We start from the raw sequence: 144179 nt of genomic DNA, 5'->3' as shown, positions 1-144179 counted from the left end.
CCTTACCCAGGAAGTGCAAGGGGTCAGGGAATTTCGTTGCCTAGCCAAGGAAAGGGGTGACAGACGGCACCTGGAAAATCAGGTCACTCCCACCCTAATACTGCACTTTTCCGACGGTCTTAGCAAACGGCACACCAGGAGATTGTAACCCACGCCTGGCTCAGAGGGTCCTACGCCCACGGAGCCTTGCTCATTGCTAGCACAGCAGTCTGAGATCAAACTGCAAGGCCACAGCGAGGCTGGTAGAGGGGCGCCCGCCATTCCTGAGGCTCGAGTAGGTAAATAAAGCGGCCGGGAAACTTGAACTGCCTGGAGCCCATGATAGCTCAAGGAGGCCTGCCTGCCTGTGTAGACTCCACCTCTGGGGGCAGGGCATAGCCAAACAAAGGGCAGTAGAAACCTCTGCAGAGTTAAACCTCCCTGTCTGACAGCTTTGAGAGAGTAGTTGTTCTCCCAGCATGCAGCTTGAGATCTGAGAATGGACAGACTGCCTCCTCAAGTGGGTCCCTGACTCCCAAGTAGCCTCACTGGGAGGCACCCTCCAGCAGGGGCAGACTGACACCTCACACGGCCGGGTACTCCTCTGAGACAAAACTTCCAGAGGAACGATCAGGCAGCAACATTTGCTGTTCACCAATATCCGCTGTTCTGCAGCCTCCCCTGCTGATACCCAGGCAAACAGGGTCTGGAGTGGACATCCAGCAAAGTCCAACATACCTGCAGGTGAGGGTCCCGACTGTTAGAAGGAAAACTAACAAATAGAAAGGACATCCACACTAAAACCCCATCTGTACGTCACCATCATCAAAGACCAAAGGTAGATAAAACCACAAAGATGGGGAAGAAACAGAGTAGAAAAACGGAAAATTATAAAAATCAGAGCGCCTCTCCTCCTCCAAAGGAACAGAGCTCCTCACCAGCAATGGAACAAAGCTGGACAGAGAATGACTTTGACGAGTTGAGAGAAGGCTTCAGATGATCAAACTACTCTGAGCTAAAGGAGGAAGTTCTAACTAATGGCAAAGAAGTTAAAAATCTTGAAAAAAGATTGGACACATAATTGTCAGATTCACCAAAGTCTAAATGAAGGAAAAAATGTTAAGGGCAGCCAGAGAGAAAGGTGGGGTTACCCACAAAGGGAAGCCCATCAGACTAACAGTGGATCTCTCGGCAGAAATTCTATAAGCCAGAAGATACTGGGGGCCAATATTCAACATTCTTTTTTTTTGTTTTTTTTTTTTTGTTTTTTTTTTGAGACGGAGTCTCGCTCTGTCGCCCAGGCTGGAGTGCAGTGGCGCGATCTCGGCTCACTGCAAGCTCCGCCTCCCGGGTTCACGCCATTCTCCTGCCTCAGCCTCCCGAGTAGCTGGGACTACAGGCGCCCGCTACCACGCCCGGCTAATTTTTTGTATTTTTAGTAGAGACGGGGTTTCACCTTGTTAGCCAGGATGGTCTCGATCTCCTGACCTCGTGATCCACCCGCCTCGGCCTCCCAAAGTGCTGGGATTACAGGCGTGAGCCACCGCGCCCGGCCAACATTCTTAATAAAAAGAATTTTCCACCCAGAATTTCATATCCAGCCAAACTAAGCTTCATAAGTGAAGGAGAAAGAAAATCCTTTACAGACAAGCAAATGCTGAGAGATTTTGTCACCACCAACCCTGCCATAAAAGAGCTCCTGAAGGAAGCACTAAACATGGAAAGGAACAACTGGTACCAGCCACTGCAAAAACATGCCAAATTGTAAAGACCATCGAGGCTAGGAAGAAACTGCATCCACTAACGAGCAAAATAACCAGCTAACATCATAATGACAGGATCAAATTCACACATAACAATATTAACCTTAAATGTAAATGGGCTAAATGCTCCAATTAAAAGACAGAGACTGGCAAATTCGATAAAGAGTCAAGACCCATCAGTGTGCTGTATTCAGGAAACACATTTCACGTGCAGAGGCACACATAAGCTCAAAATAAAGGGATGGAGGAAGATCTACCAAGCAAATGGAAAACAAATAAAGGCATGGGTTGCAATCCTAGTCTCTGATAAAACAGAGTTTAAACCAACAAAGATCAAAAGAGACAAAGAAGGCCATTACATAATGGTAAAGGGATCAATTCAACAAGAAGAGCTAACTATCCAAAATATATATGCACCCAATATAGGAGCACCCAGATTCATACAGCAAGTCCCTAGAGACCTACAAAGAGACTTAGATTCTCACACAATAATAATGGGAGACTTTAACACCCCAGTGTCAACATTAGACAGATCAACGAGGCAGAAAGTTAACAAGGATATCCAGGAATTGAACTCGGCTCTGCACCAAGCAGACCTAAGAGACATCTACAGAACTCTCCACCCCAAATCAACAGTATATACATTCTTTTCAGCAGCACACCACACCTATTCCAAAATTGACCACATAGTTGGAAGCAAAGCACTCCTCAGCAAATGTAAAAGAACAGAAATTATAACAAACTGTCTCTCAGACCACAGTGCAATCAAACTAGAACTCAGGATTAAGAAACTCCCTCAGAACCGCTCAACTACATGGAAACTGAACAACCTGCTCCTGAATGACTACTGGGTATGTAACGAAATGAAGGCAGAAATAAAGCAAGACCAAACACATTCAAAAGCTAGCAGACGGCAAGAAATAACTAAGATCAGAGCAGAATTGAAGGAGATAGAGACACAAAAAACCCTTCAAAAAATCAATGAATCTAGGAGCTGCTTTTTGAAAAAAAAAACAAAATTGATAGACCGCTAGCAAGACAAATAAGAAAAGAGAGAAGAATCAAATAGACGTACTAAAAAATGATAAAGGGGATATCACCACCAATCCCACAGAAATACAAACTGCCATCAGAGAATACTATAAACACCTCTATGCAAATAAACTAGAAAATCTAGAAGAAATGGATAAATTCCTGGACACACACACCCTCCGAAGACTAAACCAGGAAGAAGTTGAATCTCTGAATAACAGGCTCTGAAATTCAGGCAATAATTAATAGCTTACCAATCAAAAAAAGTCCAGGACCAGATGGATTCACAGCCGAATTCTACCAGAGGTACAAGGAGGAGCTGGTTCCATTCCTTCTGAAACTATTCCAATCAATAGAAAAAGAGGGACTCCTCCCTAACTCATTTTATGAGGCCACATCATCCTGATACCAAAGCCGGGGAGAGACACAACAAAAAAAGATAATTTTAAATAAATATCCCTGATGAACATTGATGAAAAAATCCTCAATAAAATACTGGCAAACCGAATCCAGCATCACATCAAAAAGCTTATTCACCATGATCAAGTGGGCTTCATCCCTGGGATGCAAGGCTGGTTCAACATACGCAAATCAATAACCATAATGCATTATATAAAAGAACCAATGACAAAAACCCCATGATTATCTCAACAGATGCAGAAAAGGCCTTTGACAAAATTCAACAATCCTTCATGCTAAAAACTCTCAATAAATTAGGTATTGATGGGACGTATCTCAAAATAATAAGAGGTATCTATGACAAACCCACAGCCAATATCATACTGAGTGGGCAAAAACTGGAAGCATTCCCTTTGAAAACTGGCCCATGACAGTGATGCCCTCTCTCACCACTCCTATTCAACATAGTGTTGGAAGTTCTTGCCAGGACAATCAGGCAGGAGAAGGAAATAAAGGGTATTCAATTAGGAAAAGAGGAAGTCAAATTGTCCCTGTTTGCAGATGACATGATTGTATATCTAGAAAACCCCATTGTCTCTGCCCAAAATCTCCTTAAGCTGGTAAGCAACTTCAGCAAAGTCTCAGGATACAAAATCAATGCGTAAAAATCACAAGCATTGTTATACACCAATAACAGACCAATAGAGAGCCAAATCATGAGTGAACTCCCATTCACAATTGCTTCAAAGAGAATAAAATACCTAGGAATCCAACTTACAAGGGATGTAAAGGACCTCTTCAAGGAGAACTACAAACCACTGCTGAATGAAATAAAAGAGGACAGAAACAAATGGAAGGACATTCCATGCTCATGGATTGGAAGAATCAATATCGTGAAAATGGCCATATTGCCCAAGGTAATTTATAGATTCAATGCCATCTCCATCAAGCTACCAATGACTTTCTTCACAGAATTGGAAAAAACTACTTTAAAGTTCATATGGAACCAAAAAAGAGCCTGCATTGCCAAGTCAATCTTAAGCCAAAAGAACAAAGCTGGAGGCATCACGCTTTCTGACTTCAAGGTATGCTACAAGGCTACAGTAACCAAAACAGCATGGTACTGGTACCAAAACAGAGATATAGACCAATGGAACAGAACAGAGCCCTCAGACGTAATGCCACATATGTACAACTATGTGATCTTTGACAAACCTGACAAAAACACGTGATGGGGAAAGGATTCCCTATTTAATAAATGGTGCTGGGAAAACTGGGTAGCCATATGTAGAAAGCTGAAACTGGATCCCTTCCTTATACCTTATACAAAAATTAATTCAAGATGGATTGAAGACTTACATGTTAGACCTAAAACCATAAAAACCCTAGAAGAAAACCTAGGCAATACCATTCAGGACATAGGCATGGGCAAGGACTTCATGTCTAAAACACCAAAAGCAATGGCAATAAAAGCCAAAATTGACAAATGAGATCTAATTAAACTAAAGAGCTTCTGTCCAGCAAAAAGAACTACCGTCAGAGTGAACAGGCGACCTACAGAATGGGAGAAAATTTTTGCAATCTACTCATCTGACAAAGGGCTAATATCCAGAATCTACAATGAACTCAAACAAATTTACAAGAAAAAAACAAACAACCCCATCAATAAGTGGGTGAAGGAGATGAACAGACACTTCTCAAAAGAAGACATTTATGCAGCCAAAAGACACATGAAAAAATGCTCATCATCATTGGCCATCAGAGAAATGCAAATCAAAACCTCAATGAGATGGTATCAGTGAGATACCATCTCACACCAGTTAGAATGGTGATCATTAAAAAGTCAGGAAACAACAGGTGCTGGAGAGGATGTGGAGAAATAGGAACACTTTTACACTGTTGGTGGGACTGTAAACTAGTTCAACTATTGTGGAAGTCAGTGTGGCGATTCCTCAGGGATCTAGGACTAGAAATACCATTTGACCCAGCCATCCCATTACTGGGTATATACCCAAAGGACTTTAAATCATGCTGCTATAAGGCACATGCACATGTATGTTTATTGCGGCACAATTCACAATAGCAAAGACTTGGAACTAACCCAAATGTCCAACAATGATAGACTGGATTAAGAAAATATGGCACATATACACCATGGAATACTATGCAGCCATAAAAAGGATGAGTTCATGTCCTTTGTGGGGACATGGATGAAGCTGGAAACCATTATTCTCAGCAAACTATTTTAAGGACAAAAAACCAAACACTGCATGTTCTCACTCATAGGTGGGAATTGAACAATGAGAACACATGGACACAGGAAGGGGAACATCACACACTGGGGCCTGTTGTAGGGTGGGGGGAGTGGGGAGGAATAGCATTAGGAGATATACCTAATGTAAATGGTGAGTTAATGGGTGCAGCACACTAACATGGCACATGTATACATATGTAACAAAGCTGCACGTTGTGCACATGTACCCTAAAACTTAAAGTATAACAACAAAAAAATTATTCATTATGACTATGTAGGATTTATCTCCAGCTTATTCGGCTATGCAAAAAATTTTTGAGTAATACCCCACCAACACAGGCAATGAAAGACAAAATGGAGAAATGAGAGCTCACCAAGTTAAAAAGCTTCTTTCACAGCAAAGGAAACAATCAACAAAGTGAAGATACACCTCACAGAATGGGAGAAAATATTTGCAAACTACCCATCTGATAAGGGATTAATAACCAGAATATATGAAGAATGGAAACAACTGTATAGGAAAAAATCTAATAATCTGATTAAACCATGGGCAAAAGATTTGAATAGATATTTCTCAAAAGGAGACATACAAGTGACAAACAGGCATCTGAAATGGTGCTCAATGTCATTGTTCATCATAGAAATGCAAATAAAAATTACAATGGGATATCATCTAACCCCAGTTAAAAATGGCATATATTCAAAAGAGGCTATAACAAATGCTGATGAGGATGTGGAGAAAGGGAACCCTCATACACTGTTTGTTGGAATCTACAATTAGCACAAACACTATGGAAAACAGTTTTGAGGTTCCTCATAAAACTAAATATGGACCTATCAGGTGACCCAGGGATCCCGCTGCTGGTATATACCCAAGAGAAAGAAAATCAGTATACCAAAGAGATATCTGTACTCCTGTGTTTGTTGCGGCACTGTTTATAACTGCTAACATTTGGAAGCAACCTAAGTGTTGCTTAGGTTGCCTAAGTGTCAATCAACAGATGACTGGATAAAGAAAATGTGGTGCATATACACAATGGTATACTATCCTGCCATAAAAAATAATGAGATTTTTTTCATTTGCAACATTATGAATGGAACTGGAGGTCATCATGTTAAGTGAAATAAGCCAGGCATGGAAAGACAGTTCTCACGTGTTCTCACTTACTTGTGGGATCTAAAAGTCAAAACAATTGAGCTAATGGAGATAGAGAATAGAATGTTAATTACCAGAGGCTGGGAAGGGTAGTGGGAATCTCAGGGATGTATGGTTAATTAATGGGTACAGAAAAAGTTAGAAAGAATGAATAAGGCCTAGTATTTGATAGCACCACAGAGGAACTAAAGTCAATAATAATTTAAGTGTACTTTGAAAAATTACTAAAATAGTATATAATTGAATTGTTTGTAACACAAAGGGTTAATGCTTGAGGTGATGGATACCCCATTTTCCATTATGTGATTATTATGCATTGCATTGCTGTACCAAAATATCTTATGTACCCCAATATATACACGTAGTATGTATTAGCAAAAATTAAAAGAAAAAATTTTATAAGAATATATTTACACCAAGACACACTGTCATAAAACTCTTGAAACACAACGTGAGAATCTTGAAAGTAGCACAAGAAGCAACTTTTCATATGCAAAGGATAAGTTGTTTAGTGGTACATAAATACAATTAGATAGAAGGGATGAGTTCTAGTATTCAATAGTACAGCAGGGAAATTACATTTAACAATAATTTGTCATATATTTCAGAATAGCTGGATAAGAAGAAGTGTAATATTCCCAACAGAAGGAAAAGATAAATGTTTGAGGTGATGGGTATCCTATTTACTCTGATTTTATTATTACACATTGTATACATGTATCAAAATATCACATGTACCCACAAAATACATGCAACTATGATATATCAATATAAAATGCAAAAGACAGGGAAAAAGCTGATTTCTTATTAGAATTGTGGAGGCCAAAAGAGAGTGGGATGACATATTTAAAGTGCTGGAAGAAAAAAAATCAAGAATTGTGTATCTGCAAAACTGTCCTTCTAAAATAAAGGAGAAATTAAATTGTTTTTGATAAACAAAGACGGAGGGAGTTTGTCACTAGTAGGCCTCCCTTAAGGGGTATGCTAAAGGAATTCATTCAGGTTGAAATGAAAGGAACTCAAGGCCATAAAAAGGAATAAAAAATAATGGTAATGGTAGTTGCATAGGTAAACGTAACAGCCGGTCGTCTTAGATTTTAGGTTTATAACTCCTCCTTTTTTTCCTAGATGATTTGAAATATGAGTGCATGATGGGCACACAATGTATAACAATATAATTTGTGATAATACCAAATGGGAGAGAGGTATTAAAGAGGATTTTTAAGATGCTATTGAAACTATGTTGATATTAATTCGAGTATTTTAAAGTGAAGAAGTTAGTTGTAATTCCCAGAGTAACCACTAAAACAACCCCTTAAAGATATATAGAGAGGAAATGAATAGAGAATCAAGAGAAACGAAGAGAGATAAAGAGTGTATTGAAACTATTAATCAAACGAAAGAGGGTAATTGTTTAGGAATTGAGCAGCAAAATAGTTATAACACATATAAAAATCAAAAAGTAAAATGGCAAAAGTAAGTCCTCTTTTTAAATCAGTAAGTATTTTCAATGTGAATGTATTAAAGTCTCCAATCAAAAGGCAGAGATTGGCACAATGGATTATAAATATGATTTAACTATATGCTGGCTATAATAGACACTTTAGATCCAAAGACAAAAATAAATTCAAAGTAAAAGAATGGGAAAAGGCATTCTATGCAAATACTAAAAAGGACACCTGGGGTGGCTGGACTAGTACTAGATGGAATAATAGGATTTTATATAGAAAGTGGTATAAGTGACAAGGAAGGATATTATATATTTTATTTTGTTTTTCTTTTTTTATTTCTGTTTTAACTGAGACATAATTGTACATATTTATGAGGTACAGTGTAATGTTTCAATACATGTATATGTGGTGTGCTAATCAAATCAGAGTATTTAGCACTTCCATCATCTCATACATTTATCATATCTTTGTGGAGGGAATATTCAAAATAGTTTCTTCTAGCTATTTTGAAATATACAATACAATGTTGTTAATCATAGTCACCCTACTGTGCAATAGAACACCCAAACGTATTTCTCCTATCTAAGTGTAACTTTGTAACCCTTGATTTATCCCTACCTATTTTGCTCTCCACTCCCCCATCTCCAGCCTCTGGTAACCACTACTGTACTCTCTAGTTCTATGAGTTCAACTTTATTTAGATTCCACATATGAGTGAGATCATGCAGTATTTGTCTTTCTGTTCTGGGCGTATTTCACTTAACATAATAACCTCTAGGTTCATTCATGTTGCTGCAAATGGCAGGATTGTATTATTTTAAAATACTATTAAATAATAGTATTGCATTGTGTATGTATACCACATTTTATTTATGCATTCATCCTTTGATGGACGCTTAGCTTGATTTCATCTTGGCTATTATGAATAGTGCAGCAATAAACATAGGAGTGCAGATATCTCTTCAACATACTGATTTCTTTTTCTTTGGATATATATTCAATAGTGAGACTGCTAGATCATATGGTAGTTCTATTTTTAATGTTTTTGAGAAATCTCCATAGTATTTTCCATAATGTCTATACTAATTTACATTCCCATCAACAGTATGTAAGTGTTCCCTTCCTTTACATCCATGCCAGTGTTTGTTATGTATTCTTTTCTTTGTATTAGCCATTCTAATTGTGATGAGGTAACATCTCATTGTAGTTTACACTTGCATTTACCTGATGATTAGTGATATTGAGCATTTTTCATTTTATTGTTGGACATTTGTATGTCTTCTTTGGAGAAATATTTATTCAGGTCTTTTTGACCATTTTTAATTAGTTTCTTTTTTACTATTGAGTTGTTCATGTTCCTTGTATATGCTAGATATTAACCCCTTTTCAGATGCACAGTTTGCAAATATTTTTCCCGTTCTGTAGATTTTGTCTTCACTTTATTGTTTCCTTTGCTGTGCAGAATTTTGTGAGTTTGTTGTAATCCAATTTGTCTGTTTTTACTTTTGTCGCCTGTACTTTGAGTTCTTATTTTAAAAAATCCTTGTCCATATTATTGTCATGAAGTGCTTCCCTTATGCTTTCTTCTATTAGTTTTATTGATTTAAGGCTTACATTTAAGTCTTCAAACCATTTGGAGTTGATTTTTGTTTATGGTGAGAAATGCAGGTCTAGCTTTGTTCTTCTGCATATAGCTATCCAGTTTTCCCAGTACCATTTATTGAAGACATATCGAAGACATAGTCCATTCCCCAAACTGTGTTCTTGCCATTTTTGTCAAAAATTGTTTTGTGGGTAAGTGTGTGGATTTATTTCTGGGATCTCTATTTTGTTCCATTATTCTATATGTCTGTTTTAATTTCAGTACCATGATATTTTCGTTACTATAGATTTGTAGTACATTTTTAAGTCAGTGTATTAGTCCATTTTTCACACTGCTATATATCTTCTATGATCACAGTAGAAATGAAATGGCAGGAAGAAAACTGGAAAATTCACAAACGTGGAAATTGAACAACACACTCAAACAACAAATGAGTCAAATAAGAAATTACAAGTTAAATTATATGGTACTTTGAGATTAATGCAAATTAAAACACAATATACTAAAACTTATAGAATATTTCAAAAGCAATCGTCAGATGGAAACTTATAGCTTTAAATGACTATATTCAAAAAGAAAAGGTTGGGTGCTGTGGCTCACGCCTGTAATCCCAGCACTTTGGGAGGCTGAGGCGGGTGGATCACGAGGTTAGGAGCTCAAGATCAGCCTGGCCAACATAGTGAAACCCCGTCTCTACTAAAAATATAAAAATTTGCCAGGCATGGTGGCGAGCGCCTGTAGTCCCAGCTACTTGGGAGGCCAAGGCAGGAGAATTGCTTGAATCTGGGATTTGGAGATTGCGGTGAGCGGAGATCATGCCACTGCATTCCAGGCTGGGCAATACAGCAAGACTCTGTCTCAAAAAAAAAAGAAAAAAGAAGAAGAAACATTCCACATTGAGAATATATCTGTGCTCCCTGAGGAACTGCAAAGAACACCAAGCTAAACCAAAAGATAGAAAAAGGAAGGAAGGAAGAAAGATTAGAATGGAGATATGTAAAATTTAAAATACTGAATCAGTGCAGTTGAAAGTTGAGTCTTTGAATATATTAACAAAATTGAGAAATCTTTAGGTAGACTGATCAAGAAGAAAAGAGAGAAGACTCAAATTGATAAATTCAGAAATTAAAGTGGGAGCATTACTGCAGAACTCATAGAGAGAAGATTATAAGAGAATACTATGAACATTCATATGCAAATGAATGAAATTAGTTAGATAAAATGGACAAATTCCCAGAAATTCAAAAACGACCTCAACTTCCTTAAGAAGAAATAGAAAATCTTAACAGACCTATAAATCTTTTTATAAAGATTGAATATGTATGAAGTCCATAAAAAGACTGAAGACATATGAAATCCAACTACCCTGAGACCACCATGCTAGAAGGACTGCATGTAGGCACCCTGATTGACAGTTCTAGCTGAACACAGACTTTAAAGCATCCCTGCCAAGGTGACAGATATGTGAGTGAAGTCTTCTTAGACCCTCCAGACCAGCCTATTTGCCAACTGAATCCCACCAGATGACTTCAGTTGACACCACATGGAGTAGAAGAATCACCTAGCTGAGTCCTGCTTGAATTTGTGACCCTCAAAATTTTGAGATGTATTTTTTTAAAGGGTACTGTTTTAAGCTAATGAATTTTAGTGGTAATTTCTTATGCAGCAATAGATAACCAAAACAGTGGAGTTTGAAATAGTATGTTTCAGACTTCTAAAGGTGAAACTATTTATTATTTTTACTTTTGATTGAAAAAACAACAAATTATATATCTTTATGGTGTACAATGTGATGTTTTTACATAGGTATACATTGTGGAATGATTAAATAAAGCTAATTAACATATCAATCGCCTCACATACTTATCAGTTTGGTAATGAGAACATTTAAAATCTACTCTCTTAGCAATTTTCAATTACATTACACTTTATTATTAATTATAGGAATGAACTTTTCAGTAAACTTTTTATTCAAAATTCAATATTAAAAAAATCCACCTTCCAAGATCAGACGAGATCAGGCGCGTTCAGGATGGTATGGCCGTAGACATTTTATATATAATATATATGCATATATTTTATGCTGTTCAAAAATAAGTGCTGTGCTTATTTTCATCTTTATGTATTTCCAGGAATTATTTTCTGAATACACTAGTTGATGCACTAAATTTATTATAGGTACTTATAAATTATCATAATATCACTTGATCTTTGACACTTGCTTTGATCAAATCTTGCTTTAAGATATCTCATATTTGAGAATGGGAAGCCTTCTTTGGACAGGTAAGTAAAGGAAAATTGTAAGTTTTTTTTCTTTTTTTTAAAGATAGAATGTCTGATTTTAAGCTACTTTAACACTGCAGTTGATTCCAGTATCAATATAATTTCTTTTTCATTACTTTGTATTAGGGGTCTGGTATATTCTTAGAATAGTTTGAAAAGCAATGGAGTAGACTACGTAAGTGTTCTTTCTACTGAGCAATACCTGGTACAAATGGATTATATAGGACCATTTACCTCTGTGGAATGCAGTGTGTAATGAGTAAATCTACTAAATTTATTCCTGTCTTCCCATAACTCAAAGGATGTGAGCTTAAAACAAGAAAAAAAAAGCTGCATCTGAAACTAAATTCACTGAGGCTGAACATTTACCTACAAGATATATATAGCTAAACACATGAAGCTGTCTGAAAATGAGAGGAGGGTGGCTCACAAGGTTGGCTTCTTCCTCATGCCATTAACAAAAATAAGTTCCAGATGGATTTAAAATTTAGATGTGAAAAATGACACCATGTGATTACTGTAGGAAAAATAGAAAAATCAGTTTGAATATTGGGAGGGTATGAGAGATTTCCTTGGTTTGGCCCTAAAGTCCTACTCCATTAAAAAAAAAAATGGATCAATTTGATCACATAGAAATAATAAAATTGGCACATCAACAGTAAAAACATGATTAAAAAGCGTATAACAAAGATGCCACAATGTTAGGATCATATTCTTATGCAAATATACTTTTACAAATTAATAGAACAGACATAAATATAAATTTTAAAATGGGCAAAGGGCTCAAGTTGGTAATTTCCAAAAGGAGAAGTTCATATAAATGTCGGTAAACAAGAGAAAAATGCTGCTTAACTTCACAAAAATTAGAGAAGTACAAATTAAAATGACAATAAGGTGGTACATTTTTTTCTAGCTACCATACTGTCAAAGATTCAAAAGATTGCTAATGCCCAAGAATGGATGAAGATGTGAGGTAACAGGCAATTTCCTACAGTGTGGAGGTAGTCTAAATTGACTAACTTTCCTAGAAGGCAAGCTTGTATTAAAATATACTCACCATTTTTTTGTCCCAAGAATTCACTTAGTGAAAGGAGATAATCACATTAGTATCCAAAGGGTGTTTTGTTTCAGTGTTGTTTATAAGAGCAAAACTGTCATGAACCCAAATATCCATCCATACAATGGAAAAAGAGGTGTTTATTTTAAAGGACAGGCTATATTTATAGGCATTGACATAGAAATAATACCACAAGCTAGTAAGTGATTTTTAAAAGGCTACAGAATAGTATGTATGGGGTAATAACATTTTAGCTTACATGTATATCAAAGTTTTCCAGACTAACACAAGGTAAATAGCAGAACGGTTTCTCTTAGGGGTGTATAGGACTTTGTTTTATTTTTTGTTTCATTTTTGTGTTGTGTAATTTTTTTTACAGTGAACTGTATTACTTTGAACCGTGAAAAGACACCGAAGGCTTGCATTTTAAATAAAATTGAAAATTAAGGATAAACTGTTTTCTGTGAAGTACCAGAAATTTACCCAGTCATTTGAGGATCCCTCGGCTCAAGGCTTTATAAAGGACATTTATATCTTTGTTCAGATCAGATTAGGGTGGTGTACACACACCTCGACTGTGGCTTCTTTTTTAGCAGTGAGGGAAGTAATTCAATTCTTCCTTCCCCACTGCCTCCCGACTTTTCCATTTCTTTGTCTGTACCTTGTTAGACGGTAACATTATGGCAAGAACAGATACGTGAGACATTCTTCTCAAGGACTTCTGAACAATACCTTGTTTTGTGCATATAGGGGACCAAAATAAATATATAACCCACGTCAACTTCAATAAAGGCAGCTGGAATGATAGCGAATATTACCTGAAGTATTGGCGGGCAGAGCTCTCAAAGGTAAGCTTCTGCTGCAGGGAAGACTTGTTAATAGCTGCCATTAGAGAAAGGAGGTCACCAAAGGTTGGCCTTGCTGAGTTTCTCTCTATCTCTTCCCTTCTCTGCTCAATAGATAATCCCAATACAGCCTTTTTTTGTGGAGGGGTAGGGTCTATGCAGTGGTTCTCAATCAGGGATGAATATCAGATATGTGGGAAGATTTTTGAAACTAGTGGTTCCTGCCGAGGTACCTTTAAGAGATCAGGCTGTGTCACAGGAATATATTTCATTTTTAAACACTCCTTAGATGATTCTCGTGGTCAGTGAGTGTTGGCAAACCATAGCTCATTGCATAAGTCTGCAAAGGTTTGAAGACCTGGAGGCTCTGTAGGTCTCTAGATGTGTCTTTCAGAATTCATTGTCTTTATACATCGTCTTTTAAAATTATTTTGTTGGTTTTCTCTCCAATAAGCAGTGAGCTCTCTCTTCTCTGAGTGCTTAAAATAATTCTTGTGAGCACTGCCTTACTCAAATGGTACTTCTTGTATGAAGTGTTCCCGGATTCTGCATTATGTCACTAATTCATGTATTTAACAAATACTTATTTCACAGCTACCACATTTCAGGCTGTATTATAGGACTCAGTGCTATTGTCTGTTCCTGATTATGCGTTGTATCCATCCTTGTAGGTAAATGTGTTCATCACAAACCATTATAATAAGGAATTTACATGTCTGTCTGCCCATTCCACTATTGTGGAGATCAGAGATTGTCTCTTATTCATATTTGTATTTTCAGTGCTTGAAAGCTTCCCTGGCATTTAATTAGTATTCAATGAATATTGCCTATGTCATTATTCATTTCTTATAATTATTACGGATACATAGTGGGTGTACATACTTATGGGGTACATGATATATTTTGATACAGGCATAAAATGCATAATAATCACATCTGGTAAATGGGGTATTCATCAACTCAAGTATTTATCCTTTCTTTGTGTTACAAACGATCCAGGTTTTTTAAGTTATTTTAAAATGGACAATAAATCATTATTGACTGTACTCACCCTGCTGTGCTATCAAATACTAGATTTCAGTCTATTTAACTATATTTTGGTACCCATTAACCATCCCCCTTGCACCACTCTTCTCAGCCTCTGGTAACAATCATTCTATTCTCTGTCTTAACGAGTTCAATTGTTTTAATTTTTAACTCCCATAAATGTGTCAGAACAGGTGAAATTTGCCTTTCTGTGCCTGGTTTATCTCACCTAACATAGTGACCTCCAGTTCCATTCATGTTGTTGCAAATCACAGGATCTCATTCTTTTTTATGGCTCAGTAGTACCCCATTGTGTATATGTACCAAATTTTCCTTATCCATTTATCTGTTGATGGATACTCAGGTTGCTTCCAAATCTTGGCCATTGTGAACAGTGCTGCAGTAAAACATGGGCATCAAGATATCTCTTCAATATACTGATTTCCTTTCTTTTGGAAGGAATATACCTAGCAGTGGGATTGTTGGATCATATGGTAGCTCTATTTTTAGTTTTTTGAGGAACCTCCAAACTATTCTCCATAGTGGCCATACTAATTTACGTTCCCACCAATAGTGTATGAAGGTTTCCTTTTCTCCATATCCTCACCAGAATAGCCAAAGCTATTCTGGTTCTTTTATGGTTCCATATAAATTTTAGGATTGCTTTTTCTATTTCTGGGAAGAATGTCATTGTTATTTTAATAGGGATTGCATAGAATCTGTAGATTGTCTTAGGTAGTATAAACGTTTTAACAATACTGATTCTTCCAATCCATGAACTTGGAATATCTTTCCATTTTTTGGTGTTCTCTTCCATTTATTTGATCAGTCTTATATACTCTTCATTGTAGACGTCTTTCATTTGTCTGCTTAAGTAAATTTTTAGATATTATATTTTATTTATAGCTATTTTAAATGGGATTACTTTTTAATTTCTGTTTCAGATTGTTTGCTATTGGAATATAGAAACGCTACTGATTTTTTCATGTTGATTTTGTATCCTGCAACTTTACTGAATTTGATTTTCAGTTCTGGTAGTTTTTAGTGGAATCTTTAGGTTTTTCCAAGTATATCATATCATTTTCAAACAAGGATAATTTGACTTCTTCCTTTCTTGTTTGAATGCCCTTTATTTATTTATCTTGTATGATTGCTCTAGCTAGGACTTCCAGTACTATGTTGAATAAGAGTAGTGAAAGTGGACATCCTCATCATGTTCTAGATCTAAGGAAAGGCTTTCAGTATTTCCCCATTCAGTATGACACTAGCTGTGAGTCTGTCATATATGGTTTTTATTGTGTTGGGGAATATTCCTTGTAAATCTAGTATTTTTGAAGGTTTTTATCATGAAAGGATGTTGAATTTCATCAAATGTTTTTTCAGCATCATTTGAAATGATCATATGGTTTTTGTCTTTTAATCTGTTTATATGATGTGTCTCACTGATTTGTTGTATGTTGAACCATCCTTGCATCCCTGAGATAAATCTCACTTGGTCATGATGAATGATTTTTTTTAATGTGTTGTTGAATTCGATTTGCTAGTATTTTGTTGAGGATTCTTGTATCAATGTTCATCAGGGATATTGGCCTGTAGTTTTCTTCTTTGGATGTGTCTTTGTCTGGTTTTGGTATCAGGGTCATATTGGCCTCGTAGGATGAGTTTGGAAGTATTCCCCAGTCCTCTATGTTTCAGAATAGTTTGAATAGGATTGGTATTAGTTCCTATTTAAATAATCAGCAAAATTCTGCAGTGAAGCCATTGGGTTCTTGTCTTTTTTTTGCTGGGAGACTTTTTATTATGGCTTCTATACTTGGTCTTAGCCAAAAGGCTGAGAAGCGATACTTTCAATTATGGCTTCTATCTCATTACTTGTTATTCATCTGTTCAGGTTTTGGATTTTTTCATGGTTCAATCTTGATAGGTTGTATGTGTTTAGGAATTTATCCATTACTGCTAGCTTTCCCAATTTATTGGCATATAGTTGCTCAAAGTAGCCACTAATGATCCTTTGAATTTCTGTGATATCAATTTTAATGTTTCCTTTTTCATCTCTGATTTTATTTAGAAATTCTGTCTTTTTTTCTTAGTTCATCTTGCTAAAGGTTTGTCAAATTGTTTTAACATTTTAAAAAACCAACTTCTAAAAAAATGTTTTGTTTTGTTTTTTTTTAGTTTTTATTTCCATAGGTTTTTGGGGAACAAGGGGTATTTGGTTACATGAGTAAGTTTTAGTGGTGATTTATGAGATTTTGGTTCACCCATCTCCTGAGTAGTATATACTTAACCCAATTTGTGGTGTTTTATCCCTGTCCGCCTTCCTACCCTTTCCACCCAAGTCCCCGAAGTCCACTGTAGCATTCTTATGCCTTGGCATCCTCATAGCTTAGCCCTACTTATGAGCGAGAACATACAATATTTGGTTTTCCATTCCTGAGTTACTTCACTTATAATAATAGTCTCCAATCCCATCCTGGTTGCTGTGAATGCCATTAATTCATTCCTTTTTAAGGGTGAGTAGTATTCCATCATATATATTATACCACAGTTTCTTTATCCACTCATTGATTGATGGGCATTTGGGTTGGTTCCACATTTTTGCAATTGCGAATTGTCCTGCTATAAACATGCATGTGCAAATATCTTTTTCATGTAATGACTTCTTTTCCTTTGGGTAGATACCCAGTAATGGGATTGCTGGATCAAATGGTAGTTCTACTTTTTTTTCCTTAAGGAATCTCCACACTGAAAAAAACAACTTTTTGTTTCATTGATTTTTTTTTATCATTTTTTCATTTTAATTTTATTTCAGCTCGGATCTTTATTATTTATTTTCTTCTACTAATGTTGAGTTTGGTTTGCTCTTCCTTTTCTAGTTCTTTAAGATGCATGGTTAGCTTGTTCATGGTGAGTTTTTCCTCTTTTTGATGTAGTCACTTATAGCTATAAACTTCCCTATTAGTACTGCTTTTTCTGTATCCCATAGGTTTTGGTATGTTGTGATTCCATTATCATTTGTTTCCAAAATTTTTTTCAATTTTCTCTTTAATTTCTTCATTGACCCACTGGTCATTCAGGAGTTTATTGTTTAATTTCCACGCTTTGGTATAGTTTCTAAAATTACTCTTGTTAGTGATTTCTACTTTTATTCCATTGTGGCAGAGAAGATAGTTGATATGATCTCAGTTTTTAAAAATGATTTAAGACTTGTTTTTTGGCCTAACCTGTGGTCTATTTTTGAGAATAATCCATGTGCTGAGGAGAAGAATGTACATTCTGCAGCCATTGGATAAAATGTTCTGTAAATATCTATTTGGTCCATTTGGTCTACAGTTAAGTTTAAGTACGATGTTTCTTTCTAGATTTTCTGTCTGGATGATCTGTGTAATGCTGAAAGTGGGGTGTGGAAATCTGTGGCTATTATTGTATTGGGGTCTATCTCTTTCTTGAGCTCTAATAAGATTTGCTTTATGTGTCTGGGTTCTCCAGTATTGGATGCTTATATATTTGCAATTTTTACATCATCTTGCTGAATTGACCCCTTTATCATTATATAATGACATTTTTTATCTCTTTTTATAGTTTTTGTCTTGAAATCTATTTTTTTGCTCTTTTTTTTGGTTTTCATTTGCATGGAAAGTCTTTTCTCAACTCTTTATTTTCAGTTGATGTGTTTCTTTATAAGTTAAGTGTGCTTCTGATCGGCAACCAGTCACTGGGTCTTGTGTTTTTTTTTTTGTTTTTTTTTTTTAACCCATTCAACCACTGTATGTCTTTTGATTGGATAGTTAATTCAGTGAATTTATTGTTAAGTAAGGACTTACTCCTGCCATTTTGCTATTTGCCTTCTGGTTATTGTTTGGTTTTCTCTTCCTTCTTTTCTTCTTTCCTATCTTCCTTTTAGTGAAGGTGATTTTCTCTGGCGGTGTGTTTTAAAGTCTTGCTTTTTTTGTGTGTGTATCGGTTGCATTTTTTTTTGATTTGAGGTTATCATGAAACTTGCAAATAATATGTTATAACCCATTATTTTAAAGTGATGACAACTTAACACTGATTGCATTAAAAAATAATCTAACAAACAAACAAGCAAAAACAATGTTAAAAACTCTATACTTTAACTTCATCTCTCTGCTTTTAAATTTTTTTGCTTCTATTTATATCTCATTGTGCTATGTCTTGAAAAGTTCTTGTATTATTTTTGATCGGTTCATCTTTTATTCTTTCTACTTAAGTTATAAGTAGTTTACACACCACAATTACAGTGTTATACTATCCTGTGTTTTCTGGGTACTTGAAATTACCAGTGAATTTTGCACCTTCAGCTGATTTCTTATTGCTCATTATTGTCCTTTTCTTTGAGATTGAAGAACTTTCTTTAGCACTTCTTGTAGGATAGGTCTGTTGTTGATGCCATCCCTCAGCTTTTGTTTGGGAAAGTCTTTATTTCTCCTTCATGTTTGAAGGATATTTTTGCTGGATATACTATTCTAGGGTAAAAAAATTTTTCCCTCAGTACTTTGTCTGCTGTCAGACGCATTGGAGCTCCATTGTATGTTATTTGTTTCTTTTCTTTTGCTTCTGTTTGGATTCTTTCTTTATTCTTGACCTTTGGTAATTTGATTATTAAATACCTTCATGCAGTCCTCTTTGGGTTAAATCTGCTTTGTGTTCTATAACCTTCTTATATTTGAATACTGATATTTTTCTGTAGGTTTCAGAATTTCTCTGTTATTATCCCTTTGAATAAACCTTCTGTCCCTATCTCTCTCTGCACCTCTTGTTTAAGGCCAATAACTCTTAGATTTTCCCTTTCAAGACTATTTTCTTGATCTGGTAGGTATGTTTCATTCCTTTTTATTCTTTTTTCTTTTTTGCATCTGATTATGTATTTTCAAATAGCCTGTCTTCAAGCTCACTAATTCTTTCTTGTGCTTGATTAATTCTGCTGGTGAAAGACTCTGATGCATTCTTCAGTATGTCAAATGCACATTCAGATTGCATTTAAGTAGATTTTCTGCTTAATTCTTTTTTAATATTATTTCAATGCGTTTAAAAATTTATCTGATATGATTCTCAATTCCTTCTTTGTGTTTGTTAACTTGTATTTAATTGAGCTTCCTCAAAACAGCTATTTGAATACGCTGTCTGAAGAGTCACATGTTTCTGTCTTTCCAGAATTGGTCCCTGGTACTTTATTTAGTTCATTTGGCAAAGTCATGCTTTCCTGGATGGTTTTGATGCTTGTAGAAGTTCATTGGTATCTGGGTATTGAAGAATTACATTATTTATTGTAGTGCTTGTTGTTTGGGCTCGTTTGTATCCATCCTTCTTGGCTTTCCAGGTATTTGAAAGGACTTTGTTGTTTGTATCAGGCCATTCTTGCATTGCTCTAAAGAAATACCTGAGACTGGATAATTTGTAAATAAAAGAAGTTTAATTGGCTTATTGTTCTTTAGGCTTTACAAGAATCTTCTTGGCTTCTGGTGAAGCCCCAAGGAGGTCACAATCATGGTGGAAGGTGAAGGAGGAATAGATACATCACATGGCCAAATCAAGAGCAAGTGAGAGAGAGTTGGGGGGAGGTGCTACACACCTTTTGTTTTTTGAGACGGAGTCTTGCTCTGTTGCCCAGGCTGGAGTGCAGTGGCGTGATCTTGGCTCACTGCAAGCTCTGCCTCCTGGGTTCATGCCATTCTCCTGCCTCAGCCTCCCCAGTAGCTGGGATTACAGGCATGTGCCACCACGCGTGGCTAATTTTTTTTTTTTTTTTGTATTTTTAGTAGAGACAGGGTTTCACCGTGTTAGCCAGGATGGTCTCAATCTTCTGACCTCGTGATCCGCCTGCCTTGGCTTCTCAAAGTGCTGGGATTACAGGCATGAGCCACCGCACTTGGCCACTACACACTTTTAAATGATCAGATCTCATGTGAACTCGGATCGAGAGCTTACTTATCACCAAGGAGATGGCCCAAGCCATTCATGAGGGTGTCAGGCCTCTGAGCCCAAGCTAAGCCATCATATCCCCTGTGACCTGCAAGTAGACATCCAAATGGCCTGAAGCAACTGAAGCTCCAGAAAAGAAGTGAAAATAGCCTTAACTGATGACAATCCACCATTGTGATTTGTTTCTGCCCCACCCTAACTGATCAATGTACTTTGTAATCTCTCCCACCCTTAAGAAGGTTCTTTGTAATTCTCCCCACCCTTGAGAATGTACTTTGTGAGATCCACCCCCTGCCCCCAAAACTTTGCTCCTAACTCCACCGCCTATCCCAAAACCTATAAGAACTAATGATAATCCACCACCCTTTGCTGACTCCTTTTTTGGACTCAGCCTGCCTGCACCCAGGTGAAATAAACAGCTTTGTTGCTCACATAAAGCCTGTTTGGTCTCTTCACACAGACACGTGAGACAGAGGGATCTGGCCCCATGACCCAAACACCTCCCACCAAGCCCCCACCTTCAACATTGGAGATTACATTTCAACATGAGATTTGGGCAGAGAGAAACATCCAAACTATATCATTCTGCCCCTGCCCCTGCCAAATCTCATATCCTCACATTGCAAAATACAATCACGCCTTCCCAATAGTCCCCCAAAGTCTTAAGTCATTCCAGCATGAACTCAAAAGTCCCAAGTCCAAAGTCTCATCTGAGATAAGGCAAGCCCCTTTCACCTGTAAAATCAAAAGAAGTTATTTATTTCCAAGATACAATGAGGGGGCATAGGCATTGGGTAAACATTCCCATTCCAAAAGGGAGAAAGAGGCCAAAAGAAAGGGGCTACAGGCTCTATGAAAGTTTGAAACCCAACAGGGTAGTCATTAACTCTTAAAGCTCCAAAATAATCTTCTTTGACTCCATGTCCAACATCCAGGGCACACTGGTGCAAGGAGTAGGTTCCCAAGGCCTTGGACAGCTCCACTCCTGTGGCTTTGCTAGATACAGCCCCCATGGCTGCTCTCACACATTGAGTGACTGTGGCTTTTCCCAGTGCAGGGTGCAAGCTCCCAGTGGATCTACCATTCTGGGATCTGAAGGATGGTGGCCCCCTTCTTACAGCACCACTAGGCAATGCCCCAGTAGGGACTCTGTATGGGGGCTCCAATCTCATATTTCTCCTTGGCATTTCCCTAGTAGAGGTTCTCTGAAGAGGCTCTGCGCTTGTAGCAGTCCTCTGTCTGGGCACCCAGGCTTTTCCATTTATCCTCTGAAATCTAGGTGGAGGGTGCCAAGTGTTCTTCATTCTTGCATTCTGCATGCCTACAGGCTAAACACCATGTGGAAATCAGCAAGGCTTATGGCTTACATTCTCCAAAGTGGCAGCCTGAGCTGTACCTGGTCCCCTTTGAGCCAAGGCTGGAGTTAGAATGGCGGGATGCAAGTAGCAGACTCCCAAGGCTGAACAAAGGTAGCAGGGCCTTGGGCCTGCCCCAAGAAGCCATTCTTCCTTTCCAGGCCCCTGGGGCTGTGGGGGGGGAGGTTGCCACAAAGTCTTGGAAATGCCTTCCTGGCCTTTTCCCCATTGTTTTAGATAAGAGTACTTAACTCCTTTTTAGCTATGCAAAATTTTCTAGCAAGTGGTTGCTCTGAAGCCTGCTTGAATTTCTCTCCCCAGAAAGCTTCTTCTTTGTTTGCCACACAGCTAGGCACCCAAATTTTCAAACTTTTATTCTCTGCTTCCCTTTTAAATATAAATTCCAATTTTAAGTCCTTTCTTTGTCTGAGCGTAGGCTATTAGGAGCAGCCACCCTACTTTATGAACACTGTTGCTTGGAAATTTCTTCTGCCACATACCCTAGGTCACCACTCTCAAGCTCAAACATCCACATATCCCAAGGGCATGAACAGAATGCACACAAATTCTTTTCTAAGGCATAAGGTGTGACTTGTTCCAGTTCCCAATTAGTTCTTCTATCTGACACCTTGTTTGCCTGGATTTCACAGTCCATATCACTATCAGCATTTTGGTCAGAACCATTTAACCCAGCTTTAGGAAGTTGCAAACTTTCCCTCATCTTCCTGTCTTTTTCTGAGCCCTCCAAAGTTTCCAGCCTCTGCCTATTACCCAGTTCCAAAGTTGCTTCCACATTTTAGGTATCTTTATAGCAATGGCCAACTGCTTGGTAGCAATTCCTTGTATTAGTCATTGCATTGCTATAAAGAAATACCTGAGTCTGAGTAATGTACAAACAGGTTCATTTTTATTTATTTATTTATTTAGAGACAGGTTCTTATTATGTTGCCCAGGCTGGTCTCGAATTCCTGGGCTCAAGTGATCCTCCCACCTTGGCCTTCCAAAGTGCTGGGATTAAAGGCATGAGCCACTATGCCTGGCCAGCAAAAAGGTTTAATTGGCTCATGGTTCAGCAGGCTTTACAGGAAACATGGTGCTGGCATCTGCTCAGCTTCTTGTGAAGACTTAGGGAGCTTTCAATCATGGTAGAAGGTGAAGGAGGAATAGGTACATCAAATGGTTAAAGCAGGAGCAAGGGAGAGAGAGTTGGGGGGAGGTGCCACACACTTTTTAACAATCAGATCTCATGTGAAGTCAGAGTGAGAGCTCACTTATCACCAAGGAGATGGCCCAAGCCATTCATGAGGGATCTGGCCCCATGATCCAAACACCTCCCATCAAGCCTCAACTCCAACACTGGGGATTACATTTCAACATGAGATTTAGGCAGGGAGAAATATCCAAACTATATCAGTGTTGTAATCTAAGTTTTTGGTCTCTACACCTGTATCTGCATTAGGGGGCACCCCAAGCCCAGTAATGCTATGGCTTGTATAGACTTGGAGAGGTACTGCCTTGATCGGCTTGGATAAGATCTAGAAGAAATCTCTGGATTACCAGGCAGAGTTATTCCTAAACAGTCTCTTTCTCTGTGCTGAGCTGCCTGGAGTTGGGACAGTGGTGATAGACGCACTCCTGTGGTCACCACCACTGGGACTGTACTGAGGCCATATCTGAAGCTAGCTCGGTACTGGATCTTGTCTAAGATCTACTGTAACCACTGCCTGGCTACTGCCTATGTTTCCTCAACATCCTAAGGTTCTACAGTCAGCAAGTGGCAAAGCCAGCCAGGCTCGTGTCCTTCCATTCAGTGTTGCAAGTTCTCCCTAGCCCCAGACAGGCCCACAGATGCCATCTGGGAGCCAGGGCCTGGAATCAGAAACCTCAGGAATCTATCTATGGCTCTGTTCTTCTGTATCTGAGCTGGCACTTAAGCCACAAGACAAAGTCCTTCTCACTCTTCTCTCCTCTTTGCACAAGTAGAATCATCTCTTCCTATGGTTACCACTGCCCCAGGGCCACTGCAAGTACTGTGTAGCTACTGCTAATGTTTACTCAAGGCCCAAGTGCTTTTTAGTCAGCTTTTGGTGAATGCTGTCAGGCCTGGGACTCTCCCTTCAGGACAGTGGGTTCCCCTCTGGCCCAGGGCAAATGCAGAAATGTTGTCTAAGAGTCAAGGCCTGGAATCAGGGACCCCCAGAGTCCACTTGGTACTCTACCCCACGGCAACTGAGCTGGTACCCAACCTGCAAAGCAAAGGCCCCTTTACTTTTCCCTTTCATTTTCTCAAGCAGAAGAAGTTTCTTTGCTTAGCCACCACAGCTATGAAAGTGCTGGGTTATCCCTGAAGCCAGCATGTCTGAGTCTTATCCCAGGCCCATGGTGAATACTACAATGGCTCTTTAGTCAGCAGGCGATTAATCCTGCCAGGACTGCGTCCCTTCCTTCAAGGCAGTGGTTTTCCTTCTGGCCATGGGTGTGTGTAGAAATATCATCCCGGAGCTAGGGCTTAGAATGGGTGTATTGGAACTCTTCCCAATATCTTATCTTACTGTGGCTGAGCTGGTGTCCAAGGTTCAAGACAAAGTCCTCTTTATTCTTCCTTCTCCTCTCTTTGAGAAGGAGAAGGAAAGAGTTTTTCCCAGAGCTGTGAGCTGTGCTGCCTGGGGTTGAGGGAAGGGTGACACAAGCACTCCCTTGGCTGCCCTGGCTGATGTCTCAAGTCCACTGGCTGCAAGCCCAGCACTGCAGCAGGACTTGGCCAAGACTTGCAGTCCTTTGTGGCTTGGATTGCTTCTCAACTTTATTTAGTACCCCAGAGCATTTTAGTTGGAGCACTGAACTGCTGCTTGCCAGAACTCAGGTTTTGACCACTGGGATGGATATTTCTCCTCTGGCTAGGCCTCGCATAAATGCTCCCTCTGTGGATGCTGGCTGAATTCTGCCCTGCGTTGCTTTCCATGGTGACAGAGCAGCCCTGAGTTTCAATGCAAAGTCCCACAGTCATGTGCTCTCCCTCCTGCAAGTGCACAGATTCTCTCTTAATACCACAATGCCACTGCTAGGGGATGGGGGAGTGGTGGCATCGAGTGGTGGCAATTCAAGACTGCCTTTCCTACCCTCTTCAGTGCCTGTTTCTGTTTTATGAAATTAAAGCCAGGTACCTTGATTGCTTACCTGATTTTTGGTTCTTATGAAGGTGCTTTTTTTCTTACAAAGGTGTGGATAGTTGTTCTATTTGGTGTTCCTGTAGGGAGGATGATCATTGAAGGCTTCTGTTCAACCATCTTGCTCCTCCTTGAGTCCCAAATCTTATTAGTCTTGAGGTGTGGGTAGATGGTGTATTCTAGGACTAACAGGTCAGTGATGACCATTTAGCATGGCTAGTGTATAGCAGGCATGGAAGGAGGTGGTGTAAGTTGAGGTTGAATAGGCAGGCCAGACAGACTATAAAGTTTTGATTTTATAGGCAATGGTACATCACTCAAAGGTTTTTGCACAGAAGAGGTGTGATGGGCATGTAACTGGGAGGGAGCTAGGAGAAGACCCAGGAGTGAGTCAGCCATGGTGGGTCAATTCGAGTTTATTGCAGTAATATGGATGAGGCATCATACAGACCTAAACAAAGGCTAGGGTGGAGGGATAAGAAAGAGAGTGTATCACAATTCATGAGGCATTTCCAGTGGTTCACTGGAGCTAGCTTGTACTAGCTTGTGAGAGCTGATTCTTTACTTGTCTTCCAAATTTCATGATCAGTGTTTTCATATTAGTAGCTTAAAATTGTCTATTGTGTGAACATTTACGCTATGGAAATTGGCAAACATTGCAAATAAAGACTTTAGTTCCTTTTTCTGGAAAGCCATTTTACTAGCATACCACTATATTTAACCTCTGTTTATAGGTCATTCCACTTCGAAAGCCTTACCTTATTGCTAAACCTGGATAACGTTCATCTTTTGTGTGCCCTCATAGCATTCTACTCCTTCCACATTGTAATACTCAACACTCTATATTTTGTTTTATAAAAAATACTTTAAATTTTTATTTTAGATTCAAGGGGTACATGTGCAGGTTTGTTACATGGGTATGTTGTCTGATGTTGAGGTTTGGCACAGCAGCCTATTGCTGCCACCACTGGTGCCTGAAGACTGGCCTACCTGGCATCCTACTACCCAGCAAAACTTCACTATAGCCTCCACTAATAAGAGCACACTAAGCCCCTGAGGAAACATAATACCTGATAGGTAGTTTTTCAACCCTTATCCCCTCCCTCCCTCCCCCAGTCTGGAATTTTCAGTGCTTATGATTCCCATCTTTGTGTCCATGTGTACCCAATGCTTAGCTCCCACTCACTTATAATGAGAACATGCAGTATTTGGTTTTCTTTTCCTACATTAATTTACTTTGAGTAATGGCCTCCAGTTGCATCCATGTTGCTGCAAAAGACGTGATTTTATTCTTTTTTTATGGTTGTATAGTATATCATGTTGTGTATGTACCACATTTTCTTTATCCAGTTCACCATTGATGGGCACCTGGGTTGCTTCCATGTCTTTGCTATTGTGAATACTATTGTAATAAACATATGAGTGCAGGTGTCTTTTTGGTAGAATGATTTATTTTTCTCTGGGTATATACCAAGTAGTAGGACTGCTGTGTCAAATGGTAATTCCTTTTTTTTGTTGTTGTTGTTCTTTAAGAAATCTCCAAACTACTTTCCACAGGGGCTGAACTAATTTGCATTCCCACCAACAGTGTATAAGTGCTCCCTTTTCTCCTAAACCTTGCCAACATCTGTTGTTTTTTTACTTTTCTTCTTTTTGTTTTTTCTGAGACGGAGTCTTATTCTGTCACCCAGACTGGAGTGCAGTGGTGCGATCTCGGCTCACTGCAACCTTCGCCTCCTGGGTTCAAGCGATTCTCCTGCCTCAGCCTCCTGAGTAGCTGGGACAACAGGTGGATGCCTTTACACCTGGCTAATTTTGGTATTTTTAATAGGGACCGGATTTCACCATGTTGGCCAGGCTGGTCTCGAACTCCTGACCTCAAATGATCTGCCCGCCTCGGCCTCCCAAAGTGCTGGGATTACAGGCGTGAGCCCCATGCCCAGCCTTTTTTACTTTTTAATAACAGCCATTGTGACTGGTGTGAGATGGTATTTCATTGTGGTTTTGATTTCCATTTCTCTGACGATTAGTGATTTTGAATGTCTAAGTCAATGTGTAGAAGAGTTTTTCCTAGGTTTTCTTCTAGGATTTTTATAGTTTGAGCACTCTGTTTTGATAACCTGTTTGCTTATTTGCATGTTATGCTGAATTGTAAGCTTTGTGATGGCAACAACACGTCTACCATGTTAACGATATCGCTGTGCTTATTACATAAATAATTGTTCAAAAATATTTAGTGATTGTCTGAATGGATAATGTTTTATCCCAATAGTTCGTGTGGCCGATATTCATCTACGGCAATTCCAGAAATAGTGTATTTATGTGATCCATACTTTTTCTTCTTTAGGATCATTTGCATATTGAAATTACATTGCAATTATCAGAAAAGCCACACATACCCTCAGCTCTTGAAGGAGAACAGGAAGAATAGAATATTTCTCTGATTATAACATAAAGGAAATGTTTTAAGAGATAAATTATTTAATTTTTCTTCTATGTAGATATGAAGAATGTAGTTTTCTTTACATATTAAGTATAGCATGAGAAAGAAGAAATTTTTGAATATCTCAGCCTGTGTTTTAGAAAAGTACCTCTTCATTCCTTTGAATTGAATAAAACATAAAAGTTATTAGGAAAAACTGAGACTTTCTCTAACTTTTTCATGTTGTTGACATTACACCTGTCAACATAGATTACTTCCTGTTAGATTTCCTGTTATACTTCCATGCATATATAAAAATATATATAAAGTATAGCCATTAAAATAATGTTTGTGAGAAATTTATAACATAGTTGTGCTCGTTATCTACTGCTATATAACAAATGACCCCAAAGTGTAGTAGCCTAAAACAATGCACATTTATTACTGAACCCAATTTCTGTGGGCTAGAAACCTGAGAGCAACTTAGCTGGGTGGTTCAGGCTCAGGGTCTCTCTTGAAGTTGAAGTAAAGATGTTGGCCTATGTTATAGTCATCTAAAAGCCTGAATGGGGTTGAAGTACATACTTCCAACATAGCTCACTTGCATGCCTAGCAAGTTAGTGCTGGTTGTTGTCAGGAGACTTCCACTTAGCTGCTTGAGTGTTCTCATGTCATGGCAGCTGATTTCCTCCAGAGCCATTGGTGTGAAAGAATAAGCCAAAAAGCCAATATGCTTTTTATGAACTAGTCTCGGAAGTCATATATTCTAGTATTGCCATATTCTATTCTTTGGAAGCAAGTCACTAAATATAGGAATAAGGGTGATTAGGTTCTACCCTTTGAATGGAAGAGTATAAAAGAATTTATGGACATATTTTAAAATCACCATGATGGTAAAATGCTATGTTGTAATGCTTAGTTAAAAAAAAAAAAAAAGTCAAACTCAAAATTATTTATGTAGATTTTTAGAGCCTAACCTCCAAAGGTCTCTGTGTTGTCATGGGGTTAGAGTTGAAACTGCTGCTGCTGCTGCTGCTGCTGCCTCGCCAAGAAGGGAGAGTGGAGACCAGGCATTTTACTGCACTTTGAGGACAAATCCCAGTGCTGCTGCAGGCTACTATGGGAATGAAGTGTGAGAAAACTGCACATCACACAGCTACCTCCCTACATTGAAACCACTGAAAGTGGCCTCATCCTACATGGTGGCAGGCCTGCAGCACAGCCACCACTGCCCACACCTGAGCATTTTGCCAGTGGCCTGGGGTCACCTCACCCTTGCCTATCAGAGACAGCACCTGAACACACTACCAGGCGGCCAGCTCTGCCAGCCCAGTTCGTGTCTTCCCATCCCCCTCCCCTGAGTTATTGAGCATACTGTGTAGGAGCCTGGAAATTGTTCAGCCCAGTCCACCATCATTGGTACCTAACACTCCTCCTGGAATCTGAGGTCAGGCTGACACAACCTACCAATACTACCACAGCTGGCACCCACCTACACACACCACCAGTGGCCATAACTAATATGTTATGGACACCCAACTTGTCATAGCCACCACCAGGACTAGCATGGACTGCTTGGGTTTCAGTAGGTTGCTCCACCATTGCTACTGCCATCACCCATATCATATTCGCTGCCCAAGGACCTGGGAACCTATCCACATGCCAGACTTACCACTGGCCACTACCAGATTGAAAAAAGCCATCTGAAAGCCCAAGAATTGAATCATCTAGGCCCCCTAACATTGGTACCAGTGTAAGTCATGTTGGAGGCCAAAGACAGGCACACTCGGCCTACTGCTGCCACCGCTGGTGCCCAAACACTGGCCCTCCTGGCATCCTACTCCCTAGTAAAACTTCACCATAGCCTCCACTAATAAGAACACACTAAGCCACTGAAGAAATCACAGATACCATTGACAATGTTTACAGCTGAATAAATCATACGGAAATCACACTACTGCATGCACCCAAAATAAAAGCCAAAATGCCCTACCTAACCAACAACATATATAGATCTTCAGAAAAAAGTCTTCCTCTATGAAAGCAATCTAAAAAAACAGGAAGAAGTGACTATTACAACAGATGCACAGATATAAATCTAAGTACACAGAAAACATGAAAAAGCAAGGACATATGACACTTCCCAAGGAAGACAATAATTCTCCAGCAACAGATCTCAATCAAAAAGAAATTCATAAAATCCCCAGATAAAGAATTTTAAGGGAGGTGGAGCCAAGATGGCCGAATAGGAACAGCTCCAGTCTACAGCTCCCCGCGTGAGCGATGCAGCAGACGGGTGATTTCTGCATTTCCAATGGAGGCACCGGGTTCATCTCACTGGGGAGTGCCTGACAGTGGGTGCAGGACAGTGGGTGCAGTGCACCGTGTGTTAGCCGAAGTAGGGCGAGGCATCGCCTCACCCGGGAAGCACAAGGGGTCAGGGAATTCCCTTTCCTAGTCAAATAAAGGGGTGACAGACGGCACCTGGTAAATCGGGTCACTCCCACCCTAATACTGCGCTCTTCCAACGGGCTAAACAAATGGCACATGAGGAGATGATATCCCACACCTGGCTTGGAGGTCCTACGCCAACGGAGCCTCGCTCATTGCTAGCACAGCAGTCTGAGATCAAACTGCTAGGCGGCAGCGAGGCTGGGGGATGGGTGCCTGCCATTGCTCAGGCTTGAGTAGGTAAACAAAGTGGCCAGGAAGCTCGAACTGGCTGGAGCCCACCACAGCTTAAGGAGGCCTGCCTGCCTCTGTAGACTCCACCTCTGGGGGCAGGGCACATACAAACAAAAGACAGCAATAACCTTAAATTAAGACAGACTTAAATGTCCCTGTCTGACAGCTTTGAAGAGAGTAGTGGTTCTCCCAGCATGCAGCTTGAGATCTGAGAACGGGCAGACTGCCTCCTCAAGTGGGTCCCTGACTCCCGAGTAGCCTAAATGGGAGGCATCCCCCAGTAGGGGCAGACTGACACCTCACACAGCCGGGTACCCCTCTGAGACAAAACTTCCAGAGGAATGATCAGGCAGCAGCATTTGTGGTTCACCAATATCCGCTGTTCTGCAGCCACTGCTGCTGATACCCAGGCAAACAGGGTCTGGAGTGGACCTCCAGTAAACTCCAACAGACCTGCAGGTGAGGGTCCTGACTGTTAGAAGGAAAACTAACAGAAAGGACATCCACACCAAAAACCCATCTGTACGTCACCAGCATCAAAGACCAAAGGCAGATAAAACCACAAACATTGGGAAAAAACGGAGCAGAAAAAACGGAAACTCTAAAAATCAGAGCACCTCTCATCCTCCAAAGCAACACATCTCCTCACCAGCAACAGAACAAAGCTGGATGGAGAATGACTTTGACGAGATGAGAGAGGAAGGCTTCAGAAGATCAAACTACTCCGAGCTAAAGGAGGAAGTTCGAACTAATGGCAAAGAAGTTAAAAACTTTGAAAAAAAATTAGACAAATGGCTAACTAGAATAACCAATGCAGAGAAGTCCTTAAAGGACCTGATGGAACTGAAAACCATGGCACAAGAACTACGTGATGAATGCACAAGCCTCATTAACCGATGTGATCAAATGGAAGAAAGGGTATCAGCGATGGAAGACGAAATGAATGAAATGAAGCATGAAGGGACGTTTAGAGAAAAAAGAATAAGAAGAAATGAACAAAGCCTCCAAGAAGTATGGGACTATGTGAAAAGACCAAATCAACGTCTAATTGGTGTACCTGAAAGTGTCGGGGAGAATGGAACCAAGTTGGAAAACACTCTGCAGGATATTATCCAGGAGAACTTCCCCAATCTAGCAAGGCAGGCCAACATTCAAATTCAGGATATACAGAGAATGCCACAAAGATACTCCTCGAGAAGAGCAGCTCTAAGACACATAATTGTCAGATTCACCAAAGTTGAAATGAAGGAAAAAATGTTATGGGCAGCCAGAGAGAAAGGTCAGGTTACCCACAAAGGGAAGCCCATCAGACTATCAGCGGATCTCTCGGCAGAAACTCTACAAGCCAGAAGAGAGTGGGGACCAATATTCAACATTCGTAAAGACAAGAATTTTCAACCCAGAATTTCATCTCCAGCCAAACTAAGCTTCATGAGTGAAGGAGAAATAAAATCCTTTACAGACAAGCAAATGCTGAGAGATTTTGTCACCACCAGGCCTGCCCTAAAAGAGCTCCTGAAGGAAGAACTAAACATGGAAAGGAAAAACCGGTACCAGCCACTGCAAAAACATACCAAATGGTAAAGACCATCAAAGCTAGGAAGAAATAGCATCAACTAATGAGCAAAATAACCAGCTAACATCATAATGACAGGATCAAATTCACACATAACAATACTAACCTTAAATGTAAATGGGTTAAATGCTCCAATTAAAAGGCACAGACTCTCATATTGGATAAAGAGTCAAGACACATCAGTGTGCTGTATTCAGGAAACCCATTTCACGTGCAGAGACACACATAGGCTCAAAATAAAGGGATGGAGGAAGATCTACCAAGCAAATGGAAAACAAATAAAGGCACGGGTTGCAATCCTCATCTTGGATAAAACAGAGTTTAAACCAGCAAAGATCAAAAGAGACAAAGAAGGCCATTACATAATGGTAAAGGGATCAATTCAACAAGAAGAACTAACTATCCTAAATATATATGCACCCAATACAGGAGCACGCAGATTCATAAAGCAAGTCCTTAGTGACCTACAAAGAGACTTAGACTCCAACACAATAATAATGGGAGACTTTTAACACCCCAGTGTCAACATTAGACAGATCAACAAGACAGAAAGTTAACAAGGATATCCAGGAATTGAACTCAGCTCTGCACCAAGCAGACCTAATAGACATCTACAGAACTCTCCACCCCAAATCAACAGTATATACATTCTTTTCAGCACCACACCATACCTATTCCAAAATTGACCACATCGTTAGAAGTAAAGCCCTCCTCAGCAAATGTAAAAGAATAGAAATTTTAACAAACTGTCTATGAGACCACAGTGCAATCAAACTAGAACTCAGGATTAAGAAACTCACTCAAAACCACTCAACTACATGGAAATGGGACAACCTGCTCCTGAATGACTACTGGGTACCTAACGAAATGAAGGCAGAAATAAAGATGTTCTTTGAAACCAATGAGAACAAAGACACAACATTCCAGAATCTCTGGTACACATTCAAAGCAGTGTTTAGAGGGAAATTTATAGCACTAAATACCCACAAGAGAAAGCAGGAAAGATCTAAAATTGACACCCTAACATCACAATTAAAAGAACTAGGGAAGCAAGAGCAAACACATTCAAAAGCTAGCAGAAGGCAAGAAATAACTAAGATCAGAGCACAACTGAAGGAAATAGAGACACAAAAACCCCTTCAAAAAATCAATGAATCCAGGAGCTGGTTTTTTGAAAAGATCAACAAAATTGATAGACCGCTAGCAAGACTAATAAAGAAGAAAAGAGAGAAGAATCAAATAGACGCAATAAAAAATGACAAAGGGGATATCACCACCGATCCCACAGAAATAGAAACTACCATCAGAGAATACTATAAACACCTCTACACAAATAAACTAGAAAATCTAGAAGAAATGGATAAATTCTTCGACACATACACTCTCCCAAGACTAAACCAGGAAGAAGTTGAATCTCTGAATAGACCAATGGGAAGCTCTGAAATTGAGGCAATAAGTAATAGCTTAGCAACCAAAAAAAGTCCAGGACCAGATGGATTCACAGCCGAATTCTACCATAGGTACAAGGAGGAGCTGGTACCATTCCTTCTGAAACTATTCCAATCAATAGAAAAAGAGGGAATCCTCCCTAACTCATTTTATGAGGCCAGCATCATCCTAATACCAAAGCCTGGCAGAGAGACAATAGAAAAAGAGAATTTTAGACCAATATCCTTGATGAACATTGATGCAAAATCCTCAATAAAATACTGGCAAAAAGAATCCAGCAACACATCAAAAAGCTTATCCACCATGAACAAGTGGGCTTCATCCCTGGGATGCAAGGTTGATTCAACATATGTGAATCAATAAACGTAATCCAGCATATAAACAGAACGAAAGACAAAAACCACATGATTATCTCAATAGATGCAGAAAAGGCCGTTGACAAAATTCAACAACCCTTCATGCTAAAAACTCTCAATAAATTAGGTATTGATGGGACATATCTCAAAATAATAAGAGTTATCTATGACAAACCCACAGCCAATATCATACTGAATGGGCAAAAACTGGAAGCATTCCCTTTGAAAACGGCACAAGACAGGGATGCCCTCTCTCACCACTCCTATTCAACATAGTGTTGGAAGTTCTTGCCAGGGCAATCAGGCAGGAGAAGGAAATAAAGGGTATTCAATTAGGAAAAAAGGAAGTCAAATTGTCCCTGTTTACAGATGACATGATTGTATATCTAGAAAACCCCATCATCTCAGCCCAAAATCTCCTAAGCTGATAAGCAACTTCAGCAAAGTCTCAGGATACAAAATCAATGTGCAAAAATCACAAGCATTCTTATACAGCCATAACAGACAAACAGAGAGCCAAATCATGAGTGAACTCCCATTCACAATTGCTTCAAGGAGAATAAAATACCTAGGAATCCAACTTAGAAGGGATGTGAAGGACTCTTCAAGGAGAACTACAAACCACTGCTCACTGAAATAAAAGAGGATACAAACAAATGGAAGAACATTCTATGCTCATGGGTGGGAAGAATCAATATTGTGAAAATGGCCATACTGCCCAAGGTAATTTATAGATTCAATGCCATCCCCATCAAGCTACCAATGACTTTCTTCACAGAATTGGATAAAAACTACTTTAAAGTTCATATGGAACCAAAAAAGAGCCCGCCTTGCCAAGTCAATCCTAAGCCAAAAGAGCAAAGCTGGAGGCATCACGCTACCTGACTTCAAACTATACCACAAGGCTACGGTAACCAAAACAGCATGGTACTGGTACCAAAACAGAGATATACACCAATGGAACAGAAGAGAAACCTCAGAAATAATACAGCATATCTACAACTATCTGATCTTTGACAACCTGACAAAAACAAGCAATGGGGAAAGGATTGCCTATTTAATAAATGGTGCTGGGAAAACTGGATGGTCATATGTAGAAAGCTGAAACTGGATCCCTTCCTTACACCTTATACAAAAATTAATTCAAGATGGATTAAAGACTTACATGTTAGACCTAAACCCATAAAAACCCTAGAAGAAAACCTAGGCATTACCATTCAGGATATAGGCATGGGCAAGGTCTTCTTGTCTAAAACACCAAAAGCATTGGCAACAAAAGCCAAAATTGACAAATGGGATCTAATTAAACTAAAGAGCTTCTGCACAGGAAAAGAAACCACCATCAGAGTGAACAGGCAACCTACAGAACGGGAGAAAATTTCTGCAACCTCCTCATCTGACAAAGGGCTAATATCCAGAATCTACAAAGAACTCAAACAAATTTACAAGACAAAAACAACCCCAACAAAAAGTGGGCGAAGGACATGAACAGACACTTCTCAAAAGAAGACATTTATGCGCCAAAAAACACATGAAAAAATGCTCATCATCACTGGCCATCAGAGAAATGCAAATCAAAACCACAATGAGATAACATCTCACACCAGTTAGAATGGCAATCATTAAAAAGTCAGGAAACAACAGGTGCTGGAGAGGATGTGGAGAAATAGGAACACTTTTACACTGTTGGTGGGACTTTAAACTAGGTCAACCATTGTGGAAGTCAGTGTGGCGACTCCTCAGGGATCTAGAACTAGATATACCATTTGACCCAGCCATCCCATTACTGGGTATATACCCAAAGGATTATAAATCATGCTGCTATAGAGACACATGCACACGTATTTTTATTGTGGCACTATTCACAATAGCAAAGACTTGGAACCAACCCAAATGTCCAACAATGATAGACTGGATGAAGAAAATGTGGCACATATACACCATGGAATACTATGCAGCCATAAAAAATGATGAGTTCATGTCCTTAGTAGGGACATGGATGCAGCTGGAAACCATCATTCGAAGCAAACTATCGCAAGGACAAAAAACCAAACACCTCATGTTCTCACTCATAGGTGGGAATTGAACAATGAGAACACATGGACACAGGAAGGGGAACATCACACACCTGGGACTGTTGTGGTGTGGGGGGAGGGAGGAGGGATCGCATCAGGAGATATACCTAATGCTAAATGATGAGTTAATGGGTGTAGCACACCAACATGGCACATGTATACATATGTAACAAAGCTGCACGTTGTGCACATGTACCCTAAAACTTAACATATAAAAAAATAAGTATTTTAAAAACTGATTTTAAAGAAGCTCAGTGACATACAAGAGAATTCTGAATACCAATACAGAACAATCAGAAGTACAATTCAGAATATGAAAGAAAAATTTACCAAAGAGATATACATTTTAAAAAATAACCAAACAGAAATTCTGGAGCTAAAGAATGCATCAAATGAAACAGAAAATACACATGAAAGCTTCAACAATAGACTAGATCAAGGAAAAGAAGGAATCTCAGAAATTTAAGACAGGTCCTTTGAAATAATCCAGTTAGACAAAAATAAAAACGTATAAAAAAGAATAAGCAAAACTTTTATGACATTTGGGACAACATAAAGTGACCAAATATTCATGTTATTGGTGTCCCCAAGGGCAAAGAGAGAAAGAAAGGTTTAGAAGATCTACTTAATGAAATAGTAAATGAAAATTTTCCAGGTTTAGCTAGAGACCTAGACATTCAGATATTCTGGGGCCCAAAGATCCCCAGACATGAGGCATAAAAGTCTTTTCTAAGCCACATATTGCCAAACTGTCTAAAGTCAAAGCAAAAGTGAGGACACTAAAATGAGCAAGAGAAAAGTATCTAGTCACCCATAAAGGAATCCCCAGCAGACTAACAAGGAGTTTTCCAGCAGAAACCTTACGGGCCAGAAGAAGATGGATGACATATTCAAGGTGCTAAAATTTAAAACAACAACAACAACAACAACAACAAAACCCCCTGCTACCCAAGGATACTACTAGATTTGATACATAAATTCAATAAAGGTGTAAGATACAAAATCAACATACAAAAATTGGTAGCATATCTCTACACCAATAACTAGTTAGCTGAGAAAGAAATGAAGAAGACAATCCCTACTACAATAAATATGAAAAAAATACCTAGGAATAAATTTCACCAAGGGGTGAAAGAGCTTTACAAGGAAAGCCATAAAACACTAATGAAATAAATTGTGGAGGACAGAAACAAATGGAAAACACCTATGCTAATGGATTGGAGGATTTAATATCATTAAAAGCACCATACCGTGCAAAGCAATCTGCAGATCCAATGCAATCCCTACCAAAATACCAATGTCATTTTTCACAGAATTAGAAAAATTATAAAATTTTTATGAAATAAATAGCCAAAGCAATCCTAAGGAAAAAGAACAAAGTAGAAACATCACATTACCTGACTTCAAAATGTATTACAAGGCTATAATAACCAAACAGCCAAAAGGCTATATGTGCTTTCCTAAGGGCAAAAGCTAGCTTTAGGGCAGGACAAATTATGTCCTGCAGGACAAAACAAGGTGAGTTAATTAGCAGGGAGGAAGGACTGTAAGTGAGCCTGGTGGTAGGGCTGAATTCTGGTGTTAATGGTTTGTCCTTAAACGAAAGTGTCTCCCCTAGGTGTTTGGTCTGATCTACCCATCCTGCCTTTATTCCAGTATGTATTGCATAATGTTTTTATCCTTTATTCTGCCTTATTGAATTGGATATTCTGATCCAACCATTTGGGATTGTGGTCATCAAATCTCTCACTTCCTGAAGGTGGATATTCCAGGTGAGGGGATGCAAATATTACAAGCAAAAAGATTATTGTCCCGTGATAACTCAAATGAAATTTGAGGAATGCAGTGTAAACTGGTAACCAATGACAAACAATGGAGAAAAATGACTTACGGAAATCACTGCTCTTTACAGTCAAAGTACAGATCCGAAAGATAGACAGTGACATCTGATTGATGCTCTTTCTGACAAATTGTTTTTCAGCTTTGAATATTTAGTGTGAGTTTGCTTCTGTTGATTTATATACAGAACATAGCATGTTCTTAACATATGCAGGCTCATTGAAGTATCTCCCAAGGAGAAGAGAGAAAGAAAGTCTCCAGAAAGACAAGTTGAATTGGTGACTTTCCAAATAAACTATTGTTTGTATTGAAAGGTCACTTTGCGCTATAGAAATTGAGTAGGCTACGTCTCAATAGAATGTCTGCAAAATATTTTGTTTTTTCAGGAGAGTTGGTAGTTGTATTAGGCTGTTCTTGCATTACTGGAAAGGAATACCTGAGTCTGAGCGATTGATAAAGAAAAGATGTTTCATTGGCTCATGGTTCTGCAGGCTGTACAAGCATGGCAGCAGTGTCTGCTTGACTTCTGGTGAGGCCTCAGGAAGCTTTAACTCATGGTAGAAGGAGAAGCAGGAGCAGCCATATCACATGGTGAAAGCAGGAGCAAGAGAGAGAGTAGCGAGGAGGTTCCACATAATTTTAAACAACCGGATAACTGAGAGAACTCACTCGCTATCCTGAGGGCAGCACCAAGCCATGAGGAATCTACCCCCATGACCCAAACATCTCCCACTAGGCCCCACCTCTAACTTTGAGGATTACAATTCAACATGAGTTTTATGGGGGACAACATCCAAACTATATTAGTAGTCTTAAAATATTTCCTCCTCAGATGCTGCAATAAAGTATTTCAGTTCACGTTATACCTTTCTGATGAAGACAAGAACAAAAATCTCCTAGATTTTTCTTGCCTATTTAACCATGTTTCCTTACCTTCTTAATATTCCTCAAAATGGAACAAACTCCCGCGTCTGCCTTTGGGCCTTATCCCACCCCGTCATGTTCTTCAACTCTCTTACACCTGGTTGAAAACTTACCTTTTCTTAACTCTTCAAAAACTCTTTCAAGATTAACCTCCTCTATATTCTATTATTGCCGTACTCAGAGTCCTCTTAATTCTCAAATCTTTAGTTGATGGGTGTATTATTGATAAGTGGTTGTTTGTTAAATAATTCCCAAGCTGCATCTTTTCTGTTGTCCAGTGTGGTGATATCACAATAGTTGAGAGCATGGGCTTGAATTTTAACTGCATAGAATCAAATCCTAGTCCTACCACTCATTAGCTGTGTGACTTTGGGCAAATTACTCAACTTCTCAGAACTTCAGTTTTCTCATCTGTTAATTGAGGATAATATTAGTGCCTATCTTTTTTTTGTACAAATTTACAAGGTATATAAGTGTGATTTTGTTACATGGTTATATTGTGCAGTGGTGAAGTCAGGGTTTTTAGTGTATTAATCACTGGAATAATGTACATTGTACTCATTAAGTAATTTCTCATCATTCATCCCCCCAACCTCCCCCATACTTCTGAGTCTCCACTGTCTATCGTTTCATACTTTTTGTCCATGTGTACACATTATTTAGCTCCCACTTATAAGTGAGAACATGGGTTGTTTCACTTAAGATAATGGCCTCCAGCTTTATCCATGTTGCTCCAAGTGACATGATTCTATTCTTTTTATGGCTGAATAGTATTCCATTGTGTATACATACCATATTTTCTTTATCCATTTGTCTTTTGGTGGACACTTAGATTGATTCCATATCTTTTCTATTGTGAATAGTGCAGCAACAAACATATGAGTACAGGTATCTTTTTGATATAATAGTTTATTTTCCTTTTTGTAGATAGCCAGTAGTGGAAGTGCTACATCAAATGGTAGTTCTATTTTTAGTTCTCTGAGAAATTGCCAAACTTTATTCTATAGAGGTTGTACTAATTTACATTCTCCTCAACGGTGTGTAAGCATTCCCTTTTCTTTGCATCCTTCCCAATATTTGTAATTTTTGTCTTTTTTAAATAATAGCCATTCTGACTGGTATAAGATGATATCTCATTGTGATTTTGATTCACGTTTCTCTGAAGATTAGTGTCGATGAGCATTTTTTTTTCCCATATGCTTGCTGGCTATTTGTATGTCTTCTTTTGAAAAAAATGTATACTTTTGTCCTTGGTACACTTTTTTTTTTGAGGCAGAGTCTCACTCTGTCGCCCAGGCTGGAGTGCAGTGGTGCAATCTTGGCTCACTGCAACCTCTTCCTCCCGAGTTCAGGTAATCCTCCTGCCAGCCTCCCAAGTAGCTGGGATTACAGGCATGCACTACCACGCCCATATAACTTATTTTGTATTTTTAGTAGAGATGGGGTTTCACCATGTTGGCCAGGCTAGTCTCGAACTACTGACCTCAAGTGATTCTCCCACCTCTGCTTCCTAAAGTGCTGTGATTACAGGCGTGAGCCAATGCACCTGGGTTGGCCCACTTTTTAATGAGATTGTGGTTGAGTTGTTTGAGTTCCTCAGGGATCATTTCTATAGTTTGTTACCAGTGCCTATCTTATAGGGTTGTAAGCATTGAAGAGTCTATATATCAAATGCTCAGATAGCATTCAGTAAATGTTAGTTATTAGTATTAAATAGTAAGAGAAGCTACATCAGCAGGAGAAGCATGTGTAGAGGAAAGAGCATGATTTTATTGAAACCCATATCTGCAGCTTTGTTGCGTGGTGATATTGGGGATGTCACTTACACTTTCTGAGCTGTAGTTTTTAATATACAAATAGAGATAATAATAAATATACTAACTTCGGGGCCGAACTGCTAGGGAATAAACACAATGCTCGTGTTTTGAGGTGCTGACAAATATTTATTTCCTTCCTCCCTAAGTTATCAATTAAAATAACCTTAGTTTTTAATACACAAATAGAGATAATAATAGATATACTAACTTCTGTGCTGAACTGCTAGGGAATAAACATAAGGCTTGTACTTGGAGGTGCTGACAAATATTTATTTTCTTCCTCCCTAACTTTTCAATAAAAATAACTACTGCTTATTTTAATCAAGCTAATATTTTCTTTCCCATCATCTCCCAACCCTGCTAATTAGTTAATTCAGCAAAACTTTGGTGAAGAAAAAAATTAATCAACCTGTGTATTTAGCATCTTGGAGATTGAATCACCTAGCGTGTTGATTTTTTTCACTCTTCAGCCTGGATTCACATTGCTTGCATTATTGTCTAGGTTTACTTATTTCTAGAGACCATCTACATTCCCAAGTAATATTCTTATGTACACAGAATTTCCTGCCCTAAATTAAAGAATAGGTATTTGTGAATTGGAGGCAGCAAAATGGGTAGTCAAATCAACCAGAATTGAATGTTCAGTTGCTCCCTGGGGCTGTGGAATTAACCTAAGTGGCTGATTCTGAAACGTGATTTTAATTTTGTTATTGTTTCCAAATCCTCAGTGGATGTGGATATTGTCTCCAGAAGCATCCCTATAGCTTTCATGACAATAAGATCAAATATTGAGGTTGATTTTTTGGTCCTTATACTGCATGAAGAAACAGTAAGGAGTTTGAATGTTTATCTTTCTTCATAACATAAACCTCAGATTTGTGAAAAAACCCCTACAGTCTGTGATCTGGGCCTTGGCAGCATCAGCATCAACTGGGAGCTAGATAGAGATGCACATTCTGAGGCTGCACCCTAGAACTATTTATTTAGAATCTCTGGAGCTGAGGCCCACTATCTTTGTTTTAAGAAACCCTCCAGGTAATTCTTATGCCAGAGTTTGAGAAGCCCAGCTCACTAGAGTCTTGTCAAATTCTGAATGACTTGTAACAAACTGCTTTAAAAAAGAGGTAAACTCTACTTTTAGGCATAGAAATTTTAAAAGGTTGGCTTAAGTCTAGGCACAGTTTCTCATGCCTGTAATGCCAGTGTTTTGGGAGGCCGAGACAGGAGGATCATTTGAGACCAGGAGTTTGAAGCCAGCGTGGGCAACATAGTGAAACCCCTGTCTCTAGAAAAAATAAAAAAAAAAATTAGCTGGGCATGGTGGCACATGCTTGTAGTCCCAGCTACTCAGGAGACTGAGGCAGGAGGGTCATTTGAGCCCAGTAGTTTGGGGTTACAGTGAGCTATGATTACACCACTGCACTCCAGCCTGGGCGACAGAAGGAGATTCTGCTCTAAGAAAACAATAACAACAAATGAACAACAACAAAAATGTTGGCTAAGTTACAATTTGTACTGTTTAATTTTTGAAGCCCTGAATCACTTATTCTTCACTTTATATTTTTTCACAACTGAAAGACAACTGGGCTGTCTTTCAGTACCCTTGAAGGATGTCATGGAATTCTAAAAAATAAGCCCCTCAAAACAAAATAAGTTTTAATGTAGTTTTTAAAACTATGACATTCTGGGGCAGAATATGGAACCATTGGAAACTAAACAAATAAAAGGAGGCCAAAACTTCATAAGTCTGAGAGTCACTGTCTTCAATATTGGCCAGATGAATTTTATGATTTTAAGGCTAATTGTACCCATATATATGACTGTACTTCTTTTTCTCTTTAAATCCACACTTAATTGAAAACTGTAGAATTATAGTTCATAATATAAAATCTTTTCTCGGAAATGATAAATAATTCTGAATGGAATTAAGTAAATACCTAGCATATTGAACTATCATGGTACAGATCATTCTTGAATTAGCTTTCACTCCTTTGGTGGAATACGTAATGTCAGGGCAGCCTGTCACAATCCCAGCAAAACAAAACCAACCCATCAGCTGCCAAGCATACGTCTATTGAAGAGGTGAAGGGTCTGGCGGACTTCAGCATTTAATGAAGCCTATTATTTCCTAGAAATTAACTGAGTGTTATTAAACTTTGCTGATGGCAAATAACTATTCTGACCACAAATTCTTCCATTTATGAAATGTGAAAGGCAAGTGAGGATATGGAGTGATGCACACACAAAAAAAAACCGTAGAAAAAAATCCCCTAAAAGAAGGAATCTTATGGCTTTGTAACATACTGGCCTCCATGTAGAGAGATATTGTTGGTGACCCACTCAGTACTCTAGGACAGCCCATTTGAGTCATTTTTCTAGGGCTAGGACATAGAAATACGGGCATAAATTATGGCTTGCATACTCAGGACCAGCTGACTTAACTCCTTTCAGTGGGAAGTGTCTCAGAAGCAAGGCCTGTGGACACTGGAGAAATGACAGTAAGTGGCAGAAACCACAAGAGGGGCTTCGCCCTTCTTGCCAATGAGATATTCTTATAACTTGCTCCTCAATCACCTAATCTTTTGGTAAAATGGGCCACCTATAGATCCCCCAGTTTTTGCTTTAAAAATAAGTACAAGAATTAAAGTGTCTAAAGCAGTTGCCGTGCATGATTAGAGAGGACTAGATAGATAGAAGGATGATAGATAGAAGAAGAGATAGAAGAATAATGCCTGCTCTGTTGATCTGCGTGCTCTTGTGATCTTGCTGTTGAGAGGTGAAGTCCAAGGAGCAGGAAGAGGTGGGGATGGCAAGGAGGTAGAGAATACGTGATGGCCACAAATGGAAGTGATTGTTCTCAGGTAAGTCATGCATTTTGGGAGTTATGTTTCAAGGGTATTCTCCTCTATCCTTGGCTATGTTGTAAACAGTTCTTGAGTCCTTTGACAGCCATTCTGTTGGGCAGCTCTTTTCTTGTGTGCTCATGTTCCCCAAATAACCAGCGTGTAGAATTGTCTGATGTGATGGATGTGTTGATCTTAGCCCTGTTATGGCTACAGCTCCTGACAAATGACACTGTCTAGCCTGTGGATCTCCATTGGCTAAAATTGTTCAGCTTAAAAAGTGGCTCATTTTGTTGAAAAGGAAAGAAAGATTTCTGACTTCAGGCCCGTAAGTGTCATGCCCTCACGTATTCCTTCTCTTTCAGAATGCACAACACCCAGCCTTATGGTGCCATAACAGCAATGAGAAAGGATGGAGTGTGGATGGTGGCTTCCCCTTGTAGGGAAAAATTTCTCCTCTGAGGTCTTCTTTCTCCAGCCTAGTAATCACAAGTGTATTTCTGTGCAGCTTTTCTTCAACCTTGAGGTTTTGATTCCATTCCTTCAATTGCTTTTGGGAAAACTGATCCCACCCGTGGCTCTAGAAGTGAGATCTCTTTCTTAGGCCCGAGATTCTGAGGGTAATCCCATTCCTTGACCATACATATTGGTTCATGGATGGATTTGTGATATCATAGTAATACTAGCAACTCCTGGGAAAGAAGCTTCTAGGATCTTAAAGCTAGATTGATTCTCTCCCTCCCTTGAAGAGTATGTATCTCTAGGAGCCACTGGAACTGTCTTCAGACTAGAAAGGGGAAACATCCTGAGGATAAAGTTGTCTCATGGAGGAACGAATCTGGGCCTTCTGTTTCATTGTTGAGCTACTGAATCAAATCTACCCTAAAACCTGTCTGCCCTAACCCTTAACTTTCAAATTACATTGGCATTTTATCGTTTAAGCTATTTTGAGTTGGCTTTTCTGTTACTTACAACCTAATTGACCCTAAAAATACAGTGAATAGAAATGGCATTTGAGTGGGGTGGTTAAATGAAGACAGTTTTCATCATGTTTTCAAATTAGCAGATGAGACCTTTTGGAGGTCGTGGAATTCAGAGATAGGTAGAAGGCATTGCCGACTTATAGGAGTCTCTTGGATGCTAGTATTGATATGCCTATCTTCTTTTTCAGTCTATTTACAAGTCCCTCAGTAAGATGAGTTTCTGCCATAGCTGCATGATATTGAGCAGGTACTTAATGACTGTCATATCCAATTGAGTAAAAGCAATGTTATACTACTGAGAAAGCATGTATACTTCTTCCACTCCCTTCTTGGTAAATTTGCTAGTGTCATAAAAAGGTCATATTTTCACAGTTCATCAGATCTTGAGTCTTTGGGCCTTTTATTGAAGAGTGGATCTTTGGGATTATGGGTGATGGCCTTTTGCAGGACACTGGAAACAGTGCCATAGAGCACAGGAAGGGCAGGCAGCACAAATTAAGCCTTTATTATTGCTGCAGTTGCCTCCAAAATGTTTTGACACTCCCTTGCCCTCTTCAGTTTCTTTCTAAGCTGCATTGACCTCTGTATCTTTCAGTGTTACTTATACCATATACTTATTATTCCAGAATGAGTACATGTCAAGGAACTTTCACTTTACGTAATCAAGAACAAATAACACATTGTTCATTCATAAAGGAAGCTGATGGTACATACTTGCCAGTAAGATGATTGAGAGGTATTTCTCTTGAGGAAGGGGGTCCCATGTTACTCTTCATAATTTCTTGGCCCCATCATGGGTCCCATTACAATTCATGCCCATCCTATGTAGGGTCAACAGTTGATCTGAGTATACTTGCCTTTAAAAATAATCTACTTAATATCTGTTTCTATAACAGACTCTATAGTAGGCCATCCAGTTAAAGCTGCAATGAATGTGATCTCTTTCACAGAATCATCCGGTTAGAAGTAAGCAACAATTTAAAGACTTTTAATACATACGGCATCCATCAAAATCCTGTGTGATTTGAAGTTTTAATAAATTTTCTTGTCTGTAAGAGAAACCATTTATGAAACAAAACAGAGAAAGCATTAATACAAGATTTAAATAAAAGCCTTAATGATTTGTTTGTTCTAATTTATTTATTTATTTTGGAGACAGAGTCTCGCTCTGTTGCCCAGGCTAGAGTGCAATGGCATGATGTCGGCTCACTGCAACCACCGCCTCCCAGGTTCAAGCAATTCTCATGTCTCAGCCTCCCGAGTAGCTAGGATTACAGGCATGCACCACTATGCCTGGCTAATTTTTGTATTTTTAGTAGAGACAGGGTTTCACCATGTTGCCCAAGCTGGTCTCGAACTCCTGAGCTCATGTGATCTGCCTGCTTCAGTCTCCCAAAGTACTAGAATTACAGGCATGAGCCACCATGCCTAGTCTCTAATTTACTGATTTTGATTTCTTATGTTATACCCAATAGTTACATACAAATGTACCAAAAATGAGGACATACATAAAAGATAACATTACTGCTATTAAATGAGCTAAAACTTGAGTCATTTCCAAGTAGTTGCAACCATTTACAAATATCCTTTTCTATGAGATATTAAAATGTCTTTGTCTTTATAGAATTACTTCCCACTTTTCATCACCTAAAGCAACTTATTTTGGTAGTGAATTAGAGGTCAGTATGGGCAGGGGAAATATTTAAATCCCACCTGATTTCCCACCACTTTCCTCACCTGTCTCATATGTTCTGAATATCCTCTGTTTTCCTTGGCAGGTGACTTGAGGAAAATTTAGGTGACTTTTATGTAAGCGGTTGGAATATTTGAAGGGAAAATGGTTACAAGGAAATGAATAATTGATAATCGATAGTAACAGAACATCATGATTTGTGTGCCACAGTTAATAATCAAGTTTGTTCCTTATAGAGGATCACAGTGCCAGAAATACCATTTTTCACACAGATCAATTCAGCATATAAAAGTTATAATCAAATCAACAATCTTTTTTTGCCAGTTGAGGAAATAACCTTGTTCCTTAATCCTCTCTTTCACAGTGAGATATGTTGTGATACCATTCGACCAAGGGATTCTTTGAAATAGAAGGACTTTGACAATCATTAGTCAAAGATTGGCGAGCAGAACAATTTAAACCTAAATCTAATTTATCAAAAATTAGTTTGAAATTAAGAAAAACTTTCTGGAATGATAATATAAATTAGGGTTACAACAGAAAAAAAGTACATTTAGGCATCTTTTTATAATATGATTTTTAAAGAAAGAGGTATACTCCCTACCATTGACAAGTTCTAGGATAGCTAGAAATGACAGTTTCAAACAGCCAAGCACCTTATGAAAAAAATACTGTGCTAAATAAATGAAGTCTACTCAGATACAGATTAGGCACTCCATTCTTCCCCTTCTCACCCCCATCTCCTATCTCATCTACCTCTTGCCGGTTCAGGTACTCTAATCTCATGGTAATTTCTTTCTTTCTTTTTTTTTCTTTCTTTGAGATGGAGTCTCGCTCTGTTCCCGAGGCTGGAGTGTAGCGGCACCATCTCGGCTCACCGCAACCTCCACCTCCCGGGTTCAAGTGATTCTCCTGCCTCAGCCTCCTGATTAGCTAGGATTACAGGCGTGCGCCACCATGCCCGGCTAATTTTTGTATTTTTAGTAGAGACGGGGTTTTACCACGTTGGTCAGACTGGTCTCCAACTCCTGACCTCGTGATCCGCCCGCTTCGGCCTCCCAAAGTGCTGGGATTACAGGCGTGAGCCACAGCGCCCGGCCTCTCGTGGTAATTTCGCAGTGGCAGGCTGCCATCTTAAATCCTATCATTGTCCCTGGCACTCTTCCATTTTGAGATGAAGCTGAGCGATTAGAAATATTGTGTTGGGACTTATGATGCTGGGAAATGTTAAAGCTGGTACTTTAAAAAAATTTTAATTTTTATGGTACATAGTAGGTGTATATATTTATGGGGTACATGAGATGTTTTAATACAGGCATGCAATGTGAAATAAGCACATTTTGGAAAATGGGGTTTCTATCCCCTCAAACATTTATTTTTTGAGTTACAAACAATCCAATTATTCTCTTTAAGGTATTTTAAAATACTTAATTGAATTATTATTGACTATAGTTACCTTGTTGTGCTGTCCAATAGTAGGTCTTATTCATTCTTTTAAAATATTCTTATTTTGTATCCATTAACCACCCCACCTCCCCCGCCACCCTCCCACTACCCATCTCTGCCTCTGGTAACCATCCTTCTATTCTCTATGTCCATGAGTTCAATTGTTTTGATTTTTAGATCCCACAGATAAGTGAGAACATACGATGTTTGTCTTTCTGTGCCTGGCTTATTTCACTTAGAATAATGATCTCCAGTTCCATCCATGTTGTTGCAAATGACTGGATCTCATTCTTTTTTAAGGCCGAATAGTACTCCATTTGTGTGTATGTACCACATCTTCTTTATCCATTGATCTGTTGATGCACATGCATGCAAATCTTTTTTTTTGCAAATCTTAATTAGTGTAAATAGTGCTGCAACAAACATAGGAGTGCATAGATCTCTTTGATATACTGATTTCCTCTCTTTTCGGTATATACCCAGGAGTGGGATTGCTGGATCATATGGTAGCTCAATTTTTAGTTTTTTGAGGAACCTCTAAACTGTTCTCCATAGTGGCTGTAGTAATTTACATTACCACCAACAGCATACAAGGATTCCCTCTTCCCTTTTCTCTACATCCTTGCCAGCATTTGTTGTTGAAAGCTGGCACATTCTTGTTACTGAGAACCAAGAATGGATACCTGGGAAAAATATATCAAGTAGTATTCCTAATTGTTCAATGGCCAGTTTTTCTTGTCTGATTATTTCTTCAGCTAATAAGAAGTACCATCTGGCTGCTGTGGACAGAAGGATGGGATGTGCTATAGTAGAAAATAAAATATTGTGTAGATTACAACTTCTTCAAAGGAAAACCTGTCAGGGAATATTAAAGAAATGCTTCTATTTGGATATCTCTTGAAGAAATATTAGAACTACATTGAAAGACTGTTGTTATTCAAATTGCTACTTTCTGCTACTAGTCTTCAGATGACAGTGCAAAATTGAACAAAGGAGTTTAAAATCATAGCCTTGATCCGAGCCAAGGGGTAGCTACCACAAAGAGAAGCCCTATAAAGAGAACAAGTTTTAAGCCACAAATAGTTTCTTCTTCTCCAGACTTTCCTTGAGATGCCTTCTGAATACAAGAACTTCCAGAGTAGCGTGTCCAAATAATTGGAAACTTATACTCATTTTTACTCTAATTCTATAATTGACATAATTAAGGACTTCTTTTCATAAAACATAGACGCAGAAGAACCCAACTCAAATTTGCCACCTTCGCAGTGAAGAGGGCCAGCAAGTTGTGGGGAAGTTTCATGGAAGTGAAAGGAAATTCAAAGAGTACATGAGCGATGTCTTACTAACTTCTTTATGTATGACCAGAGGAAGACAGGGAAAGGGGGATATTTTACTTTGAAAATGGATCTACTATTCTTTCTGAACACAGAAGAAACAATCAAGAGAATGGAACACAATTCAGCATGAATCCGGAGTAGAACTCATGTGGCTATCAGGGAGATTATAGAAGTGTAGCACTTAATATTTAAAAATATGAAGGTCATGGGAAATGCCGACTAATGGTGAGTAGCTTGCTTGCAGACGAGGGGTGGCTTCTTGTAGCTATGGTTGACAATTACGTCTGTTTGTTAAGATTTAATGGGGGAGATACAGGTTTCCCTGAACTCTGGGTGGAGAGGAAGCCCAGTGTATGAACTGAACATGCGTTTCTGTTGTTTTCATGTGTAACATTTCGTTCATGGCTTGGGCAGCCGTAATCTGCATTAACTATGATATCTGGAAGAGAGTTGAGTATATGACTGTGCTGTGATGTGTTCATTAACTGAAGTACTTATGACAGTTCTAGGTTCTTTTGCTTTTGGATATGAGTGTAATTTGATTTTATCTATAAATACATGGAGCAAATGTTAGTGCATAAGCCATTGGAATAGATATGGCATGGATAAGACACATTATAGATGCCGATCTGCAGGTGGTAAAGGACTGCCAGAATCTGACCTAGAAGCACTTCTTCCAAAATCCTAATTCCAGACTCAAGGAATGTCGAAGGCTCCGAGGAAGACAAGAATGAGGGAGAGTCAGAGGTTTTCAAGAGTTCAGCCTCCACTAAATATCCCCAAGACCCAAATCAATGGTGTTACCCACCCACACATGTACTGAGGTAGTTACAGGCACAACTTTCAACACCAGGAACTGGATATGTTTTAGTTGTAGTCAATAGCCCTTCAAAAGTGGCTGGATGTTGGGTGGAGAGATACAGGCAATGGCATGCTGAAGCTGGCTCATTCCAATTTGTGAGAACCAATTGTTACATTTTCAGGAGTTTTGCAAGCCAATTATTAAACCATGAGTAGCTTGGTATAGGCCATGCCACCCCTCTTCCCCTGGCAGCCAGTTGTTAAAGTTTATCAGCACACAATTGGATATGAAGCCTCTGGTACAAACAAAGATAAACTAGAATTAGAGCTCTTCTTGGTGCTGACACTATACCCCAGTTTTTCTCCAGTCATCTGTTTTCTTAATCCTGTTCATACCTTAGAATGACGTAGCTTCCAGAGTACCTCGTGAGCTATGATCTTTATCTGCATCTACTATGCCTATGGCCTTAGTTTTTCAGTATTGTTAACCAGCTTTTACTTTTCCCTTGGTGGTCTTATTCTGCTGGAGCCCTTACCTAGACCTTAGCTTACCTGCCTTTAGTCTTGGCTTAGATCCCTGCAGAGCCAACCTCGTGGTGTCTCAGAGAGCTAAAGAATCTGTTCAGTGTCTGCATATATATATATATGCATACATGTATATAAAATATGCCTCATTGTACCAGACTGCTGGTGCTCTGTCCATATCCTTTAACACTTACTATTTTACTATATGCCAAGAGCATCTACTGCAGACACCTGTAGCTCTCTCCTTGAGGCCTCTTCTTCAGGTCACAGATGGGGCAGGCTGTAGGTGCTGGCAAGTTAATGAGGAGTTAATAATGGTGAGTTAATAAGGAACCTTTATCCAATATTTGATGGAAGTGGAAGTTAAATACCCCAGATTACCCAGATAGAACTCTGAAGTATGTTCCATAACCATCTCCCAGAAGTCTCCAATGGGATTGGGCTCCAGCTGCCCATAGAGGTAACCTGTTCATTAATATATCCCCTGTTGTCTTCTCCCCAGTCCCTGTATCACTTTGCCTCTCCCCTGCTGGTATTCCTGGGATTACCTCCTAAACAAACCACTTACATGCACATATTGTCTCCTAGTCTGATTCTGGGGGAGACCCATTCTGAGACACTCATCTCCCTCATCATTATGTCAATAACAGATTGTAAGACATGTATGAACCAAATTCTGAAAAATGCTTGAGTTATAACACCTGAATTAGAAGATTCTAGGCTGGCACATCACACACTAGTAAATGTTCAACTCGGCATCTGCTTTATTTTTAATGCTGTGTGATGGCCAAACGTTTTGCAGTAGTGTTTGTTGTGTTTTCCCTTTGCCATGATCCAAGTAATGCAATAGGGGTACATACGTAGTTGTTTTTAGTTGTGTGCTTAATTTTAAAATCTGTATAAATATGAAATGACAGAGGTGTCTGTTTATTAAACACTGCAAGATTGTAGGATATTACACAGTATGTGACAGTATTTCAGCTTGTAATTGTGTCCTTTAGCTGTTGATACGTAATTCTATAACTTTTAGGAAAGAGTTAATCTGGAAGCCGCATCAGCCACCCTTTAGCGGAACCCAGGAATCCTTACAATCGCAAAAGTTTGGGAAACATTTGAGCCATACTAGCTGAAGTCTATGGATTGTTTTTTGAGTATTCTGAAACAGTAAAAGAATAAGGGAGGAGGGAGAACACTTTTAGAGAGAGAAAAAACATTCAAATTAATACAATGATAAAAATATTTTCACTTGCTAAGATTTCCAATTTCTTTAGTAATGGAAAGGAAATGCCCAGACCCTAGAAGGATTGAAAGTAAAGTCCTACTGTGAATTTGTATTTAATGACATTGCTGAATTTCCAGATTTTCTTTTCACACCTACAAAAGAAATGCTGGGATACAAATCTCACAACTATAGTTATTTCAAGTTTAAGCTTTGGACTCAGTGTGTATATATACAGAAATTATTTAGTAGTACTAGATCATTCTAAAATTTACCTTTTAGCCATGGAACATCAATTGCCAAGGTCTGTTAAACATATTTAGTACTACTTCCTGGTTTTGGGGTTTTTTTTTTGGTCATTCTATAATTCTTCTATAATGCAAGGTCAAGCGAAAAATTAAGTGGGCCCCTTTTTCTAACAACCATACATTTTTTAATTCATATAAATGCAGACAAATATGACAGCCTGGGATCCTTTACTTGATGGCTTCTAGGACTCTATTCTTACAGATTCAACATCTGTATTCCTGTTCAAGCTATAGTGATGGGTACTTATTATACATTCTTTTGGGGGTCTCTCCCAATGGATGTTTTTGAACTTGGCTTAGGTACTGTGACTCAAGGTTTTTTGTTTCTGTTTTTGTGTTTATTTTCTGTGAGTCAGTGATGCTCTCTGCAGAAATGAAGATTTTCATGTAGATGATGAAATGTCATCTCAGTGTAACACCTCGGGGGAGATAGCACTTGCCTCCAAGAGGGCAGGGTCTGGCATCTTGAGCCATGCCTTAGTATAAGAAATGTTAGTTTTCTCACCTCTCACTCTTTACTGTTAATTATTTTTTATTCTAAGAAATGACTCTTCCATTTTATAAAGTAAAATCATTGCTCCCCATGGTGGTTTTGAATAGACTTTAGCCCTTCGTCAATTTTCTAATTCTAAAAATATTTAAATTTTATAAAATATAACAATTGCTTCCCCCACCCTAGTTTTGAATATAGACTATCAACACCCTCATTCTTTCACAAGTCTGCCTATTCAAGTATGAGGCACAAATGAGAATATGCTATATTGAGGTTTTTTTTTTTTTAAATATCTCCTATGGGCTGTGTGTGGTGGCTCACACCTGTAATTCCAGAACTTTGGGAGGCTGAGGCAGGAGGATCATCTTGAGGCCAGGAACTTGAGGCTAGCCTGGGAAACATAGGGACACTCCCATCTCTACAAGAAATTAAAAAAGAAATTAGCCAGGCATGGGGGTGTGTGCCCATAGTCCTAGTCACTCAGGAGGCTGAGGCAAGATGATTGCTTAAGCCCAAGAGTTCGAGGCTACATGACTGCACCACTGCACCCCAGCCTGGGCAACAGAACGAAATTCTGTCTCTAAAATAAAATAAAATAAGCCACTTATGTTTAAGATCAAGCCCTATTGTCCTGTTGATCTATGCCAGCTGAAACATACAGCTTTTCATCCCATTTTAGATTCCAGCAAAAGCTAAATATTTTATGAGCTGCAACACTCACCAATTTTGCAAAGGGGATGGTAAAATAACCTAATTTAAGATCCAAAATCATCATCTACAGTCCATTTTAAAGTGAAAATTCTTTAAAAAGAAATCCTATTTTTATCTTTCCTCATAGAAAAAAAGGACAGAAATGGGAAGTAAAATATTTTCGCCTATCGAAAATTTTCCATGTATAGAAGTCATCCAGGTTGCCTGGTGACCTCATTGAAAGGAACAGTATTCATTCTTCTTCCACCCTTATGGGGAGGTTTTATCAGTACCCTTTTATAGGCAGCAACTTGAGCGTTGGCCTGTCTTCAAGGGAGATGTGGACTAAGATGGAATCATTTATTATAAAATGTCCCCAGAAATCTGGAATATGCACCTATCATTTTTCCATTAGGATAGAAACTTAACAAAGTATATGTTGAAAAATTAAAATAAATTCATTCACTTTCTCTTTTCCCTTAGCCTTTATTTTCCGGGCTATATAGGGAAATGTCAATGCTTCAGAGTAAAGCAAAGTGGGCAAAAATCCAAGGGATTAAATTTAGTTTCAGTGGCTGTCTGCTCACCATAAAATATTTCCAAGTTAGCTAAATTAATTGAATATGCAGTTACGAAATGGAATGCCCCAAGGAATTGGTAGCAAAGGCCTGGTGTGATATATTTACTTTTCTAACCCGATTTTTTCATCTGCATTACAGGTTTGGCTTCTAAAAAAGGAAGTCAGCCTGGATTGCTGACCCTTCTTCCATTTGTTGGAGAGTTACCTCTGATGAGAGAATGTTCACGGAGAAATTATCCTGTGTATGTTTACACACACACACACACACACACACACACACACACACACACTCTAGACATTCACCCGCCAGCGTGTGTGTGTGTGTGTGTGTGTGTGTGTGTGTGTGTGTGTGTGTGTGTGTTAGAGAGAGAGAGAGAGATCTGATTTCAGTTTCCATGGAAATGGGCTAAATAAGGACTTTAGCAGACAGGAGTGAGTGCTACTTCTCCTTTAGCTGTTCCCAGCTGCTGGGTTCCAGCTCAGCACTATTGAAACAAAATCTGAAATAATCCCAGTTCTTTACATTATGATATTGTAATTTGGTACCTGTAACATATAATTTTAGATTCAAACTTTCTTTTGTGACAGTGATAATCACTCATCCATTTATTTAGTCCTGTGAAATGAACTAAAAAAGAACACTAACCTAGCAACTCCCGACAATTGTTTTGACACCCCATGTATATATACTGCTTTGTTACTTTCCTCCTAGGTTTCTCCCCTTTCTCTCCATACAGGTGATGACCTATAACTAATACACCCAACATTTCCTCTTCCCAACCCTAAATACCCAGGGAAAACCAGAATTCTACAGAAAGAAGAGGCCAAGCTTATATTTTTTATTAGGCTTCTGCTGACTTCTTGTAAGCCCAGGCATGCAGGCATATAGGGTGCTTCCCACTACAATTTTATTTCCCCATTTGTGATTATATATTAAACTAAGGCCAGGAACTGGTTTTTCTTTTCTTACTTCAGAGACAGAGGTGTACCATTGTGACTGTTAAGCCAAAGAAGGCACCATATACAAGGTTTTATAAAAAGACATCTGCTGCTAAAGAAATACACAAGCAAGCAAACACAAAAAAAACCCCAAACCTCTGCCTGTAGGATATTGAGTCATATACACTTTTTTTTTGATTGCTAATCTGGTATAAACAAAACAAAACATAAACAACACTGAAGAACCCATACTAATTACTCTTAAAGAGAAATGAAATACCTGGACATAAAAAAGAAAGAAAAGGCCAGGCGCGGTGGCTCATACCTGTAATCCCAGCACTTTGGGAGACCGAGGCGGGTGAATCACTTGAGGTCAGGAGTTCAAAACCAGCCTGGTCAACATGGTGAAACCCCGTCTCTACTAACAATACAAAATTAGCTGGGCGTGGTGCACATCTGTAAATCCAGCTGCTTGGGAGGCTGAGGCAGGAGAATCGCTTGAACCCAGGAGACAGAGGTTGCAGTGAGCCAAGATCACGCCATTGCACCCCAGCCTGGGTGACAGAGTGAGACTCTGTCCCCCCCCCCCAAAAAAATCAAACTGGAGATATTCCCCTGGCCCACCGACATTTGACTCTTTGTTGTGTGCTTAGTAGAGGATTAGAAATAAACCCGAAAAAGTGAAAGCAAAAAGAGAAATATGTGAGATGATAGATATGTTAATTAGCTTGATTTAATCATTCCACAATGCATACATATATCAAAACATCACATTGTATCCCATAAATATATACAATTTTTATGTCAATTAAAAATAAATGAATAAAAAAGAAAAGGTGAAAGCAATACATTTGAAATCTCCTTTACATTCGAAATTTGATATCAGTATTGAAAACAGGATGCTTCATTGGAAGATGGGATTTTAATATGAAAAGATAGTCAACTAAGGACTCCATGTATTTGGCATGAGCCATTTCCCAGGTGACTTGGGGGCTTCTACATTGTATAAACTCGATGTGCAAGCATGAAAGATCGCCCTCTGGTGAAAGCTGGTCAGATGGAGAGGAACGGTGGAATTGCCAATCATCAGTGGGATGGTTTTCCCTGCTGATTTTGTTTCTGTGTAGGTGTGGGATGATTTAAATGCATATTTTAGGCATTAGAGAAACTCAAGTAGTACAAAATACCGGATTTTTTTTTTCCTGAAAGAGTTGGCCGTTTTTTATTACCTTGATTTTTTAAACTATCTTTAAAAGGGAAAAATACTGTACATATTTGCCTCAAATGTAACAAGTTTAGTCATATTTTTATAGATATTAAGAAATGCAGGGGTCTGGGGTGGCATACACAGCCTCTTCAGATAAAACATTTCTGTTTATATCCACGAACCATTCCCCTGTAGATACTGCAAATAAGCAGTAGAAACATCTAGGCTTGTTAATGTTCAGAAGGGCCTTGCTATGATGATGTAGAGGGTACCAAAAAAGATCTGTGTGTCTCTTGACTTTCGGTAAAAATTAGAGTTTATTAATGCCCCTTGCTGCAAAGTATTACAGCTCTTTGTGGGAAATTGTTCTGGGTACATTTTTGATTAAATTCCACCCTGAGCACGTTCTGCCTTTCCTGGAGAAAAGTGATGTGACTCACATTTTTTAAAGCTTTAGGTTTGACTATTATTTTTTTCTAGTAGGGTTTTATGCTTATCTGTCTCAAAACTGACCAAGCTGAACTCATTATGTGCTCTAGCATTTGGATACTTTTTCCTAGTTTGAAAATAGTTTATTATGACCAGAATCACCCACTTGCCTAAGTGTGAAGAAACCCAACTAAAATACTGGGAAACACAACATTAACTATGGGGTCTTTTTGGAGGAACAGATGATAAGGTTTCTGAATACTGAATTAGTGGTTACTTTGACAAGCTGTGGTCTTACGATCTATTGCCATGGAAGCAACTTAAAAATGTATTGTGATTTAGCCCAAAACTTTACAATGTAATATGCAATTTCAGGAACTTCTTTCACTAGCAATGACAATAAGAGAGGGGCCATGTTTAAATGTTTAAACTATTTTATGTCTAGGGTGAGGATCTTTTCCAACATTACTAAATATTCAACATAGCTTCTCTTCTTTTTTGTTTTCTCACCTACTACAATTGGACTGTTAAAGCAACATTGAACAGTTATCACTATTTTGTCATTAATAATTATTGGCAGAGATTATCTTTGCTGTTAAAAATACTAAGAGCATTGGCTATGTAGACATATTTTTTACAACTTTGAAACCTTTGTACATTTAGAGGAATGAGAGAAGTTTGATCAAGAAATTACTAAAACCAAGCTGAAATTTCTTTTGTTTGGGCCTAGCATTCAATAATTCAATAATTTTGCTCAAGGGTTCTAAGCTGGATTGTAAACCACAACAAATAGTGGGTGGTTGTATTATGGGATCATAAACAATAGGAAGAGAACTTGAGTGTATTCAAAGCTGCTGAAGAGGAATTATAGGTCAATAATTCAAAAGAGAATATGGGGTCTCTTTATTCAGAAAAACATAGATTCAGGCTCTGTATCTTTATCTTATAGACAATCCAGAACAATTTACATTATCCTCAGCTCATATTCAGTCATTCCTCACATATTTGATTGTTTTCAGCTTCCCAGTAATTACTTTTTCCCTGTTATACTCTATGCCAAGGTTTTTTGGGGGAACTGCACTAGGGTTCCTCTTAATGTCCCCTCCCATCCACTCTGTGTGTGTGTGTGTGAGAGAGAGAGAGAGAGACAGAGAGTTTGGTATAAGCTTCTAAGCTTCTAGTCTTGGATAGTTCTTCTGTTGCTTGTGTGACTGTTCTTCTAAATGGATGTTGCCTATCACCAGGCCTCCATGCATGGCACTTCCTTTCCTTGAGGTTGATGAAATGCACCGGTTTTCCCGTCAAACTGATGCTAGGGATCAATGGAAACTGCCCACTTCTTCCTAAGACGAGGAGTTGGCAATTTGGAGGGATCACCCCATATATTCTTCCTCACCACTTCTTTCCCCCTTCTCTGGATCACCAAGCAAATATTCTAAATAAATTTCCACAATTCCATACCTTGGAAGAGATCTCTGTCGTTTTGGGTCTATGCTATTCTTCTTGCTTATGACTTGGAAAATTCCAACAAATGCAATTTTCCCACTGTGAAACTGTTAGCAATTTTTAAATTGCAAGGCACATTCACTTTTCCAGGTTTCTTTTCTTTAAAGCTTACTATTTGGCTGCTCTTAGCTGTGCTCGTGCATAAGAAACATATAGAAGGGGAAGATAACATTTTTTCAATGGTATCCTGCAGACATCCGAAGCCTTTGGCCTGCCAAACCTTACAGAACTATAGGGCTGGGCCTGCCAAGGCATTTTAATGTGCCTCAAATGTGTCAGGCATATTGTAAAAGGTGGTGTGCATGTGTATGTGTGCATGCACATCTGTGATATGTGTGTATGTAAGCATGTGCATATGTACAGGTATATGTTTCTATGTTTTATAGTTGTGTTGTACACACATATATGCATGTGTACATTTATGTGTGTCAATGTGTATGTGTGTGTGTGAAGCAGAGCCAACGGGTCATTACCAGTTTGCCCAGTCACCCACAGTCCTGGGAGGCATCGTGGCAACTGCCTTGGTGATTCTGGATCAGTGCGTAAAGGCAATTTTGACAGGATGGTAATTTAAAGAATAAATATCTGAAAGGCTGAGCTAAACATGTTCAAGATTCATCCTAGAAAATTAAGGAAATTGTTTTGTCAAAGAGAACGTTATTAGTTTTCCTGAGCATGAGCCTGGAATGAGTAATGGAAATGGGCTGGGTCTTTGCCATTTTGCAGGAATTAGACAAAGCACTTTGTTGATCCTAATGAACAAAGCCCTTGCCGGGCACGGTGGCTCACGCCTGTAATCCCAGCACTTTGGGAGGCCGAGGCGGGTGGATCACGAGGTTAGGAGATCGAGACTATCATGGGTAACACGGTGAAACCCCATCTCTACTAAACACACACACACACACACACACACACACACACACAATTAGCCGGGCGCGGTGGCGGGCACCTGTAGTCCCAGCTACTCAGGAGGCTGAGGCAGGAGAATGTCGTGAACCTGGGAGGTGGAGCTTGCAGTGAGCTGAGATGGCGCCACTGCACTCCAGCCTGGGTGACAGAGTGAGACTCCATCTCAAAAAAAAACAAACAAACAAACAAAAAAGACAAACCCCTCAAACTTTACATCAGATGCTACAAAGTTGAGCTAATATTCCTCCATCTCAATAGAAGGCTTTCCTTATCATGGCTGGGCAGAAGATGATGGAAGGGCCACTGATCAGCCATTGGTGTGTCCTTTGTGCTTCATGCAAGGCCAAGCAGTGATTCACCCAGCCCTTCCCATAGGCCAACCGAGGCGGCTTCCGTTGTGCCTGAAGTTATATCAGCAGCAGCAGAGCCAACAAGTACAGTATAGTCATTTATTTTCCAACTTCCCCCAGCAACCTCTATTTTATCTAGCTTCTGACTTGGAGTCAAGAGAACTGGGCTTCTGCATATTTGTGTATAAAACACACTTGTCCTTTATTTTTTTGAGACGAAGTCTCACTCTGTTGCCAGTCTGGAGGGCAGTGGTGAAATCTCGGCTCACTGCAACTTCTACCTCCCGGGTTCAAGGGATTCTCCTGCCTCCTGAGTAGCTGGGACTACAGGCACGTGCCACCACGCCCAGCTAATTTTTTTGTATTTTTTAGTAGAGGCGGGGTTTCACCATGCTGGCCAGGATGGTCTCAATCTCTTAACCTCGTGATCTGCCCGCCTCCGCCTCCCAAAGTGCTGGGATTACAGGCTTGAGCCACTGTGCCCGGCCACACCTGTCCTTAAATGCACCCATCTGTCCATGGCCACGGTTGCTTCTTTGCCCACTAAAAATATTAACGAGATGAATGAGACTTATTCTCTCCATACTTGTTTTGAGAGTAGGGTACTGCACGTGTGTGAAAGCATGCCTGGTGTAGACATCTCAGAGTAGGGCTCATTTGGGAGCAGGCCTTCTAAGGATGTGGTATGCAGTTGTAAACAGCATATCACTGTATATAACCTGGAAATAGGCTGCTCTTCCTGGTTCTTTGACAGGGCACACTTCTATATGTTGGCTTTGTTGGCTGCTGCCTTTATGTGTGTATGTGTGTGTGGGATGGTTACTGAAAATTTGAGGCTATATATAATTTGTTGCAACAGTGAGAATGTGGTAGCAACCTGGTGTTCCTCTTGCCAACAAGAGCACAGTACAGAGGGCTCCTTTCCTGGTCCTGCTGTGGAGGGCATATTTAGCTGCTGCTAGAACATGAATTGGCACTGAAAATACATTTGCAGAATAAAGAAATGAATGAATGAAAGAATGAATGAAGAATAAATGAATAGAAGTAGGCACTTGGCTTGGGATGAAGAAACCAATATTTTGAAGCATTTTTGGATCCTTAGAGAAAAGATAGTTCAAAAGTTCTTGATTGCTCATTAGCCAAAATGAGGACACCAGGATCACACTCCCAATGAGGTCTGTATTAATTTAGGACAGTGGTTCTTCACCCTTTTTCGGTCATAGACCTCTTTTGGAATCTGAGCCCTCAGTTTAGGAAAATGCACATGTTGAACATATACACACATTTTTGCATGTAACTTAATTGTAGGAAACTCAGAGACCCCTCCCATGAACTCATTTGGCCCCCAGGTTAAGACCCCAATAATTTAGATGAATAGAATTTGGCAGTAAAGTGGCAAAATGGAGAAAGAATTGAGGCTAAAAACTAGATTTCAATTATAGTCTCCTGTTTCTAATTAGCTCTGTGAATATAATTTCATTACTCGAGGGTTCAGTTTTCTCATGTGAAAAACAAAGGGGTAGGCTTAATTCTAACCAAAGATTCATCTGGTGTCAGCATTCTGGAAGGAGAAGCTGCTGGCACATTCCACAAGAACATCACTTCTTCCACCAAGCTTTCTCTGCTGGTTTTCTCCTTGGTACACATCGCTTTTTTTTGTACTTTGAAAAGAAGGCTTTTTTCCTCACCAGGTAGGCTCCTAATCAGGTGGTACTAATTTTAATCTAACTCAAAAATCTGCACAGAGGCCATAGCTCTCCGGTCGCCTCCCTTCTTCTTCCTTCCACGGTGCTCTCATAGATATCAAAGAGGACTTCAAACAAATCAGCTGGGCAGCAGCGGGGCGGGTGAGAGGCAAGCTGGGGGGGACATCCTGGCACTGCCTATTCAGGTGAACGGATTATAGCTCATCCACTTTCCTCTTTGCTTTCTCCTGGACTGGCATGAAACAGAAATAACAGTTGTAACCACCACAGGGAGGAACTCTGCAGTGTGTTGGCTGCAGCCATTCTTAGTTCTTTGCCAGCGAATCCACTAACTTAATATTTTTCTTTGTATTGCAGATTTACTATTCTTTTAAAAAACGGGAACTTTATGTCTCTAAATACCTGGTGCTTTTTACACAAAATTAAAAGCAAATTACCTCAAGGGAATGTTTACATTCCCTCAGACAAGCCAGCCACAGTTATTCAGTAATCAGTGGTGTCCCTTCCCCATCCCCAAAAGCAAGTGCCTGTATCTGTTTTTTTCAAAGATCATAGTATGATGCCAACATCCAGGACTTGCAGCCCCTTTACAGTGGCCCCACTATGTGGTGATCAGCTTCATTTTGATGTCCTAAAATGACTGGTAATTAACTACCTTCTGTGGCAACTCATTGTATTTGTAGCCCTAATTCTCAGGCTCAAATCTACTTCTCAGTAGCTTTACATCCCGAGCCCTAATGCTACTGTGCGAGATTGCTGAATTACAAATAATGTCTTGAGTCTCTTTTCTTTGCCAGGCCTTTCCAAGAGTGCTTTCCAAATGTCATCTCTCATCTCATTCAATCCCCACAATATACCTGCAATGTCACTCAAAGGTAGACTCTACAAGAGCAGATTTTAAAAAATCTGATTTGTTGACTGTTGTGTCCCCAGCCTCTCGAACAGTATCTGGGCGATATTTGGCACTCGATAAGTATTTGCTGAATTTAAAGACATTTACTGATATTATCCCCATTTTACAGATGAGAAAACAGAGTCACAGAGGTCAAACACTACTATAAGCTACAGGGGTACTTTAATAGGATCCAAAAGAATAAAGCCATTATGAGGAAGATAACATTTGTGTCCAAGAGGTTCTGCCTCTTGCCACACCCCCAAGACAGCTGCCCATTCCACCTTTTCTTGTGATGGACACAGCTGAGCTCTGTCATTGACACTGGAGAAAAGTGGTATCATGGTCCCATAATGCCACTTACGATTGGGTGATGGTTAGTTAGAATTAAAGGGTCAAGGGTTACCAAGGTCCTCATTTGGAGCGGTATATTGCATACATAAGCGTGGCCATGGAGGATGGCATCTGATTATCACACTTCTGACTGAAAACTGAGGGAGTAAAAGGCAGAAGGTAGGAAAGGCAGAAGCAAACACAAGCAAACACAAACCACAAACCAAATTAAAGCAAAACAAACATCAAAGAAACTAAAAACTCCAAAACCCAAAACAAAGTAAAACTTATGAGCTGGAACAATGGAGAAACATTTCACGAGGGTTTGTCTTCCTTTTTCTCTGAAACAAACTGTACTTCTTTTAACCTGAGGAGCCCTGATGCTGCTTGTTGAAATGTTGCTGTAGGCTAAACAATAATGCCCTATTTCAAGTATCATTTTCTTTCTTGCGAACACCACATTCCCTGTGAATTGACATCTTCTTCTTCCACTAAATGAGAGAATATCACCCTTACCTTGACTTTTAAAAATTTTCCTTATGAATGGCCAAAAAAGTCCCAGTATCACAGTTTTTTAGTTGACCAGGAGCAATATTTTTGATGAATCGAATATTTTCTTTGGTAAACAAACAACAAACACCAACTAAAAACCAACCAAGTAAGTTTCTTTGGTAAAGTGGACGTTAATGTCTTGGTTGGAATTAATTGAAAGAAAAAAAACACAGCTTCTTCAAGTGTTTGCAGGGATCAATTTTTCCGTCTTTATAGCAATTCAAAAAGTAAAACTTGATGAAGTAAAGACTTAGATTTTATGGGGATGTGATTCTGAGTTACTTCTAAAGTGTCTTCTCCATAGCGGGGCTAAACCAATGCAGCAGAGCAATAATCAATAATCAGTATTAACAAATAAATAATAATTATCTAACAATAAATAATAAATCTTGGCATGCATAATCTCCCAATAGAAAAATTCATTTCACAGTCAGAATTCCATAAGCCTTCATTTCAAGTGCTGAAAAGAGAAGTTGACAAGTTTGAAAATGCCCTTCATTAAAAAATACAATATCCCAGGGTATACAGAGACTCAATCAAGTTGGAAAACTATTATCTGTCATAAAACAGAGTTCCACAGGAAGTCATTCTGGTTGACCAAATTGAATGATTAAATTCTCAACAAAATCCATTTAATTGGTGTGTGTGTTGTGTCAGGTTTTGTGGAGCTGCTTTAAGCCGAGGTGCTCCACGTGGCTGACACTAAATCAATGACTGATTTAGAACACACTGTTCAGAAAATGATTTAGCAACACATGATTTAACAGTAAAACCAATCCCCTCTTCAGTTGTGTTTTATGAATAATAGCCTAGTTGCGGGCCCCTTGGAGAGAGAATTGATCGAAGATCTATTATGCAAACTTGCCCTTTTGTCAGGACTGTACTTGCCCTCAGATTAAAGCTTATTATCTTCTAGTTGAGTGTATAACACGTTGGTATGATCACTTAGTGTGTCTGCAGAGAAGACTGAACGACTGTGTAATGCATTAGCTACAATCCCCTGCACATGTATTTAGAACTGTATGGACAACAGTACGTGAAATAGAAAGCACAGGTTTGCACTTGGTGTGGTTACATCTGAATTATTTGGCCTTTTGGAAAGACAATGGCAAACCTAAACCTCAAACATTTTAATTCCAGACACTAAAAAAATGTCTGCCCTGTGGCCAACGAAGTCCTATGTTCCTACTTTGGAAATGCATTTTGAGAGGAGTAATAGCCATCTTATGAGAATACTGAAAATTGGACTGCCCTGTCTTAGGTATGCTGAAATGATGAAAACCCTTTAGTGGTGTGACCTGAGTGAGTCACTTTATTCTCCTAGGTCTCAGTTTCCTCCTCTGCAGAAGATAGGTAAGCTGCACAGTATGTCTGCTAAGGTTCAGAAAGGTAAGATGCTTTTGGGAAATGCTTACCACTACAGATGTCTAAGGAAGCTACATCTCTAAAAGGGAAAAATACTGTAGATATTTGCTTCAAATGTAACCAGGTTTTAGCTTCATTTTTATAAATTTAAAGAAATGCAGGGGCCTGGGCAACGTATACAGCCTTTTTAGATCTAAACCATTTCTGTTTAGATCTATGAACCATTCTTCTGTAGATACTGGAAGTCAAGAGTATAAATATCTAGGCTTGTTAATTTACAGAAGGGCCTTGCTATGATGACGCAGAAGGACATCAAAAAAGGTGTGGGGGGGACCAGCAAGGTGAGGTGCAGCCACTTTAGCAAGAGAATTGGACTGCCATCATTGATAGATTTGTATCAGTGAATACTTTTTCCAGTGTTTTCCATCTATCTCCCTTTTGGCCCTTTATCTCCCTGCACTTTTACAAAGCTTCTCAGCGTCAGGACTTAGACTTACCAAAGATCTTCTTCCCCTCTCTGTCTCTGAGCAGGTGTGTTTCACAGCAAAGGCAGACTGGCACTACAAGTTGGAAGCAACAGCAAATAACTATTTCAGTGTTCATTTTTTTTCCCCGCAGTTTTGTGTGGGCAGATGTTTCTGGATATCCATGCAAAAAATGCATGTAGGGCCAATGCAAACAGCTGTACCAGCTGGCTATTTTGTTGTTGTTGTTAAAATGGAGACACTATATCTGGGTCCAAGTAGACACCTGCTTTTGCTCCATCATGCCAGGTATTTGGGTTTGGCCCTGTGGTTTTGGGTCCCTGGATCCTCCTGCCAAGAGCTGTAACTAATAAAGCAGACCCATTTGGTGACAAGTGACAAGCTATTCCAAAGTAGAATCACACCAATTCTGCAGTGCTGGAGCTGTCATTGGTTTTAAGGTGTTTTAAGCAAACCAAACTATACAAATGTTAAAGGCATACCAATGGCGGAATATGATAATTTCATTCTAGACAACGAAACTGCTTCACCTGGGTAAATTTAGCGGTGAATCAATTTTAGTCCATGAGTGATGGCCACTCTACCACATATCAGTTTCCAAGGCTCTGGCTTGCTTTTGCTGGTCAGAACTTTCACAAGTATCTCCTTCAGTGTTAGGGAGCTAGGTGAGACAGCTAAAACCTCAAACCACAGACCATGACTGGAGCTACTGCTCTACAGAAGTTCTGGAAGCCTTATTGTTTGAACAATGCTTAAAGGTGTTTCTGCCTTGGCAGTTGACCTTTCAATCAGTGGGTTTTGTCACAATGCCAGCAACATCTGCAGTTTGGATAAGGCAGGATCCTGCTTGTTAATAAGCTTTCTTCTACTTGATCTTAGTTTAAGAGACTATAGGTCTCCCAGGGTGTGTGTGTGTGTGTGTGTGTGTGTGTGTGTGTGTGTGTGTCTATGTGTGTGTGAATTCTCATAACAACTCCTTTGTTTTAAAGACTGAAAATATGCCAGGCCCATTTCTCCCCACTGTCCTTTCCTTTTTTTTTTTTTTTTTTTTTTGGCAATGCCTGTTTCCTATCTTTAAAAAAGGGAAGAACTTTGAATTTAATTGTTTCATTAACATAATCTCTTTGGTCTTGATAAGACCTAAGGTGAAAATATGCCAAGCAGACATTATCACACTGTTGTAATTTGGTCAACCACACGGGTACTATCGATATCTACCATTTCTACACACTCAATTTCCTCCCGGTTCTCAGGATTTTTCTTCTCTTTCCTTTTTTTCTTAGAGGGTGGCAGGAAAGTCAGTATCACAGGTAAAATGGCAAAGCAGTGAAAGAAGGTGACAAATGCTATTAAAAACAAGCACCTGAACAGTGTACAGGTCAGATTTGAAGGCACAGCTGCAAGAGGAATCAGACCAACAATATAGCAGAGGTAACTCTGTAAAATAGCTACCCCATGCACTTCCAGGGCATTTTTTACCCATTTAGTTCTTGTGAAATCCTTGCCCAGAACAAATGTGGATAACATTGGAGCACAATTGTCAATTGTGTAATTAATTCCATAAATTAAGCATAGCACAGAAATGCAGTCCAGTTCTACTTTCCATAATGTCATGAAACCTATCACTCCAAACTCCACGGACACAACTGTGAGAGTGATCCAGACGTTAATCAGTGAATCTGCCACCAGGAATGCCGAGAAGAAGAGCAGGAACAAAGCACTGATGCAGGAGTTGTGCAGGGGGGCTCCCAGAGAGGAGGCATATCGATCCATGTATACAAAGGACGGATTGAAGACGATGAACTTCACCTTGGAGGTGACAGAAAGTCTCCTCAGGGTTTCCAAGAGATCATAGAGTTCTTCTCTGTTTGTTTCCATGGTCTTGGCCACCAAAAACATTCTGGAGGCCACTACATCGACCTCATCATTGTATTTTTTAGAGAAGATGATGTCCTCTTGAAAATGTGAAAATTGAGGGGCTTTCAGAAAGGAATTCCTCAACATGTCTGTGAAATTTTTCTTAGGCAAGCCAGTGGATACATTGAGTTTCCGAAGGTAATTTAAATAGCTCTCAAACCAGGATATCCGCACAAACCCCTTGGTGTATTCTAGAACATCTTCTTGGACACTAGTGTTCCAGTATTCTATAGACTCATATATGTAAAACCCAATCACAGGACTGTAGTTGCTGAAGTACTTTTGCTGGGCAGTAGTGTACTCAATGGTTTGTGTCGCGGTTGCTACAATGTTACTAAGGTCTGACCCTTCACTGACCTGCAGATAGCCCATTAAGGCAAAGGAAATATAAATAAGGTAAAAGAGAACTACAAAAGGCTTGACATAGGTGTTGGTTATCCAGTCACAGTAATAGCGTTTGAGGAAACATACCAATAGGTGACTCTCGTAAGTGTTCGCTTCCTCGCCTTCAGCTGTGTCCTCACTGAATCTGGCCGTCAGGAGAAACCTGTACCATGCCGGCTTCTCCTGCAATGCCTCAGGCTTTGGGACTTTTCTACAGAAGATACTATGCTGGTAATTGTTTTCTATGTAGCCAGTGAACACTAGGCTGGAACCATAAAACGAGAGTACATAGAGGTAGTTGAAGAAGATTGCAATACAGGAATTGCAGCAGAAAATCCTGGCTGCCTCAATGTTCGTGAAAGGGCTGGCCCCTATGCCAAAGGTGACCAGGTACATGGCAGTGGTGAGAGAAAAGGAGAGCATGGAGTCTGCATAGACTGCTGCAGTTCTCTCTTTAACATGTTGGTCTTCTCTAGTTTTCCTCCAGGAGGATAACATTTCAAAAGTCCCATATAATCCATGACCTAAGAGGGCAGAAAAAGACCAGAGCAGAAGTTTAAAGAACTAATCTCTTAAGAGGGAAATCAACTTGATTATGAGGGACTACTGGGTCAAAGGAAACGTAATCAACCCTAGTGGTGACGGGTATGTAAATGCCAATGATTTCTCCTATGCGGAGATAGACCCATGTTTTTATGAATCGTAAATGTTAATGGATAACGAAAGGGCAGCTAGAGAAGCAAAGATCTTCATATTCCCTCTGGCTTAAGAAAGTTCTCTTCTTTGGAGTGTTCCACCAAACAAACAGCACTTAGATGAACTTTTGCCTATAGAAAGCTGAGTAGAGCCAGTCATGGTGGCTCATGCCTGTAATCCTAGCAACTTGGGAGACTGAGGAAGGAAGATGACTTAAGACCAGGAGTTTGATACCAGCCTGGGCAATGTAGCGAGACCTCATCTCTCAAAAAAAAAAAAAAAAAGAAAGAAAGAAAGAAAAAAGAAAGAAAAAAAAAGAAAGAAAATGAAACAACTTAGCCAGGAATAGTGGCTCATATCTGTAGTCCCAGCTACTTGGGAGGCTAAGGCAGGTGGATCTCTTGAGCCTCGGAGTTGGAGGCTGCAGTGAGCCATGATTGTGCCACTGCACTCCAGCCTGGGCAACAGGGCAAGACCCTGACTCTAAAAAGAATAAAAGCTGATTAGACTTGTGCATATGTCTCTTGGGGATTTTTCCCATTAATAGCTTAGAGTTATTGGTGCAGTTTGGTTGGTGGAACGCTCCAGAGAAGAGAAGATGTCTGGACACTCATCATTTTGCTTTCCGTCCCCACAAGTCTGGCTAGGGGTCAGTGCAGAGGAAGATAGTGGGCAGAGGGTTCTGAGTTAATGTCCTGTCACCTCATTTAAAATTTGCCAACTAGAGGGTTTTAGTGATAAAGAGGCAGTGTATTTCATTTGAGTCTTGACAGGAAACTAAATCACAGCCCCCTCTGTTTTCCCTCCCCAAATATCAGGGCAGGAAGCAATAAATCTTAGAAAGAGGGAAGCAAAATAAGTAGGAGTGAAGAAGTTTCAGTGAAGAAAATACAGAAAAAATAAGATAAATATGAACTCTCCTGGTTATTGATAAAAATTAGGATTCAGGTTGAAGGTTTATGACTTGCAATTTGTCTTCAGGGATCTGTTTGACCAATTTGGTTATTCATACATGACTTATCAAGCAGTGATATAATACGTCAGCAGCGACTCTGCTAGCTTCTCCGCGCTATTTGATAGTGGCATCTGTGGGAAAGAGCCAGATCAGTAACCCCGCTGCGTAACTGCTTAGTGCCTTCGCCTCCTGGTTTAGTATTTCAGCAATACTGAAATAGCAGAGGTACAGTAAATGCTCATGTTCTAAACTCCATTCTGCTGCCTGGAACCTGATCTAGCATGACTTCTACCACCTCTCGTAGTTGGAGCCAGACATTTCCCTACTTCGAGTCCCTGTGTTTCCAGGCCACTGCAACATTGGAAGGCTCACCAAAGTGACCCGTTGTGGATTTCGATAACTCCTGTCTTGGCAATGGGGATCAGCAGATCTAATTTCCTGCTTCCATCGCCTTGGCATATTCAATCCCATTATTGAGGATAATAAAATCTTTACCCTGTGGTACAATAGTCTTGTATTTAAAAAGGAATTTAAAATCTCCAGCCAAGCATAATGCTGAATAAAGTGAGTCACTGTTATCTTGTGTGTACAATAGCTAGGTGTACATCTTCCCTCATGCCCAAGCTAGTATTTATATCCTTATTGTGAAGTCCTGGCCTCATACCTGAAATGCCCATTTCAAAGTAATGATTTAGGCCTGTTTCCTCAGAGGAATTTGGCATTTATCTTAATTGACTAGGCATCGTTTTACAGCCACTTTTAGAAGTCAGGTCAAGACTGTCAATTTGTTAACTAGCACCGAGGCCCCTATTAAATTGAAGGCACCTAAACTCCCCAGATATGAAGTAAAAAGTACACTCATTGACTGGCATCCTGTTGTTAATTATGCTTAGGTATTAACATCTAGTCTGGAGAGGGAACATGATTAAATCTGTTTCTAGTATATTTTCAAGATGGACCCACTGACCTTTAATTAAGTAACCATTCTCTTGACAATGAGGGTAAAAAGAGAATACTTCTGAGGCACTGTCCCTGAAGAAATAATATTGTTTTTTTTGTTTTTTTTTTTTTTTTCCTGGGGCCATGTAGAGCAAGTAAGCTTTGGTGGGCAAAGCACACTTCAGGGGATCACTATAAATGGCAAATAATTTTTTAATGATATTTACTTGCCAGAAACAAAAAATTTAAACAGGGTTTTAGTACTGAGTTATTAAATATGGCAAGAAAATAAAGCATATAGCGGAATTAGAATTAGTCATATAATAGAACTTAAATCTGTTTTGCAGTTCTTTTAAAAATCAGTGTGATGTTTTATAATGACATTATCTGACCCTGATTTTTGGAAAATACAATAAGAATCAATTTCATACCTTGCTGTTGAATAATCTTAGAAGCTAATTGAGAAAAGGAATTTGAATTAACAGAGATATTAGGTGACAAGACTGAGGCTCCAGGGTCAAGAATGAAAGTAATCAAAATCAAGGAAAGGTGGAAGTAGGCTGTTAGCTTCTCTCTTGAGTTCTGTTGCTGCATTTTAAATGCCTTGTCCTTCTATAGTTTGATCTTTTATTTTGAGTCCTGGCTCTTTTTGCATATGTTCTTGGTTTGGGGGCAGCTCCAAAGAGAATTCTAATTTTCTTCTGAGGGGCTTTTGGAAACGATGCCTTTCCTTAGTTCTTCCTTCTTGCTACAGGTGTGTACATGCAGCCACTCACAGAAATCAGAAGAGGCCCTGAGAAAGAATTTGTTCTAACCGATCACTCAGCATTTGTTGCTAGTTGTGCCTGACTTTGCCTCCAAAGGCCCCGACCACCATTCCTGATAGGTCAGATTCCTTTCTCAAGCCACACCTCTCGAGCAGATTGCTACACCCGAATCCCCAAACTGGAGTTCTACAGCATCTTACAAGAGCCCTTTGGATTTCTGGGACAATTGCTGATACCATAACTGGGCCTCCTTCCTGAAGGTTTGTCAGTCAAGGGAGGGACAAGTGCTAACATAGCTGTGGTCACCTCTTAAGGATTAACAGCCTGGAGTGCCTGGCTGGCAGCTGTCCTGGCTCATAGCTGGGTATTTTTGCTGAAGAGGTCGGCCTGTTATCCTATAGGAAAGGCCATCGGTGAGGACTCTTGTGTTCTGGCCTGGATTCAAGGGGAGACACATTCCAAAAGCCCTAGGACACGAGGACCATCCTGCCCTCCAGAATGCCGGAATTATATCCGAGTTCCCCTTGGAACTTTCAAGGGTATCCTTTTAAATGTAAACTCCTCTGGGACAGTGGTCTACTGAAGCAGCTTCCCTTAGGTCTGGGGAATGGGACAGAGAATGGACATGGGAATGGAATAAAGAGGAAATGGCAGGTAGGAGAATTTCACAGAGACGAATTTCTTCAGTTTTTCCTTCAGTCAGGTCTGACCTTATCTTTTACTAGCACTCCAGAAACTGGGCCACCTGGAGTCAAGGAGAGGCAGAGAAGATAGATTTTGGTAGGTTCTGTTCCTCTCCACTTTCCTCTTTCAGTGGATGGCTACCTCCTTTAGCATCATCATCATTCATTGCTTTTTTTTTTTTTCGAGACGGAGTCTCACTCTGTCTCCCAGGCTGGAGTGCAGTGGCACAATCTCTGCTCGCTGCAGCCTCGGCCTCCCGGGTTCCAGCGATTCCCCTGCCTCAGCCTCCTGGGTAGCTGGGATTACAGGCACATGCCACCACGCCCAGGTAATTTTTGTAGTTTTAGTAGAGATGGGGTTTCACCGTATTGGCCAGGCTGGTCTTGAACTCTTGACCTCAGGTGATCTGCCTGCCTCGGCCTCCCAAAGTGCTGGGATTCTATACAGGCATGAGCCACCACGCACAACCCACTCTCCTAATTTTGGGGCTGTAGTTCAGCAAGCGGAACTCTGACGCCAAATCTTACAGACGTAGGCAAACAGATATTGCATGTGGACTGAAGATACTTTTCAGAGGTCTGACTGTTGTTTCCTACTTTTTAAAAAGGTGTTTTAAAAGCAAAAGTACTGCTGTTTGCTTTGCACTCTAGTTTTAAAAACTTCTCTACAAAGTAGGAGTTCTATAAGCTTCTCTGTTAAATCTGACCAGTGGGCCTATGTCATTGGCACAAAGCATGACTTTGGCAAATAACAATTTCCCATCTCCAAAGTCCCAAGTCTGTTCACAAGGACTCCCTGGTGACAGAACTCATGGGGTGGGGCCAGGGCAGAGCTACCTAAATACAGATTTTGATTTTGGTCAGTAGGGACCCTGTGGTGTTATTGGGAGTCATGACTCATCATTTGAGGGCCAGGTCGCAGCCTGAGACCTTGGGGTAAAAAGACTATATATCACAGTGAGGATATCAGGAACCTCCACATCCTGACATCCTCACATTCCAAGGATTACCCTGGATGATACAACATCCCAGGGGATTCCTTCTTTTACAGTCACAGTGCAGGACTGAGGAGTTGCCAACGGGAACTGTTAAACACATACTGATTCTATCAGATTTTGAAGATAAAAATGCTTCTAAAGCATTCTCTTGTCCTTTAAAAGCATATTCAAGATGTTTGTTTCTATTTTTGTTACCCTGCATGTCTGTATTGTTACATGCATAAGAACAAATGCATATCAGTATGTAAAAACACATACACACACACATAAAGAGAAAGAGAGAGAGAGAGATTGAAGGGAGCGCCAAGTTCTAATTATTCGTGAGTGAATACTCTGAGGCAGCTCGAGGTTTTTGTCAGGCCAGCAGGGCTCTTCACTAATGTTGAGGCAAAATTTGGGCCGGGAGTGTGATTTTAAAAAGAAAACTGCTTTTATTAATTTTATTTGCAGTACACTTTGGGGTTGTCATCTAATAAAATAAAATACTAAAGAATTTAGGCTAATAATTTTTCTTATTCTCAAAAGAATTTTTATATCTGAATGTGTTGTTAACTCTCAGACTTTGGAGCAAATGAAGGGAAAAAGAAGCACACATGATAAATAACACTAATGGCGGAAAAAAAAATTCAACTGGCTAATCCTCCCATCACTGAGGGTGACTATCAAGCACCCTCAGAGATTAATTCTGTCACCCAGAACTTTCTGGGGCCTGACCAAAGCCTTCAGGGTTGTTTATAATCCGGTAAGACAGAATCTACTAACAAATAGTTGAGAGTTAACCTTTCTTTACCCAGTAGATATACTTCTGGAAAGTTGCTCATAAAGTGAATAATATTTTAAATGTATTTAGTGGTTTTGCTATTGGAGACAGTCTGGGTGATTTTTTTGTTGTTGTTTGGTTTTCAATGAATAATCGTAGGCAAATTGATCTACTTTGTATAATACTTCTGGATTTTGTAAGTCAGATTTTTCTTCAGTCCCAGATTTTCGCGCCTGTCCCAGTATACATAGCCACAACACAGCAGCTGAGAGATGCCGCTGGGTGCTACTCACATTTTAAACCTCTCCACACTAGCAGGATTTCCTCATCCTGAGTTCCTCAAAGTAAGGAATGGCTAAGAAGGAGGAAATGGGATGGCTTGCTGATTGATGGATGATCTTTCAGTTTCAGTGTGAAAACATTTAATATCATGAGTCAATGAAGCTGTTTATAGCATGCCTGGGCAGTGCCAAATTTCATATATGGAAATAAAATTACTACATTCGTCTCAAAAATTCAGAGACTATAATCCATAAGCAAAATCTGCTTAAAGCCTATTTTATTCTTAGAAAAGCTTCACTAAGTAGCTCATGTTTATAAGATGCCTGTTTTTCAATGTCATCCACATAAATTCATGATTTTTGTGTTTTTGAGAAGAAATTTAAAGTGTATATATGTCTGGGTTGAGTAACATCTATTTTCAGGGAGAAGTTTATTAATTGGGTTACATTTACACTTTGCCAGTTATAAACATTTACTTTACAAGCTGAATTGTTTGGTTTATTGCAGCCTGTTTTGTCTCAGAGTTAAGAGTAAGAATAAAGGTGTACTCTGTTTAAGTAAAGACAGATGCTCACATCAGGGGGAACACACACATCTTATTCTTTGTACTAGAGACTTGTCACATTTTGAAAATTCTAACCAGAGCATTGGGTTTTAGTCTTAGGAATGATTTTTCTTCACTAGATAGCTGTAAAAGAGAGCCCTAGAAATGAATTTGCTTATAGCTCTTCCTTGTTTAAAGTATTTAGATATTGTGTGTATGTACATTATATAAGACCAGTGTGTATAAGTATAAATGTGGCCCATAATATATGCTATGGTCATTGCTTAATTTCTTTTCGTATAGAATACAAATGTGATATATAAACATATGTATATATGGCATATCCTATTCAAATATATTTTATATATTTACATACAAAATGTTGGACTCCTATATACCAGATAGTATACACAGAGAATAGCTTCTATTTAAATATTCAAGCAATATATATTACATAATATATGTTATAAACACATTGTATACATATAAATACATAACATGAGCTTACTACATATCATATTGCATATGATATATAATACAGCTAATGTGATATATAATATATATTATGCACATAGGCTATAAAGACACACATACACACAAGATGAATAGTAGGCTGATGTGAAATTTATTTTACTGATGAGGCAAAATAATGTTAGTGTTGCTACACCAATCAGTGTAGAGAAGGGGCTATAGAATCCCTCTGTTGGGCTCCATCTGTCTATATTTTGGTTCTTGAGTAATAAAGTAGCCTTGGTGAAATGCAGGGTTTCCTTGACAATAACTGTGAACCTGTTTCGGTTGTGAGCTTCTGTATATCCATCTGGTCAAGACTGCCCAGCTGTGACTTTCTGAGAGTTTAGTCCAAATGTAGATACTAGGTATTTCTCCCCAGGGTCTATGTTTAGTTCAGTGTCCTGATGTTGCCTCTTGCTGCCCAACCTTTACAGGGTCTGTCACTCCCTCATTCCCTGGGCACGACCGGGTAGACAGACCACCCAGGGGATATCTGGGAATCCTGGGTCAAAGACAAAGCCCCTTTGTATTCCTCTGACTGAGTTCTGCTTTCCTGGACTTGTGCCCCCAAGTCCTGTTCCTGTCTTACTTTATGGTTAAAAATAGAACAATAAAACTTGTTTTGTTCCATTCCCCTAAACCTATTTATTTCCACCTACTCTCACCCTAATATGATTGGTGGAGCATAAGAATAAAAGGGCAAGAACGAATTACAAGCCTAAATTACATAATCTCCTTGTAAATTAGTCCCATAATGACCATGGACCATTACAAAAAACGATATTCGAGAGACAAACTTTGGAAATACTGTAAAATAAATGATCTCTTTTAAAAAAATAGATGTACACAAAAATGTGAACAACAAAACCCTCATAAATCAGTTGTTTTCTCTAGAACATGCTGAACCTATTACTGATTTATATCTAAGCAAAGTCTTTCCATAGCATTCTAATATACTTCTACTCCATCAGGCAAAATTGTCATATTGTTGCAAATAATGGATTTCTACAATAATGTGTTAGGCTGAACCACACAAAATTACCATTTTTGTAGCTCAAAAATGACCAGATAATGGTACCAAGTTTGTAGGCCAAAAATGGTTGGATATTTGCAATTTCATATGGTTTAAATTTTATTATTATCTGACTGATTTTTCCCTCATTTTCTCATGACTTTTGAAATGTATCAGAATACTCATCAGGAAAGCAAATTCTTTCAGGTTTGCTTAAGTTTAGAGAAAAAATAAGAATTTCAATGTTTCAGTTGGAACTAAATGTTTTGCATGAGAATTTTTTTTCCTTCCCTTTTTATGAGCTCCATATACTGCATTATATTTCAAGTGGCATCATATGAGAGCAAATTCTTGGAGAATGGAACCCAATCTTCTGGTTTCTGCTACATATGAATAATGTTAAAATGCACAGCTAAAAGAAGCCAAACTTCCCTGCTATTATTCTTTTCCTAGCACTAATCCGCAAATTAGAAATAATCCACTAATTCTTTCTTCCTTTCACGTCCTTGAATCTGAGTGGCCTGGTTGGATAATTCAAAAGGAAGAGAACACCCTGGATCTGACATCTGACCTCAAAATCCCAAACATTTGAAAAAGGGCTTAAAGAGTATTTTTTATCTCATAAATCTCTGGGGCTCTTGTATCTTGATAAATGCAAAGCAACCTTTATAAACTAGATTGCATGTAGAAACTAATATCCGAACTCTTTCACTACGACTTCAATTCTCCTTTTTAGCTGTACAGGATGTACATGAAGCAACAAACCTTCCAGATGCAGAAGGGAGAAAACTTTCTTTTGGTTCCCTTCTACATCATCTAACATTCTATCCCTTTCCTGATTTGTATCTGATCAGCAAAGCTGTTGAAACATTAAGCCTGTAAGGAGAGCTTGCACACAGAAAACCTATGCTAATTTTAAAAATCATACCCAACTGGAGAATAATGGTGTAAATCTTCATCCTTTAAAGGAAATTCCATCACAGATTAAAATAATTAGCATCATATATTCACAAGTAGCAATTCAAGTAACTCACTACTTGATATCAATATATTTGGAAAGGGTTATTATTTTATGCACGATAAGGGTATAGACCAAATAAACTCTTCTCCAAATTAGAGTAACTAAAAAATGTCGATGAACATTTATAACGCTGTAGACCTTTTAGGATTTCAGCTCTAAATAAACTGATATGACTCATCTGGACAGAGGTTTTGGCAGAAGTGGGATTGTCTAGTATGCACAACACTGATTAAAAACATTCTAAATCATGATGTATCTATGCTTACATCATTGCCAAAATGATTCATCTGTGTAGGATATATTCTTATTGCCAGAACTGTCACATATCATCTTGGCTAGAAACACACAGTCACATCCCATTATGGTGAACTCTTAAGAGTTTATCCAAATTCTTTCCTCTTCTGGAATTTTGTCAGGTTAATACTGCTTGACACATGTGATCTTAAAATTTTCCATTCTAAATCTAGTGTCATTTTGGCATTTGGCTGGATTTGGCCTATGTGACCAGAATCACACTGACAATGTTCAGTTTGTTGAATTTTAAATCTATAATGTTTATCACAGTATAGACCTATTGATAGCCAAGGAAATGTCCATGTTTGAGACTTTTTCTAAGATACTTTACCTTTTAAATGAGGCTATATACTTTTTGATTTGATATTGTATTTATATAACATACTAAATCAAGTTTTGCTTAAATCTGCTTAGGTTAAGCATAGCCATTTTAAGTTATACACAGGAAAATTTAAACACTGGACAGTTTACTGTAGTGCCAAAACTCTTAGCACTGCATTTCTTCTTGGTCATTTGAAATATTTACTGGCATTTTAGGACTGGTCATCCAAAAACCCCAGAATTAAACGATGGCCTTGAATGCAACATTTATGAAGCTGTTCTTGCTTATATTTCATTTTATAAACTCTTAAAAATGAAGAGTTTATCTGAGAAATACAGGAGGGCGACCATCCTAAATCCAGGCACTGTTAGCTTTATGAGCATATTAAGCACCCATTACATCGTGCAAAGTGTTTATTGTAAATGGGCCTTAGCTATTAAAACATGTAGCTTCCTTTCATGTTATGACTAAGTAATTTGAGAACTCTTTGGGCTGAGAATGTACAGAAAGGTTGCACACTGATTGTCAGCAGGGAAAACTGCCATCAAATCAATGCACGTAACATTCCTCAGAAATTGCAAACAAGGGCTTATTGGGCACCTGTGGTGCGTGGTCTCTTTCGCTGCAAATGCTAGATTTTTTCTGAATTGAACTGTGATGTAAAGTTCAGTGATACTCAGTCTTTGTGGATCTGTGGCATTACTATTTCTGGATTTGTTTTTTAAAGACATTTCCCTGCTAACAGCATCTTTCCATCCTACCATCTCTTACATCCTTCCCTGCACCAATACTATCTGCCATGGTCTGTTTTGTGTTGACTTTGCCTTACAATATTTAAAACCTCTTTAAAAAGTACAAAAAAGTAAGTTTTAAGAAATTTAAAATATTGCAGTTTACTTTATAAAACTAACTTTAAGAAGTTTTGAATATTACAATTTCATTTTTTAGTGAAACGAAGTTTTGAATACTGCTATTTTAGTTTACTTAAAATTAATTTGAAGAAACTTTAAATATTATAATTTTATTTTACTTAGTAAATTAACTTTTCACAAGTTTTAAATATTCTAACATGCTTTGAGCTCACTGGTAACAACCTGGAATGTCATAAAATCAGCACTGATTGTCCTTTTTCTAGCTCCGGCGTCCTTTTGCCTCACCTTGAGAACCTTACGATCTCCCTTCAGTTCCCCACTCTTTTCTTATTCCTATTTCTCTTCCTCCCACAAAAGCAGCAAGAAAATGAAAAGCTAAAAAATGAAACGAAACGAAAACCCTTCCCGTAACCCCCAAAACATTCAAGATTGTGACTAATCATGAGCAAAACATCTTAATTTCAACCTTGATACAAGCCTCTGTGGAAGCTACTAATACTCAGTCCTACTCACTCTTCAAGGAACCACTCTGTATTCCACAGTCAACCCACACGGTCTTGGGGTGATTTTAAAGCGGCAGGTTATGCTGCTTTCTTAATAGACCGAATTCAGGAGGAGGTACGGCAGCCTTCTTCTCTGTTGTTTTCAGCAGTGACAAGTACATTATCAAATTATCAGGCTGCTCGGTCTCCTTACAGTGCCCAGCTCTTCACAAAAGCTACTAGTATATGTTTATTGACTAGGTTTCAATTCCTCGGGCCACAGAGAATCGAGGGCAGAATGTAATTCTGTGGCTTTGCAGCCCCACCAGCCCCGCTTATCGTGTGCTCACAACACAGCGGAGATTTCCTGAGGAAATTCTCTTCCACTACTCTAAAACAGGGCATAAGGCACGCTAATGACCTCAACAGTGGTTATTTCTTAGTTAACCAAAAAATGCCACTTCATTTGTCATGTGAGTATCTGATTCCAAATGACATTTTAATTTTGTTAAAGGAATTGATGAGAAGCTACCATAGAAAAGGGGGAAAGTGAACCTCTTGAATCCTTGGCCCGCAAGAACCCTGCCATCAGGCTTGCTGGGCATGCCATTTTCGATAACAGATGGACAGGGCAACCGATGTTATGGCCACTATGGCTTTGTTTTGACCATTAATCTCTATCAGGGAGTTCCAGCAGCCCCCTGAGTGGACACACTGGAAGCACGCTGTCACCATCAGCATCGCTTTAAAATATTCTCCTGAGTTCATAGTAAGAATAGGAAAAAAAGTTACTTCCTACTGGTATCTCACATGTCACTTTCAAAGTTCTTATACATTTATCATGTCCTTTTGTGTGATGCTCACATCCACTCTATTCATAAGGTGGGGAAACTGAGAGTAGCAGGCGCTCTCAGTGCCAACCCAACATGCCCTCCCATTCCCCATTCTTGAGCTTGCTGAAGGCTTATAACTACAAAGTCACCTGAAGGATTTCTCTGGCTGCAGGAGTGTGCTGCAGGAGCACCTCCCTGGGAAGTGCTGGCAGTTAACTGGCCTGGGGAGCAGCCCTCAATGAATCACAAAGGGTCTGTGGGAAAATAGCCCAAATTCCTCACCCCGGGGGAGGACCTCTCTGAGGTGTGTTTCACAAGGTCTCCCAAAGGTCCCCTGTGGGGCTGAACCACAGGTGCCCACAGCAACCGGCAGAATGTGATATATCTTGGGCTCATTAACATACCTTCAACTGCCTGCCTTCAACTGAAGTGCCTTCAACTTCCACTTCCTCACTCCCATACTGGTGCTTCCTGGGCTCACCTCCCAAATACACTACTTGTATCCAAATCTTTTTCTCAGGGCCCTGCTTATGGGGAAGCCCAACCTAAGACACTGGGACAAGGAGAAGATTAATACCTGCTAGACACCACATGGCTGCTCAATGGAGAGTCAGCGCTAGAACCCAGGACTTTGAACTTCTGGCACATTTACCAGATTAGGTTGTTTTTTGCTGATTACCAGCACTTTATAGAGTGGGTCCCAGGACTTTTGGGCAAAATGAAGATACTGTTAAATGAAACAAAGTTGTTAGAAGGCTACTCCTGGCCTTTTAGGAACCTAGTCAACACCACCAGCAGGCGGAAACAGAAGAAAGAAGAGTAGTAATTACCTAGCATGACGAAAGGGACTCCCAGGAAGGTGGAATTATATTTCCCACCAGTAAGATTGATGATCCCGGCTGCAGTGAGAGTGGCCAGGCTTATGGTCACCAATCCGAGCAGGCCTAGCCAGGGTTTGCTGCGGACGCAGTCCTGCATAGAGCAACACAGGATGGCCATGGTAACCACCAGAATCAGGCTGGTGACCAGGTAACGTTCTGATACGCGGCTGGTCTTCTGGAAATCTTCCCTCAGTGAGGAGGACGTGTAAGGGTACATTTTGACTTTGCTGTTGGATTTCTGAAACAGTCTGACAGTGTCGCAGAAGCTGGACTCCCACCTCTCAGCCACCATGTCATTGAGACTGTTGATTGACTGCAGGTAGTAGGTGAGCTGGATGGCCTCTGCAGATTTCACCCGGTCTTTGCTGTGCACAGTGACGCCCCCAAGCTGGTGCCCATTGTACACAGCCCTCCCGTCCTTTAAGTGAGTGATTGGGTATGTGATAGCAAAATTGGTCCGATTGGTGGCCCGAGCATTCTTTAGCTCTTCCAGGACGTGCACTATGTCATCCACGATGCAAGTCTTATCATTATTCAGGATACATATATGGGCAAACGTGTAATTAAAACCAGGCCTTGGAACCTGGATCTTGGTGACAGCAGCATGCAACTGTGGGGGAAAAAAATGACAGCATTTATTAATCAAATATTTCTATTTTTATTTTTTGGAGAGGGTGGACATTCCGTCTCTAAGCTAAACAGTTCAAATCAAATGTTATAAACCTAGATCAGAAATAGGTAGTAGGAATGTGAAACACACATTTGACCAGTGGTTCTCGCAATGTGGCCCCTAGAACAGCAGCAGCAGCATAACCTGGGAGCTTGTCAGAAATGAAAATTCTTAGGCACCATCCCAGACCTGGTAAATCAGAATTTCTGGGGTGTAGCCCAGGAATCTGGGTTTTCGCAAGCCCTCTTAAGAATTCTGATGCAGCTGACATTTGAGAAATGCTGCATTAAAGTACCAGTATTCTTTCCACGTGTTCTTTATTTGTGACCCAATTGGTCTATACTGTTGGGAAGTCTTATATAGGTCCCCTGTTCAGTGTCCCTGTTGAAAATGTAACATAGAAAGTGAACTAAGGTGCAATTCCAAATGCAGAGATCCTCTGCTGGCTCGTCCTTTAATGCCGATTTGCAGGGCAACTAAATGATCTCTTCATCCAATTAAGTCTCTCTCTACCATATAAGACAAGAGGTTTACCTTGAGGGTCCTTGTTGTCTCTGGCTTTCCTTGCCTACATGTATGGGAAGGGAGCTATAACTGTAAGAGCCTGGCTGGGATATATGGGAATCATGCTAAAGGAGAACAATGGGATTTATTCTACACACCTTGCTCTATACCGAATTTGCTGTGCCCAGGTACTGAATGCTTGTCATCAAAATATGCAGGAGAATACACGCACTAATTTAACTGCCCCTACTACATGCCAGGCACAATTCTAGGCTCCTTATACAGATAAACTCATTTAATCCTTGCAGCAAATTACAAAGTAGGTTCAAGTACTAGCTTCATTTTACAGATGAGGCAATACAGAGAAGCCAAGTCACTTGCCCAATGTCACACACATAGTAAGAGGCAGAGCTGGGCTATACCAGGCAGTCTGGCTCCAGAACCTGTGCTCTTGGCCCCTCACCATACACCTCTAGCCATCTGAATACCTAAGGTTCTTGTTAGCAACTAATTTCTGAATTTATGCTTTTACTGCCCCACTCCTAAAAGTCACAAATGCTCTATTTCAGATATGTACGAGTATGTGTAATCTACTGTCTAAGATAAGAAAACAAGGTAGTCGAGGGGTGTGGTGGGAGTAAGGGAGTTAAATGAGCTACTACCACGTGTCAGGGCTTCACACCTTAAATTCTCTCAACAAGTCACTTTACAGATAAGAAAACTGGGGCTCAGGGAGGCCATGTAGGTAGGAGGAATGGCGGGGCTCATCACTGTCTTTTTGAAAATGGCATATCATGTTACTGTTTCAGTGGTAGCTACACAGGTCCTTAGTTTAACTGTTTTGACTCACCAGTAGCTTATCCTCATGGTGGCTTTGCTTTCTCTGTATAAAATGTGGCCCGTGTGCAAAATGAGGCCAGTGACAGACATGTAGTTGAGTGTTAAGTAAACTAGTACATCTACGACTGTGCTTAGCACTGAGTGGACTCTCTCAAGAGTATAGATAGCCATTATGACATATCTGATGAATGAAGGACATTTCATCTGTAAAGAAGCTAGAATTTAACATGCACAGAGTTGTTATACTGTAGCTGTGCCACTACAACTCATTACCTTCTCCATGATCCTGATATATTTTCTCTCAAATCTGTGCTAAATAGACTATCTGTTAAGACATTTTGCTGCGCATGTGCCTGGATGAGTGGGATATTATGCTTTTAAAACAATGTCTGAGGGGCACTAGCTGTCAAAGTGCTTTCATTAGCACAGAGCATGAGTGGAGAATCCTAATTCTCAGTGGCCCCTTGCCCCCCATCTCTTCATGGGTACCAACCCACAGGATCAGAAAACATTTCATTGTATTATGTTTGGCTGAAATAATTTGAATTCCTTTATATAAATATGTAAACACACACACACACACACACACACACACACACACACACACACACCCCTAGGAGGCTATTTTCACAGCCTAATCATATGCTAAATGTTTGTTTTGATGCTTTGGGATTAATGGTGAGCAAAATGTCTTCCATGATTTTAAGCTGTGAAAGTGTGTTTTTATCAATTCTTCTCTAAGCATGGCCCAGTGAATTTTGATTAAAAGAACTCCTAGTTACAAAATATTTCAAATTATAAAAGGTTATTTTGGAAGAAAGAAGAACTTAGAGGAATTTAAAGACAAGAGAGAGTTTTGATAAGCACTGAAGAAAGACTTTGGGAAAAGATTCAGAATAGGCTAGAAAAGGAGTGGTATTGAAAGCATGCCTAAGTGTAATATTTAGTGCATTGTTTGTTCCCATGAGCAGTGTAATAAATCTCCCTTAAAGTGATTACTAAATATGTCAAGAGAAAAAGATTGCCAAATAAGATGGTGTTAAGCCACAGGGCTGAACCCAATTATAGCAAGGGGATATTTTCCATCCATTCTCTATGACGGCCATGCCCTTCTGGGTGGGGAGTTGTAAACTCTTTAGGGATCTTCCAACTGTGCAGATCTACTGCTATGACCCCAGGACCATACATCGAAGAAAACAGACACCATGTTAACCCGCGTACTACAAGACCATAGGAGGGAATCTTGGAAAATGAGAACCTTAATGAAGTTTGAGAGGGAAGGTTTCTTAACTCACTTCCAGAGCTGCTGTAAGATGCAACTGCCTTGACTTTCCGACAGAGTGGTGGGTAGAACATGTCACTCTTGCTTCTGAGTGGCAGAGTTCTGCAGAGTGACAAAGCAGCCAGAGAGAGGGTGTTGGCTGAGGCCACCCACCTAGCAGGGGGAATCTGTAGGATTCTACTGTGGAATAAGAGGTGAGAGGATAACAAGAGTTATAATAAGGAGTTGAGACTCCCTTCTGTGACTTCTGCAGTGGCTCAGTTCTGATCTTTGGTGCTTATGAATACACATAAGCACAGACACAATCCACTCTTGGAAATCCACATAGCCGTGGGCAGATATACTGCGCATGCTACCTGAACATCTACCTATACCGAGTTTTAGAGTGCCCTGATTTACTTTCCTAAAAGAACCCCACTCAAGGCAGTAGAAACATTAGTGGATGTTCTAAACTGTAGTACCAGATATATTCACAGAGGGAAAAGAAAGCCAGGGTTTGAAGCTATGCTTCAGATAATCCACAAAATGGACAACTGCGATCCATATAAGCTTGTTATTGAACTAGGTAAGAGACGCTCTTCTCAGAAAAGAAAACGAAGGAAAAAACGACACAAACTAATTGTCCTGACCCTTAATGTGGTCTAAGTCTGTGGTGTGAAATAACATATAATCCATGTTTCTATAACTATGTATAGATTCTAGATTATTCATTCAACACACATTCAACAGGTACTCATCAAATCTACTATGCTGTCAATAATAGGATAATTTTCCTGAATTTAGCGTGCTTGCACTCGCGCGTGGAAAAAATCTCATGAGATGCAGTGTCCAAAACAAAGGGAAACTCCTAACAGTAAACAACGCCAAGTGCTTTGTACTAGTAAAGCCCGAACCAGTGTCAATTTCAATAACAATATTTTTTATTGTTATTGTATTTGCTGCCAAAGAGGCCAAAACTGAATGTTAGATTGAGATTAGTTTTAAGGCTCTGAACACATCACGTAAATTATTAGCTTCTTTGCTCTCATCATTCTTCAGGTTAAGAATGATAATGATAATAGTAATTAGTTTTCTAAGTGCTTTCTATACAGTTGAAAAATGTATTTAAAACAGACTCTGTGGCAATGGTGATACTATTATCCTCATTTTATAGCTGTTGCAACTGAGGCCTAGAGACTTTCAATCACTTACCTGAGATGAGCCAGTAAATAAGGGCAGACCTGATTCTCAAGTCTTACTCCACAGCAGGACACTTAGCATACACCAACAAATTCAGCAGTGAGCATGAAGACAACTTGGGGGTGGATAAAGAATTGTCAGCCCGGCCGGGCGGCGCGGTGGCTCACGCCTGTAATCCCAGCACTTTGGGAGGCCGAGGCGGGCGGATCACGAGGTCAGGAGATCGAGACCACGGTGAAACCCCGTCTCTACTAAAAATACAAAAAATTAGCCGGGCGTGGTGGTGTGTGCGCCTGTTATCCCAGCTACATGGGAGGCTGAGGCAGGAGAATGGCGTGAACCCGGAAGGCGGAGCTTGCAGTGAGCGGAGATCGCGCCACAGCACTCCCGCCTGGGCGACAGAACGAGACTCCGTCTCAAAAAAAAAAAAAAAAAAAAGAATTGTCAGCCCACCTGCTTCAAGTGACTGGCAGTGGATATGATTGAGCTATGGGATGGCCACAATTGGAGATCTGGGGTCCAATAAGAGAGACCAGAAATAATCCAAACAGCTAAACTCATGTTCAGACAGCAGCAACATTACATGGCAGTATTAACAGGTAACGAAGGGGATGGGTTTAGAGTTTAACGATTTTTCTTAATCTCCATCCAGCCTCTGGTGTTGCTAAATAAAGCTTTTCAAAGACAGGCTTCCTAAGAAAAAAGGTCCTGGGGCACAATGGAATCCAGTAAGAAAAAGTTTTGGCTTCCAGTGTCGCTTCCACTACCTACCTTAAGAGTGTCAGAAACTTCAGGAATCCCACTCTGCTTCTTTAAGTCTGAAACTTCAGTTCTCATATTTATCAGTTAAAAAGGGTGTTGGTCTAGCTAATATTTAAGGACAGACCCTTCCAGTTTTAACACTACATAATTCTAAGATGAGTGATATCCACAAACTACATAATCAGACACCAGGTGAGAGAAAGTTAACTTAATAAATATCAAATTGAACATTATTACGGCTACTTGAGGTATGCTTTTCTGACACACTGAAGTTCTTTTTCAGGGCAATCCGATCTGATAGATGAAACCCAGAAGGAAAACGGTAAAGAATATAGGTTTACTGGAAAAAAAAAAAAAAAAGATTTCCCTCTCTGAGTGATTTCCCATTCTGGGGAGGCGTTGGCTCTTATAATCCCCTTCTGCCAGATCCTGGGACAAAGCCAGTGTGGGCTGCTTGGTCACGACAGGCCAGAGTCTAATTTCCTCTCTGCCTCTCCTTGGCACACTCAGATCTTCCTCAGAAGACAGCAGGGACACTTTGCAGAGGACAGTACAGAAGGGAGGAAGGATGTATCTGCTCCTGAGTGGTGATTAACACAGGAAAAATACCTGTGGGTTTAGAGGATCTTATACAATACCTTGCAGGGTTTTGGGTTTTTTTTTTTTTTTTTTTTTTTTTTTTTGTATTTGTTTCTTGTTGAAAAGGGAGGAGGGAAGGAGGAAGGCCACTCTGCCCATGCAGGGCAATTAACATGCTCTGGGGTCAGCCTCAAACAGTCCCCAAGCAATCTCATCTGTGAGGGAAGACTCGGAGTTCGTATGGGTTCCCCATGTCGCAGCAGGATGGAGCTCCAGTCACCTCCAGTGGGAGTTAGCCTGATGACACCCCCTTTATAGGCTGTCTTCCCTTCCTTGTCTCACGTTTCCACCCCCTTCCCACTTCTTCTACTCCCAAATAAGCTGCATACATTAAAAAAATGTAAAAAGGAAGATTATGATTTGACTTCTTAACCTATATCATCCGTCCCCAAATATTACCTTCCAAGTGACACAATCAAAACTGCTTAAAAATGCTTTCAAGGAATATCTGGTTTTCACCCCTAAATAAAATGTTCCCTTCACTGAATCCCTCCAAACTACATGTCTTGATCTGGGTCTATATTCTGCAACTGTAAATGGGCAGGTGCTAACTGGCAAGGTATCCTCACTCAGGACGCAAGAAAACACCTTGAAGTGGATGGATCTGGCTGCAGCAGTTCATAAATTACGCTAGCTCCCTTGGTGTTATGTTCTGTCTTTGCATGATCTCACTCTCACCCACTCTCTTTCCTCTTCTTTTAATAGAAATGCATTACATCAGAACACCAGAAGTCGCAAGTTAGGGATTGTTACCGTGATTCATTTGTAGTGCAGCCAAAAGCAAGTTAGTCATCCCTTAATAAGTGAACAGAAATATCATCCTGCCTTTGAAATATTACATTTCCAGAGGACACCAAATTTAAGCTGTGGATATAGCCAAACAAGTGACTATCTATCCACACACTTCCTCTGCACATGTGTGCCTGGTGCCATGCTCACCTGCTCCAGTGACAAAAGACAAATGGTTACCTCTGTCAGTAATGCAATGCTAGTGCAGGTCTGGGAGAGTTGAATAGTTCTGTTTTGCTCCTTACTCTACAAGGTGGTAAACACTCTTATTGCGGGTACTGACACTGAAAAGCAGCCAAGACAGCCCTTATTGTAACTCTCCAAACAAGCTGAGTTTGTCTTTGCAGGCTTGGCTGAAAAAACAAGGCAGCTTTAGATTTGAAGCAGAGAAATCTGAGATTTTAGAAACAAAAAATAGTGATGGTGAAGGAAAATGCAATTGCAGTATCTCATTGCAACTTCTGCCTGACTCCACACTGGTATGGATAAGACAGTCAGTACAGTGAACCACAGGTTCAACAATCTCTTTATTCCCGTAGTCTGGGAGAAAATTTCACTTGGTCTTGATTTGTGAAAAAATCCTTCATATTATGAAGATACTTGGCAGTCTGTAAAGTTGAACTTTCTGATTAGAATGTTTAGAGTGGCTGATAGAGTGGCTATTTTTAAATTCCCTAAATCCTCACTTGAGTTTCATGGTCAAGCTTAAGCTGTAGTTGAGCTAGCTTGTGGGTGAAGAGTTTTGTTGGATAGCTCTAAGAGGACCCGATGCTCACAGAAACAGGAGAATGTTAAAGCTGATTGGCTGGACAAATGGCAAAGGAAAGTCCCAAGGAACCAAATGTTTGGGCTTGGGAACAGGCAACAGCTGTTACAAGATTTGATTAGCAGACCACAAATAACCATGCCAGGAACAGGAAAAACAGCATGCCAAGGACATTCAGGTCTAGAGAATGACCAACCATGGACCTGAATGGGAGGAGCACTGTATCAGGAGTCAGAAGGCTTCAATTTTAGTCCTGGTTCTGGGTTTTGCTGACCACATGACTTAGAGATAAACAAAACAATGAACCTATGAAAACACGTCACTTCCCTGCTTTAAATTCCCCTAGAGTTCCTCATCATGCTCAGAGCATTGACTTTGGCGCCTGACATGAAACATTCTCCTTGCTGACCTCTCTTCTCTGGACTCCCATCTCGCTATTCTCACATTGCAGTGCTCGTCTTGCTCTTGATTCTGCCTGGGACATTCTTCTTCCAGACACTTAAAAAACTTCTGTTCTCACTGCCTTTACTTCCCTGCTTAAATGCAATCATCTTTCCTGAGCTCACCCCTAATTTAAAAAAAAAAAAACACTAGTATGTTTGCCCATCACCATCATCTTTTCTTGTTTTAATTTTTTCATGGTACCATCATGACATGACATTATCATCATCTCTGTTTTTATTCTGCTGCCCCCATTCAAATATGAGTTCTGTCATGCCAGAATGTGTTTCTGTTTGGTCCACCTCTACATTTCCATTAACTAGAACAGTGCCTGGAACACATAACAATTGTGAAGTAAACACATGAATATAATAATCTCATGAGTAAAGGGACTTTAGTTTGTCTCATCATGGGCATGATGAAAGCCAAATGAGATGATGAGTGTGCATGCATTTTGTCAACTTTTGAGAGCTACACAAATACAATTGTATTATTATACAGCAGGAAGCATGGATGCTAGCTCCTCTGGTGAGTGGTCTTACAGCTTCCAAACATAATCTACAATTGAGTCCTGGAGCCCCTAATCCTTCCCGACTTGACAATATCTTGTGCTTTTGTGGGAGGGACATGGGTTATGAGGTTAGAATGCCACAAGTTCAAATCCTGCCTCTGTTCATAACACAGCTGGGCCCTGCGCATATCCCCTCATCCTTACCACTTCAGTGCACATATCATATCTATTTCCAGCCTGATGTGGAAATACTGGGGCACTAACATACTATCTCAATTCTAAGCAGGCTGGACCTATGACTAAAGACAGTCTGTGTATGAACAGCCCAGCTCACATGTCCTCCTAAATGGGATAACCCTACAACATGTGTTCCTCACTGTTTCCCAGAGTTCCCCAGCAGGATTAAACTCCAGTTGCCCACAGAGTAGCTGGCTTGACAATGCCTCCATAGCCGACGGCTTTTCTTCCCTGCCTCATGATGCTGTTCTCTTCTCAGTGCTTCCTGGGATTATCTTCCAAATATTGTACTCTCATGAAGTGCTTGACTCCAGGTTAGCTTCTGGGGGAGGTCCAACTAAGACAGTGAATTTAGATTTTTAATTCAGTTTTGTTATCTGAATTATGGGAATAATCCTTACCTCATAAAGTCATTATGATTACCTATAAAAGGTGTCTGGCCTGGCATTTAGTATTAGGTTAAACCATATGAAATTGCCATTTCTATAGGTTAAAAAGTAGTTGAATAGCGGCAATTTTATGTGAGTCACCTACCTGAGCTTTCGTCAGTGTTTGTTCTTTCCCCTCCTGCCTCTCCTCCTCCCCAAGAGTCCTGTCAGAACCTGAGCTTCCTGAGGGGGCTATCAGACAATTTTGTTTGGTTTCCAAGAGACAGTTTGGTGGTATCAGGGCAGGATTTTAGAAAAAAGACAACAGTTTTGGGCTAGGAAGGATCTCAGAAATCTTCTCATTCCCGTCGTTTTAACTTATGAAAAAAATCAAAATGCCATATAACCCACATCCCCAAGATATTTGAAACTGAATAATAATACTGTTAAATCAAAAAATATACAAATGTCTTCATCAGATGAGCTCTTTGGTAACATTTTTTCTTTGAAAGGATTTGCTATGTTTCTAATGGGCACTGAACTTGAGAACAATGGAAATTATGGCTGATGAAAGAAAAAATAAGAAGAAAGTTCCACCTAATGATATGGTAACAGCTCTCCTTAATGATGGACCATAAGCCTTACCAAGGATGAGTACCTGTAATTCATAAAATAACGTATTATAGGACAGTGCATTTCTTCCTGACAATAATTCTTCTCTGTTCTCAAGGTTCTCATACAAAGCTACTGCCCTTAAAAATCACAGGAGCATTTCAGCCACTGCCCTCCCTTTCCTGATCTGAAAAGAGGTCTCACAGGGCAAAAGGTCAAACTATGATAGTTTCTATGACTCGGCTTGCAAAGGCCTCGACCCTTCTGGGAGGTGCTGATGTTGGTGGCATGGTTTGGCATGATGGAATCAGACTGCCTAGGCTCAAATCCCAGCTTTGGCACTAAGGAGATGTGTGATCCTGGACACTAAGCTATTATGTAATGGCTATCCCTTGCCTCAGCTTATTCATCTGTAAAATGGGGCCAATAATAGTACCCATCTCATTAGGATTGTTGAAGGATAAATCAGAAATTGAATGTAAATTGCTCTGTACAGTCTCTGAAACACAGGTGGTACCCAGTAAATGTCTGATAGCAAAGACAAAATGAACAAACAGAAAACCCCATTTCTATCTTCTGTTGTGTCTTGTCTACTTCAACTTTCTTTTCCTTTAAATAGTGAAACTTCCTCCATTTTTCTTGAAAAGTATATTCAATGAAATGTAAAGGTGACCGATTTTTGCTCTCATCTTTGCTGAAAGACTAAGGGGTAAATGGGGTTAGAAGCATGGATCAGTACAAATATTTGAAGGGAACAGCTGGGTAGTATGTGTTTAAAGTTGGCCCTCCTTAATCCCAGTATAAGCTCCAAGTTTGAAAATTGTCCCATCATCTGCAGGTTAGCTCTCTAGTTAGATAACTGTGCACATCAATTAAAGGAATCCAGTCTAGGCAGGAAAAGATGGTAGGGGTAAAAGAAGGAAACTAAAAGGTACTAAGTGCTTGCTAAGTGCCGGACATTGTGCAAAGAATGCTACAATCTATCATCTTATTTAACCCTCACAGCAAATCAGGGAGGTAGATATTACCCCTCCATCTGCGCGTGAGGAAGCTGAGCCTCTAGGAGCTTAAATAACTTGTCCATGGCCACAAATTTAGTAAGTGGATCAGCCCAGATTTAAATCCTGGGCTCAGAAAATTGTCCCCTAATGAGAGTTCTTCTGGAAAAGTAAAGACTTTATCCCCTAATCTCTGTGCTTTGGACATTTGGATATTGATAAATTTGCTTTCTGGTATTAGGCTTAAACGTGGTCAACTCACAGCAGGAGATGGTGATGAGGTAGCAAAGTCGGGGGTCAAACATGACAAAGCAGTCTAGAAAAGCAACAAAACTCCGACCAGTACTAAACAGTAAAACCCAGTGAATGCCAGATATTTACAACAGAAACCTCAGAAAGAAGCCACAAGCCCATCACCAATGACAAGCATGCGCAAACAGCTGGAGATGAAGAAAACAGATGTGAAAAGGGAGAAGACTTTCATCAGTCAAAATAGCATCTTTTGCATCATGTATGTGTCTTTTTTTTCTTTTTTGAGACGGAGTATTTTTGCTTTTGTTGCCCAGGCTGCGGTGCAATGGCATGATCTCGACTCACTGCAACCTCTGCCTCCTGGGTTCAAGCGATTCTCCTGCTTCAGCCTCCCGAGTAGCTGGAATTACAGTTGCTCACCACCACGTCTGGGTAATTCTTTGTATTTTTAGTAGAGATGGGGTTTCACCATGTTGGCCAGGATGGTCTCGAACTCCTGACATCAGGTGATTCACCCGTCCTGGTCTCCCAAAGTGCTGGGATTACAGGCGTGAGCCACCGCACCCGGCCATGTATGTTTCTTATATAACCCCTTGACCTCAGAAACACACGACGAAAAAGAAAAAAACAAAACAAAACTTTACAGAACATATTTGTATAAAGGGGCTTGCGGTGTGTGGATTTACTGAAAATATCAGATTGAAGTTGGGGGTCTTATAGGACTTGGGTATCATCTCTCCCCACGGGGAGTTTTACACTAGAATATATATGCTTCACGACGGCAGGGATTTTGTTTCGCTCAATCCTATCCCAAGTACCTAGAGTAGTGCCTGGCACATAAAAGGAGCACAACAAAGATGTGCTGATGAAACCTTTAGTGTTTGTTCCTTCTTGCTGATTTATATTTCTCCGGTGACATTGAATGATACTTCATTTGTACCCAAAGGCTACTGTGCTACATGCATATCATTTACATCTTAAATAAACAGATGACATTGAATTTGCTCCTGTTGCTTACATGCTGCAGACAAATGGCTGATCTCATTAGACAAATGGATATGGTTAAACTATAATCTAAAAAAATAAGAGCAGAGAAACAATTTAGGTAGGCAACTGAGGTCTGAAATAATTATGTGCTATGCTTAATCATAGGGTAGTTTGAATTTTTCAAGTGTATTTGTTTTTCATATTTCCTTTTATTTTGAAAAGTTTTTTTTTTTTTTTTAAATACAGAAGTCTGGAGACTATTGTAAGAATTTCTATGTACCTACCATCCATGTCTATCTGAAGATTCTGCTCCTCCTGTTAATGCTGTTGATGGGTAGTGTGACCATATAATTTATCATCCAAACTGGAACACTTTTGGGAGTGCAAGAGGGCAGTGTTAATTTCACAGGAACAATAGGCATAAAATGGGACTATCACAGGCAAACTAGGTTGTATACCCTTCCTATCTCTGGATGTCTCAGACGATGCAAGCACTGATGTAACTTCATCTGCTTATGCCTCACAGCCGACCTGAGGTGACAGTCCTTTGGTTTGTAGCCCACTGCTGCTGATGGAACCTAGAATATTGCACGTGATACTATCCTGTCATCATAAAGGTCTCCAGGAAAATAATTTGGAAAAACTCCTCTTGTCTGTAATCACTTCCAACCACACCTATGCTCCCACTATTGCAACTTCCTTCCACGTCAAGACTCGGATGTTTTTGCAAGATTCAGTTATCCTGCAGCCTGGTTTTGCTTGCTACTTTAGAGGTGGAGTGCATCCATAGGACCCTCAGAACATTTCATCTACCTTCCCTGAGCACGCCAGCCCTACTGAAATTGACAGATAGCTTCTACTAAGCTGTCTCACTGGCATGTGGCTTTTGGAAGTGATATGCCCAGCCCGGAGCAAAGATTGCTTTCATGTCCAAAGGTGTCACTCTGGTGATTCTATCTTGCTTTAATGGTGACAATGGTTTGCTAATTTGGCTAATGAAAATTTTCAAGGCTTGCAGATGTGAAGTCTGTGATGGGTCTCAGACACTGGGCAGGTGGGAGGCCAGAGGTTTTTTGCTTTGTTGAGAATCAGAAGTCATGCTGATAAAGTCTTCTGCACTTCATCACCAATTATAGCAATGATGCATTTACTCAACATATATTAAGGGACTACACCATACTGGGCATTACGTAAGCCCTGGAGAGATAAAGAACATTAAGACATAACTTTATCTTCAAGTAACGTAGAGTTTAGTGGAGGGACTTCAGGCAGATTCTCAGAATTGATTAGCGCAAGCGAACCACAAAGTCCAGTGAGTGTTACAGTGCTATGATAGGAATAGCTAAAGGGGTATAGGGAGTCTAGTATGTTGGTGTCCAGGATATATGCATATGTGAGGGGGATGCAGGGGTGTGTGTGTGTGTGTGTGTGTGTGTGTGTGTACCAGGAGCATGTGTGTAGCAGTGGTGAGTGTGCAATAGAATAAGAGCTGGAAAGGAGACAGGGGTCAGACGACGGAGGATCTTATTCATTCATTGAAATTTATTAGTTACTATTAGTAAATCTTACCTGAAGCCATGTGAGCAAGACAAACATGGTTCTGCCCTCACAGAAAATTCAAACTGTGGGAGATAAAGACAAGCAACAAGACAACTACAAAATCTTTGTGGAGTTCTAAGACAAAAGAAGTGCAGAGTATTAAGGGAAGGGCACCCACACTGGCCTTGCAGTCATCAAGGACGATTTCTAGATGAACTGACTTCTAAATTAGGACCCAAGAATGAGGAAGAGTTAATTAAGGGCAGAGGTTTGGCTCAGGGCGTGGAACTGGTTGAGAGAGTATTTCAGGTGGAAGCTAAGGCATGGGCAAAGTTTCAGAGGCACAAAAAGGATGTCAGGGGAAATGGAAGTAATTCAGGCTGGTAGGAAAACGGAGAGGAAAGCCAGAGGGGCAGGCAAAGTCCCAATCACACAAGGCCTTGTTAGTTGAACTTGGAAGACAGACTTTGTCCTGTGGGCAACTGCGAGCCAGTCAAAGATTTTATCAGCGGATGAAATGATCAGAAGTGTGTCTTGGGAAGTTCAGTCTGCCTGCAGTGTGGTAGCTACATTGGAAAGGATGAAGAGTGTAACCAGGGAGACAAAATAAGACACCAATGTAACAACTAGTTCACTGACGAAATGAAGGTCTGAACCGTGGGGGTCATACTAGCTTGAAGGAGACAGAAGGTTTATGCCTTTACTTTTTTATAGATCTGGACAGCTTAGCCAAGGCAATAAGCCAGGTAATAGAACAGGATGACAACTTTCAGCTCCATGGTACTGATTAAACATTTGGGCTGCATTTCCCAGGTTTGGGTCTTAATGTGCCATCTATCAACTGTAGATTTATAGATATGTAGATTTAGCTGATGTGTGGCTTTTCAATTTTCTGTATGTACACTTCTAAAGTGCAGTCATAGACTATACAAGCAGAGAAGTTCCTGGCCAATTGCTTTAAGTTCCTCTGCAGCAGATGCAGTTGGCACCCTGCTCATATCCTCTAGCCCTTATCTCTTGAGAGCACACCTGCCCGACTTCAAATGCCAGCACCCACACTTCTTTGTCACAGAGCCCACTTCACCATCTGCTTGGCAGGCCAGAAGTGCTGGGGAATTAACACTCCTTAGGAGCATCCCTCAACCAATGACAGATGGGACTTGGCCTATAAATACCCAGCTCCCTCCCCATGGGTGGGATCACTTTGGGGTGAGTGTGTTGTAAGCTGGTTCCCAGAGCTTCCCCCAGTGTGACTGTGCTCTAGTTGCCCACAGAAGTGGCCTGCTTAATTATATGCCCTTTTAGGCTCCTTCCTCTTTCTTTCTCTCCCCTCTGCTCCGTTCTGTTTGCCCTACACCTCCCAAGTAAGCTGCCTTTACTTGATTTCTTGTTTCAGGATTGGCTTCTGAAACACAAACTAAGAAAATGTCCAATAATTCTCATAGCCTCTGGAATTCGAGTTTCCTAGTGTCCTCAAAACACTAAGCCATTCTAAAACCAACTCCCCAATGTCTTGTATTATTTTCACACAGCCATATTTGAACACACAACACTCAACCGTTAGGGAATAAAGCTAGGATCTTGTGAGCTTCTCTTCATACTCAATCTTTTGATGGTAGGCACATTTTTATGACGATGAACACAGTAGGTATGCAATAAATATTTCTCCAAGTGGCCCAAACAAGTTCACGAGTGTAGATGGCCTGATGCTGTCAACTGCACTTCACCCTCATTTGGGACACAGTCCAGTCTTTTCATTAAGGCTTAAGGCTAATCACTTGTTGGGTCTAGGGTACACTGCTGATGAGAATGTACCGTAACTCTTCAAGAAGTACTTAGACCTGCATCCTGCCAGGAATGGAGAGCTGTGAGATGGCATGATCTCTTATTTTTCTTCTGGCTGATGATAAAGGAAGCAGGCATTTGTTTGGCTTTTACTTTATTTGGAATAAAAGCTTAGAGACATAGTTAGAAGCCTCTTTGCAACCTTCCGGATCATCTCAACAGGTAAGGTCTCAGGCTTCAGTGTTCTCTGTTGACAGCAAATGCTGGAATATTGCCCAAGTTGGATGAAAGTCCCTATCTTTACATTTCTGGATTTCTGCTGTTATGGCAGTAGGTGTGTGGGAGAGACAGCTGATGTGTTCACTGGATTCCTTCCCAGGCAGTGATGTGCCTGGGGAGTATGTGCTGATGGAGACAAATTCTCCATGCATCGGCATTGCTGCCAGTACAGGTGCTGAAAGTCCCCACGATGGCAGTGAGTTGGATGTCACTAAAACTGGGCTGATTTGTCTGCCAAGATTCAGGCTGCCTTTCTTCTTCTTGGTACTCACCATTGTTGGATGTTCTGTACTGCTGGGATGGTAGTCTAACTCTTCCACCTTACTGACAGGGTCACTGAATACGGTGTGTGTGTGTGTGTGTGTGTGTGTGTGTGTGTGTGTGTGTGTCTACACTCTTCATAATTAAGGTATGATTTATATACAGTACAATGTGTAAATGTTAAGTGCATATTTAATGAATTTTTATATATAGATACACATAAACATTGCTCAGATCAAGACATAGCATATTTACAGTACCCAGAGGGCCCTCTCATGTCCTTTCCCAGTCAATAACCCCACTATCCCCAGAGGAAAGCTATTCTGACTCTATCAACTTCAGCTAGTCTTGCTTATTCTTCAGCTTCCTAAAAATGGAATCACGTAGAATACACTCTTCTGTGTCTGCCATCTTCTACTTAACTGACCTGTGAGATTTATCCATCTTGTTGTGCTTATCAATACTGTTATTTTTATTTATTTTTGCTGTGTAGTAGTCCATTGTGTGAAAATACCACAATTTACTTTTCCATTCTCCTGTTGGTGGACCTTTGGGTTGTTTCCAGTTTGGTTGTTCTTTAATTAAAACTGCTATAAACTTTGTTTTACATAGCCTTTGGTAGACATATGCACTCACTTCTCTCAGGTGTACATAGTGGTATGTTGGTAAATATTGAACAGTCAGTTCTATAATAAAAATAGCTTGACTTCCATTCCAAGATGGCCGAATAGGAACAGCTCTGGTCTGCAGCACACAGCGTGATCGACGTAGAAGACAGATGATTTCTGCATTTCCAACTGAGGTAGCTGGTTCATCTCACTGGGACTGGTTGGACAGTGGGTGCAGCCCACAGAGGGTGAGCCGAAGCAGGGCGGGGCATCGCCTCACCCAGGAAGCGCAAGGGGTCAGGGGATTTCCCTTTCCTACCCAAGGGAAGCCATGAAAGACTGTACCTGGAAAATTGGGACACTTCCGTCCAAATACTGCGCTTTTCCAACAGTCGTAGCAAATGGCACACCAGGAGATTATATCTCACGCCTGGTTCGGCAGGTCCCATGCCCATGGAGCCTTGCTCACTGCTAGCACAGCAGTCTGAGATCGACCTGCGAGGTAGCAGCCTGGCAGGGGGATGGGCGTCCGCCACTGCTGAGGCTTGAGCAGGTAAACAAAGCTGCCCTGGAAGCTCAAACTGGGCGGAACCCACCGCAGCTCAGCAAGGCCTGTTGCCTCTGTAGATTCCACCTCTGGGGGCAGGGCATAGCTGAACAAAAGGCAGCAGACAGCTTCTGCAGACTTAAACGTACCTGACTGACAGCTCTGAAGAGAGCAGTGGTTCTCCCAGCACAGTGTTTGAGCTCTGAGAATGGACAGACTGCCTCCTCAAGTGGGTCCCTGACACCCGTGTAGCCTAACTGGGAGACACCACCTAGTGGGGGCTGACTGACACCTCATACAGGTGGGTGCTCCTCTGGGATGAAGCTTCCAGAGGAAGGATCAGGCAGCAATATTTGCTCTTCTGCAATATTTGCTGTTCTGCAGCCTCCACTGGTGATACCCAGTCAAACAGGGTCTGGAGTGGACCTCCAGCAAACTCCAACAGACCTGCAGCTGAGGGACCTGACTGTTAGAAGGAAAACTAACAAACAGAAAGGAATAACATCAAAATCAACAGAAAGGATATCCACACCAAAACCCCATCTGTAGGTCACCAACATCAAAGACCAAAGGTAGATAAAACCACAAAGATGGGGAGAAACCAGAGCAGAAAAGCTGAAAATTCTAAAAACCAGAGTGCCTCTTCTCCTCCAAAGGATCACAGCTCCTCACCCGCAACGGAACAAAGCTGGACGGAGAACAACTTTGACAAGCTGACAGACGTAGACTTCAGAAGGTCGGTAATTACAAACTTCTCCGAGCTAAAGGAGGATGTTCGAACCCATTGCAAGGAAGCTAAAAACATTGAAAAAAGATTAGATGAATGGTTAACTAGAATAAACAGTGTAGAGAAGACCTTAAATGACCTGATGGAGCTGAAAACCATGTCCAAGCTTCAATAGCCAATTTGATCAAATGGAAGAAAGGGTATCAGTGATTGAAGATCAAATTAATGAAATAAAGCAAGAAGAGATGTTTAGAGAAAAAAGAGTAAAAAGAAACGAACAAAGCCTTCAAGAAATATGGGACTGTGAAAAGACCAAATCTACGTTTGATTGGTGTACCTGAAAGTGACGGGGAGAATGGAACCAAGTTGGAAAACACTCTTCAGGATATTATCCAGGAGAACTTCCCTAACCTAGAAAGGCAGGACAACATTCAAACTCAGGAAATACAGAGAACACCACAAAGATACTCCTCAAGAAGAGCAACCCCAAGACACATAATTGTCAGATTCTCCAAGGTTGAAATGAAGGAAAAAATGTTAAGGGCAGCCAGAGAGAAAGGTCGGGTTACCCACAAAGGGAAGCCTATCAGACTATCAGCGGATCTCTCCGCAGAAACTCTACAAGCCAGAAGAGAGTGGGGGCCAATATTCAACATTCTGAAACAAGAGAATTTCCAACCCAGAATTTCATCTCCAGCCAAACTAAGCTTCATAAGTGAAGGAGAAATAAAATCCTTTACAGACAAACAAATGCCGAGAGATTTTGTTACCCCCAGGCCTGCCTTACAAGAGCTCCTGAAGGAAGCACTAAACATGGAAAGGAACAAACGGTACCAGCCACTGCAAAAACATGCCAAATTGTAAAGACCATCAATGCTAGGAAGAAAATGCATCAACTAATGGGCAAAATAACCAGCTAACATCATAATGACAGGATCAAATTCACACATAACAATATTAACCTTAAATGTAAATGGGCTAAATGCCCCAATTAAAAGACACAGACTGGCAAATCGGATAAAGACTCAAGGCGCATCAGTGTGCTGTATTCAGGAGACCCATCTCACATGCAGAGACACACATAGGCTCAAAATAAAGGGATGGAGGAAGATCTACCAAGCAAATGGAAAACAAAAAAAGGCAGGGGTTGCAATCCTAGTCTCTGATAAAACAGACTTTAAACCAACAAAGATCAAAAGAGACAAAGAAGGCCATTACATAATAGTAAAAGGATCAATTCAACAAGAAGAACTAACTATCCTAAATATATATGCACCCAATACAGGAGCACGCAGATTCATAAGGCAAGTGCTTAGAGACCTACAAAGAGACTTAGACTCCCACACAGTAATAATGGGAGACTTTAACACCCCACTGTCAATATTAGACAGATCAATGAGAAAGAAGGTTAACATGGAAATCCAGGAATTGAACTCAGCTCTGCACCAAGCAGACCTAACAGACACCTACAGAACTCTCCACCCCAAATCAACAGAATATACATTCTTCTCAGCACCACACCACATTTATTCCAAAACTGACCACATAGTTGGAAGTAAAGCACTCCTCAGCAAATGTAAAAGAACAGAAATCACAACCAACTGTCTCTCAGACCACAGTGCAATCAAATTAAAACTCAGGATTAAGAAACTCACTCAAAACCACGCAACTACAGGGAAACTGAACAACTTGCTCTTGAACGACTACTGGGTAAATAACGAAATGAAGGCAGAAATAAAGATGTTCTTTGAAACCAATGAGAACAAAGACACAACAAACCAGAATGTCTGGGACACATTTAAAGTAGGGTGTAGAGGGCAATTTATAGCACTAAATGCCCACAAGAGAAAGCAGGAAAGATGTAAAGTTGACACCCTAACATCACAATTAAAAGAACTGGAGTAGCAAGAGCAAAGACATTCAAAAGCTAGCAGAAGGCAAGAAATAACTAAGATCAGAGCAGAACTGAGGGAGATAGAGACACAAAAAACCCTTCAAAAAATCAGTGAATCCAGGAGCTGGTTTTTTGAAAAGATCAACAAAATAGATAGACCACTAGCAACACTAATAAAGAAGAAAAGAGGGAAGAATCAAATAGACACATTAAAAAATGATAAAGGGGATATCACCACCGATCCCACAAAAATACAAACTACCATCAGAGAATACTATAAACATCTCTACACAAATAAACTAGAAAATCTAGAAGAAATGGATAAATTCTTGGACACATACAACCTCCCAAGACTAAACCAGGAAGAAGTTGAATCCCTGAATAGACCAACAACAGGCTCTGAAACTGAGGCAATAATTAATAGCCTACCAAGCAAAAAAAAGTCCAGGAACAGAGGGGTTCACAGCCAACTTCTACTAGAGGTATATAGAAGAGCTGGTACCATTCCTTCTGAAACTATTCCAGTCAATGAAAAAGAGGGAATCCTCCCTAACTCATTTTATGAGGCCAGCATCATCCTGATACCAAATCCTGGCAGAGACACAACAAAAAAAGAGAATTTAGGTAAATATCCCTGATGAACATCGATGCAAAAATCCTCAATAAAATACTAGTAAACTGAATCTAGCAGCACATCAAAAAGGTTATCCACCACAATCAAGTTGGCTTCATCCCTGAGATGCAAGGCTGGTTCAACATATGCAAATCAATAAACGTAATCCATCACATAAACAGAACCATCGACAAAAATCACATGATTATCTCAATAGATGCAGAAAAGGCCTTCAACAAAAGTCAACAGCCCTTCTTGCTAAAAACTCTCAATAAAGTAGGTATTGATGGAAAGTACCTCAAAATAATAAGAGCTATTTATGATAAACCCACAGCCAATATCATACTGAATGGGCAAAAACTAGAAGTATTCCCTTTGAAAACTGGCACAAGACAGGGATGCCCTCTCTCACCACTCCTATTCAACATAGTGTTGGAAGTTCTGGCCAGGGCAATCAGGCAAGAGAAAGAAATAAAGGGTATTCAATTAGGAAAAGAGAAAGTCAAATTGTCCCTGCTTGCAGATGACATGGTTGTATATTTATAAAATCCCATCGTCTCAGCCCAAAATCTCCTTAAGCTGATAAGCAACTTCAGCAAAGTCTCAGGATACAAAATCAATGTACAAAAATCACAAGCATTCCCATACACTAATAACAGACAAAGAGAGAGCCAAATCATGAGTGAACTCCCATTCACAATCGCTACAAAGAGAATAAAACACCTAGGAATCCAACTTACAAGGGATGTGAAGGACCTCCTCAAGGAGAACTACAAACCACTGCTCAATGAAATAAAAGAGGACACAAACAAATGGAAGAACATTTCATCCTCATGGATAGGAAGAATCAATATTGTGAAAATGGCCATACTGCCCAAGGTAATTTATAGATTCAATGCCATCCCCATCAAGCTACCAATGACTTTCTTCACAGAATTGGAAAAAACTACTTTAAAGTTCATATGGAACCAAAAAGGAGCCTGCATTGCCAAGTCAATCCTAAGCCAAAAGAACAAAGCTGGAGGCATCACGCTAACTGACTTCAAACTATATTACAAGGCTACAGTAGCCAAAACAGCATGGTACTGGTACCAAAACAGAGATATGGACCAATGGAACAGAACAGATGCCTCAGAAATAACACCACGCATCTACAACCATCTGATCTTTGACAAGCCGGACAAGAACAAGAAATGTGGGAAGGATTCCCTATTTTATAAATGGTGCGGGGAAAACTGGCTAGTCATATGTAGAAAGCTGAAACTGGATCCCTTCCTTACACCTTATACAAAAATTAATTCAAGTTGGATTAAAGACTTAAATGTTAGACCTAAAACCATAAAAACCCTTGAAGAAAACTTAGGTAATACCATGCAGGACATAGGCATGGGCAAGGACTTCATGACTTAAACACCAAAAGCAATGGCAACAAAAGCCAACATAGACAAATGGGGTCTAATTAAACTAAAGAGCTTCTGCACAGCAAAAGAAACTACCATCAGAATGAACAGGCAACCTATAGAATGGGAGAAAATTTTTGCAATTTACCCATCTGACAAAGGGCTAATATCCAGAATCTACAATGAACTCAAACAAATTTACAAGAAAAAAACAAACAACCCCATCAAAAAGTGGGCAAAGTATTTGAACAGACACCTCTCAAAAGAAGCCAACAGACACATGGAAAAATGCTCATCATCACTGGTCATCAGACAAATGCAAATCAAAACCACAATGAGATACCATCTCACACCAGTTAGAATGGCAATCATTAAAAAGTCAGAAAACAACAGGTGCTGGAGAGGATGTGGAGAAATAGGAACACTTTTACACTGTTGGTGGGAGTGTAAACTAGTTCAATCATTGTGGAAGTCAGTGTGGTGATTCCTCAGGGATCTAGAGGTAGAAATACCTTTTGATCCAGCGATCTCATTCCTGGGTATATACCCAAAGGATTATAAATCATGCTACTATAAAGACACATGCACCCGTATGTTTATTGCGGCACTATTCACAACAGCAAAGACTTGGAACCAACCCAAATGTCCATCAATGATAGACTGGATTAAGAAAATGTGGCACATATACACCATGGAATACTATGGAGCCACAAAAAAGATGAGTTCATGTCCTTTGTAGGGACATGGATGAAGCTGGAAACCATTACTCTCAGCAAACTATCACAAGGAGAGAAAACCAAACAGTGCATGTTCTCACTCATAGGTGGGAATTAAATAATGAGAACACTTGGACACAGGGTGGGAACATCACACACCAGGGCCTGTCGTGGGGTGGGAGGCTAGGGGAGGGATGGCACTGGGAGAAATACCTAATGTAAATGACGGGTTGATGGGTGTTGTGAAGTCAGCATGTCACGTGTATACCTATGTAACTAGCCTGCACGTTGTGCATATGTACCCTAGAACTTACAGTATAACAATAATAATAATAAAAAAGCTGTGGTTTGTGTTGGTAAATACCCCACCATGGCCATTTTTCTTCTACCAATGGAGTGGGAGTTTGGAAAAGATGTGGCCAGTCAGATTTCAGGAGTCAGTAGGAGCCAGCCCCAGCACATCACTGGGTATATAGACTCATGGGTGGAATTTTGGGATCACAGAGTAGGCATATATTTAGTTTGTTTCCCAAAGTGATCATAACATTTTACAGTCTCACCAGCAATGTATAAGAGTTCCAGTTACCCCATATCCTCAGCAACACTCAGTACTGCCGGTCTTTTTAATTTTTTACCATTCTGATGGGTGTGTACTGGTATCTCATTTTGATTTTAATTCACATTTCCATGATGTCTGAAACTAGGCACCTTTCCACATGCTCATTAGCCCTGTGGCTATCTTCTTTTCCAAAGTATCTGATCAAGCCTTTTGCCCCTTGGATATTAGGCTGTTTTGTCTTTTCCTTACTGTTCTGTGGGAGAATATCTAACTTCAAGACCAGTAAGCTAAACTGTAAACACTGCAAGAAAGAAGAGCCCCAGAGGCAGCCTGGTATGGTAGAAAGAGTCTGACACTTCAGTCATACAGACTTGTATTCATATCAAACTAAGTTAGTCACTTCCTGATGACCTTGAGGAAGTCACCCTTCTGGAGCATTAGCTTCCCCAGCATCAAAATGGGATTACTATCTTGTAGTGTTGTTGGCTCCCGAATGAGACAACATAGATGAAATGCCTGGCAGAAAAGCCTATCACAGGTGTTCAGCACTCTTCAGCTCCTGTGTGCATTGAGAATCATTTCCCCATCTCAATCAGAAAATGTAGCTGGCACCTTCACCCAAAAGTTGCTATTTGTGAAGTGCGTGATGGTTTTAATTTAATGCCTGGAAATCCCATATTTGTCCTTGCTGTCTAGTGGCGTTGTCATAGAGCAACTGCCTCTCTCATGCTGTGAGGGTGGTATTCTTTTTGAGAAGCAGCCCTTCTCTTTTTGTTGGAGGTACAATGGCAAGGTTTACTGGATGTGATATTCTGCAGTGACTTATTTGATTTGAGGCTGGAAGGGATTTACCGGGCACTCTTTAGAGCCCTGTCCTCTATTCTGGGGAAAAAGCTGGTGCGAATCAGCACTAATAAGAAACTGGGGCTGTTTCTGAAAGGGCTGCAGAGTGAGCAGCCAAGTTGTAGTCCCCTGCCCTCCCTTGCAGGAGTTTGGACTTGTGAGAAGTGATGGGCTTAGCTTAGGCGTAACCTCCTCCAGGAAGCCTGCTCTAGACACGCATTTTAGATCCTCCCTGGTCCCCAGGGTGTTTACACATCTGTTTTATCACTTGAAATATTATAATGGCATCTTCTTTCAGCTCTTTGAAGAAAGGAACTCAATCTTGTTATTTGTTATATCCCCGCTCCCAGCACAGTGCATGTGGAGAGTAGGCACGCAATACTCAAGATAGAAACATTCTGGACAAGCCAACATACTCTTGTACAATCTCCTTGGCATCACCAGCGTGCATTAAACAGCTTCCCCTTGCATGTCCTGAAACCTTGTTAAATACTGAGAAGTGATTAAGCAAAAGTACTAGCTAATTCTGACTCGAGAAAAAAAGCAAAACAAGCAAACAAAAAAGCAAACAAACAAGAGGAAACAGAACATGTGGGAAAGGATCATTGTTAAAATAAGTATATATACTTTTATGTTTGTAAAAGTAAAGATACTGTGGCAGTTTAAAAACAAAACCAAACCAGAAAGTATAGCAACGCTTTTCCAGCCCAGCTCTCAAGGGAATACACAGGCAGATATTAATATATGCATTTGTAAAATGGCTAGCACATTGGAATGAGAATATTTAAATATTTAAAAATTCTCAGTCTATCATTTCTTCTCTCCTTTTCCAGGCTGAAGTAGCTTTACCAGACTCAATTTAAACCGGCCTACAGATCTCAAACTACGTTTGGGTTCACTTAAGCAATGGATGAACTTAGGTGTTATTCTTTTACCTTGTAAATAACATAGCTCATAGAAAGCTGAGACATAATGTAATAGAAGAACCTGGAACATAGCAGTAGCCCTGACATGCCACCTTAATGTTTTCTATCTCACACTAACCACTTAAAATAATTGTTAAAATCTGTGATGTGCTTATATTATGAGGTGCTTATGCATTATTATAATGGCTATGAGAGCTTTGTAACTTTTTTCAGTTGAAAAGGAGCAAAAATGTCCTAAAAGGGAAAAGTGAAATGCCAAAGAGCAGACCATTTTGAGGTGGAAACATTTTCATGGTGCTTTGCACACAATTTTATAAAGAGAGACCCCAATAGGCGGCAAGCAACTCTCAGTAGGGAAACCTCTGATTGTTTTTATCAGGCAGAGACTGGTGGCTTTGGCAGATCACCCTGTAAAAGACAGTCTGTCAGTCATTGGCTGCTTTCAACGTGTGAATCTGAGGGTAGGGTGCGCACTCACAGGACACCTTCCGTGGAATCTCGGGGTCTATTAGCACTGAGTGCTGAGGAAGCTTTGCTGTGCCTGCTGCCCTGCTGCCCCAGTAGGCGGGGAGTAGGAGCAACCACACTCCATACCTGTCGCAGCAATTGGCTGGCTTCTCCCTCCCCCCTCCCCCCAAAAAAGCCTTACATGAATAAAAGCAAACCTACACAAAATGAACGATTTCTCTGGAGAAAGATGGGAACAATGTCTGGGTGGACTTTAGGAGACAACTTGGGAGGGGCTTTCCGAAATACACAGAATGGCTAGCAGCAGTTAAAAAAAAATAAGAATTTTGGCCGGGTGTGGTGGCTCACCCCTATAATCCCAGCACTTTGGGAGGCCGAGGCGGGGTGATCACGAGGTCAAGAGATCGAGACCATCCTGGCCAAGATGGTGAAACCCCATCTCTACTAAAAATACAAAAATCAGCTGGGCGTGGTGGCAGGCGCCTGTAGTCGCAGCTACTCGGGAGGCTGAGGCAGGAGAATAGTTTGAACCTGGGAGGCGGAGGTTGCAGTGAGCTGAGATGGCGCCACTGCACTCCAGCCTGGGAGACAGAGCGAGACTCCGTCTCAAAAAAAAAAAAAAAAAGAATTTCACCTTGTTCCCAAGCCATTCTAGCCTAGCTTCTGGAGGATTTCTTTATATATATATATATATATATATATTTGTGTACTTCAAATTTTGGGATTGACAAGAAAGTTGTGTGTTTCTCTCTCTCTCTCTCTCTCTCTGTGTAAAATAAGCTGAGGTTATGTTTAGATGGCACAAACAACTGAACTTTTTTTTTTTTAATCTGTTTGTCTAGACAGGCCATGGGAAGATAGATAAGGTGCAAGGATTATGGCTTTACACACGTTAACTCAAAGTTTTGTGATTTTTCTCAACATAAAACAAATGGAAAAGGAAGGGCTACCGCTCTAATTTTTCCAGGCTGTATCTTTGCTACCTCCTCCTCATCCATGCTGGTTCCTGGAATACTTGATTAAAAACCTATGAGGCTTGCTCTGTACTTCCCGCTTCCTCGGCCTGAATCTCTGATCTAGCCCCTGTAAGCCCTGACCATTTGAACCACCTGAGGAACTTTACAAACTCAGATACCTGGGCCCACCCTCATACCATTAAATCAGAATCTCTTGGTGAGGGTTTAGATATCTGTATTTTAAAAAGCGTCCCAGAAGACTATAACACACAGTCAAGATTGAGAACCCTTCCATCATTCATAAAATCTTGTTGATTTTGCCTCCCAAATCTCTCAAATCCATCCTCTGCTACTCCATTTCCATTGCTCCTGATTTGGTTTCTAGCCCTTATAATCTATGTGGATGGCAGAAACAGCTTCCTAACTTAGCTTTTTTTGCTTTCCATCTACCCTTCATATGCCACCAGACTTATTTTTCTAAAACACAAATCCAAATCTGTCTTTCCTCTGCTTTAAATCCTTGAATGGCTCCGCTACGAATAAATGATGGAGCCCGTGTTCATCTCAGATGATGATGGAAAGCAGCTGCTCTTCATCTTAGGTAGGATCTCTTAGCTTACGTTTTTTTTTTTTGTTTTGTTTTGTTTTGTTTTGAGACAGAGTTTTGCTGTTGTTGCCCAGGCTGGAGTGCAGTGGCGCGATCTCCGCTCACCGCAACCTCCGCCTCCTGAGTTCAAGCGATTCTCCTGCCTCAGCCTCCCGCGTAGCTGGGATTATAGGCATGCACCACCACACCCGGCTAATTTTGCATTTTCTTTAGTAGAGACGGGGTTTCTCCATGTTGGTCAGGCTGGTCTCGAACTCCCAACCTCAGGTGATACGCCTGTCTCGGCCGCCCAAAGCGCTGGGATTACAGGCATGAGCCACTGTGCCCGGCCTAGCTTAAATTTTTTCAAAAAAACCTTTAAGACTCATGAGAAGTCGCAAATTAGTTTAGAGTTCCCATGTATCCCTTACTCAGCTTCCCCTAATATGTTTCATTACCATAGTAAATTAGCAAAACCACAAAACTGACTTTGGTCAGTGTGACAGGCCTTATTTGGATTTCACCAGTTTTTACATGCATTCTTTTTTGTGTGTATATAGAATACAATGAGATTTTATCACATGCGCTTAATACAGTTGTAAAATGATCTCTTTTTCTATCTAGCAGCAGTTCCTAACTCTAACCGTGCATTAGAGTTTCCTAGGGGAGCTTCAAATAAGTACCTAAGTTTGGGCCCCACTTTAGACCATGCTTTAGTCTAGCGCTTCCCAGACTTTTAAGATGTGTAGAAATCAGCTAAGGATCTTGTTAAAATGCAGATTCTGATTTACTAGGTCTGGGTGAAGCCTGAGAGTCTGCAGTTCTAATAGGGTCCCAGGCGATTGCCAGTGCTACTGACGCTGCCAATCTGTGGACTGTATTTGGAGTAGGCCACTGTTTTTAGACCATTGAAATGAGAATCCATGGGTTTAAGGCTTGGGTACAGTATATTTGAGTTACTACGGTGATTCTAATATGTAGCCAGGGTTGAGAACCACTGAGATATGTGATGAAATTTAAAGGCTATGTGATCCTCGGAGGTCACACCATCCCAACCTCTATTTAAGCCATTCTAGGTCATTCCAGTCCCCTCTGATGAGCTATTCAAATGCCAAATAATTCTCGGAGTTAATAATTCTTTCTTACTTTATAATCCATATTCTTCTTCTGAAATTTAAATATACCCTATGTGAACTCTCTCAACAAACTTCCACTTAAATTTCTTCTCTATACTTTTGCTCATCTTGAGATAAAAGGGAAGGAGAGACTGTCCCTTTGCTTTCATACTCAAATTCTGTAAAAGAGATTGCTTCCACATTAGGACCTAGCCTCTTCTCATTCCCTTGTCAGTTGGTCACCAAGCTCACAGATATTAGAATGTTCTTTCTTTAGCACTTGACAAGACTCATTTTCAGCTGCTGACCTTGTTTTCTATCTTCCAGAGCAAACCCCAGCCAGATGGGAATTACCAACTTGCTGCCACCATATAAATACCTAAACCTACTCCCCTTCTCGCCCTCCTGTGAAAATCAAGGCCCATGGCTCTCTCTCTTTTTAAGGTCAATTGCTTTCACTGGGTTTTATCTTTCCTTTCCTTCTTTCTAGTACAGTTCATTCCTTCTTCTCCCACGTCCTCAAACTCTACTAATTCTTTCCCATGGGTTTTAAAATATTTTCATGTCTCTTCCATATTTTAAAAAAGGCTTCATTAACCCCATGTCCTTTCCACCTTCTGCCACATCTCCCCTTCTTTAATAAACCCTTTGCATTTGATGTCTCCAACTATACCTCAAAGAGTGATTTGTGCTTGCTAACTTTATTTCCTCACCTCCCACTCACTTCTCAAACCACTACAGTCTAGATTCTATCCTAGCGCTGAACCAAAACTCAACAATGAGTTCTAAGAAGATAAATTCAATGGCTACTTTTTAAATCTTCATTTCCTTCAACTCTGAGCAGCGGCACCCAGTTAAGTCAACAATAAAAAGTCAAGGGAGTACCTAAAAATATCCTGAGATGGTTTAGCATTTTTTTTCCATTTTCAATGTTTTTAATTTTTAATAAAGATTTTAATTAAGCTTCAGTCACTAAGAAGTTTTTAAACCTAGGTTTCATGATTCTTTGACTTCATACTTTTAAATGGAGTCAGTTATCTTCAAAACATGACAAATTTCAGAATCCATTAAAAACTATTTTATTCAAATTATGTTTTCCAAAAGAGAGGGTTCTGTGCTAGTCATCTTTGAAAGTTTTCGTACCATTTCAGAAACATATTTTGCAGAATGAACATTTCATATAGGCTTGGTGTCATCTGGGCCTGAGAGACAGCAAATGATGAAGCAAAATTGTGTAAGTTGTCCAACATCTTTTGTGTGAACAGAGTGAATGAGTCAACTGAGGATAGAGCAGCATTACCTACAGGAGTCTGCTGAGCCATACTGTCCAGTGATTCCACCGAAATTCCAATCTGAGCAACAGATGGAGTTTGGACAGTATTCATGGCTCCAAAAGGATGTTGGCTTCCTCCTCCAGATTTAAGACCTGAAATTTTGAAGATGGCACTTGGTTTCCCATTCATGACAAATCATAGGAGTTGTCATACTGGCATCCCATTTGAATCAGGATAGGAAAAGTAGACAGAGCCTACTGGATTCCCATGAAAATATGGATTCCATTTTCATGGGAATCCAGTAGGCTCTGGTAAGGCCTGAGCATGGTTTCTTCACTGCTGCATCCTCTACTATATGCCTGGCAAACAAAGTTACTCAGTAAATATTTGTAGTTTGACTGAAACCCTTTCTTTCTCCCATAATGAATTACATGACTCAACTCTTTCCTCTCCTCCTATCTTTCGACCTAGCTTTTCTCAGTGTTCTTCTGACTTCTCTACCTTTGCCTATTTTGTAAATTTGATGTTACTCAAGACTGTCTTTGGCACTTCTGATCTTGTCATAACAGAATATATTCTTCACGGGCAATGAATTCCACCTCCATGGTTTGACTTGTGACCTTTACACTGACCAATCTCCAGTTCACATTCACACTTTACCTCTTCTTCAAACTCCGGATCTTAATTTCCATCTGCCTCCTGAAGATTTGCAAATAAATGGTTTGGGAGTATTGCAACTGGCATATATACAACAGCTGAATCCTTTTCTCCAAATTTGTTCTTCCACCTGTTTCCTGTAATGGTTAACACAGCATCATCCTCTTTCTACTCACCCAGCTGGGAAACTTCTAAGCCAACGTCACCCTTTTCCCTTTGATGACTCCCAGATCCAATTATCTTGAAGTCTTATTAATTCTATCTCCCAATCTTTGGGCTGGCATTTTCAGTGTATGTTCTGAGGCACATTAGATTCTTGGGATGTTGATAGGGGCCACCAAAAAAGTAAAAAATATTCATCTCAAATAGATTTGAGAAATGCCAAACTGGACAGAGTTAAATAGGTTTCTTTACAGAGGAACTTTTTAGAGCTTTTACTATGATAACGTGCATGCAGTATGAGGATCTGAGATGGTGGTACCACATCTATTGTTTGCCAAAGTTATTTGGCCACACAGGTCTTTTTTTTTTTTTTTTTTTTTTTTTTTTTAACAGCACTAAAGGGAGCTTTCCTAGAACACATTTTGGAAAATGGTGGTCTGATCTATGTCCTTTCTTCTCTTTCTGCAGCTATTGTATTCCAAGCCTTCTGCCTGCAGACTTTAACAGCTCCTTGGGTGCACAGAAGGCATCTCCCTATCTCCAGTGTTTTGCTTCTCCTATTTAACCCCTACACTTCTGTAAGAGGTACCCTTATTAGAGTCGGATTATGTATTTTCCCAGAGTAGTAGACATGCTGTCCCTTACTCTGTCCTGATTATCTATATCCTTAATTATTTTCTGCCTGTTTTTGTTTAATCCATTACTGACAGAGGAATGTTGAAGTCTCCAACTATAATAGTGGATTTGTCTATTTCTCCTTTCAGTTCTATCAGTTCTTGCCTTATGTATTTTGATGCTCTGTTGTTAAGTACATACATATTTAGGATTGTTGTATCTTCTTGGAGAATTGATCCCTTTATAATTAGGTAATACACCTCTTTATTCCTGATAATTGTTCCTGTTTTGATGTTAGCTTCGTCTGAAATGAACATAGCTACTCTAGCTTTCTCTTGGTTAGCAGAATTAGCAGGGCATATCTTTCCCCATCCCTTTACTTTTAACTGTATGACTCTTTATATTTAAAGTGGGTTTCTTATAGACAATATAGAGTTAGGTCTTTTTTGTTTCCATAATCCACTTTGACAGTCATCATCTTTTACTTTGTATATTTATACCATTCACACTTAAAGTGATTATTGATATAATTAGATTAATATCTACCATGGTGGTAACTGTTCTGTTTTTTGTTTTTGTTGTTGTTGTTGTTTTTGCATTTGTTCCTGTTTTTTTTACCTCCTCTTTTTCTGCCTTCTCTGGTTTTAATTGAGCATTTTATCTCCTCTGTTAGTGTATCAATTTTACTTCTTTAAAAAAATTTTTAGTGGTTTCCCTAGCACTTACAATACACATTTATACCTAATTTAAGTTCACCTTTAAACAATACTGCTTTATATGTGGTGCAGTTATAACAGGGTATTCACAATTCCTCCCTCACATGCCTTGTGACATGGCTGCCATTCATTTCACTTATCCATGTTATAATCATCCAATATATTGTTACTATTATTGATTTAAATGAAGTTATGTCTCAGATCAATTAAGAGTAAGAAAAATAAAAATATTTTAGTTCAGCTTCATTTATTCCTTCTCTAATACTCTTCTTTATATAGATCTGAGTTTCTGACCTATATAATTTTCCTTTTTCTTAAACAACTTCTTATAACACTTTTTGCGGGACAACACTGCTGGCGATGAACTCATTCAGTTTCTGTCTGAGAAAGTCTTTATATCTCCTTCACTTTGAAGCATAATTTTGCTGGCTATTGCATTTTAGGTTGATTTTTTTTTCATTTTAACCCTTTAACTATTTATCTTCATTCTCTTCTTGCAGTTTTTTCTCTGACAACTCTAATGTAATTCTTTTCCTTGTTCCTCTATATATAAGGTGTCCCCCCGACCCTGGCTTCTTTCAAGATTTCCTCTTTGTCTTTGGTTTTCTGTAGTTTGATTATGATACACCTAAGTGTGGTTTTATGAGTACTTATCTGTCTTGGTGTTCTTTGAGCTACCTGGATCTGTGGTTTGGTGTCTTTAATTTTAGAAAGTTTTTGGCCATTGTTACTTCAAACGTCTTCTGCTTCATTCTTCTCCTTCTGGTATTCCAATTATGTGTATGTCATATATTTTGATAACCCTGTCTCACAATTTTTAGATGTTCCGTTTGGGTTTTTTTTTTTTTCTCTTTTAACTCTTTGTGTTTCAGTTTGTGATGTTTATATTGCCCTATATTCAAGCTCACTGATTCTTTCCTTGGCAGTTAAGTCTACTGATGAGTTCATCAAAGCCTTTCTTCATTTCTGTTCCAGTGTTTATCTCTAGCATTTCCTTTTGATTCATCCTAAGTTTCCACTTCTCTGCTTACATTACCCATGTGGTCTTGATGTCTACTTTTTCCACTAAAGCCCTTAACATATTAATCATTGTTACTTTATTTTTTTTGAGACAGGATCTCACTCTGTTACCCAGGCTGGAATGTAGTGGTGTGATCAAAGCTCACTGCAGCCTCAAACTCCTGGGGTCAAATGACCCTCCTGTCTCAGCTTCCCAAGAATCTAGGACTACAGGCATGTACCACCATGCCCTGTTAATATTTTTTAAATTTTTTTGTAGAGACGGGGTCTTGCTATGTTGCCCAGGGTGGTTATGAACTCCTGGCCTCAAGCTATCCTTCCACCTCGGCTTCCCAGAGTGCCAGGATTATAGGCATGAGCCACCTCGCCTGGCCTTCATAGTTACTTTCAATTCCCTGTCTGGTATTGAATTTAAATTCCCATATCCGAGTCTGATTTTGATGTTTCCTTTGTCTCTTCAGACTATATATATTTTATTTTGGCTTGCCTTGTAATTTTTTCTTCAAGGCTAGACATGTTATATCAGTTAATAGGAACTAAGATAACAGGACTTTACAGGGAAGATTTATGTTAATCTAGGGGTCAGAATGTATTTAATGTTTGTTGTAGCTATAGGTACCAGAAGCTTTAATTTCCTCTACTGTCCTTGTTTTTGTCTCTCTTGTTGACGTTGGATTTTCCCACATACTTCTCCTCAGAGAGGGTCTGTGTCTTTTTGCTCTTTCAGCTGTAATCCACTATTATTAAACTGGAGCTCTGCTGATGTGGTAGTAAAGTGTGGTAAGGGGAAATTGCTATATAATCTTCCAATGAAATCTCAGTCTTTTAGTAGACCTGTGACCTTCACAAGTATTTCTCTAGTGGTATAGTTTTTTCCTGTCTTCTATTCCCTTCCCTGGCTGTAGTGCTTCAAATTGATTTCTTTGAATCCCTGACCCCTGTTGACTCTCCCCCCACCAACTCTTAGGTAAGGCAGAAAGGCTGAAGGGGGCTGAAATGGGAAAGAACCTAGGATAAAGTTTCAGAATCGTGCTCTGGCAAGTCCATTCTCCTGGAGAGTAAGCATTTGTTAATAGAGAACACTGGGTGGATTTCACAATGATAATATTGTTGATCCCATTTTATAGATGAAGAAATTGAGACCTCCCAGAGAGGTTAAGTGACTGACTTGATCAAGGACACATTAATAGTTCACAGCCTCAAACACAAAACTTTGGGTTCTAAAGCAATGCTTTTTCCACTCTGCCTAAACTGGTACCCACTGAATTTTGGTTGCAACTGTCACCTCTCTCTGACAGCACTTGACATCAAACAGTAATTGACACTGAACATTAGTTGCCAGGGTCCTCCCTGTGGACACCTCACCTCTGACAACTGACGACTCTCCTTTACCAAACTCTAGTCAGGCTCCTCTGAACCTTCTCACCAACTAACCCTTGGCATTCAGATTTCCTTTTCTGTCTTTACATCATCCAATTTTAGGAAGACTTCTTCTAAATCCATTTAACCATAATCCCCCACCCTTTGTATCTGATCATTCTAGATATCTGACTAAATTATTCATCTCTGACCATCTCTCAGATGATATCTGATCATCCTGGCCAGCTTTCAGCAAGAATCCTGTCGGATTGGTTTAGCTAGAATCTGCCCCTTCCCCCTGATGTTTCCTCTTAATAATGTTGTATCCACTGACCCCATCCTGCTCCTTGGCTATAAATTCCCACTCTTCCCTGTCATATTCCGAGTGGGTCGGATCTCTCCCCTACTGCAAAACCCCACTGCAGTAGTCCCTATACCATCTCAGTGGCTCCTGCTGAATAAACTCTGCCTTACCATTCTTTAACAAGGGTTTTGAGTAACTTGTTCTTTAACAGAACCACAGTACTGGGACCCTGTCTCAGAAATGCAGCATGTAGCTCCTATTTGTGCCTGCTGTACCATCTGATTTGCTTTAAAGGAAGTTCTGGAAAAGGCAAATGGCAGATGACCCTGTATGGGAAGGCTTTGGAAGAACGAAAGCTTTGGCAATCCCATATGTGATGGTAGCAACGACATCCATGGTGTGTGTGTATTGTGGGGGAGGTGTATCTCTCTTCCTCCATCTCAGGGTGTCCTTTCTTCTACTCAGCCCTTTTCTCCTGAATTCCAACACCAGGAGACAGGCAGTAGAGTACGGCCCTCTGTTCAACATGCTTGCCTTACAGTGCAAACTTCAGATATTCAGATTTATTTAATACCCTTTGTAGAAGAGCTATTATAGCATCATTCAGAATTAAGTGCTGAGCAAACAACTTTTTCATCCTGCTTGTATCTTATTGGCCAGATTCCACAGAGAGAGACTGCATTTTTGGAAGTAGTCCTGGTAGCTAATTTCTAGGATACTTTATAGCAGTGGCTCTGAAAGTGTGGTCCCTAGACCAGCAAGAACAGCATCACCTTGCGAACCTGTCAGAAATGCAAATTCTCAGGCTCCACCCCAGACCTACTGACTCAGAAACTCTCTGGGGTGGAGACCACAATCTGTTTCGAACAAGTTCTCCAATGCCTATCTGCTCAAGTTGGAGAGCCACTACTTTAGCTTACAGAGGCAATTAAATAGAACTGAGTAGTCAGGATATACAAAGGTTCAGCAAGGTTCCTTAGATCCACTAATCTACTGCTCTACTCAAAATGTGGTCTGCAGACCAGTAGCATCAATATCCCTGGGGGCTTGCTGGAAGTGCAGAATGTCAGGGCTACTGCCTCAGACCTACTGAATCAGAATCTGCATGCTGAAATTCCCAGGGAATTCAGAAGTACAAAGTTTGAGAAGTACTGCTAACCCTCACTTACACAGAGGTTAATTTTGTTTGAAGAGATTAGGGATAGAGAACCAGCTAGGCAGAGGAATCTTCTTTGGTGGATTTGATGTGGAGCCTGAATAATTGTGGATTTCTTTTGGGATCCTATAAAAAGCAATTTTCTAAAGGGGTAGGTGGGGAAGCACACTGAACTAAATGATCAAAATTCACAGTCTGCAAAATTTCGCAACATTCCAGTTTCAAAGGACTTTACAATTATCACTTTGCCTGGTGCTCCTGATCTCTGGCAATTCTGATGACACTCTTCCCTGTGAAGTGCTTGCAGATCTACTTATGTGGACGAGATTTCCCAGGGAAACACTGTAGTCATGTAAATTCAGTAAGAGAGGAGAATGATCAACGTTCTCACCTAAATCACTGGAGAATCCCTCTTTGGCATGCTGTGCTGTGAGATGTGGTGAGGAGAGCCCTGAAACCAGAGCCCGCAGCCTCTCAGAACCTTTAATTCAAAAGGCACTTCCCTGGGCAGGAAGTGAAGGCTTTTTTTGTGTGCAAAGCCCCATCAGGCATGAAGAGTAGGTTCTGAGCCCAGAGGAACCACGTTGGTGTGCTGGAATGCAATGCACCCATCCCCATCCGCAGCTCTGCCTGCCTAAGAACTTTCTGCAGGTAGAGGAGCTGCATGCTCAGCAGTAGGTTGAATCCAATTGTCTGTAATGACTCAGATGGAGTCATTAAAGACCAACAAATTGGCAATATGAGTATTGAATGTAGCTTGAGCACCCATTATTGCCTGTTGGATCAAAGAAAAAAGTGGCTACATGTGTATTACTCAACAGGCAATAATGGCTTTGAAAGAGCTGGCACATGTGAGGAAATAGCAGTCATTTTCAAAGTAAATAGTAATAATGATAACACACTTTACAGAAGGCTATGGTTACACAGTGCCTTCACATACTTTATCTCATTCTATCTTTACCTTAAGTGGGTGAAAGAGATGCTATTACACCCAGTGCAAATAAGGAGCGTGTTTCTCAGGGAGGTTAGGTGACTTGCCCAAAGATACATACTTAGGAGAACTGGAACTTGAACTTGGCTTTCCTGATTCTAAATCCAGTTTTCTGTTTACAACAGTTAAATTTGAGCCTTGCTACTCCAAGTGTGTTCTGCTGATCTGTAGCATCAGCATCACCTCAGATCTTGTTAGAAATGCAGACTTGCAGTTCCCACCCCAGACCCTTTGAATCAGTCTGTATTTTAGCAAGATGCCTAGGTGACGTGTGTGCATGTTAGAAAGTCTGAGAGCAATCAAACAATCTTTACTCAGTAGGACTACTTGCCTATACCACAAGACCAAAAACAAAATCCAACAACTCAAACCTCATACAATTAAGGTATAAATATCACAAAATGTTCTTGAGCATTTATAATGACAGCTCTATAGCAGAGATGCATTATTTTTTCTTGAGACAATTAGAAAGAATTGACAAAGCCATGGTATTAGTGACAGCAGGAGAGCCTCATGGAGGAATGGGTAAAGGAATCTTTATCTTCCACGCTGAAAAATTAGCAGTTTTAGTGTTTCCATTAAACTCACAGAAATATGCTGATTTTGTACCAGTATCATTTTCTTTTAAGTTTGCCTCTTAGAACAATACTTTCTGTTCCTCTGGGCTAACTTTTAAGAAGAGTGGGACTAAGCAACATCAGAATGGTGATCTCCTGAACACTGGTGCTATGGTCAGGAAAACCACTTGTCCTTGATGTTTTCTTTTAAGTGTGTTTCCTATTTACATTTGAATATGGGTGTGGCCAATGTTTTGAGACTTTTCTTTAAGTAAATAAGGGAATGTGTAGTGTGGGGACTTGGGTTCCAGGGTGCTCACTGGGAACTGCACAGGGATCCACCCTCCCACATGGAAATGCACCACTGATTGGGGACTGAGGTCAAGTTCATACCCTCCCAAACTGTACTTGGACCAGAGAAGGTTGTCAGATATTTGGTTTTCCAAGAATTTCTCCTCATATAAATGGCAGCAGATCTGGAAACAGAATGGATGCTTATTGCTTATCAACAAGTTTGAAACCAAGATTTGTCAAAGATGAAAAATGAATATAGAGCACAAGAAATCACATGGTCATGCTACCAGGCAAAATTATATTTGACCAAAATAAATCAATAGGGAGGCAGAGCACATTTTCCATCTTACAAGCTATAAACCAGTAACAATTTATTAAGCACCTGCTGCAAACTCCACATTATGCTAGGCTCTAGGAGAGATCTGGCAGTGTCAGACATTGTTCCTGCCCCTGAAGAGTTCATTACCTCTCTTAAGAGAAACGATCACATGACAATATAGCAAATTACATAAGAGTCTACAGCTCTGCATTAAAGAATGTGTATAAGAATGAAAGCCCAATAGATTTAAGGGAGAGAAGAAGCCATGAATCTGAGAAAGCCTCATAAAGTAGAAGGCATGTGAACTGGTCCTTAAAGAGAGGAGGGAGGGCACTTTTAGGGAGAACAACAAAAGTAGATGTGTGAAGATGGGGGCCTGCAGACTTCTGTATTCATAAAGGTGAGAATGAATATGTGCCTCTCAAATGTAGAGGTCTGGCATCTAAAACCACACATCCTGTTGGTGTCTAGGCCCTGTTTGGAGTCATCTTTACCAGCATCCACTGGCACTTGTCAAACTTGGGAATAACTAAATAGCTATGCTGGATGATTCTTAACTGTAAGCTTCATGGAGACAGGGTCATAGCCATCTTGTTGAGTAAAGGGATGAATATCCATTCCCTAGAAACGGGGCACTAAATCTCTCGATGTATAACTCTAGATGAATATAAGACCCTTAGGGCAGATGCTCTCAGGGTCCCACCCATATAGTCTCAGCTCACACTCACCTCTCCATGCTAAGGTTGCTTGCCACAAACACCTGTAGCTCTGTACCCAATTCTTTTAAAAAAAAAAAAAAAAAAAAAATATATATATATATATATATATATATATATATATATATATATATAGGGAGAAACACAGCATATGAAAATGCCAGAAATTTAATGCTTCTAAATGTAGTTGAATCAGCCGATGATGGCTGGAGTTGGGGAGAAAATATTCAGCTTCTTTATCCACAACTGAGATTTCTCCAACACATTCTACAGTGTCTCCCAGAGTTCCCTAGTGAGACTGAGCCCCAGTTGCCCACAGTAGACACTTGCTTAATAATACTCTCTTGATTGGCTTCCTGCTACTCACTGTTTTACTTCCCCACTCCCCTATCAGCCTTTTCTGATATCACCTCCCAAGATAACCGACTGCACTTACATAAATCATCTTAACTGTACTTGAAGCCTATGAATTAAACCTAAAGTGGAAGACCTAACAATGGGGATCTTTCAAAATAGCAGAAACAATATTCTCAAGAGGATTTCTTAGAGAGCAAGAAGATAAAAATAGCTTTTTCTAGTTCCTCACTGCCTCCTTTTGTTCAAAATATGAATTCAGAAGTTGCAAGCACAACATATTATTCAGGGCTTCCCGTAAGAAATAACAACTGGTGTTGATTTTCTTTTTTTCCTTTTCTTGTCTTTTAAAGGTTAGCGATTACTCACCTCCCCTGCTGGTCATTAAATCAGTCTGGCAGGATTCCTCGGTAGTTCTGTGGCCTTCCGGGTATGTGGCGGAGACACAGGCAGTGCTGCAGACAGGCCTGCTTGCTGTGATGTGCTATCAAGCAGGTGACTTCAAAGGTCTGCTTTAAGCCTATCTCAAGTATCACTTGGGGCTCACACTGAGCCCCGAAATCAGGTACCAGATGGCACATCCCACAAAGTCAAAGTTGATCAGCTCACCAGCATCTCACATTTCCCTGGCTTTTGTGCCAAGGGACTGGAAACACTCAGGTAGAAAACAAATAACTTCTGTTAGCTTACTTCTCCTTCTCGTATTTTTAAGGAGTCATCAGTTCAATGCTTGACTGTCCTGTGAGCTTTATAGGTCTGGTGAATCCTGAGAGGCTCAGTTTTTGTGGTCATTTAAAATAGAATCATCCTTTCCTAACTCTAATATGGCATCTATCAAGATGCCATGAGTCATTACAAAGGTGGGCTTCCTCTCCCACTAAGGCTTTATATCTAAATTTCAGTTTAATCAAAGTTTGTCTCAAATGTGTACCTAAATGGAGAATTAAAAGACTGCTCCCCAAATCTAAATGAGACAAGTGGGCATTTTACATACTAATCGCAAAAATCAAATGTACTTAAAAGTCAGACAACCCTAGGATGAGACTGTGCTTAGATTATTCGGATACACTACCTACGAAATGAAAGGAGAATGAAAACCGATCTCAGTCTCTCCTTAATTTTCCCCTAGTACAAAAATAAAGAGTAAAAGTCAATTGACTGACCCAGCAAATACACAAATGCTGCCCTTTCAGGCCCAGGCTCAATCTTTTCTAAGAGTATCTGCCACTTGGATAACTCACCAGAAGAGACTGGACTGCCCAAGGCTTCATAGCACCTGTCACCAAACAAAGCACCCTGAGATGCTAAGAGAAGATTCTAGCATCAGCCTCTGTGGAGATGACCTTTAAGGTGCCTTCTAAACCGAAGGTTCTTTGATTCCGTGTTTCTTTGATACAAGCTCTTCTCTTGTCATTTTATACTTGGAAAAGCAGAGAGACTGGAATAGGCAACAAAGCACTGCCTCCTGCCTCCTCAGGTCGCTGCTCACAGTGGGGTCTTACACACTGTCAGAAGAAGCCCGACCTAAGTGGGCGACTGCTGCTGACTGATGCTTAAGGCATGCCAATAATGGGCACTCTAGTAATGGACAAGTCTCAAAGGCCAGTGTCAACTTAGCCCCTTCGTCATTCAAGCAGTTATACTGCATTCAGTTTCTTGGGCTCCTCTACAGCAGGTGGGATTTAGACCTGAAGGGACAGAGCCATCGAAGAGAGCAAGATAACTGCATTTTGGGGACGATTACACTGGAAAATCTGGTCTCTGCTCAACTGCCCAAGAGAGCATCACCTCAGAGGTCATAATAGTTGTCCCCAGAGTTCTATGAACTTCTCTTTGGCATTTTTTCATTTTACATAATCAAAGTAGCAAAAAAAGAATCTTTATAAAACAAAAGAAACATGCAAAGCAGAGAGTTTCTCCACCTTGGCACTATTAACATTTGGGGCTGGGTAATTTTGTTGTTGTGGGGGCTACGCTGTGCCTCTACCCACTAGATGCCAGTAGCACATGCCTCTTCCCCAAGTTGTGACAACCAAAAATGTCTCCAGCCATTGCCAGATGTCCCCTGGGTGGGTGCACAGTCAGCCCCGGTTGAGAACTACTGCCTTACAGATTCACAGTATTAACTTCTTGAAAGTGCTCTAGTAATGACATTTTAGAATACAACATAGGAACTTTGAATGTACAGATAGCAAATCTCTCGGGCTTCGCGAGCCACAATTTCTGCTATATAGCTTTCTTGGTTTTTGTTTTGTTGTGTTTATAATCTTTTAAAACTGTAAAAACTCAGTCTACGTTAAAAACTAGGCTGAAATTTGCTGATCCTTAGATTGTGGAGGAAGAAATGATGGTGATTCCCATAGTGATTGCAAGTGTTGAGACAGCATTTGGAAAAACTATGATCTTGATCTAGCTACCCAGTCTTTGTGACCCCGAGCTAGCAGTTATGCTGCCCTTCTTGGAAAGCCTGAAGTAAATAACTTAAGGTTAGATTTTATTAACCTTGTTTGCAACTTAATTCTATTTAATGTATTTAAACATAAAAGCTTTAAGTAAAACAGAAACTTGATATTTGAGCGAAATGAGATCTCCTAGTAAATGGAAGAATGTTTGCTATGTGAGGATGCGTCCTTCCCGTGGTTTGGAATAAAACATTCTGAGTTTCCCCTGAAGAAGAGGACTTTGTACAAAGGCAATTCCCCTACCCAATTTTGAAACTGAAATACGCTTTGATATGACTACGGGGGTTATCAAGGAGGGAAGAATGATATCTTGCAAACAAAGAATCCTAGTAACTGTCTGTAAAGTTGTAAAAATAAAAATTTCACTATGTAAATACATTTCAAATTCGTTTTTATGGAATTTTCTTTAACTCATCACATAAATGTCTGAGTAAACTAGGGAGGGTCTATTCAACAAGTATTTATTGAGTAGCTATTATGTGCCAGGGAGTGTGTAAGGCACTAAAGTTCAGTCAACCTGGACCCTGCCAATGAGCAGCACTCAATCAGGAAGCAGCTACATTCAATCATCCAGAGATTTTTTTTCCAAAAAAATCTTCTTTCTATCCTTGTATATTGTTAATTATAAATATCTTATGCTTTACTTTGGGTATTTGGAGTTTCTGTATGTGGATTTTAATTGACACTAGACAGAATCAGTCAAGAAAAATATTCTTATGATCCAATTACCACTATTAGAACAACTGGATGGGATGGGATATAAAACTTTGGTCAACTGTACTTCATTTGGATAACAAAAATGTACATTTTAAATCATTCCAGTAGTGTATCATATGAAAGTAAATTACAATGAAAAGCACACTGGGCTTGGAGTCCAAAACCCTGGGTCCAGTCCAGTCCTGGTTCTAGCCTTGTATTTTTTCCCATGGACAAGTCAGTTAACTTCTAAGAAGTAGTTTTCTCATATGTAAAATGGGATATAGCATTTTTCCCAATTTACTGTATTTAAACATACTGTATATTTCTAACCTATAAAGTCCTATAAAGATGATGTCATTATCATAAGTACTGGGCTGTACTGATTCTTCACTTTAAATAGATGATTCCGGAATAAATCAAGAATTGTTTTGTTAACAGCCTGGATCAATTATCAAAGGGACCTACTTACACTTCATTTTAGGTGATCGCAACGAAACGTATCTATAAAAGCTTGTGAGGCCCTCCTTTGAAATTTGCTTTGAGATGAACATCATGGATCTTCTGTTAAAAGATATAATCAGCTAAATTTAATTTTCTAGGAAAAGGAAGATGTTTGAAGAGCAGCATGTATGTAAAGAGGTTCAGAAATTACTGCATGAGCCCTTATCAGCACCACCAGGTCCTACCCACTTTTGCCTAATAATGCATCGTTGCCCTGTAGCCTTCAGGGGAAACCAACGCTGGGGGGAGTCATGCCTCACAGTGTGGGGTCAACTTCTAAGCTACAGTGGTCAGAGTATGGTAATCATATCACTTGCGCATATTCGAGAAAGCTCCTCCAAACCAGATCAGCTGGATTTTTGAAATACAGATATTTTTCTGTAATACTCTCAATTACATTTAAAAACGTCAACCTGGCTTTTCGTTTTCTGTCATCACTCCCTCCCAGTCTATTTTTTTTTTGTCAGCAAATAGTGGGACCAATATCCCAAGAAGGATCTCCTTCACTGCACAGGTACAATCCCAAAACATTAAGAGGAGAGAATGGGTCTACTCTTCATGCTTGAAGCAACACCCTACACAGCCCTACAAGTCACCTCCTCAGTTCTGTACTGGGGTATGAAAAAGCCTCAGACCTGCTCATGCTCTGTCCACTTCACTTCATTTCAAATGTGACGCCATAAAACCGGCAGGGGGCAGGGACTGTTGGGTGTTGTGTAGTGTTAACTGTCAATGCTATCCTTGATGCCAGTAACGAAGCATCAGAATAACACTAGTAACAACAATAACAGTGATTCTTTCACTCCTGACACCTTTCCTAAAGGACAAGTCATCATGTCTCTAAATGAAAAAAATTAAAAAAAAAAAAGTGCTCACTCCCACACTTTACATTACCATGACTAATGAAGGTCCATCTTCCTGTCCCCTGGCTCCATATCTACCAAAAGTAGGGGCTGGATGCAGAAAGAAAAAATTAAACATATAATTTAAAATTGAAGACAGTTATTTCCTTGGTTCCGTAAGTCTGGATTTTTATAAGCTGTATGAACTCATTTGACCAGAGAGTCATCAGCTAGAAATAAGTTCGGACCACTGCTAGGCTTGGTTTTGATTTTACTCAGACACCTAGAAGATGAAAAACCATCCCAGTTCTTAAAACAATCCACTGATTTTTGACCATTGTCCTTTAAAGTTGCCCTTTAGATATGGAGGCAAACCAAGCCTCCGTCTCTCCAGTCTCAACCTTCTCCTATAGCACTGTTTTCTGTCCTGAACTGATCAAAATCAAATAGGGAAGAAGTAATCCAGTTGAAAAGAGATCTGATAATGCTTGTTGATGTCTCATTAACCTTGAGAGTGACTGTAACTGGTGACTGCCTGTCACAGTGGTGTGATGGTTTGTGGGTGGGGGGGGAAAGGCAATGGAAACGTCACCTTGAAAAAACACAAAAAGAGAAATATCATTTAGTAGATCATCAATCAAAAGACGGGGCATTTCCAACTGTCAGAACTGGTTAAATTACAGTTTCCTTATGCCCATGATGAATCTACTATGTGTTTTCGTGGGAAAGCTTTTGGAGCAGTATTTATCTGTGTCCCAAAATATAGTCACTAAAGTATTGAGAGAAAAAAGAAAACCACTTTGATGCTGGAAGTCTAATCATGAGAAAAACAAACATCTCGGGATTAATGTTATTAAGGTTCTGTGATGAGTAAATGTGTGATGTGTGCCATTAAAAATATCATGAGCCACTCCATGTGGGAAGATCCTAATTCCATTGAGCCCCTAGTCAGATTCCCCTCATTACTAATTGCTAATTGATAACATGTCAACAAACGGACATAGGAAAATAATGAAAATTAGCTTGTCTCTAGGGATAAACTATTACCTGTAGAGGAAAAGAAGAGGAAAGAGTTCCCCAGGTTTCCCGGCAGACTCCCCTTGGGATAAGTAGACTAGAAATCTAACCAGCCTCTAGTACCAGATCTGGACTAGAGACTCACACAAAACGATCACCTTCCATCCCTCTGCACCAGAGTCCCAGCTGGGACTGGTTCTTGTCTGCCCTCCCCAAAGGAGAACCTTAAGTAAACAAGCCCCACAGTCCCCATCAGGGATTCAGATGGAACATTCTCACCTATTTTTACTTTTCTCTCCCGAGGTCTCCACTTTTCCATCTCTAGTCCTCACTCCTCTGCTTTTCTTAGGAAGTTCCTGAAAGTTACCACCATTAACCTCACTTTCCACATCAAATTCCCACCTCAAGCTGATGGCACAACCGGTTTCTGCGAGTGTCACCCTCTAACCAGCTGCTCGGTTTCCTGTGCTCTTCTCGGGGTCACACAGCCTGGCTTCTGTTCTCACCCTTCGGGCTCTGCCCCTCACCCCCATGCTCAGATGCACCCAAATAAAAGTGGATTGATCGGTTCCCTCTTTTCCCAAAGTTTTGGCATTTCTTGAGGAGCTACTGTGAAAGACGAAGGAACTGCGAATTACAAACATAATTTCATACCCTAGAAGATAGAGATGGCTACCTCGCTCCGGAGAAGAGAGCAGCAGGGCAGCCCCCTGTCCTCGCCAGAGACCACACTTCTTTCTGGGTGGGTGGGAGGCATCTTCATCACCATCCCGCCTCACATTCTTTTGTCCTTTCCCAACATCCCACACCAACAACCGTTCCCCAAACACTCCGGGGGGCCAGAAAAAGGGAGAAACAAAACTGAGGACAGGGAGGGGTATCTCGGAATCCCCTCCAAGCATAGTATTTTGTTCTCAAGTAGTAGGACTTTCCAGAATGTCTTCTCTCGTTCTGCTCCTTGCTGGCCCAGTTACCCCAAAGCCTCCCCACCCCCAAGCCCACTGCGACCAAAACAAGCGCACCGACCACAGCACTGTGGCCGCCGCCGCCCCAACTGTTGCAGCAGCTGCGGGGTGGCGGTAGAGGCGACGCGGGCAGGGCCGGACCCGGACCCCGACGCTCCTTGTCCAGGAGGCTGGGAGGCTCCAGTCGGCCGCCCTGGGGCGCGCGGTGCAGGAGAGTCCCTGCGGCAGCTGCCTGGGCTAGGAGAGGTGGCGCTCTCAGCCGGGACCCCAGCGCAGAGCCAGCCCGACCGCGGCCGCGGCGCTGGCGGAGTCTGCCCGCACCCGTCCCCTCTCACCTTTAAGATCAGGTCGGTGTGATGCTGGTCCAGCATGTTGGCTTTCTGGAAGGAGGTGACGATGACCCGGCCGTAGCGCCCGGGGGTCTGCAGGTCCGAGTAGAGACGGTGCTTGGAGCGGTTGACCGGGAAGAGGCTGTTAACGAGGTTGCGCTCGATCTTGGCCAGGCTGTGCTGGGGCGCCAGCAGGTGCTCCACGCTCTCCTCGACCTGGTAGCGGCTGAAGCTGGCGCCGAGCAGGATGGAGATGAGCACCGGCGCCGAGGCGAAGAAGACAGGGTGACTGGCAATGAAGTGGCCGAGCCGGGAGAAACACGTCCTCAAGCCCCTGTGCAGAACCTGCCGCAGCATCCTAGAGCAGAGCGGGCGCGGGAGGAGGGCGAGGCGCACGCTCGGCGCGGGTTCGGGCGGCGGCGGCGGCGGCGGCGGCGGCGGCGGCAGCGGCGCCCGCGGCGGCGGCGACGGCGGCGGCGGCGAGACCCTGAGCTCTCCCGGAGCCGCGGCACCACCATCGGGGAGTCCCGCGCCGCGCCTCGGGAGGGTCCCCTCGAGCCGGAGACACGCCCTCCTGCCCGCGGCCGCGCCCTCCCGGAGAGCCCCCCAGCTTGGCGGCCTCTGCGCCGCCCCCACTCCGCCCTACCGCGTGCGCCCTCCCCACCCCCCGCGGCCTCCCCGCCAGGGGGGCTCCGCGCCGCGCGGCCGCGTCCCCTCTCAGCGCGGGCGGGGCCCGGGGCAGCCCCCGCGGCTCGTCATGACCCCACTCACCCGACCCCCAAGGCCAACGACGGGGTGGCGCGGGGAGCGGCGACGGCGCTATCGCCAGGAGACTCTGCGCGCCCGCCCAGGAACACGAGGACGGAGAATTCCAGGCTACACCCAGTCCCCTCCCCTCCCTTCGCTCCCCTCCCCCGGTCCGGCCCGCCAAGCTCGCTCTCCCCTTCTCTGCCCTCCTCCGGGAAGACCCAGAGATAAATAAAGAAATGGCCCCGATTTTCCAAACAAAAAGTAAAGAGTTCTCAGGAGTGGGGGGAGGGGGCGGGTGTCGGGCGGACCCGCTCAGAGCCGAGTCTCTCCAGAGGCTTAAAGGAGCAGGCTGAAGACTGCGTGCGTCCCGGCTCTCGCCAGGCTCAGGTGGTGGCGCGCACTGGCTGGTGCCGAGAGGGGGTGGGGAGCGAAGACGCTCGAACGTGGAAATCACGCCTCCTTCCAAATAAGAACCGTTTAAAATACCCCCAACACTGCAGCTTCGGCGGGACCACGGGGTCCGGGTGTGTGTCTGGAGCACGTCCACTCAAAAGGTATCCGTGGAGAATCTTTCTCTGTGGCTCTAATTTAGGGTCGCTCCAGAGTGGATTGGGGCTGGCCAGCTCTGTTGCACACCCCCCAACCTCCCACCCAGTCCTTTAGTAATAAAAGTGCTGATAATGACGGTCAGTCGATGGAACTGTCCGTCGCCTGGGCTCCCGGGCTCCCGAGCTCCGGGGCTCCCCGGCTCCCGGTTCTTCGCCCTGCCTTCTCTTCCTCCTCCTCTCTCTGTCGTCACCAGCAGGTCTGGGGGACCTGGTGCGGCGTGGCTGGCGCGGGCGCCCCTGCGGGCGTAGAGTGTTTGAGAAAGGCTGGCCAGGGAGTCAGTAGCATTAACCCCCTTCTCTGCCTCACTCCGCCCTCTCCTCCCCTACATGCGAAGGTGTGAGAGTGGAGGGAACCTTATCTCAGAGCAGGAGAGATACAGGTCTCCGAGCGTGTTGAGCCGCAGGGGGCGCGGGGGAGCCCGCGGGGCGCCGACGGCTTGGCAAAGTTGGGCGTGTGCGTGTGCGCGCCAGCCGTGAGCTAGCAGGCAGTCACCGTGGTTCCCCTCGCACTCCCCCTCCGGAGAATTCCCCGAGAAGGCGGGCGCCGGCTTCGGCCCCGGGATAGACCTGCGGCGGCGGCGGGAACGGCCACGCACAGGTACAATTTAGCGCGTTTCATTTCGCGCTCCAAGCTCCTGGGTCTGTCCACTGCAACGCAGACCGAGCGGGATCTCGGAGTCTGGGTCACTGAGGCGCTCTCTCCAGCCAGGGGGGTGGGATACAGGGCGCGGCGAGGGGTCCTCAGACTCCGCGCTCTGAGCGCTCAGCCTCCCCATCCCAAGCCTTTGGTCGCTACAGCTCAGTCTCCCAGTGCCAGGGGTCGAACGGGAGGCGGTGGCCCGCACTACGGAGCATAGACATGCATATTAATCAAAGCTGAAGGAAGACGAATAGGGACAGGAAGAGGAAGGGGAGTGGGGGGGGGGGAAGAAAGAGGAGAATGGGTAGGAGAATGCGCCTCGGGGAGGCATTTCCCTAACGTTCCCATTCCAGACTCCCCTACACCTAGCGGCCCTTCACTTCTCAAACTGAACTTGGGAACTTGCACGTTGGAAACAGCAAGTCGCGGTTTGGGAAATCCTCCTTATTTGATGATCTCCTCCCTTCCCCCATACCGGACTTCCTTCCTACCTTTCCTCAGCAACACCTGCTCCTGCTGCGCTGCCCACCCCGGGGGCGCACCTGCCCTGCTCTGCTTGTGCTCCCTAGATCCTTCCACCCATTTCTCGTCCACTTTCTGTGCTCATCTTCGTTATTCCCTACACTGCTCTGTTTCCAGAGGCTCCCCGCGACGCCTAAGTCCAGCAGCTTCCAGCTGACTCCCCTCCCCCAGTATCGCCGTCCCTGGGAGGGACACATTGGAAGGGGCTAGAAATTCCCCTGCCACACTCCACTCGTGCCGTTCCCCCAGCATCTTAATTTCTGCTCGTGGAGGTGCCGCTGCTCTGCAGCGCTTTGCTGATTCACCATGATCGCGGAGGGAAAAGCCTCATTGACTTGTGCCCCTGCAAGCGGCGAGGCGAGCGCGAGTGGCTGCGAGGGCACGCGCTTTGGGAAACCACCCACCATTGCGTAGCCGAGGTGCTAAATGACAGGGTGGATGCCCTGCGTGGCTCTCAGCCCGGGCAGACGGAAAGATGGAAGGGCGGGGAGGAGGGGTGGCGGTGGGAAATACTGCGAACCCAGCTCTTTGCGACTGAGCCAGCGGCAGCTAGTGGGTGGGCACTTCTCAGGAGGCCTAAAATCGGTCGCTGCACAGGGAATGAACAGAGCTGTTTCATGTGCCCCGATGCCAGCGCAGGGATAAAAGTAAGAGAAGGAAAACCAGCCGACAGGTCTGCTTAGGTGCCTTTAACATTTTGGCGAAGCTGTTTTCATTCTGAAGTCTTTGACCCTCCGATTGGCTCCCTTCCAACCTCGGTTCGCCCTCGTCCCTAGAATTTCCGGCCTTTTAATGTCAGCCCTCACAAGGGCTGAAGAACAGAGTGCCCTCCCTCAGTGCCTGGGCTGAATCTTAGAGCGGGAGAAACTGCATTGCTCAGCTGGCCAGGGCGAGAGTGTTGTCCTCCCACACAGAAAAGGCCTTTCCTTTGGGACCAAGGCATTTGTTTCTAGTCCTCCCAACTCTATTCCTAACTGTCCTTATGTATATTTGGAGGAGCTTCTAACCTGTATGTTTCAATTTGGAGACAGAACCAACTAAGTGTGGACCTTGGGCCACCTTTTACTGCAGGCAATCCCGTTAGTGTTGTCTAAATTGAATTGGAGCAGCAGAGAGAGTGAGAGTGAGGAGAGAGGAAAGAGAGAGGAGAGAGAGGGGGAAGAGAGAGGCGAAAGAGAGGGGAGAGAGAGAGGGGCGAGAGAGAGGGGCGAGAGAGAAAGAGAGCCCACACGTAAGAGTGCAGGAAGGGTGTTGCCTCCCCCCGATTTTTCTTCTCTTTTTGTAGAAGTTCTGGGGAGCATTGCCTCCACCAACGACTTGGGTTTGCATTTGGGCCAATGACTTTGTGATCAGAGCTTTCACCAGTACGTTAATAAATTGTTACCTTTTCTGATTTAAAATTAATACATATTAATTTTAGACAATTTGGAAAGTAAGAACAAGAAAAAGAAGGAAACAAAAACACCTGTATCGGTGTACTCACACTACCTTTCAACCTTTGTCGATCATTTATTGTACACATAGGCAATATAATGTAGAAGTTGAGGCTTTTGGTTCTGTAGCCACTGAGTTGAATCCTTGCTCCACTATTTATTAGCTAAAATGCAGTGGGTAACTTTACTTTTTTATGGCACAATTTTTCTCTTCTGAAAAATGGGAATAACAATAGTACCAACCCCATAGAATTGCTATGAGGATTAAATAGATTAACACACTTAAAACAGTGCCTGAAATATCACAGACATATAATAAATGATATTTGTTATAATCTTATTCTATACATAAGTGTGAAAAGAAAAGCATTCCCTGGTATTCAGAAGCTAGCCTGGCACTCACAACTAAGTTTGGTGTTCTCCCACCGAACATAAACCATTTTCTGAAACACTAATGTCAGATAAGAGCATTCTGTAACTGTGATGGTTTAAGATAAAATTAGGACCACTCCATAATCATATGTGAAAACAGACAAAACATGAACCCTGTCCAAACCACAAAAAATGACGAAGCATGTTATCCTGGCTAATATGAGGACAGTTGTGGTCTTTTAAAAACGAATTACGGCTGGGCGCGGTGGCTCATGCCTGTAATCCCAGCACTTTGGGAGGCTGAGGCAGGCGGGTCATGAGGTCAGGAGTTCGAGAACAACCTGGCCAACATGGTGAAACCCCGTTTCTACTAAAAATACAAAAATTAGCCAGGCATGGTGGCCAGTGCCTATAATCCCAGCTACTCGCGAGGCTGAGGCAGGAGAATCGCTTGAAACCAGAAGGCAGATGTTGCAGTGAGCCGAGATTGCGCCACCGCACTCCAGCCTGGGCAACAACAGCAAAATTCTGTCTCAAAAAAAAAAAAAAAAAAAAAATTACAGCTTTAGCCTTTAGCCTCATTCTAGTCTTTTCTCCCTCTAGAAAAAAGATTAAGACACTCAGACATAAAACTACCCCTGCTTCCTAATGGCACCCAATCTGGTGTAAGCCCCCCATATACACAACCCACAACCTTCCCCCAAATTACTTAACACAAGCCCAAATCCTATAAGTGCTTTCTAACACCCCCTTCTTGAGACACCTCTTAGTTCTCCATGGTGTGTGTTCCTCACTGCAACACGAAGGAAACCCAGTTTGGCCAACTACTTGGTGTGGTCCTGGTGGTCTTTGGCAAGAGGACACTGACAATGTATATACAATGTTTACTTTATTTTCTAAAATTGAGGATCATAGTAAAAATTCTGTTTGATAACCATTTTTTCCCATGAAATATTTCCCATGAACAGTTTCTCATTTCAATTATTATTGCTATAAAAGATTTTATGGCTGCATAGAATTCCATCATACGGCTGAACCTTAATTTAACTTATGCCAAGTTGTTGGTCATTTAGTTTTTAGAAATTTTACTACTATAAGTAACACTGAGATGAACATCCTGTACATAAATCTCTGGCTGTATCTCTATTTTCTTAGGATCAAATATCTGCCACTACATGTTAAGTAGACAGCTCCTAACAAATGCCTTTCTAATAATTTTTAAATTGGAAGGGACAAGGGCATTCCTTCACAGGGATTAAATTCTTTGATGAAATACTGACTTAGTCCTACTTTACAGGGATTTCTATCCTTTGCTACATTTGGAATCAGTTTCTTGGCTCAGTCCTGCTCAGATATGCCAGAGAGATTGATCATAATGGGGAGTAGGGATTCCAAAGAAAAGATTATTTGGTTTGATAAGGTTATAAAAAAAAAAGGCCTGCTCTTGTCTAGCAAATGTTTCAAGCATTAGCTTTTAATCACATCACCATTTTCTGCCTGAGAAACAACAAAATATTTTCATGCATATATCTTAAATCTAAACAGTTCTATGTCAACCATGAAATCACTATGCATAGCAAGTGATATAATACAAAGGATATTTGGGAGGCTGCAATTGAAGGTGGCACTTAGTGTAGTGTGCTTATTATTTTATACCATCCCAATCTCAATAGTTCTGACATATTGCCAAGTGGTGGGTGTTTCTGCTATCCTAAAAGATCTACGTAAGATTTCTTGGAGAATGGAATCGCATGCAGAGAAGGTAAAAGTATAACAAGAATTGTCCTTTCAAAGCAGGGAAGCTCCTCTGGCAAACATCAGAGCTCCCTTGAGTAGGGATGTCTCCATCAAGTATCTACTGGGTCTCAGCCATGTTTTGACCAAGAAGCTGTTTTACACACAGCAACACTGTACTCCTTGAAATGGTACCCAAAGAGATTTCTAAAGATAGTTTAAACTTGAAATCGAAAAGAGAAAACGTGTGGCAAGCCTTAATTGTTTGCTTAAGATAAAGAGACACACTGCTGTGTGTAGATGATCCCTGCTGAAAAGTGGGCTAATTGTTATGTCTGGGTCTTCCAGGATGTTCTGCCAACTCAGCAGGCTCTCAAAAGCATCATGAGTCTTTTAGAAGAATGATCCGTGATGATGTAAGGAAAAAAGTCATGCAAAATTATCTTCCTGAATAAACACAGGACTCAGGGCCAAAAGAGAGGTATTTCGTGTTCTGATTTAGGGGAAAACACTTTGGCACACACTCTCTGGATGTCTGTGCTCACAGTGCCACTGGTGAGTTGAGATGGCCAGCTCTAAACCTTTGCTTTGCTTTTTTCTCCTAACAGAAAGCATGGCCATACCTTCTCTCTACCTTTCAAAATCCTCCCTTCCTTCAAGGTTCTCTCAAAATCCCAGCTCACGCATCCAATAAACCTCTGATTGCCACAACAAACATTGATTAATTTAACTCTATTAACTCTGAGCGATTTTATTTGAATTATTTCAGTGAGCAAGTTCCTACTGTGCTTGGCAACTAGGAGAAATTGAGCAAAGAATTCCCTGCTCTCAAGAAATCTGTAGTCTAATATGGTTGAATGAAAATACAGAGGATTAAAATATGAACTTATATAAGGTAAATTTCAGAGAAGTCCTGTTCCATCAGTGTGTGGGATTCATAGAAATCATAAATGATATCTGGCTGGTCCCTGGTCTTAGAATACCTTTAGCCCTAGAGTTAGCATCTTGCTTGCTGTTTTGAGCTTCTTTGTTGTCTGATGTTTCATATATATATCTATATATATTATATATTTTTCCTATTCTCTTAGCAATGTTTTAATTTCCTACAGGCCAAGAACCTTACCTTTTGATTTCACCTTCAGAACTTTGGTGCTAGGATTGAGCACAGAGCAGGCTTGAGTAAATGCATGTTAGTGGCTTATTAGAGTAAAATACACAAATCACTCAAGGAAGATAAGGATGCTGCCACATTCAGACAAATTATTTTTAAAATCATTTTGTTAGAACCAATGATCAGTTATTTTTTAAAAAGTAGTTCACAATTCTGATTTCACATAGTCAAATATTTGTTAGTCCACATGAGAAATTCGAGCTGTAAATAAGATGGATGGGGAGTGCTTATTTAAGAGAAACCCTTTAAATTGGATGTGCATATTTTAATATGCAAAGGAATGTTGCTAACTATAAATGAGTATCTTTTTGCTAAACTGTGCTGAATGGGATACTGGTTCAGACACATTTTACAAGGAACACTTAGAGGCGCTTGGGACATTGAAAGCAGCAAAGTGTATATGCATTTAAAGACTAATCTATAACTCAAGTGGATGGGCACGTAATTGTGTTTCAGCATGCATCAGCCTGCATCCATCAGTGGGCTGGGCTGGTGTCTACTTTCTCTTTCTTCCCTTGGGGTGGTCCTAAAGTTTTAACTTGGTCAAAGAGGATGAGCACTGTATTCTGGAGATGCCTGAGTAATGTCACTTTCTTAATAGCAAACAAGGCACAATTCAGGATTTTCATTAAGTCGCGCTAGTTTCCCCTCTACTGCATCTATATGAGGAGAGTTTAGGTACATTGCTCACTTTCAGCACCAGGGACAGATCTGATATAACCTAGCTACCCCTACCCTTTCCAACTTCCATCACTTGTAAGTTGGTTTTAGAAACATTTTAGAGCTAAAGAGGTTCTATAAAGTAATATAATACAGGAGTTGATCATCTTTTTCTAAGCCAGGCCAATTAAGATGAAAATAAATTTAAATTGGTGGGCCACTAATCCAATATGATCATATTTCAAATTGTGTCCATTACTTTTATACCCTTGTGATGTTTGTATGAGGAGGGAGACATTTAAAGAGAAATGTTAGAAATGACTCTAAAATATAATCTCTTGCAGTTAAGGAGTAATCGTGCTGAAAATTTACAGGAATGATAGAAAATGGGAAAAGAATATTTTTATGCATTTCATGTGCCAAGGTTAGCCCTAGGCACTTTCAAGTGTCTAGCCTATATAATTTGCAAAATCACTCTGTGGGCTATTAAGCATTGTCAAACCCATTTTAAAGAGAGGAAATTGAGGATTAAGGAGATTAAATGTCTTGTGCAGGGTTACACCGTAATGGAAGTATAAATAGAGTGCAGGACTATCTGATATCAAAATCCATGTTTTTCCATTCACTCATTCTGCTGTTAAGCAAAAAATTACTTGATTCCATTTCTAAAATGCCTTGACTAGATTTAAAAACGTTCTAATCAGAAAACATAATATGCCATGAATATTATAAACAATTTAATGTTATTTCTGTATTTGCTATTCATTTAATGGTACTGTAAAATGGCAATATTGTGGCCTATCCATTAATCGGGTTTTCAGTGTTTGGATTCATTTCTAATGTTGGTATTCTTCAGAGGAGTTTTGTGGACCAACAAAAATATTGTATGGAACCCAAAGTGTTTGCTAATCTAATCCAACCCACTCTTTTTGCAGATGGCAAAACTTCTGCAGTCCTTGTCTGAATTCTACCAAGAAAAATCCCTCAAAATGTTAAAACGGAAAACTGTCAAGTGGTTCCAAAATACATAACAGAAAAAGGAACTGAATAGACTCTGACCTTATGCATGTTAAAATGTTTCCATTTTTTAGTTGTTCACCAGTAGTCGTGATATTGCTAAGGGAAAGCTTCTTTAATTCTCTTCCTTTACTGTGTAAAGTGAACAGAGACCATTCTAATCACCAGATCCATTGTCTTACGTTTGAACATAGGGGACATAGGAAAGCAGGGGGTTTCCTGATACAACTCTTAGCTTCGGGGCAGTCTTTCTTTGATGTTTATATATTTAATCCTTTTAAAACTCGTACTCCAGAGCATAACCTAAGAACAAAGCACTTCATCCCTTCTGTTATTAGAACTGTGTACTTCTTGCTTTGACTTTTAAAAATGACAGAGCTACAAGGCATTCTGTTCCCCGTGGCTGATCACTTCCTTCTCATAAATGGCATTATGTTGGTGAATTAATTAATAGTAAAATCTGATTTACATATTCACAAATATTAGAATTGTAGAAAAGTTAAATCAGGAGGCAGCTCCAAGGAGAGGCTAAGTGAGGGAAGACCAAAAAAAAAATCAAAGCTTCCTTTTTTAGACAAAGCACAGAACTTGGCATTTCTAGGGCTGCCCTGCTTCCACCTTCAGGCATCTTCTGAATATTGTAAAGGGGATTATTCTGGACATGGAAAGCTCTGTTCTGCCATGGGTTGAAAGGTTTAGCCTCAGGTGAATGCCATTACCTCCTGCAGTGTGCTAAGCAACAGGAACTAAAGTAGTTTGGGTACTGGCCTAGTCATCAACAGATAAGGTCCTTCATCTGCTCTGTTACATCACTGCAGTTAAGATTTCTATCCTTAAAATGAGAATAATGAAGATGATGATTATGCTATCTCCCTCCTAAGCAGGGTTTCAGATGCAAAAGTTGATGATAAATGTAAAATGCTTTGAAACAAACACATACATTATTGGGCCTTCTAGGTCCAGGACGCTTTGCTAAATGCGGAGCATGAAGAGATGTAAAGACCTTGCCTTCAAGGTGTCCACAGTGCAGTGGAGTGTGGCCAACAAGTGAAACAAGAAAGTTGTGTAGTGTGGCAAGGACTTTGTCGTGCTATGCGATCAGTGAGAAGGTTCCTCTAACCTAGCCTGAAAAGCAGAGTCGGGCAGGGTGGGGCGGCGGGGTTGGAAAAGTTTTAAAGAAGATGTGCACAGATGCCATCTGGTGCTCCATCCTTATCCCCTCCCCCCACCCCCAGAAGTTCATTCTAGGTAGTTTCCATTTACACCGAAGTCTTCCTGCCTCTCTCTGTCTGAGCTGTTTCCTGCCCATGAGACACACTAGAAATGCCAGAGAGCTAACACCTCTAGAAATGACCTTAAATTAATGAGGGATAGGATAAATACCCAGGCTTCTTTGCCTTGCAGTGGGACAACTCAGAGATGTGTTTCTCACAGGCTCTCCAAGAATTCCAATGGAGTGGAGCCCTCATTGTCCACAGCAATAACACACTCATGCTCATTAACACACCCTTTATAAACTTTTCTCTCTTCTCTGTCTCCTTTCTCCATTCCGTTACTCTGCTTTCTGGGAATCTTCTCTGAAATAAACCTCTTGCTTCCACATATTTATTTCAGGATCTGTCTTTAGTGGAACCCAACCAAACACAGGAGATGACATCCAAATGGAGTCTCAAAGGTTAGCAGTTAGTTAAGCCTAATAAATGTGCTGGTATGTAAACTATATTTCAGTAAAGCTGTTAAGTAAAAGAGTTAGCTAACCCACCTATGGAGAGAAAGAATATTCCAGGCAGCGGGAATAACATTCGAAATTATAAGGATGGGATAAAGGGCTTAGCTTGTTTTCGGAAATATGAATAGCTCAGGATGGATAGGCAATAGTTTGGAAAAGTATACAGGAACTAGGTTAAAAAGGAACTTATAAGTTCAAATAAAGAGCTGGGTTTTTATTCTGGAGATGACAGGGAGCCATTTCAGGGCTTTAAAGAGTGTTTATGGCCGGGTTTATGTTTGTTTATGTTTTACAAATCTGGTGGCCACATAGGAGGTGGATAAGGGAAAACAAGACTAGAGGCTAAGAGACCAATTAGGAGGTCATGATAATAGCTATGACAAGAAAGGATTAGGGCCTGAAGCAAGGTAGAGGCCAGTGGGATGGAGACAAAGGGAAGAGTTGATATGTTTTTAGGGAGATAGAATTGGCAGGACTTGGATTATTGAAGAATGGAGCTAAGATACTGCATCGTGATTTCTGATGACATAATGTCATTCCAAATAGCCATGCCAAACCATATCCAACCCCAGAAGTATTAGTTTATTTTTTATTTTTACCAAATTCCACTGAAGAACAGAATTTCTTATCAGAGTGAGGAAGGAAAAAAGGTGGACTGTGTTAAGCTCTAGACTATGACAAATAGAGGGTGATTATGATATTTTGGGAATGAGAGCTGGACAATGGGGACCAGCATCCTGGAAAATGGTCTGGAGAGTCCACAAGGTAGAGGCTACGATCCATTAGATGAAATCCACAGTGTAGAGATTCATGTGGGTTAATAAATGTCCTTCCTTCTCAAATAATTGAGTTAGATTTTAGGACCAGTTGCTTGCGTGAGACAACTTCATCTGAAGAAGGAAAGGAGGTAAATCTGGAAGAAGAAGAAGGAGGAGGGGGAGGAAATGATTGGCTTTCGTGGGTGAGAGTCTCTGGAAAACCTCCTGTCTTTGGTTCATCTCAATTCTTTTTATCTTTATAATGCAGAGCTGGGGATTGGGGATTTTCATTCTGATGACCTGCTAGAATCCATCCCTGAAGGTGACCAAACACCATGCACTCCATACACAAGGCCCCTATTATTACCTGATGGCATCTTATACTTCTGTTAGGAAACACACACACACACACACACACACACACACACACACACAAGCTTGCTTGCTTTAATTTACACAGTTAGCAATCACATTGAAGAAAATAGGACCAACATTTTATAGTATTAGACACTCATTCTTTCATTGCCCCGTTGCCAGGGCACTATAAATATGAGACCATTTTAATGACGTATTTTTAGTCCTATTATAAATGATGCTGGTATGAACATTTGTGAATAACATTTTATGTGGACATAAGTCCACATTTCTTTTGGATATATACCTAGGAGTGGAATTGCTGGGTCATTTCATAACTCCATGCTTAACATCTTAAGAAACTGCCAAACTGTTTTCAAAAGTACCTGAACCATCATACATTCCCACTAGCTATGTTTTTGCTGTTATATCATTATATATTCTAAATTTTTCTCTACTTATTACTAGATGTTAATTTCACAAACCTTTGCAATCTCATTCTTGATATATCTTTAAATTCTCTTTCTTGTAAAAATCATTTAAAAAATATCTTAAAATGTTACTTGAAAATCCCCATACTATCCTAATAAGAATTAGTGAGATTGTCTAGAAAGTGTATTGGATTAGACCAGTGTATTACTTAGATAGATATGAGAAGCTATTTGTTTAGGGATCCTGAATTTCAGATTCACATGTCCACATCTTGCTGTGGCACCTCACATCTATAGAATCTCTAATGAAGGAGTAAAGTTGGATTCTAGGGACCACTCATAGTCAGAAGGGGAAAGAAAGGAGGTGGAGGCAAAAAGGAAGTGGAAGACTCAGAGAAAGTTGTGAGAAGACCACAAAGATTTATATAACACGCCCACTGTTATGGCTTTGATGTAGGCAGAAGGCCAATGTCTGAGTTACAATCATGGGTCTGGTTTGGACCCCCTTGGAAGCTTGTCCAATTCATGTCATCCTCTTTCTGCAGTTCAAACTACTCTTCCCAATTTACTTCTTTTGGTTTCACCCTACATCTATCCATCCAGTCCCCATCACTGTGGGCAGTGCATGATGAGAAAAAGTAGGGAGTGGGAAAAAGAGGAAAATGAGAACAAACGTGTTCATGACCCTTTCCCTACCTCTTTGCCTCCCTATTTATTATCAGTCTGGTAGGCATACTGTTTAGTTTGCCTCATCTGGAGAGATAACACTTTCGTCTCTATAAAGCAGTTAGTATCACCTAAGCCACGGAAATGAACTTCCCTATGGAACAATAAAGATGAAATAAGGTAGTGACAAAATCCCACAGGAAGGACTATTAACTAATATTATTAAGTGATACTTCCTAAGTGAAACATCCCCTCCACTGTAATATTTCATTATTAATAGTCCTTGGGAGTTTCAAGAAAAGAAAAACCTTTTTATTTCTCTGGCTTGGTCTCCTGGTATTCATAATGGAATCTAGGCTATGCTTTATGATGCCAAAAACCACTGGTCAATCCAGTCAGTCTTTTAATAGAACAACAATCAGCCACATTATTTAGTGTTACGTAGACAAACAGCTATTTGAATGGAATATTCACATGCAAATCAGTTATTTTGACATCATATGGGCACAGTCCAAGTAAATATTTAAATACTAATTGAAAATCATTAATTGGAACCATATTTGTTGACTATCTCATATATACAGGAATATTTCCCATTTAACAGATGGCTTCGTATCAATCTCATCTTAGAAATTAGTAAACACAGATTTTCCCAACCATGGAACAGAAGTACATACATAAGAAGGGGCTATAAGCAAAAAGCAGCTTTTGTTAAAATAAATTTGATTATACATACTTGAAGTTTCCAACATGATGTTATGAGAAGGTAACTTAAAGAAGATAACTCTGGAAACCAGGGCAGTGGTAATTCTTCAGCGGTGGTAAAATTATCTGTGGAAGAGAGCCCGTGGCAATACAAACATTGAAGATCTTGGTTGTTAATCTGTTGTGCTAGTTTCCTAGGACTGCCATAACAAAATACCAAAAACTAGGTGGCTTAAAAAAAAAAAAAAAAAAAAAAAAGGAAATTGATCATCTCACAGTACTGGAGGCTGGAAGTCCGAGATCAAGGTGTGGGTAGGGTTGGTTCTTTCTGAGGACTGAGAGGAAGAATCTGTTCCATGCTACTTGCTTATCTTCTTGTGGTTTGTTGGCGAGCTTTGGCTTTCCCTGGCTTGTAGATTCATTATCCTGATCTCTGCCTAGATGTTCACATGAGGTTCTCCCTGTGTGCCTGTCTATGTCCAAATTTACCCTTTTTTTTGAGGACACCAGTCATATTGGATTAGGGGCCCACCCTACTCCAGTATGACCTCATCTTAACGAATTACATCTGTGATGAACCAAATAAGGTCATATTTCCAAATAAAGTCATATTCTGAGGTACTGGGGGTAAGGAGTTCAATATAGAAATTTTTGGGGGGACATAGATTTATAAATATAAATTTTTAATGTAATTCAACCCATAACATCTGGTAAGAGATCAATAACACCTTCACAGAGGCCCAGCAGTCTCCGTGATCTCTGGCAAAAGTCACTTTTGATTGGATGTTTTGGGGTGGAGGTAAGGGCAAAGTAGAAAGACTAATCAGTTTTGTATAAATCTGCTGTCAAGTGTATGCCAGGAACATATAATTCTATTTTTTTACTTAATGCCCTCTGATACCTCTTCTCCACATTTCAGAGGAATGGGACTAAAAGTTGCTTTAATATTTGGGGTCTGAGAGAAACTCAAACTTTGGCAAAACTGTCACAGTTTTTTGAGGGTGCTTTAGGTCTCTTCTAGGCTTGAAGATTATAATATGATAATATTCATACTTTGGGTGTTCACATATTTTCCAGTCCAACTTGAAGTTTTGTGTCAGAAGACCCACAGGTATTTTCTTTTACTTTGTATAAAACTGCTCTCTGCTACAGGAGGTATTTTCCCCACCTCGCAAGAATTTTCATTTTCTTAACTTAACAGATGCCCTCTCAGAATCTTCCCTTCTCCTTTATTTGAAAACATGTGCCCTAGTTTCCCAGCTTAACTGCCACATCCTTTTGCCCCACCAGCACTATGGCCATCTCCATCCCATCCTTACCCTAACGTGACTTTGTATTTGGATTTGGGAGAATCACTTGGCTATTGTTTCCCACCTGGAAAAAAGGAGACCCAAGTCATCCTTTTAAGTATCCTAAACACCTAGGTTAGTTAGCATCATCATGTCTGAGTGATCAGCCTTTGCTGTAAGTGATGGATTGCACTTTGCAAGGCTCTCTCTTTCTTGAGAAAATCACCAGCAGTGTCCTGGTAGACTGTAGACTTTTTGCGAGTAATGTCACAGGATATATGTATCAGTATTACGCTATCCTCAGAAGGCACCTTGCTCTTACCTGTGGTAATGACCACCCCCATCTTGCTCTCCTTCATTTAATAGCTTCTTCAGAAGTGACTCCTTTTAATTACTGCTGATTTTTCTTGCAACGATCTAATAAGAAAATCATAGAGGCTATGTCTGTGTGATGCAGGACCAATTGTAGGGTCAAGTCAAACCATCGAGCAATTTGGTGGGAGAAAATTGTCAGGCCAAGCTTCCATTTGACACTCTTGACTACGTGTTGTATATGTTTATAAATACATATTTAATGATTGGATGTTTTTATATGGTATATACAAACAAAATCATGTTCCTTAGGTGTCGAGTGAAAGTTATTGAAGTAAAACATGGTTTCCTCTTTATACAAATCACTGACTAAATATTTATTATAAGCCCACTGTGTGCATCACTTAGGGGATGCAAGGAGGCACAAGTCCAGATTCCTGTTCTCAAGGAGCTTGATATCTTGGTGGGGAGTTAATATTCTTCATTCATTTCACAAATATATTTTTAAAGCAACTAATACGTTCCAGGCCCAACTTAAGGACTGATATACATGCTAAGTAAGCCACCATCCATCCTTATCTCAAGAAGGTTATAGTTTACTGGAGGATGTAGAGAAGTTGACAGAAGGTGGCAGAAGTTTGGTAAAGACTTTAGTAGAGGGAAGCACAGGGCATTATAAGAGTTGGTATTAGGGGTATCTAACTCAGACTGAGAGGGAACATGGAGGCTGCCTGGAGGTGGAAGATAACTAAGACCAATGTATGCCAGTGCCATAAGTGTTCATCTCTGACAGAGGGGTGCAGGCATAAGTGGCATTCAAAGATGGGGGAGGTCACCTCATGTCGGGGTGATGAAGGGGGACTTCATGGAGGAGTGGGACTTGAGATACACTGTGAAAGTTGATGCCAGAAACTTCACAGACCTTGCTGCGTGGTGCCTGTGCATTGTGGATACTCTCTGTAGGGAGTTCTGGTTATGAGACAAGCTTGGGGTCTAGTATGGTCAGAGCAAGATATAATTAGCCAGAAGAGAAGGGCTTGACATTGAATCTGATAGTTAGTATTGCTGTCTAAATGGTGTCACCTGAGTCAGCAGTATGTGTGTGTGTTAAGGGGTTGCTATGGAGAGGTATCTCATAGAAGATGGGTATGGGAAGCGGGTAGTTGGCTACTTTGAGTTGATGAAGAGATATTGGTATGAAAGGACTATTCTGGTATATGAGTTAGGAATGCTTTTGTCTGCAAGTAATGAAACCTAACTAAGAATTGCTTTAACAAAAAAGGATTGCCTTTCCCTGCATAGCCCAATGTCTGGTGGTATTGGTTCAATGGCTCAAAAATGTCAGGGCTGGCATCCCTGCCATCCCTGTGGCCTTCCCACCACGGTCATTGCCTCTGTTCAAAATATAACTGTTACAGTTCTAGACACATCAGGTCTGTATTTAAGACATGAGGGAAGGGGAAAGTTGTGTCTGTTCCTTTAATAAGGAAACGTAATATTTTCTCCAGTACCACTCCAGTAAATTTCCTTTTATATCTGAGTGGTCAGACTGGTAGCACATGGCCACTCCTACACTCAAGAGACATTGGGAGAAGATTAGCTTTTTCAGCTTCTCAGAGAAGGGAGAAGGAGGTTGGAAATGAGTGTTTGGAGGACCAGGCAGGAATGTGTGTGCGTGTATGTGTGTTTGTGTATGTTTGTCTCGTAGGGGTGCCAGGGTTACTTGTGGCCTAGGCTGGGGGTCCGGGGCTAGGTGCAGTACCAGGAGGTGCCCTCAAGGGGGAGCCAAAGAGAAGGCCACTCAGCTGGGCCCACACACGGTGCTCATTTCATGATTCTTTGGGGTAGCTCTTCTCCACTATCGTTCTTTCTCTATCCCTTCCGTGGATCCATATCCTCTCCCTGCCTCTCATATGTTAGCTTTTTCTCGGATTTTACCATTGGCCTCTTTTCTTCTCACCCTGCCCACACCTGGAGAGAATTCAGGAAGCTGACATTGGAAGGGCCTGAGATTCCTGCCAGGCCTAGCAGCTGTGCCAACCGTGAACTCCCTCTGGATAGGGTTTAGAGTTGCCAAGTCTCACATCCCAGTTAGAGAGGAAGAAAATAACAGGGGCTTGAGTGCCCAGTGATGAGTGCCAGGCCAGTGTTAAGCCAGACTGGAGTCACCCTGGGATAAGAAATCTGTTCTCTGAAGACAAGCTTGATTTCAGACTTCTGTATTTTCTACATGGTTTCTGCCTTTCCCTTTAGTGTCTTGGTAAACTTGTTTTCCAGAAACGCCATGCTTGTTATCTCAGAACTAAAAGAGAAAGGGAAATTGCCCACCCCATGCCAATCTAGACCCTCATCCTTACATCTCAGTCTAGGAATAGAAGTCAACCCATCCTAGCCTGGGATACTGGTAGGAATGGGACAGTTAGTCAGGTAAATACCTAGGAGGTAACCAAGAACACGAGTGGTTTCTACTGTCCTCTCAGTAGAATTCATTTAGAAGTGATTCATTCAGGCCGGGCGCGGTGGCTCATGCCTGTAATCCCAGCACTTTCGGAGGCTGAGACGGGTGGGATCACCTGAGGTCGGGAGTTCGAGACCAGCCTGATCAACATGGAGAAACCCCGTCTCTACTAAGAATACAAAATTAGCTGGGCGTGGTGGCGCATGTCTGTAATCCCAGCTACTCGGGAGGCTGAAGCAGGAGAATCACTTGAACCCAGGAGGCGGAGGTTGCGGTGAGCTGAGATCGCGCCATTGCACTCCAGCCTGGTAACAAGAGTGAAACTCCATCTCAAAAAAAAAAAAAGAAGTGATTCATTCAGAAGTGATTCTCAGCCACAGTTGCTAGTGAGATTGGGGAATCGAAATTTCTGGTGAAGTTGACATGTGGGGATTTAACATAAAGAAATACTTTGCCCTACTTAGTGGTTTTTTAATAATTAAAAGAAAAATTTGTGGGTACATAGTAGGTATATATATTTATGGAGTACAGGAGATGTTTTGATACAGGCACGCTATGTGAAATAAGCACATCATGAAAAATGGGGTATCCATCCCCTCAAGCATTTATCCATTGAGTTGCCAACAATCCAATTACACTCTTTAAGTTATTTTAAAATGTACAGTTAGTATTGAGTATAGTCACCGTGTTGTGTTATCAAATAGTAGGTCTTATTCATTCTTTCTGACTATTGAGTGGTTTTTAATCACAGTGTTGATTTTGCATTTCAGAGAGCATTAAAGGTGGGCATAAATGTTTATTAAAGGGCAGCATGGCCTACAAAAGCTAAGAAACACTGCTAGGGACAGTGAGGCAGGGCAGAGTGGGGCGTCGCGTGGAGACAGGTTAGACGACAAACCTTGTCTGAATTGCAAGTTGCCTCAGATGGAAACTTCTCTTGTACATCAGTGAGAAGACTTGGCCACTTTGCCATGTGACCAAAGGTGGGAACTAGGGCAGGTATTCTTAGTCTTTCTGGTGCCAGGCACAGCTTTGGAAGGTTGGTGAAGCCTATGAATTCCCTCTCAGGAAGTGTTTTTAAAAGCATAATATAAAATATACTGGATAACAAAGGAAATCAATCATATCAAAATACAGCTACCAAAATATATTTTAAAAACAGGTTTGTGAAACAGTAATACAGGTGCTTCTTTATTAACATGTTAATAACAAGATGTAACAACAGTTGTAATAACTTCAGTACTTTTGAAGTAGTGTGAGTGTTAACAGGATTTTGAGATATCTGCAACAACTGAAATGTGATATGAAAATAACTGAATTTTATTGGCGACAAAGTCACAGGCACTGCTAGTGGTGCTGCAGTTTGTTACCTACGTTGATTTAAAGGAAATGCCACATTTCAGTTAGAGATTAGAGGGAACAAAAGTAAAAGTTTCCCATCCAAGTTAGAGACTCCTGAATTCTACGCACAGGCCTCATGAGGGTCTACAAGTTTAGAGCTTCTGGCTACAGAGAGGAGAAAAGAGGGGACTATATAACAGCAGATCAGTGTTGCAATTAGGGAGGGCAGGCAGAAGACTGGACACTCACCATGGAGGCAGCTCTGTCATTTGTCCTGGGCAATATCCCTTTTTTTCATGAAGGATCTGGAGTAGAAGCTACACTCCATTTCCTGGGTCTGTTTGGACTCTTAGATAGTGCCAAGCTCAGGAAATGGTGTCGTTAATTTTTTATTGACAGTGGACTTGGTTATCTTGCAGGAGATTAATGGACTTAGAGTCTGGTCCAAGCCTATGAGGGTTTCTCGTAATGGTTTGCTTCCAGCCTTTCTGCCCTGACTGGATGTGATGAGCATTCACACAGTGTCAGCCAATGTAATATTTATTTGCCTCCTCCCTGAATGTTCTAAATGAAAAGCCAACATCAAATGCAAAGGAAAAGGCGCAAGAAAAGGATTTGGCTCTGGGTTCTCCCTCTTTCTGGATATGGCACTGGGAGTCTAATTACTAACCCACATCGAGCCCTCGGTCAGAAGGTCGCCTCAAGACTCATGTTAATCATTATTCTCATTTTGCGAACAGAAAAGAGAACTAGCCATGGGTTCAAGGCTGAAGAGCATGTCAGGGTGTGATGAATAGAATTTCCAACTAAAGAATCACAATCCTTCTGGCCATGGATGCAGTTAGTTACACTTTTGAAAAAGCATGCCTACCAGTAAGCAAGTGATTATTGAGTGTCTAGCACATGACTAGCAAGGAGAGGAAGGGGGTCTCTTTTAGCTATGATGGTCAGGCAAGGCCTCTCTGGGGAGGTGAAGTTGGAGTTGAGAGCAAAATGAAAAGCAGGCTGCCATGCAAAGATCTGGGTGAAAGCACTCCAGTTAGAGAGAATGGAGTGTAG

The 144179-nt window shown here is 40.7% G+C and overlaps 1 protein-coding gene and 1 pseudogene across 2 annotated transcripts, besides 2 other annotated features; both read right to left on the bottom strand.

The window, feature by feature from the left end:
• Window positions 1–55028: 55028 nt before the first annotated feature.
• On the bottom strand, window positions 55029–125007 carry PTCHD1 (patched domain containing 1). 2 transcript variants are annotated; one of them, XM_011545449.4, is made up of 4 exons: window positions 124942–125007; window positions 124177–124528; window positions 79152–79812; window positions 55029–66872 (listed from the first exon to the last, which is right to left on the bottom strand). In XM_011545449.4, the coding sequence occupies exons 2-4, from the start codon at window positions 124525–124527 to the stop codon at window positions 65218–65220; spliced, it is 2667 nt and encodes an 888-aa protein (XP_011543751.1). In that variant the 5' UTR covers window position 124528; window positions 124942–125007; the 3' UTR covers window positions 55029–65217. The 2 variants fall into 2 exon arrangements, with proteins under 2 accessions (XP_011543751.1, NP_775766.2); NM_173495.3 differs by lacking the exon at window positions 124942–125007 and having other exon boundaries at window positions 124177–124554.
• On the bottom strand, window positions 107749–108408 carry HIKESHIP1 (HIKESHI pseudogene 1; annotated as a pseudogene).
• Window positions 114190–114689: an enhancer, noted in NCBI's record as "NANOG-H3K27ac hESC enhancer chrX:23362831-23363330 (GRCh37/hg19 assembly coordinates)". NCBI's record gives its function as "activates a minimal SCP1, AML or CMV promoter by ChIP-STARR-seq in primed H9 embryonic stem cells {active_cell/tissue: H9 hESC(primed)}" and the evidence as "EXISTENCE:reporter gene assay evidence [ECO:0000049][PMID:30033119]".
• Window positions 141013–141182: a silencer, noted in NCBI's record as "silent region_20702". NCBI's record gives its function as "represses an Ori minimal core promoter by ATAC-STARR-seq in GM12878 lymphoblastoid cells {active_cell/tissue: GM12878}" and the evidence as "EXISTENCE:reporter gene assay evidence [ECO:0000049][PMID:35858748]".

This window comes from Homo sapiens, chromosome X (assembly GCF_000001405.40).
Source record: "Homo sapiens chromosome X, GRCh38.p14 Primary Assembly".
Classification (NCBI taxonomy): Eukaryota; Metazoa; Chordata; class Mammalia; order Primates; family Hominidae; genus Homo; species Homo sapiens.
Note: the sequence above shows the minus strand (reverse complement) of the source record. Positions and strands in the feature narration are given on the sequence as shown.

Bases quoted from the DNA above. Each gene is read 5' to 3' on its own strand.
- PTCHD1 (XM_011545449.4), bottom strand. From the start codon at position 124,527: ATGCTGCGGCAGGTTCTGCACAGGGGCTTGAGGACGTGTTTCTCCCGG. The intron at 79,813-124,176 runs GTGAGAGGGGAC...TTTCCCCCACAG, and splicing joins ACACCGACCTGATCTTAAAG to TTGCATGCTGCTGTCACCAA. The intron at 66,873-79,151 runs GTAATTACTACT...CTGCCCTCTTAG, and splicing joins AGTCCCTTTCGTCATGCTAG to GTCATGGATTATATGGGACT.